This window comes from Micropterus salmoides, unplaced genomic scaffold, assembly GCF_014851395.1.
Source record: "Micropterus salmoides isolate LMB-PRFRI ecotype aquatic unplaced genomic scaffold, ASM1485139v1 Ms_hic_scaffold_16, whole genome shotgun sequence".
Classification (NCBI taxonomy): domain Eukaryota; kingdom Metazoa; phylum Chordata; class Actinopteri; order Centrarchiformes; family Centrarchidae; genus Micropterus; species Micropterus salmoides.
The window spans coordinates 23,434,731-23,578,909 of NW_024040707.1; the positions used below are offsets into that span (position 1 = coordinate 23,434,731).

The window sequence follows — 144,179 nt, forward strand, 5'->3', positions numbered from 1 at the left end:
ACATTTTATCTTACTTGGCTTTAAATTTTAATGTGAAAATTTGAATAGCGTAACTTGGGTAAGGATAACCCTACATGATAGGTTTATGTCAACCTAACCTTAGTGTTAGAAAATAAATGCTGGCCATGATGGTCCTCATACTGTAGGTATAATGACACAAATAAGTATCAGTGCACAGGTTCTGGTATTGGTATGTTGTGTGTACATTCTCAAAGGTGATCATATTAGCAGGAGGACATGTGTGTGTGTGTGTGTGTGTGTGTGTGTGTGTGTGTGTGTTGGCTCAGTTACTGGGTTGGCCATGCATGTGATTGAAGGGAAATTAGGTTGTAACAGATGTGGAACTGTGCAGTAACAATGGCTGCTTATCACTTCAGCAAACAGACCATAATCTTATAAAACCAAACCTGCAACTGAACCCACTAAACGACTTCACACCCTAACAATTACTGCAACCACAAATGCACACATGCATGATGAATGTACACACATGCCTTGCACGCACAGATGTGAAGATGTGCATGCATAAAAACCCACAAACACAACTGTTCACAAACACTGCCCTGTATAAAAAAGAATGCCAGTTCTGATCTCTCCACTGTATAACAGGGACCCAAATTATTATGGCTAAAGTTTCAAAAAACACATTTTAACATTGACTGCCCATGTACACAAATGAGCCATATGTTTGAGGGGGAAAAAACACATACACACACACACACACACACACACACACACACAAAGAGCCAACTTATTTTAACTTTATTTATGGGTCAAAGTATACTTTTCAGTAAACTGTTGAAACAAGTTGAGTTACATTGGAAATAATGAAAACTATCTCACGCTGTGACAAAGCCCTTGCTTTTAAATAAGGATTTAAATTAAATATATTAATGAAGCACATAAAGTAAAACAAAGAAAAATCAATGGGAGGTGAAACATTATGAGTTCTCCCTGAGGTCTATTGCTATGTTATTCCAAAATAAAACATTATGTATACATTTCATATAAACATACAGCAATGCCATAAAAGCAAATGATAGTGTTTAGTTTTTTTGTTCACTTTTTGGATTAGGATTACTTTTAAAGATTCAGGGTGAAAGTCTTAGTGGATTCTGGTGGGGTTGCGAATTGTTGCAAAGGGTTGCGAATTGTTGAAATCATAGTTATGTATATTATATTGCATTTCTGTCAATAGATCCTCCTAAATATTACACACTGAACATTTAAAGGGGCCATGTGTAGCTTTCAGTGGCCTCTGTTTCTTTCAGGCTAAAATCAATCAAAATTAGTGACATAATACCAGTACACAGGATAGTAATAGGGATTGTGGTAACTGGTAAAGTAATGTGGCAAGCCATAACATCACAAGTATAGTATTTTGCAATGGATAACGTTAGCAACTGGTAGGTGTTAGCAGGCGAGCTAACGTTATCTAACTTGAGCCAACTAAAACACAAACACAATATATTTCACAAGATTTGCAGTTATGTTATCTTAGTCTGTTTGTGTCAATAGCTCCTACTAGTATCTGTTGTTGCTTGTAAATCTTACAATTTACTGATTGTATGTGTCCCTCAAATTTAAGTGGCTTTGGATAAAAGCGTGTGCCCAAATCAGTAAATGCAAATGCAATAGGACGAAAACAAACAATGGGTAATTTTTTTAATCCGAAACAAAGCAGAGGTCTCTCCGTGACTCAAATACCTTTCCAATTTTAAATGTTATTTGTGCATGTTCAAACCATACAAAGCCTTCAAAGGCATTTCAGTTGCTGTACAGTTGTGGTGTTGTTGAATACTCTTTCTTTATTTCCCCCTTTTTGTAATGTACTGTTTCTCCTTTAATTTTTTCACCTTAATTTAAAGATTGGGTACTCATACAGGATCAACATGTTCAACCGCTGCCACTACAGTGTAAGTGCTGCAAGTATACTTTTTTGGTAATTTTCTGAATAAGGTACAAAAAAAAAGGGTCTCTCTTAGAAATTCAGATTATCCAGCTCACATAGGTGCATAATCTCCCAAAGGCAGAACTGCCAAAGTGACCCAAATCAGATTTTTTAAATTTATGTGACTTAGATCAGTTTTTTACAACCGTGTGAACAGCCCAAGTCACATGGAATTGAGAAAAAAGCCTGCTGTGTGAAACTACTGGTAAACTGCTGTGGCTGAAGAGTGAACTGCTAACACGCTAGCCAGCCAGGAACATACAAGCATTTGTCTCTCAAACTCCCCAAGATTATTTTTGTTTTCTCTGTGGCAATCTACTGGCAATTGTTTTTTAGGATTGTACATAATTTCATAAACACACTTGCTAAGAAATGGGACAATAACACTATTACACTAACACAGTACTTATTTTACCAGAGACTCACATGGCTCACAGCTGTCAAACTATACTTTGACAGAGAATGGGTTGTATAAAAGTGCAACACAATTAAGTCACAATAGCTTCCTCCATTTTGGACTCCCCATTCTCTCAAGTCAGCACAAGACTGCTTGCTGTTGGTCAACGGAGCAAATTTGCATGTCTGTCCATCAAAGTTGAGTTAATGCCAAAAAATGCCACAGTGAGCAAATCCACAGCTGTGGTAATTCAATTGGAATGAACAGATTTTTGCACTGCATACCTTGCAGTGTATGGTTTACAGGCTATATTCAGGAATGTATATCTCATTTGATCTTTCACTGTGCATCTTTGCATTGTACTATACACAAAAACAGTGCTGTTATCATTAGTATATTTTTCTCCATACAAAAAGCAGCTGGTGGACTAGAAAAAACCCAGACATGACTTTCCAAGCGCTATAAAGTGAAGTGAACTGGACTAAACAAAGTAGCCACAGGGTTCAAACATCTGCATCTGTTCATTTAACACCTATAGTGAACTGTGCTAATGCGGAATGACCTGTGGCTTTAGTGTGTGTGTGTGTGTGTGTGTGTGTGTGTGTGTGTGTGTGTGTGTGTCAGTCACACTTCATTAGGCAGCAGCAGGCCTCACACTACACAGGTGTCTAGGGCCATGCTGCTCAAATTTTATGATATTTTTATACATACAGCATTTTGGGAAACACTTTATTACTTTATATTTTAATTCATCCAGCGGGTTGATTCAAAACAAGATCTAGCACCTGGAAAAACTGTTTTGAATGAATCGATTTGGTGATTCTCAATCATTATGAGGAATAAAATACATCTTTACAACCACAGCTAATCCAGTCTTTAGCTGACACAAAATACAGAGTGACCCCACAATCAACTTTGTAAAATGTTGTATATACAAACACAAATGTATGCATACAACCACAGACACATTTAAAAAAAAAACATAATCACAATTTCTTCTTACCAAATTACACACTAACTGAGACAAACCTTGCAATTAAGTTGCTTTTGGTTATTTGTCCTTGCTTTATGCGCGCTTAGTACAATCTTTACTTTCAACTAGTAAACTTCCGATTATGGATGTGGATGATAAAGCGTTTATTCATGGCTATGCTAACTTGGTCACAGTAAAGTACAATGATAGCTGGAATAAAGTTAAAGACACATGTTTTCTGAACTCACCAGGTAGTTCAACCTCCTTGCTTTCTTTTCTCCCAGCAATGTCCAGTTTTGTCCGGATTTTATTTAAATATGAAGTCGTAGTCCGACAGAGCTAACAACACTAACAACAACAGTGGAACCGGATGTGCATGGAAGCTAGCTGCTGAGAAGCTCCAGTGAAGATACATCAACGTTGAAATCCCAAAAACTAAACTAAAAAGCTAATTTAATAAAAGCAGTTTACTCCGAGCAGAATCCAACCGACTACGGGTGTTTATTTGTCCAATGGTTGTAGCGCTGCTCCCTGCTCCTCTCCCCCAAGTTTAGCAGCTCTCAGCCGACCAGCAGATCAGTGTCATGCGACTTTTCTCGCTTGAGTTGAAAATATTTAACTCATGCGAATTCCTTTGCTTTGCCTTTGCGTCGCCGGCCCCGCGTGGCTTTGCACCGCCCGACAGGAAATCAAGGTTCTACGCGTCTTTGCATTGACTTTGTATGTCAACTCACTGCCCCGAACGCTCGCTTTGCTTTTGGTCTGAAAGCACCATAAGCCTTGCACACAATCTTTTTTTTTCATTAATAAATCATTTAAACGCATATGGTTCATGGTGTGGTCCTTGCTAATGAAAGAGGTTAATGAAATTGTCTAAGGAGGACCTGTAGTTGGTTAAAAAGTTGATAATAAAATGAAAAGGAGCTGTGATTTCAGTGTGCAGGTACTCATTGTTATGCAGTTTTCTTTAACCTTTATATCCAGCACCAGCCCCACTAGGTTTTGTACGGATTAATTACAAAATATAGTTGGGGTTTGTCTCCAGACTAAATCAAGAAAACTAACCAACTTTGACTTCATCTACTTAGTTTGCATTATTTATTAGTTATTGTTGGTCATTTTTATTGAGCAGTTGAGTTTGGTTTAATTACATATTGACGTTACAGATTTTTTAGACTTAAAAGGAGAGATCAAACTATTGGGGCTATACATCCAGGTTTAGGTATATAGCTTCTTATTTGAAAGTTTCAGCTGCACCTGTCATCTTACGGCTGTCTGAATTGTAAGAAATGTTTGTCAACCAAAAGCCTTAAAGATGAATGTTATTCACTGAAAAGACTACAGTCGAAAGCTGGAAATTCCCAGCATATTAAACTTCTTTTAAAAGTTATTAAAGTGACAAAGCATGCAATTCCAAATGATGCATGTATATTTTAACTCAGCAGTGGTTTGCCCTTTTTATTTTCACCTCTGCTGTTTCCTCTACTAATATGTTGTGTTCCCCAGATATGAGGCCACAATTCTGTGTCCCAGTGTCAAATTGAATGTATCCAAATACATTTTAAAATCAAAGTTATGGGACAAAGCAGCTTTATAACCTCTGATTTAGGTTTATTACAGCACTTCACAGCAGTGTTATTGCCCCAGAGGCAGTTTTCCCAGTCTGCCTGTTGGTCTCTGTTGGTCTCCTTTTGTTTCTGGACTACAACGTTTCCTCTTGTTCAGTCTTTTTGTTCTGGTTGTGATCATACCCACTGGAGCAGTCTGTTGAACTCATTGAAACTCATTGGAGGCGTGAGGTTTTCTTTTTATGTCTATGTGCTGGAAGGAATCACTCTCACACTGACTGACTGCAGACCCTGCCCTGCTCTATAGTGTTAGACTTTCCACTACATGTGTTTAATGTTTTCACTTGGACTCTATTTGAACACACTTTTGGCTTGTGAGACAAAGGTTGACAGTTTTTTTAATCAATACATTTTGATAGTCCATTTTTTTGAGTAAATGAATCTGCTCCTTTTTTCAGCGCAACTAAAAGCTTAGTTTAAAAGTGAAAATTAAAGGAGTGAATGACAGATGGAAAAAATGACCACCAAATTCAGTATTATACCAAAGCAAGAACTTTTGACTATACTTTCATGCGGTCCAAATCTTCTAAACACTTGCAGTTAAAATACCACAAGAGAGTACAATGGTTAAAATGACTAATAGCATCTGTGTGTTTATGGTAATTATACCAAGGTATTATAATTAATTCCAGGTAATTGAAGGAAAATTAAGGACTGACTAGAAATGTAGGAAAATCTCATGAGACAAGGAAAGTTTGGCCATAAATCTCTTACGTTCAGTCCCACTCATCCCCTGGGAGACATAACAATTTATTGGTGTACCACAACCTGTTAGGAGTCTGAGCTGGGGCTCTTATGGCATGTATTATAGTCTTGATAATACTACTCATTATTCATTAGATACTGTCACCGCACCACAATCTCACAGGACATGCAGTCCATGCACAAGCTCAAACATTTTATGACCCACATTCAGCAGGAGATGGATTATTTATCTTTTGGTATTCATTCCAGCATAATTTATCACTTGCTGACCCCTTGATGTTACTCACAACCACAGAAAACTCACTCTGCAGGTCTAAACCAATAAATGCATTTTTCTTTTCTTTTTTTACACAAAACCACAGTAGAAATCCCAACTGCAGCTTGAAACAAAGCTTAATTAAAATGGTGTGTAAATTTTAAATCTACCACGAAGACTTGACTTTTCTTTGAAAAGGAACAGCATCTGAAAGGGATTTATTTGAATTTAGTGATGCATATTCATACCCTTGAGGAGACAAATGATCTGTTTTGTTTAAAAGAAAAAGAAAAACATTTAAAAAACAAACAGATTTTCTTATACCTCCAAAGTTCAGAAGAAATAAATAGTCTAGCTTTAAAACACCAAAGTGGAAATAAAGTATTTATGAAGAATACACTGTTGAATGATTTTATTCTTAATGATTAATGTACTTGTAATGTCAAATTGTTGACCTAATTCCAAAGGACAGTAGTGTAGAAAATAGGAAAACATACTCGACATCTACATCCAGCCAATGAGAGCAGGCAGCTACTTTTTCACGGCAAAACACTTTTTACTCACCTCCAGCTCTCTCTGTAGCTCAAACAAACCCTGCTACCTGCGGGTGCTAATCCATTATTTCACCCAGATTCTTTGTCTTTATAATTGGTATCTTTATAATAACAAACAACAGCTGTTTCGTGTGTGGGATCGCGTCATTTCCTGTTTCACATTTCAGATGTGTTTTCTTGACAAAACGTGATTTGGAGACCAGCGTCGGGTGACAAAGTTGCTGTCAGCTCGTGTAGTGTGTGACCCCCCTGTCACTGATCAGTCACGTAGTGTGAACGCCACAACGACTTCAAGACTCCCATCACATGACGACAAGTTGTGTAGTGTGAACGGCGCGGCCATCGGCCGACGCTGAAAGTCGTGTAGTCTGCACGATCCTTTAGAAACATTTCTGGAAATTTTGCCTCTTTTTTTTGAAACTCCACACACAAATCCACAACTTCTCACCCAATTCCCCAAACATCGTATTTTCAGGTCAAAATGAAGCTTTCCACTCAAAACCAGTCAATCTTGCTGAAAAACTGACCTCAGACGTAACTCACAAGCCCTCAAAACACACACACTACAACACAGTCTTACACACTGGTGAGATAAATTCAAAACAATACTACAAACACTGGTTATTACTTATGTTGCTTGTGGTTCTCTCCCCTAAAAACCTTTTCACATGGTGAACACAACAAAAGAAATAACAAATGTAAACATTTGCACATTTTTTACAGTACAACACACCAAACAAATTATTCTGCCCCAGCATCTTTGGTCTGTGACAGGCACAGAATTTCTTGTTCACCTCCTCCTCCTCTCCCTACTCCTCCTCCTATTCCATCTCCTATCCCATCTCCTCCTCCATCTCCTACTGTTCCTCTTCCTTCACCTCTTCCTCCTCTCCATACTGCTCTTACTCCTCCTCCTCCTCTTTATCTTCCTCCTTCTCCTCTCTGGTGTCAAATCAAAGTAAAATCAAATCACAGTAAATTACAGTGGATTTCACAAGCATTTTTACAGTGTATACTTTCCGCGTCTGCTATGGTCCGCGTGACGAAAAATACGTCATCAGAGGGGGGTATGCGTAGGCTCTGTGCGGACATCTTCATCCATTCATACTTCATCCATCAACAGCGACATCCTCCCTGGCCAGGCACCATACAGTAGAGGACAAAATTAAGGTTGTTAGTACCCAAACCCTCCACCTGTGTGCCTGACCTTGACCATCCATTCACTTAAAAAAATCATAGACCCATTTAGTTATGTCAACTTACTACTTCTTTTTAACTCAAATAGCTCTGACAAGTTTTGGATTTTGAACTCAACTGTATGAGTTTTAGAAAGTTAAACTTGCATTAATTCATTGTGTTGACTATTTGACACTTTTGTCGTGTTGATTAAACTTACGTAAGTTATCAGTTGAAAAAAAGGCGAGAGTACGAGGATTGCATAGGAGATGCGTCTTTTGAGTTTGAAAAAAACATATACATAATCAACTAATTATTAGGGTTTAGCAAGTACTCGGTTGAAACGAGTATCCGGTACAGATACTTTTTATGAGTATCATCAGAGTAAAATGTGTCAATATCTGTTTTGTTATAAGTATATGAATATAAAAAAATCAATTACTATTCTCCCTTCTGTAAATGGTTTTCTAATAAATATAGCAAGTTCTGATAGAAATTTCAAGCTTAAATAACTTAGTTACCAGTTAATACCACCCACTTATAGATTAAGCCCCACCCATTCTGAGCACAGATACAGAAGATTTGGTGTTCTTGCTCACCCCTGCTAATTATACACTGCAGATAAGTCATATATTCAAATTCCAACCAAAATATAGACACTTCTGTGGTAAACAAGACTAGTGCCACCGGTGGAAAGGGTTCCAGACAACGGCCTTAAGGCCCTTTCAGAAAGGAGGTGACATCTGCTGCTATTTTGAACTTTGACTGCGACGTGCACAGGCGCACCAGCAAACTTCCCTGCCCCGTCACAAGTCATTGAAGATAATAGCACAGTGGTGCTGTTGTTGTGGTCTGTATTCAAGGCCCTATAGATGTACACTGAAACTAATTTGGAATTTAAATCCCTTAACTTGAAATGGAAAGTAGTGTTAAGATAGTATAACTCACACTTGTTCATTTAAATAACATTGGGACAACTAGAACACTGTAGTTATATCCACTTTATGAACTTAAATTTATGAGTTGAAACAAAGGCAATCTTTAAGTTGAGTTATCTGAACTTAAAAATGTGAGTTGAAAGGGTGTAGAATTGTATGTTTGTTAGACAAGTGAAAGCAAGTTTCCTTGAATGGACAATGTAATATAGATAGTTGATTTAACTCACAGTTTTAAGTTCAAACAATAAATTATCATTTATTAAACAAATTGTATAACGTAACATCATGAGTTGAAACAAAGCTTTTCTTAAAGTTGAATTTACTCACATTTTTAAGGCAGCAATTGAACTTAAGTTTTTAAGTTGAACCACCTAGATAATTTTTACAGTGTTTATATAGTGATGATTCACCACTGGCATCAGCTCATTTGCACTTGTGTCTTCCATGCAAACGATCCACTTGCTGTTGCTTTGTCGTCATGGTATTCAGGACACAGCCTATCATCAGGAACCGCAGCTGATTACGTTTGGGCCTGTAATTTCCTGACATTAGCAAGATCCTTTTCAACAAAACAGTCACATTATCTGAGCCTTAAGCGGATGTTTGTTGCAATGCAGAGGAGAACATATGTTATTTTGTGGTGTTGCTGAAAGAGTCATCCTTTAGGTATTGGAAACTGATGGAGAGATAGACAAAGAGGTTCTTGTTTTAACCCAGAGTGGAATAAACAAATGACAGAAGGACGAACACCTGGTTATTTAAAGGTGGAAGGAAACTATACACCAGACAATTACATGCCAAATGTTAACTCAGTGTTGCTGGAAGTCAGGTCAATAACTCATATACCACTGGTTGTTTACCGTCACACACACTTTTGGTTCACTTCCTGTTCTTTCCCTGTTTAGGAACAGTGCTAGAGCTGGATTTGGTCCTTTACCAGATTGCTTTGATTATGTCAGAGGTAATGACCTGCCTAAGACTGACTGTGTGTGTGTGTGTGTGTGTGTGTGTGTGTGTTTGTGTGTGTGTGTGTAACAGAGCAGGCACCTCTGGAACTGCCCACCTGAGACCAAACCTTTTCATACACACTTGCCAATATTGCTAATGTTGTAAAAATGTCGATTAACTCTCCCTCTCTTATACAATTCAGTGAAGCTTTATTGGCATGACATTTTAAAAATATGTTTTCAAATAATAATCAATAATTCAATAATCATAATAGGAAAAACATTAATTTGGCATGTCTTTCAGACATGGAGCGACTTTGTGTGATTGAGCGTTTCTATCACACACATATTGATTCACTCAATCTCTCTCTCTCTTTTTCTCTCCCTCTCTCTGCAGCTACACACACACACACACACACACACACACACACACAAAAAAAACCCACACACAATACACACACCACTCCAATGTGGACTGTCTTTATATTTCAGTGAATGATTAATCATGCTGTGTGTTTATTGAAAATGCACCTTAACTTACTTTGTGTAAACAGGGTTTATTGATTCTCTAGGTAAAAGGGGGAAAGTGTGTGTGCGTGCGTGTGTGTGTGTGTGTGTCACACAGGAACTGTCCTGTGTATAATGCAGTGGTTCCTTAGCTACTTCCTTCCTAAAGGTGTGGTCACACCTTGACCTGCAGGAAGTCATGCTCCCTATGAGCGCACATGTGGTCTGACTGAAGCATTGTCAGCTTCCTACTGTGTGTGTGTGTGTGTGTGGGGTTTTTTTTTTTAAATTATTTGTAGACTGACACAGCTCATTGTTACTTGAGCGTTTACATTGTTGAATTTTATTTATAGCTATCTGGAGTGCCTGTGACATTTAAGATAAGGCTCTTCTTCTAGCTGATGGACACATCTCTCTGGAACAGACCCTATCTGCCTGCTCTCTACTTGCACAGGGACAGGGGTACATTATGTGCAGATACTTGCCATAGCAGAGATGAGGGAAATGGTACTAGACAAGCCAATTCATTTCACTGTGTGTGTCGTTGCAGTACAGTGCTGTTAAAACTCTAATGAAATGATCTAACTGGTGATAAGTAGTACATGGACATAATTAAAGGTAGGTCAGTGTAAACTAGCCCATATTGTTAGCTAACTGCATGTCTCAGACAAGATGAAAAATATATAACTTTTAAAGGCTTGTTTGACCTATAGTGCCCCATCAAAGTTGTTTTCTATTTTCTTTCTCAGTTTTGTTTAATTTGTTTATTCTTTACTTTACTGTTATTTTTGTTTTTTCTTTTCTCAGTCGAGTCAAGGTGGTAGGCTTCCATCACTGCAAATCAAGCTGTGGTCAAAAGTCTGAGTGTGTGTAATTACTGTTAATTGGGCTCATTTATCACTAGACCTGTCAGTCTGTCCACTGCCTGATTTTGTGTGTGTGTGTGTGTGTGTGTGTTTGTGTGTGTCGCATATTGTATGCATAGGTTAGGTAAAATACAGGCAAGATGGGGTCAATGTCTCAATTACACAATTGTAAAGTTTGTTTTAAATGAGTAATCAAAAGGAGTTGTATATTCTTGAGCCTCAGGTTCCATCCATACACAAAAATGCCTAAAGGGATAAATCAGTTTATCAAGTTACTGAAAGAGACAGTTGTGTGTTGCTGTACAGAGTTGCTTGAATGAAATAGTTCACTGTTTGGTTTGAATGATGGCAGCTTTATTGTGACTTCATTCATTCTCCTGGGGTCGTATTACAGAAACTTCCTAACCTACAGATCCTGTCTTAAGTGCTTGGTAACCATGGTAAAAAGGGTTAGGAACTGATTTAGGAATAAAGCCATGTAGAACAACAAATAACATAACTTACACACGTGTAACATGTGTAACGTTTGATTTAGATGTACAGTATTGACAGCGGTAGCTATTTGACGGCACATACCAAAATCAATGCATTCAGACTTTTCTCAATGTTTTAGATCATGATAACCAGTCACCTACCATTGTCACGATGTGTAGAGTAGTGAAATAACCAAGAATGCATCACGATACATCCTATGGGGGACGTAAAAAAACAGAGTGGAGCCTGTGCCGGAAGCGACTCCACTTTAGAAAATATTCATCCCAGTACTTTCCCAACAGAAAACAAAGTTGAATCTTTTAATTCTGTAGATGGAACTTCTATAAGGTCAAAGAACAACTTCATAACTTGAAAAATGGGACCATCCGAGGAGCATGTGAATACCGTGAGCCGCTGGTTGCAATTTGCAACTCTCACCACTGGATGCCACTAAAACCTACACACTGAGCATTTAGCCTAAATATGATTCCAACCTTGTCTCTAAAACCAAATCTTAACCATCAAACAACCCTTTAAAGGTTTAGTGCATAAGTTTTAATGACATCTAGTGGTGAGGGTTGCAAATTGCAAAGAAGTGCAGGACTCACTAACTCTACATGAAATTACAATCCAACTAACGTTACACATTTTTTCTACCAGGGCAGTAAAAGTTTACCTAGCTGATCTGAGCTTCTATTCTGCAGGCCACCGTTTTATTGCCAGTAATATTGGTCAGCTGATGTCTCACGAACGTAACCGACAAATTTCTGTCCACGTAGCAAAGCCAAGACACAGCACTGGATAATAACTACATGAAATGAATCCAACTGTATATGTTACACCACTGACAAGGGAAACACGTTACTTCTCTCAGTGATTATGGCCAGCTTCAAGCTAAAGCTATCAAATAAATAATAGTTTTCATTTGCATTACTAAAGTTGTACTAACTTAACTAACTGTCCAGCAGAAAACAGGCAACTTCGTCGCTTTGAAAACATTTGTTCCACATCAGTGACTTCCATCTGGGAAAATCCAGAACAATTATATCCGTGATTTCTGCTGTCATCTGTCCCGACTTTGTCTGACTTCGCTTTTTTGACGACGAAGATTCACACACTGTCGGCTCGTGCTAAATAATGGTGTAGTCCTCCATTTGTCCAAATTTCACTTATTTTCTTACTTCTGATGAACCAGATGACTACTCAGAGACTATTGTTATTATTATTATATTATTATTATTATTTCCTCTTCTGCTTCTGCTTCTTCTTCGTACGCATTAAACATGGTGACAGGCTACACTCCCAGAAATATACAAGAAGAAGAAGAACAATGTAGTGACGAAATGCACTCTGTAGCGTAGTTTGTCAGTTTTGGGCTACTGTAGAAACATGGAAATGCAACATGGCGACCTCCATGTAAGGGGCACCCGCGGTTAAGTAGATAGAAATGGCTCATTCTAAGGTAATGAAACTTTATTCACTACTGAAAACATAGTTATGGATATTATATTCCATTTCTGTCTATAAATCCTCAGAAATATTACACACAGAACCTTTAAATAAGGGGGAATTGAAAAAAAAAAATCCAGTCCTCACAAATAGTTGGATACAAAACCACACACTCACACACATCAAATGGTCAGGGGTACCCAGTAAAATCAGCGTACGGAAATGAGCCCTTAATTGGGACCCCATGGTCCATTGCAGACCCATTTTAATACACACACACACACATACACACACATACAAATGTATACAGAAAACTGAATGCCATTGAAAACACTGGGGAACTAATGGGTTGCCAGTTTGAGTAATATGGACCCAATTTCATTTTGTGTTTATGACTGGTGACTGCATGCTGCACTAGTGTATGTGTGTGTGTGTGTGTGTGTGTGTGCATGTGTGTTTGTGAGCGTCGTTTCAATACATATGTGACTGTTTTGCATGTGTAATCGAATGCAAATGGACTTACTTATTTGTGTATGTGTCAGTGTATGTGTATGTGTGTGTGTGTGTTGTATGTTCTTGTGTGGATCTGTGTTCCCAGCACTGACAGGTGGGTCATGATGGTATTAGTATGAATAATGTGGTTCTTAATATCAAAAGATGGAGACACTGATATTTAGATGGAACAAGGGGGTCTGGTGAGAGAAAGGGTGGGGGGCATATGCTGGCTGTGCCATTTTGCTGTAAAAAGGTGTTTTCTCTTTTTTTTGTAGTGTTTTATAGTTGTGGTACAGTGTTTTTCATTATTTAACAATCCAACTCTGTATGACTTTAGACACTTTAGGAGGAGAAATGAAAAACTGTTTTAATTTATCTTTACTGGATCACTTGCCATATGTCAAATGATCCAGTGGAAATTATTGGACCAACCAAAGGTGTGAGCATTTACATTGGAAATGATTGTGTGAGTATCTTCATTAGAGTAAATTAATGTACATTATTATATGGGAACACAGATTTGGGTAATGGTGTTGCTTCCTTCCCATTCATTAGGTCTTATTTGCCAGAATTAGGTTTTGAATTAAATCATTGATTTGTTTAGAGCTGATTCTGTGGTATAACATATGTACATAACACACTTGTTCAAATGTTCGCAAAACAAAATTGAAGAAAACCACTAAAGATACAGATTAAATAAAATGATTATGATTAAGATTTAATTTACTGCTGTCATAGAATAAAGACAGCTGTCATTTGTTAGGTCGACAATGTTGCTAACACAGCCAAACATTAAGCAAGTGCAACAACAAAAGACTAGAAACCAGCTAATAAGTTATTACTTACTACTCCTACAGAAAGAAGGACAGCTTGGCATCTGTCTTGCAGCGTTTTATTTCACAAAGCTCTTGCCAACATCCGGCAGCTTTTTGCCTCGCCACAATCTATTCCTCGTCTTCGCCTCTGCCATTAGCTAAATTATGTCCTTAGAGGCTGCTGACCCCGGTTGTGTTGGCTGCCCGCCCGGGGCTTCTATCCACCAGTTGTAATTTTATGGTAGAAAAGTTATTGCTCAGTTACAGTAATACCATTGAGGTTTCTCATGTTGTATTGACCTTAAATCATGGCATGACTGCCACCATGTGGTCAAAACGCAAATGACAATTACAATCCAGAGCTAAAATGAAGCAGATTAAAAACTTTAATTAAACTAAATTAGGTCAAATAAGGATCATTCATTCATTCAAATTAAAAACAGAAATGAATCACATACTCTTGCCATGACCATCTTTTAAAATGTTTGAGTGATTTTTAAAGTAACATGCTAAGGATTTATTCATAACTCAGAATTCCCCCTTCCATTACAGAACAGATCGGGAGATTAATTTTAAGTAACTGCATATTTTTATTGTGTTAATCAAAAACAATCTGACATGACATTTCACAAAGATCTCTGGGAGTATTACAGTGCACCACGTTAACTTTGGCCTTTGAACTTTCACCTACAGACCGCTCTACACACACACACACACACACACACACACACACACACACACACACCACTGTTCCTTTGCCATTATATACAGAGCTCTGCTTTCCCCCGAAACTCACACACAAAAAACCACAAGCACACATTTCTCGCTCGCTCACACACGCACTCACATACACATGCTTCTCCTTGTGAGCTATCATACAGGGGTGCGTCACATGGCATGGGATACAACAGGAGTGTTGATGGGCTGTGTGACAACACAACAAAGACAGGACACTGTGTTCAGAAGGAGTTTTCCCAAAACAATGTTGAGGGTTTGTCCTTCTCAGCAGAACATGAACAATACAGATGCAAATCTACATTTATAAGAAAAATAAAAATCCACCACAACATATCAGCTTATCTTTGCACATAAATACATAGGAATAATAATAATTCAACATTGTGCTTTCTTTCTCTCACTCTTTCTCGCCACTGCACCATTGTCAAACGCGGTAGCCATAAACATTGGTCATGCAATTTCAAAAGAGCACAAGACAACAGCTGGCTTAAAAGGGAGACTCGGGCAAGTTTGACATCACTAACATTGTAAATCTCTTGTGAAAGAAAAAGAAGTTTAAACTCCATTTAGTGAATTAGTAAATGCAGATAGTGCATGTGTAGACGTGCTTCTTCCTACATTTAAACTTTTTTTCCCATGTCATTTTCTTTGCAGTAAATCCTGCATGTGATGTCAAAATGCAGAGTGTCCCTTTACACTAGAAAGTCAGTTCATTTGGGTTTAAAGAGTTAATTACATCTCTAGAAAGATTGTATATAAATAACAACAACAATGATTCCATACACCTAAAATCCACTCACAGACCTAGTTTGTGCTGCTTCCTGTTATCAGGGCTGTGTAAATTACCAAAGCCATATTTAGCCAATTTCATTTTATTCAAAAAATCTTTAAAGCCATGATACTCCAGCAACACTGGCACTGGCAGCAACACAAATTAGACCATATAATCATCATAAAAATCATATTGAGATTTTATGAATACAAAACATAAATGCATGTTTTATCTTACAAGGCCAGTTGCTTTCTTTCATGTAGATTGACAATGATATAATGAAGTGTGGTACCACAGGTAAGCTCTTTATCTGAGCCTGTACACAATAGACACTAGGGGGCAGGCTATACACACCATGTCAGCACAGACAACCAACAAACAAGGTTTCTTTACAGATAATACACAGAAAGAGACTAAAGACAGAGAGAAGGAAGACCTATAGTGTACCAATAGTCTATTAGGAAGAGATGACATCGTTAAGCAGCAAAAGTCATTGATCTGTAACACTACGCTGAGAATGATTCCAGCAGTGTATGAAGTCAGAGGGGGGGTGGGGGGGTTGTGGACAGTGAAATGCATTGTTGACAGTGCAGAAGAAGGCTCTTTCTTGGCATTTTACCGTGCTGAGTGAGGGGTCTCATATAGTTTGCATTTATCCATTTATCACAAAAAAATATGCAAAAACAGTGTAAAAGAACAAGGAATAGAAGTACCGCTTAGAATACAAAAAAACATATAAATATCATGCTAATATATATATACTGTACTGTAGCCCAGAAACATGGGTTGTCATTTTAGAATCCACTAACATCTTTCCTCTTTCTTTCCATCATATTAAACTACCCAAACCACCATTTTCATGACTTATCTTAAACGTAATGCAAAAAACATTGAACACAGCCAAAAATTAAACCAATAAATAGCGAATTTTAGTGAGGTTTTATTATTTATTTATTATGTCAAAACTGTTTTTTTGTTTTTTTAAATATGCACTTCCAATGCTTATTATAATATTTGTGTTTTTAAGACACCACATTAAAACCTAACCAAAACTTGTTCAGATGGAATCCAGGTCTTATTTGGGCTTTTATTTTCTTTTAGAGATTAACTTCTTTGTGCTCCAGCTATGTCTGTGTTCTGTAAACATCTCATCTTTCTCTCACATCATGGAATGCCAGTAGTTTTTCCACCCCTCCATTCTCTAGTGGTTTGGACCAGTAAAGCAGTATAATCATATCTGGCCAGATACAACAGCTCTCTACCCATGACTGCATTGTTTTGTGTGATTTATTTTGCTGCAACATGCCTCAATGTGCCTAAGGAAACCGCTAAGAGATCTACTATATAATATAACCAGTTCTGCAACATGTTCCACAGGCTTCCCCACGCTGCTGGCATCTCTACCTCTTCTGTGACTGCATTATGTAATATCCACAGAAAACCATGTGAAAAGTGAGGTTACTGGAAATATGTGCAACAAGAGCACCACAAGACATTAATCAATTCATCTGTTCATGTAGTAATAATGTTTAAAAAAGTGTTTGTCTGCATGCTTGTGCAATTGCACATAAATAGTTAAATGTGTTTCCAGTTAAAGACCATTACTTTCCAGTATATTCTAATTGTCACGTTTCTCCATTCCTTCCCATTATGCGCAGCACTCAAGTCAACAATTTTTCTATTGGTATGAAATCTTCGGGTAAGAAAAGCTGTGAGGAGAGTTCATCCAAAACTCTGGGGCTGTTTTTGATCTGAGAGGTATAGTCCAGAGAGTATGTGTTCATACTGTGAGCCACTATCTACATATAACATGTATAGCTAACATGTAGTAGGAAAACATTTTGCTTTGAATCCACCTTCCATATACAGTCAGTGGTAAAGGGAATGACAGATTAGTGTAAGGTTATTGCCCACAGATAAAGGTGGGTTCACTCCCACATACCTGCTTGTACACTTGACTACGCTAGTGGAACAGTGTAAAGGGATCGTGCAGAATCAATTTGGGCAGTAAGGCAGCACATGCAGGGGCTGGCCAGTGGGATGAGGGCTAAGGGACTGGAGTACCATATAGCGGGGGAATCCATAGATAAATATACATAATACCGGAGGTGCTGTGTGTGTCTGTCTGTGTGGGTTTTTATGTGCGTGGGTTTATCTGTATGTGTGAAAACCTCCAGGAGTTCTTGGTCTCTCAGTCTCTTTCTATCATTCTCCTCCTATCTCTTTGTATCAGTCATTATTTTCTCCCTCCATCTCTTTTTTTCTACGTTGTTACTCCCCTGCGCTGCGGGGAGCCCGAGGGTTTGGTTTCCCGTCGTGGGTCCGACGGTTTCTCCCCTTCCTTATCTCTTGAAGATGCTTCCATTTCTTGTTAGCCGGGTGAACAGCAGGACCCAGAGGCGGACCCTCCTTCCCTGGAGCAGGAAAGCTCTTATCCAATTGGTCACCACCTGCGTTCTTGCGTGCCCAAACTTGCTCACAAATCTGGTCAACGGTGCTTAGGTTAGGATGGTCCACCAGCTGCATGAAGTCCCGGTACCAAAGCTTTTGATTTGTCATTGGGGGCCCACCTCCGCTGCGGGGATCTAATCGGACAGGGGCATCGGAGGGTAGACTGGCTACTGAGGAGGATGTTGACTGCACAACTTCCAAGGTGATACCTAGTAAGGTTTGGGTGAAGCCGTGTTCCATGGCATGGCACTGGTAGATACCGATATCTCTCTTCAGGACACGGCGAATCAGAAGGCCTCTCTCTGTCTGGAGGATGCGGTCATCTAGACGCACCTGAAAAACAGAAATAGGTTTTATTGAAGTGTTGGCGCTTAACAATGTGCACCATTACCATTTTGTTTTACTGAATAAGTGTGTGTTTTAGCACCAATGTAAAGTTCCATGTATATGTGTAGAGATTCTGACACTGATTAATGGAAGAGCTAAGTGGCTCTAAACAGCACTACATATACTGGACTGAATGTACAAATATAGTGTTAAGCCCGTGTTTCATCAACTGCAAGAGCTTGCATTTTTCTCCCATCTCTTAGTTACAACCTCTCTCCACTCTCTACCATTGCCTCTCACCTCTTCCCGTGGGTTCTGTGATAGTTTCTGGAAGGTCCAGGTGACTCTGGCCTGAAGGGATTTGGGTATACACTCTAAGAAAGTGCTGCTTCCCTCAACTCCATACAGCTTCCTCTCTGCAACCCGGTACTTATGATGGTCTGCAGGAGGCAGCAGAGACAAGGACATTATGGGTCTACTGTAACTGAAGACATCTGCTCCATAATAACAATCCAAGACTACTAAACCAAAACTGAAAAAGGCAAAAAGGAGAGAAATGAACAGAAAGGGAAAGATGGGACAGGGCAGAACATTGCAGAGAGGTCAGGAGAGAAAAGGGCTAAAAAAAATCTGGACGAGGCAAGACAGGAAAGGAAAGACCTGGACAAAACAAGAATAGACAGGACAGACCAAGGAAAGACTGGAAAAATATGGGACAGAAACTAATTCAGCTGATAATGCTTGGCTATAAAAAACTTATCTTTAAAAATTATATTGTAAAAATAGTAAGTGGGCCTTTTTCAGTCTTGTATATGTATAAATACATTTGTTCACAAGAAAATATATAACCAACATTAGTTGTCAGCACAAAAGAGATCTTAGCCAACACTGATTAACGACTCTGTGTGGCAGCTGATGGGAAAGTTCACTAAAATCACACATAATGACATCATCTTGTAAAACTTTAGTGGATAACTGTCAGTTATAAAGGGGGTTGGTTTAAACATTTGGTCACATGTTTGATGTGTAACACTTAACAAGGACTCCTAAGGGTCCTGGCAGTGCTTAGTCATGTATGTTGCCAATATGAGTGATGAGCTTAAGTAACGACAAAGGATCAGTGTCTGTTTCCCAAAGCTTAACCTTAGCCACAAGTGAGAGGACTATTTCCAACATCAAGACCATGATTGGGTCAGAATAAGATTAATTTCTTTTCTATCCACCAGTGCTATACAAATTATTGAGGAAACAAAGGTGTATTAACTATCAAACTGACCCCTGATCTCACCCTCAATCAGAGACAATTACTCTGACCTTCATTAGTTTCACACAACCCAGCTTACGTGATGTAATCATATTATCCAGAAGCTCCTTCAGTTTGAGCGATTAGCCTGATTCAGTTATGTGGCAGAAAGACAGATAGCGACAGAATGCTGGTATTGTAGTCTATGGGCACAGAGGTCACCAGGGGTGAAGGGTGGAAGGATTTTGGATTTTTTTGGCACAGGGAGTCTCTGAGTAAGAGCAGGATCAGGGTGAGGCTTTGTTCTTATTAATTGAACATATGTCTGCGGCAGTCAAACTACAATACTGGTCACAGCTTTCGACAACCAAGACAAAACAATCATTTAAAAATAATACCTCCAGAGCACAGGGTGTTGGGGTCTCCGTTCCTTACATCCTGGCGACGGAAACGTCTGTAAAATGGTGTTATTAAGAGTTGTTATTAGAATTTGCTATAAGGAATTTTAAATTGCAAATGTTCTTGAGTGGCGTAAGGAATCATGTGGTGTGTGTCATAAGTGTTTGTTTCACAGACCTCTTGGTGTTTGGCAGGTAGCGAGTACAGGATGTTCCATCCCAGGCGCAGTACGGATCTCTGGCCAGGCAGCACTCCGCACAGGCCTTCCCATAAACACTGCAGCGGTGAAGGGGAACCTGGGCAATGCCTGTGTCTGAGCCAAGATACAACTGTTGCTGTGAGGGCACAGAGTGGAGAGACACGTTTTAACAGAGATTTTCAGGACTGAGCTCATATCAGAGTTAAAGTCAGTTTGTACTTTTATGTGTCTTAAATCTGACCATCCAGCTTTCTGTGTCTGTGACAATTCTTGTAATTTACGATGTGTCCTTGTGACACTGTATTGTTGACGGTCATGAACATACAGTAAAATGTGACAAATGTTGGGTGAGCATTCCCATGGAAGCCCAGTATGCATGTTAAATGATGTTTTGATCTATCACTAGGCCAGGTGGCCAATCAGCAACCCCTCTGGTTGTGTTCAACACAAATTCATTTTGAAATCATGTTCCTTTATTTGATGAATGTTAAGAGTGCAGGTGAGACTACAGAGTCACTGGTAATGCAAAGGTCAATGTTGTCTAAAAAAAGGGAACACAGTGGTCCATTGCTTCATCAGTGATTTAACGTATAAAACAATCATACCCGTTTTGAGGAGATCTGCATGTTGATGATTGATGAGGCATCCTGAAGAGCAGAGAAGGTACAGCTAGTGAATTACCATTCTACGTATGAAATAAATTAGCATTTTTAAAGAAATGAATTGCATGAATTGCCATGGATTCTCACTCAATATACAGTCAGTACTTACAGTTAATTTCTTATAGATAGAAGCACTTATTATAGTTTTCTTACTTTGAAGACCTCCAGCTCTTCCAGTAAAAGTTCCTCCATGTTGTTCCAGCTCTCCTTAGGGACATTGATCACCTTTAGTACTGTTCCTTTGTCTGAAATCAGAGATGCAGTCCATAAAGTCACTTGTCATGCATCATTATTCATCCATCCATGGTGAACCGCTTATCCTGCGTACAGGGTCGCGGGGGGGCTGGAGCCAATCCCAGCTGACATCGGGCGAAAGGCGGGGTACACCCTGGACAGGCTGCCAATCCATCGCAGGGCCACACATAGACAAATAACCAAGGATAATTTAGAGTCACCAATCAACCTAGTGTGCATGTCTTTGGATGGTGGGAGGAAGCTGGAGCACCCAGAGAGAACCCAAGCAAAACCCTAACCCTAACCCTAACCCCCGGACCACCGTGCCGCCCTCATTTAATTATCTTCATGTTTAAATATAAAGTTAAGAGTTAGAACTGAAAACAAGTCATTCACCTGTGCCAATAAACATGACATCATACTGTCCATCAGCAGCGCTGACTCTGTCCACAACAATCTGTGTGAAGCTGTAGTCCACATTAGTTCTGACGAAGACAGGCCGTCGGCTCATAGGGTAGACCGGATTATACATCAGAGGGTGGTGACGCGCAAACTGGATCACATCATCTGGGAAACCCTTTGTGGATTCAAAACTGCCGAATGTCTTGCTGGGACACTAAAGGAGGGCAGTAAAGACAAGTTTAATACATATTCCAGCATACGGTACTTGTTTATACAAACTTACTTTACAAGTCACATTTTGGTACCTAGTTTTCTGAACTTCAGTGGGGATGCAAAGTCAATTTGAAAGATTACATAAACTCTGTAAACACTGAAACATTTTGATAGCAAATATATATCCTGGGAATTTTTAAATCTATGAACATGCACATTTCATATTTATCAAAGGATTTAGCCACTCCAAGCAATTCAAAGTACTTTAATAATCCAGCCAATCAACTTATACTGTAAGGGATTTGTTATAGCTTTGCAGAACAGGACTGACGGCGTATACTAAGACACTCTTTGCCATGTTTGAACTCAAACATTCCATCATGACACATATTTGTTGACCAAAGTTTTTCTGTTTGCTCTGCATGTAAAGTGAAATAAAATGTGTGACTTGTCAGAGCCATGGTCCATCAGGCCACAGTGAGCTGATTGTGGTGTGATGGATCACAGGGACATGAGAGATTTTCTCAAGGTCAAAGTCCAGCCTCCCTCTGTAATTAAAATTCCAGTTTTGGACTTTTATTCAAGGGTTCTAAAATTGCACCAAAGTATGCTGTAGCATCTTGCAGTTTCTTTTTTATTGCTTGTATACAGTTTGCTTATGAAGTAAAAAACAGTTTGCATTTTAAATGCATGCAATTTTGGATAATTCACTAAGCATGATCGTTTTCTTTTAATTTAATCGGTTCCGCTGATTTTACAACCCAATGAGGTGATTATGGCGTGAGAGAGGGTTTACTGTAGACCAAATACAATTACTATTCTGCAGTAATACAATAGGGATTGTTCTGCTGTGGCAATAACAGCTGGAGCTCTGCATAACAAATCCTGCTGACGCTATGCTTATGGGATTAGCAGAATGTAAGCACTTTTATAAGCACATATAAGATCAATTCATCCAAAAGCTCTCCACACTCCTCCCAATCAATAAGTACTGGAAGTGTATTTGTCAAGTGTTTCTTTTAACTGCGAGGTGTCCACACTTGACAAGGACCAGACTTCGGATTTCACTCAGAATAATTTATTTGAATAATTGAACAGGAGTTGAACAGTATAGGTGAAAAACCTTTAAACACAGAAATAAAAAGCATTTTGAATAAACAGGTATTTCCACAGTAAACACAAGTCAAGGTAAATATTTCAAAAACGGTAAGTATATTTAAATTCAATATTATTCCTCACATTTCACCAAACTAATTATGCATTTTAATTAATCTTTAACAAAACAATTTTGGCTTACTATTTAAGCATTCTTTTACACAAATTAGGTAGAAAACCCACACATTTTAACCATATATCCATGCATTTGAACATAGTTTCTCCCTCTCTTCAACCATGCAGTGACAACTTTAACACACCCATATTAACACCTAAACAGAAAAGATTTAAACAACATTCAAGTGAGCTTACCGATAGCCCGTCAAATCAAAAGTCTCATTCCCCGCAGTGGATGTGTGCTGCTCATTCCGTCATGTCAGTCCCTTTCCACCAGCCAAATGACTGCGTTATATGCTCCCGCTGATTGAAGTGTGTGCGAGCTTCTGATTGCTCAATCTAATTCACCTGGTCGAGGGTGCGCCAGGGCGCGCACGCACGGTCACACGCGGCTGCCGATGCAGAGCGGGGCGGCACGCAGGTGAGACGGCATGCAGGAGGAGGCGGGCACACGGGAGACAGGCGCACCTCTGCCAGATCAGCGCGACACCTCCCACTCGATCTTTACGTGGCGGCGCCCGGAAAGATCGTACTCTCAGGTGGGCTGGTCTCTGACTTGATCCTCCCATGGTATGAGGACCACAAGGCGCCGGACGTCCCGATGCAGTATGGTACTTGATCCAGGATCTGCGGCACCAGGTCTTGAGCTTCTCACAGAGATGCTGGAACTTGGGGAGACTCTCACATGAACATCTCGAACGACACCTCTGAAATCAGGATTTGCGCCGATGACTCTTGCAAGCCTGAACTGCCCTCTCAGTGCATTTTGGTCGCAGAGCCAAACTATGTCTCCAATGGTAACGTTCCTTTCAGCAGTATGCCACTTACTGCGAAAACAGGTTCGGGCCAGCAAGTTGGCTCCAGGACTTCCAGAAGTTGTTTACTATCGTTTGCACTTCTTTGAGCCTCTTGAATGGGTAGTGGTGTAGTCGACAGTTTTGAAGTCTCCACTTTGTGTAGCTCGACCAAGCAATAAGTTGTTCGGCGTGATGTACTGGATGCGCTCTTCTCGGCTTTGGACTCTGGCGTCAATGGGTCTCTCATTGGCAAGATTAGCAGCTAGCTGGAGCACTGTCAGGAACTCACTGAAGGTAAGACCTTCTACATTGCCAAGGCTTTGGAGGGCCTCTTGGTGACTCTGACAGCAGCTTCGGCGGCTCCGTTTCGGTGAGGTGAATCGACCGGGAGGATTTTCCACATCCAGGTCGTCTCATTTTTGGCAGCATACTCTTCAAGTGACTCTTTGCTCTGTTGATTCAGGTAAGTGTACATCTCTTTAGGACAGGTCTCGCTCCGACAAAGTTCGTACCAGGATCAGACCAGATTTTACGGGGATGGCCTCGGACAGCGGTGAATCTCTGGTAGGTAAGCAGGAAGCTCTCTGTTGATAGTGTGTTTGCCAGCTCGACATGAATGGCTCGGCTGGACATACAGCAAAACACGACGCCCCATACTTTCATGGTCACTCTCTTTTTGACATCATCCTTAACATGGTAAGGTCCAAACAGGTCAACGGACGTAAACTCGAATGGTGCAGCAGGACTAGACCTCTCATCAGGTAAGTTTCCCATTATTTGCTTGCAGGTTCTTGCTTTTGCTTTCTTGCAGACGATACACTTGTCAACGACTTTTTGGGCAATGACCCTTCCTCTGATGACCCACGCCTTTATCCTCATCCGCAGCAGGGTTCCCGCCACACCTTCATGTCCCTTACTGTGTGCTTCTCTGGCTAGCAGGGTAGATAACCAGGCTTGGAAAGGTAGGAGGGGAACAGCTCTGCGGTCTTCTTTGAAGGTCTGGATTCTCCCACCACAAACTAGAAGTCCACTTGTTTGGTCTCTGTAGACGACTAATCTGTCTGTTGTGGTGCCTGGGAAGTTGACGCCCTCTTGTGCTGCTAGGCAAAGGTCTCGAAACACGTCCCGTCTCTCTCTGACTGTAAGGATACCCGAGGATGGTACTGCCTCCCACTTTTCTTGGTCTCTGGTTTTGGCACTTAAGAACTTTTTAGCTGCTCTCCAGATCCAAGCCACAGTCCCAATCAGCCTTCTCAGGTTGCTGAAGCGCTTTCCATCGACTAGATGCCGGACTGCTGCTCCTGCTGGTGGTCTTTCATACTCTAGCTGGGCTGGATTTTGTGCCGTTTTCAGGCGACATCTGGAGAGTAGTGCTACGAATGTTTTTTTCTGGATCCTTGTGACTTTGTCCCGAGCTTGGGCTGCGACGTCTCTGGCGGATTTCTTTGGCCACTCATCGTCAGGAAGTTGGAGGAACTTTGGACCCGACTGCCACTCGGAGTCCTCAGTTAGGGCATCTGGACTGGCCCCTCTAGTGATGATATCTGCGATGTTTGCTGGCCCTGGAATCCACCACCAGTCTTGGACGTCGGTACTGCTCTGGATCTCACCAACGCGATTTGCGAAGAAAGTCTGGTAGCCATAACTCTCACGCTGTATTGCACCCAGGACTGTTTGACTGTCGACAAGATGATACCATTTCTTGACCTGGAGTCGGCAGTGTCTCTGGAAGTAGGTCTTGAGGCGGGCTGCGAAGACTGCTCCGCATATCTCAGCTTTTACAGGATCCCCTTTGTGGTCAAGGGGGGTCAGCTTGGATTTGGATTCGACCAGTCTCACAACGACACCACGGCTGCAACTCCAGCGAAGATACATCACTGCGCCATATGCGTGTTGGCTGCCATCAGAGAATGTGATTGCACTGGGCTCTGCGCAGAGATCTGGTGGAGTCAGGGATCTGGTGAAACGAAGTTGGCTCAGGTCAGCATATTCTTCCAATAGCTTTATAGCGTCTTCTCTGAGACCTTCAGACAAAGCAGCATCCCACGAGTCTTCTAGCCAGTATTTTACCTTGGCTTCTTGAAAAGCTCTCCTGACCAGGATGGCACCCTTTTGTTTGACAGGAGTCACAAGGCCGAGTGGGTCATACAGGCTAGAAACCTGGCTTAGCAGCTCTCGTCTGGTGAGTGGATCAGGTGTTTGATTTCTGACCTCCTGTCTGAGCAGGTTTTGACCAAGGCGCATCTTTCTCTTTTCTTTGAGAAGTTAACTGCAACCATGACATGGAGTTTGTCGTCATTGATGGTGTAACCAAGGCCAAGGGCTTTGTTGTCGTCTTTTGTCAGCTGGTTTGGTAGGATCATAGTCTTTGGTATCTCATCCTTGGGTTCTTTCCTCCCACCTTGAATGGAGTAAACCCAGGGCTTTATGTGGAATCCTCCAGCTTTCAGGATGTGTTTGATGTTGGCTGTGAGGCATTTCAGATGGTCAAGGTCGTTATGTGAAGTCAGGATGTCGTCGACGTATACATCTTCTCCCAGCACGCGTCTCTCTTCCTTGAAGTGACTGAATGAAGGTAAGTTCGCAGTTTCTCGCATGGCGACTTGGGCTATGCAACCGGCAGGTTTGTCTCCGATGTTGACTCTTGTTATGGCAAAATCTTCTATTTCGGCATCTTCACTGTCACGCCACAGGAATCTGTGCAGGTGGACCTCCGATCTTCCAGCCAGACAGAGTTGTACATCTTCCGGATGTCTCCAAGGGCAGCGTAGACACCAGTTCGGAACCTCAATAAGACAGCTCGGATTGGGTTCAGGACATCAGGACCTTTGATGAGGATGTCGTTCAGACTGAGACCTCTGCACTTTTGGCTGCTGTTCCACACTAGTCTGACTGGGGTGGAGACTGAGTGTGGGTTTAGTGCAATGAGATGACTTATGTACCACACTGGCCCGGTCCAACTCTGCAGAATGTCTTTGGACAGCTTCATTGCGGCCCTGCGGTTCACCATCTCATGGATCTGTGCAGCGTAGGCCGCCTTCCACTCAGGTTCTTTTGATAGCTGCTTCTCAGTTCTGAGGAATGTTGCCTCTACTGCTTTCCTGTTGTTTGGCAGGGTTGCTGGATCTTCTGTCCATGGATACTTAGCATGCCAGTGTGGTTCGGTGCTGTGTACATCTCCAGTCGTGTATGTCAAACCATTTCTTATGATCTCCATCTCCCTTTCTTCTGCAAGAGTTATCTCCTTTCCCCCTGGCTGGCAGTTCCCGCAGCGACACCCTCCACATCTCGGCTGACAGGCGGCTCCGATGCTCTCCCACCTCCACCACTTCAGAAAGTCTTTGCTGCTGGTGGCTGTGTTAGACTGGGTCTCGGGGTGGTCGGGATACTGGCAGGAAATTGGGTCTGTCTTGAATTCGAGATATTTGACTGCTGAAGTTCTCATTGATCTGGCGAAGTGAGTCTTGGACGAATGGGCCATCAGGGTGACTTCCTCAAAGAGGTCTGGATGCATGCCCCCGACTGTCTTGCCTAGTGGACCCTCCCAGAGCACCAGGTCACCAATTGAACGGATTTTTTGGGGCACCAGCTGGCCTTCTTTGTGGCTGATCAGAAGCTGGATTTCTCTGGGTCTGATGAAGTCTTTGAGGGGAACATCAGGAAAGATTTTCTGCAGCTTGTCAGGTTGAACATGTCGGTGCACCTCTGCAATTTTGTCAAGTCCGTAGCAGATCAGTTGGTGAGACTTCAGAGTTCCTTTTGGAGTCCTGACTCTGATCTTGAGGAGGTAGCGCTTTGTAGCGACAGATACTTTCATCCCTCCGACGCCATGGACGACTAGTGCGACATCTTCACTGCGAAGGTTCAGCTTGCTTGCAGCTCTGTGGGTTATGTAATTTGTGTCAGACGCCAGGTCAATAAGTGTTCCGATTCTTTGCCCGTCATTGGCAGTGACGTTAAGGAGCATCAGGATCACAGGGTACTCGTGCAGACCAGTCTCCTCCAGAAGGCCTCTCTCTCCTCTCTCTGCTGCAGTGGAGTTGTATGCTCGAGATGCGATGTTGCAGAAAGCATTGCGACACTGCTGCGCTAGCTCAGGTGAAAGTTTGGAAAGAAACTCTTCCTGGGCCTCGGTGTAATTTTTCCCCTCAGCTCTCACCGGACCAAACTTGGGTCTTTGGGACAGCTGTCTGGGTAAGGGACAGAGAAGGTAGTGGTGTTGGTCTCTGCACTCTGGATTCCCACACAGGTAAGTAGTTTCTCTGCAGGGTTCATTGTGGATTTCGAGGCACCTCTTGCAGGCTCCGAGCTGTTGCACTGCGTCCCTCTTTTCCTGGAGCTTTGTGGTGGTTCTAAACCTCCTGCAGATGTAGAGCTTTCTTTTGTGTTTTGGATCTCCGCAGATGATGCAGCCTCCTAATTCACTGCTGGATTTAGTTGTCCTTGTTCGGGCATGCTTTGTTTGAAACCTGGTCTTCTCCTTGGCAGGGTCGATGTCTCTCAGCTGTTCTAACTGCTCGTAGATAGACTCTTGGGATTGGAGGTATGCCAGTAGCTTGTCAAAGCGGTTCTGGTGGCTTACAGCATTTCTTGGGTCAGCAGCGTGGGTAAGCCAGTCTTTCTTCAGGGACTCTGGCAGCTTGCTCTCGATGGATTTTATTACTAGTGGGTTTTTTATGGCATCTGCATTGCTCAGTTCATTTAAATCATAGAGGGCCTTTTCCACTGCTTGGATGAGCTCTACGATTCTTCTTGGGTGGTTACCACGAACAGGTGGGATAGCTTGTAGCTCCTCGACAATCTCAATAGCGATGGTGGCTTGGTTTCCGTAGCGGTTCTCTAGGACTCTGAAGATCTCGTCTGCTGAGGTGTAAGTAGAGAGCCGTAGATCCTTGGCCACTCTTTCGTCGAGGCTATCAAGTAGTTGAAATTTCTTCACCTCTTTGGATCCGGTTGGTTCACCTTGCTTCTGTAGAGCCTCCCATTCTTTCCTCCATCTGTAATACTCACGCTGGCTGCCGGTAAACTTTGGTAAAGCTGTGGCTTTTAGCTTTATGGCTGCAACAGGGGCTGCGCTGTGGGCTGTGACAGGTACTCTGTTGCTGTCCTCTTTAATACTTGCTGCTCCAATCAGGGCGGCCTTCCTCGACACCAGCTTGGGAAGGAGGGTTTCGAGCTCCGTTAGCCGACGATTGAAATCTTGCTTCTCGGCTCGTGGAGCCCAGCGGTTCCAGGTCTGGTGCGCTTCTTTGGCTTTGTGCACCAGGCTCTCTAAATGGCGGAGCATAAAGTCATATGCCTCCAGGGGTGTGTCAGGCTGAGTGGAGGAGACGTTCTCGCACTCTGCCTCTGCAGCTTTTAGAGCAAGGGTCAGTTCTCTTTCACCACATGAGGCCCATAATGTCTCCTGGACAAGGTGCTTTACCTCTTTTAACTTCTGCTCACACTCTTTCTCCGTCTTCTCTATGTCAGCTCTCTGTTGGTCGCTTAACTCAGGTGCGCCCTCTGCTTCGGTTCCTTTGCCCTGTGCAATGTAAGCAGCCTCAAGCTCCTCATTTGCATCCATCACTTTAGCGCCCTCTGCTGTGAGTCTTTTGAAGTTATCTTGCAGCTCCTCCACAGACATCTCCATGTGGGTCCTCGTTATATGGTTGGTGAGTCGGGAAAAAAGTCTCTTTACTGTAGTTCGCTCTGTTTTCAGCTCTTCGAGTGACTTGGACTCGGCCATGTTGCCTTTTTTGGCTGTTGGACTGACAGGTGAACGGCAGGTAGTTGATTTCCTCCAGGCCCCCAGGTGGAGTCTTCTCCCTCTTTGTGGTGGGCTCTTGTGGAGTCTTCACTTGCCACGGCCGGTTTCCTACCGTCAGGTCGGTTTTTCACTGTCAAGTGTTTCTTTTAACTGCGAGGTGTCCACACTTGACAAGGACCAGACTTCGGATTTCACTCAGAATAATTTATTTGAATAATTGAACAGGAGTTGAACAGTATAGGTGAAAAACCTTTAAACACAGAAATAAAAAGCATTTTGAATAAACAGGTATTTCCACAGTAAACACAAGTCAAGGTAAATATTTCAAAAACGGTAAGTATATTTAAATTCAATATTATTCCTCACATTTCACCAAACTAATTATGCATTTTAATTAATCTTTAACAAAACAATTTTGGCTTACTATTTAAGCATTCTTTTACACAAATTAGGTAGAAAACCCACACATTTTAACCATATATATCCATGCATTTGAACATAGTTTCTCCCTCTCTTCAACCATGCAGTGACAACTTTAACACACCCATATTAACACCTAAACAGAAAAGATTTAAACAACATTCAAGTGAGCTTACCGATAGCCCGTCAAATCAAAAGTCTCATTCCCCGCAGTGGATGTGTGCTGCTCATTCCGTCATGTCAGTCCCTTTCCACCAGCCAAATGACTGCGTTATATGCTCCCGCTGATTGAAGTGTGTGCGAGCTTCTGATTGCTCAATCTAATTCACCTGGTCGAGGGTGCGCCAGGGCGCGCACGCACGGTCACACGCGGCTGCCGATGCAGAGCGGGGCGGCACGCAGGTGAGACGGCATGCAGGAGGAGGCGGGCACACGGGAGACAGGCGCACCTCTGCCAGATCAGCGCGACAGTATTAAGTGCCAATACAACGTATATCACAACTACATCATATGAAATGAATGTATCCATTGATACGACTTTGTATTTTTACAGTTCAGTGCACTGAATGGAAAGTACTAGCAGTACCACAATGTTGTACTCCTTTCAGTTCTCGCATTAAATTATTTGATTCAAATAAATGTTACTTTAGTTAAAAAAAAAAGAAAATGTTCTTTAAGATCAACTCAAATACTCATTTGGCATTGTAATTATTATCATATAATAAATATATAAATAATTATTATTACTGAGGCATTAACATGTGCACAGAGATTTTAGGTTGTAGCTGGTTTTATGTGAAATTTTAACTACATTATGTATTCTTGGGGAATTTCTTCTACAGTACAGCAGTGTATCATATTGTAAGCTGATCATTTGTTTTGTTTTGTATTTAACATCTGAATTTACAAAGCAACTAGAAACTATAGCTGTCATATAAATATAGTGTACTGTACTTCTTAATAAGTAATAAGGACAATATTTCCTTCTAAAATGCAGTAGCATAAAATGCAAATACAAGTATCTAGAATTGTACTGCTCCTCTGTAAATGTTTCTTTTCACCGGGTTTAGAAACTCTTGACACTACTCTATGGATGGGTCTTGATTGTTATTGACATACCATTCCTGGGCGGGGATAGGGAACTTTTCCCTGGAAGGGAACCCACTGGTAGTTGGGCCCCTCTTTGTGAGCAAAGGGCCCCAGGAAGGCCCTCCGGATGTCATTCATGGAGTAGAGACACACAGCTGAGCCTTTAAATACACTGCTGCTGGGGGACAGAGGGAGCTGGGTTAGAAACATCAAAACACACACATAACACACACACACACACACACACACACACAGACATACACACAATGAGTCTGACCTGGAAGTAGAGAAGACAGTGTAGACCAGAGGGTTCTTTCTGTCCCTCGTCTGCAGCAGGAACACATCGCCTGAGGACAGACACACACACACACACGAACACACACACTCAGGTCAGGTTGTGGTAGTCCAGAGGTCAAAGGCTGAAAGAAAGATAAGCAAAGCCCTATGGCCATGTCTAACTACTTTAAAGAGACATTTGAGGACATATAATCACAGGGGATGTGATGGACACATTTAGCCTCAGGTCGGGTTAGGATTTATAAATATAATTCCTCTTAGTTCACCCTTCAAGAGAAGCACAAAGATGGATCATATTATTGCAAACAGATTTGGTCAGACAGATCAATCAGAAACATCTTGAGAACTGAATCTGCCTCTGAATAAACCACATGACTGAAGGTTTGGTGTTTCTTTTTGTGAGGCGTGATAGTCAGGTGTTGATTGCTTTAATCAGAAATTGTGCATTCTTTTCATGATTCCTATAAGTCATGGCATTTGAAAGAATATATATTTAAGTTTTAGTGACTTTAGTTTTACTTTTTAAGATAAAGTGCATATGTTGTGCAATTGATGGTTCGCTCTTACTAAGCCAGCCAATCTTTCTGTTCTTGCCCTGCACATATGTGATAGTAGTGGCAAGAAAATTTCTTCGTAATTTTTTAAAACAGTGTGTCCTTGATTTCAAACAGAGGTATACAAAAACAGCTTCCCATGATTAGTTGCTGACCTTCAGTTTTGCCAGTTGAAATGACAACTGTCACTGGCACCTATCAGACGTAACTTGCTATCTAAGATACTGTAATGTCAACTTAACTCCATGTGTTGGCTGCAAATCTTGTCTCCTGCAGACTTTTTCCACCTGGCTCGTTTTAAAATGTGAACCTTGTAAACTCGGTCTTACATATGGAGTGTAGAGCTAATTAGTCGCAGTGCAGAGCTAGTTAATCTTTTTTTTAAGTATGATTAGAAAAAAGGAGGACTACCTCATGTATTTGGAAATCGTAATCCAATAAACAGATGCTTACACACATCTTTTTAGCGTAACAAGTTAGTTAATCGGGCATGCTTAAGTTTTCCATTAGGAATGGATTGAACAGTACATTTGTCTGCTCTTTGTTCTTATTTGTCTCCTTTATTGTATGCTTGGTTTATGAAAGGCAAAAAAGACACTATCCTCTTTGGAGTATCGCTCTTCTCATACTCAGCATGTGAACAAATCCAGAGCTTGACAGCCTTGGCGTGACAATTATGGTTAGATGGTATGACTGGACAATTGCTTGGAGGAATGCTTTAGCGAAGGGCCAGTTGTTGCCGTGGACATGATTTACACTTCTTTAGTTCATAGATTCTTCCTAGATTTACAGCTTTTTACTGTACTCATAATTTACAAAATCATATTTATCATATAACATATCTGTTAGTTGTGAATATTTACGAGTCCAGTGCTTGGCTGGACTGGCACCAGACATTTGTGGAACTGTCCAAGTGAGTTTAAGTGAAATTACTGTGTGTCTTTATCATAAAATATTTCCTCTGCCCACAATTCATGCTTTAGCCGAGCTTCTGGATCCTGGCTAATAAAAACACATTACTGTCTTTTGTCATTGGAAGACTCACCAGAGACAAGCCTGCAACTTACACTGAACCCACAGTAAAAACACTGCCTCAGATCAGGCAAGAATCTATTACCAATTAATCTCTCACTCATGCTTTCTCCAAGTCTGCAGGAATGTGGGGCTGAATGGTAATCTACAATAGAGGTCAAATTGAATTGACAAAGCAAGGTTGGAAAATGAGCACAAATTTCAACTCTTTGTTTTGCTTTTTTTAACCAAAAAATTTTTATTTCTTTAGCAAACTACACAGTTATTTGGATAGTTAGTGTCTGAAATGGGGACATAAAATAGATACCCTGGACTTCATTTGAGTCGACAGTAGGGCATCTGTCTGAGGTGGGTGAGGTCAAAAGTGTGCTTTCTTCAATATAAGTATTATGCAGAGTCTTCACCTAAAACATCAGTTATGTTACATCATACTTTTATCCAACATAATTTCTGACATAAATGAGTTGGTACAATGCAGTATCTGTCTGTGTGCACAGTGAACTTACGCAGCTCGTCAAAGTATGTGTCACTGCCGTCAGCTCCTGGCACTGAGCATATCAGACGAGTCTTGAGGAATGTCGTCCACTTGTTCACCAGACTTCGCTGACCGCCCATGTCATTCTGATACATGACAAAACAGTCAGGAGTCGTTTAACAGGATATAACATTTAACGTGTGAAAGAAGACAGTGAGGGCAGTGTTATAAATTGGGCACCAGCCACATTCACCACTTAACCAACAGAATATGACCTCATTTTGTTACAGAATCTGTCACATAGCCATGCTGAGCGGGTCTGGTGCAGCCCGGTGTGTTTTTTTTCACAAGACTGAACTTAAGTGATGAAACGACCTCTCACCCTGCAGAGTTGTCCGATGCGAGAGTAGGTGGACTTTCCCAGCCCCTGGGCCTCAACTGCCGTCTCACGGAAGAAGAAAAATACCTTGTCATCATCGGGGTTTTCACTTTCTGGGACCCAAAAGGAACCAACAAATTTTGGTTCTGGTAGACAGAAAGAGGATCAATGTCAGTAATATCGGTATTTATGAAACATGCTGTGAGTTTTGTTCTAATCACAACCACACTGAGGTCAGTTAGAATATAAAGTGGAGTCAGCTGAAAAACAATGTCTGTCTAGGCTGACACATAAACACACACAAACACACACAGACCATTGAGCCAGCGTGAGTCATGCTGTTCAGTACGGATGGAGGGGCGTTTCCCCAGACTTCTAAAGATGGTGAAGTCCCGTCCCATTAAGTCCGTGGCCACCCCTGCATATAGCTCATCACCTAGGAGACAAAATGAATCAATAACTGACTGATTAGTTGTGTGACCTTTACTGGTGACCAGGTTCAAGAAGATAAAACGTTCTTAAACAAAGCCTTTTTTTATAAAACCATGGTTAATGGATAATCAGTTTATATTAATGTGCAAGCGTTCAGTTACCAACGAGTACAGATGCAGCATTGTGGCGAGGATCATACGGACTCTTCCCTTTCCCGTCCTCCACCTTGGAGGGGTCAATTCTGAATACATGGTCCTGATGGGGAGAGAAGACAGGAAGAACTGGATTAAAAGTGTGATCACACGTTCACTTTGTTATCTTGTGCCGACTCACACAGTCATTTTTTGGGATGGATTTCCGGTTGGATATTTTGGCAGCATGAGTAAGTCAAAACAAATTTGAAACCAGCAACTTGACCTAAGCATGATGAATTTGTCAACATGCTTTCCCACAATTTACCCTCTCTGCAGCATCAGTCTAGACTCTAGTCTGCCTTGAGTCAATTTTTGTTTGATTGTATGGTTTCCAAGCCTTACTAACTACAGGATATTAGATGTCAAAATTCATCCCTTTAAACGCATAAACCTTGTTTTTTTAAGGTTCTTTCCTGCAGTATGTTGAGATTATATTCATAACAAACAAAGCAAGTAGTGATTAAAATTCTCAGCATAACTGCATTATGACTGCATGATGAGTGATTAACTTACTATAGCTATAAAATGTATTCATGCAAAACAAATTGTGTATGTATGAGATACTTGAAGTGTCTCAAACAAGCCTGTATAAGTTTATGTTTTGTTCATTTCTCACCTCCATCCTATGTCCCACCTCTACGAAGGCACAGGTAGGGTGGAAGGCTCCGGTTCCACAGGCATACAGGTGGGTGCGGTTATAGTGGTGCACAATCTTCACATAGTTCACACAGTCAGACTGAGAAAGACACATACAGAGATATACAGTTTCAGTTTACCTATGAATAGCAATTTGAAGGGTAGTAGTTCATGCATATAGGGGGGAAAATCCAAATCAATGTAGATTCTGCTTCAGAGCATTACACACAATCAGGGTTACAATTCTAGTAAAGAAATACTGAATCTTTTTATTTAAATATATTTGTCTAAAATGGTCAGATTGAAATATTCTTTAATAAATTGGTGAAATTTGTCTTTAAATTAACCACTGTGTAGCATTTACTGGTACAATGTCAACAATACTAAAATTCCCAGAAAAAATGCCACGGACGTGACTGCAGTTAGCCGTAGCCCAGTTTAAAAGTGTAAAAACAAGTTAACGTGACAACTCAAGGAAAAAACACACAGTAAATCCAAAAACGACCAAAACTCAAACAGTGTCTCTCTTTCGGTTTAGTGATGTACATTCCTCACATAGCTCCTCTCACCCTGTCTGCCTGTGACAACACTGTCAGGTCCTCAGCTGCACCTCCGAACATAATGTTGTGACAGCCTTTGTGTCCTGTCTGTACACACGCATGTCTACAGTGTGTGTGTGTGTTTGTGTGTGTGTGTGTGTGTTTATACAAAGGGTAAAATGGTCATATGAACCTCTGTGTGAAAGCACACAACGGTCAAAAGCATAATGAATGCCAACTGTGAACTTATTTACACAGTATGGATTTCATATAACGCATTTGCCTTTTTCCTGCATGTCACTGGGTGTGAAACACAAAGCAACAGTATTAGATAACTGAGACAAACAGATGGAACAAGAAAGCACACCAAAGGGGGGAAGCTTTCTGCTTCACTAAATAGCTTGTAGATAGTTAAAACCTTTACACCAGTAAAGCTCGGTTAGATGAATCAATAACTGACAACATCGATAACAGTCTCATCTCTCTGTTCAGTAAGCAGCTGGTTAGCTTGGTTTGGAAATTGTGTGTCATTTTATTGGTTTGCATGCATTAACCAAAAGAGAAATGATTTGTTGGGTCATGAGCTTTAGAGGTGCTGATATGTAGATTTTTCTACCTGCAGACAGAGTCTGGCTAACTGCTTTAAGTCTTTATGCTAAACTAAGCTAACCAACTGGTGGCTGTGGCATTTAGGGTGAAGTTATGAGATTGGTATGGATTTTCATATCTATCTCTCGACAAGAAGAAAAACAAGTGTATTTCCCAAAATGTAAAACTATCATAACTATCACAACATTTGCTTCTCATTTTAAACTTTTGTTTTAATCAGCGAGCTGACACCAGCCAAGATTAGAGAGATTTTAAATGAAAAAAGAGTAAGAGTAAGACTAAGTTGGTGATCACTTTTTTTTAAACAGATCACTTCCCATTCCATTTTTATTTCTCTGCCTCCTTTATCCTCATTCACATCAACAACTTTCAGCACCGTTATCCCTTTCTTTATTCTTCCTCTTCTTATCTAGACAGCAAGTTATTGAACTACAGTCACATCTGTCCATCTCTGAGTCAGGTAACAGTAAGCTGGATCTCAGGAGACTGCTGGAGAAAAGATGTACTGTACACAAATGGACTAGATGATACACACTCCTTTTCTAGCCACAGTCCTGGTCTTAACACCAGGTTTTGAGGAACTTGGCCCGTTTTACTATCCCATTAAGTGAGGAGAAAATGGACACCATGATTATCATGATAACCCCCATGATTGTCAGTGCTCTCCAGCCCCAGGGCTCAACAATATATGTCTGTGTTGTCATTACAAACCTATTAAATTTCCCATAAACCTAGACTAGTCAGTAAGATATTGCTGGCTTTACACATCGCTGTAAACACACAGACACTGGCCCTTACATCTAACTGAACGATCCCTCACTTTCTGTCCTGGCTACTTTTCCCCAGACAGGCAACTGTAACATATGTCTGTCGATCAAGTTACAAAAACACTGTGGGAGCCCCAGGGGCCACTGGAGAAGAGGTTTATAAAGGCATGAATGGTCTTGGTCTTAATCTTCCAATTTTGATGAAAGATTGTAAAACTGTTTTGGCTTTATCAGAGGAACACTCAGTTTTTTCACACTTTTTTTTCCTAATGTTTGCCTTTTTATATTTTATATTGCTTTCATGTTTTATTTTTTCATTTGTGATCTCTGTGTTTAATTCCTAGTTGCAAACCAAATTCCCTTCAAGATAAAGATTGAATGATGTTATTTTAAGTTAAATTATGAATGGCAGTTCATTTGGCATGGCAGTCTATTTCTTAATTTTTCTGTTTATCCATCTCTATTTACTCTCTTCTCTAATCAAATTGTTTTCTTTATCTGTCTGCTCTGTCTGTCAGCCTCACCCAAGGATGACAGACAGACAGGCCAGGTTGTGAAAGCAGTGGCAGAAGCGGAATTGTGGCTCATTAGGCCTGACACCCTACCCACCCACCCACACACACCCACACACACCCACACACACACACACACACACACACACACACACACACACACACGTCTTGACCCTCAAATAGCCCTTTAATCACTCAGCGGTTCAGAACAAAGGTCTGCCTTTCAGCTTCTGAAAACCACCAGGGGGGTAAGAGTTGGAGTTGTTGGTGTGTGAATACATACATGCTTCTGTGAGTTTGTGTGTGCATGCACATGTGAAGGTGTTCAACTAATCAACGTGCTGATTAAGGTGTTGACCAACACAGGAGACCTCTGTTTCTCATGAAAGAAAGAGGCACACACGTTCCACTTTTGCCTCCACCCTGAAGCTGAAACACACATTTACACAATGAATGAACATACAATCACACAAACACATGCCTCACCAGCTTCCCATGTTCCTCTGATAAAACATACTCATCCTCATATTTTAAAACAGCTTTTTTCTCATGATACCCAGTGTGTGTAGCTGAAACAAGACTTCCTCCTCCTTAATCAATCTCATACTGCATTTTAAGCCCCTCTGCTGACTCCCTCACCTTCCTCTGCCCTGTGACAAAGTCAATTCTTTGATGTGACAAAAGGGAAAGAGAGCAGGAGGAAAAGAAAAGGTAGGAAGAGAAAAGACCCTTGAAAGACCTTGAAAAGATCAGAAAGAAAGGAGGACAATGAGGGAGGTGTTTGGAGGTTATGCCAGCAATTACGTGTGTGTGTGCATGTGTGTGTGTGTAGGTTTTAAAGGGTTCACTGGCCAACCTTTGACCTACCACTGACTCATTAGTAGAAACAGTGAGCAAAACGCAGGCTGTGACCTCACTGCAGCCTGAGCTTTAGGTCCTGCCTTCATGTCAAATAAAGCTGCATTGTTCCCCTATGGATGTATTTTTTCTCTCTTTATCCTTTTACCATTCTAGAAATGATTAACCCGATCTACCTATTTATTACTTCAGCCATTGTCTGAGCATCTGCTGCTTCTCTCCATCTCTGTCCATCTCACATAAACTAGGTTTCTTACAAGCATTATGTATTGAGCTGTAAAAGTCCTTTTTTGATGATCCCCAAATGAAAATTGGAAATTCTTCCACCATACATACATACATACAAACAGAGCTACTGTTTGTCTTTCATTCTCTGTTTTGATTGTGTCTAAAAGCGAAGAGTCCCACTTCGATAAAGTTAATGGCTCAGAGTGTTTGACACATTACTCCTGCAACCGAACTGTTTTCTTCTACAGTTCGGTTGCAGATATTATTGTAACTTTACAGCTACAATAATATCACAGAGGAACCCACTGAAGCAATGCAGGATTTCATTTTTTCTGTTACTATAATGGATATTCTCAATTGTTCCAGTAAGTGTTGTTTGCGTGTGTAAAGTGAGTCCCCACACACTGATGTCTACACAGTAATTCTACACAGTGAAAGTCAAAAAATGATGCTTGGTGCTTTTCAGGAGCATGCTGTGCACACATATGGTGGCCTCTAAGCTGTTTCACTCAATAGTTAAAGGTTAAGACCCTCAAGGGTACTTGAAAATATAGGTATTTCTTATCAATGTTGGGTGGTTGTTCATTTAGCCCACCGCTTTGGTTCAGACAGAAATATCTCAGCAACTATGGATGGATTTCCATGACTGTCTTGTTCCCCAAAGGATACATCCCAATGACTTTGTGACCCCCTCAGTTTTCTATATCACATGTATCATGTATATTAGGTGGAATTTTTTTGGTTTTGAAGAAAATGTCTTAAAAACTATTGGATGAATTATCATTAAATTTGGTACAAACATTCCTTGTTCTCCTCAGCAAGAATTGATTGGTGACGCCTTAACGTTTCTAATTAGCAAATGTTAGCCTGCTCACACACAAAACTAAGTAGGTGAACATGGTAAACATTATACCTGCCAAAAAAAAGCATGTTAGCGCGGTCATTGTGAGCATGATAGCATGCTGACGCTAGCATTAAAAGCAATGCTGTGCTTAGGCAGCCTCACAGAGCTGCTCGCATGGCTGTAGAATGCTTTATACGCCCATTGCTTCCATGTTCATTATGCAGGACCTTCTGCTGTCAAGAAATGGACATCATGTGTGGTGTTTTTCTGGTGAGGACAGTTTCAGGCTTTAAACATTCACAGTCACTCAACCTCAACATAATCCCCAGTCACATTTTCCCGGTCAGTCAATGGATTTAAACTAGTGATCTTCTTTTAACCGGAGCTAACATGACAGCGTAAACACACAATCCATCACTTCCGTAGGTTTAAAGGCTCCAGCTCTACAGTGATGCCTCAGTCAAAGTGCGAGTCAGACTGAGTGTCTGGGTGAAATGACAACTGTTTACTGACCCTGTCTGACTGTGTTTATGTGCATGTGTCTGTGTTTGTGTTTGTGTGCATGTTAGGTGGCTTTCCTGTGGTCAGTGGGTGGGTGTGTGAGTGATGAAGTGTTTATTACTTGTCTTCATGTCGGCAACAAATGCTAAAGAAATACACTGGTGGGTGAGAATGCAAGATACTGTACTGGATCAGATACACAAGCCGACTTTTCCTAGTTTTAAAGGAACAGTTGGACATTTTGGGAAATATGTTTATTTGCTTTCTTGCTGAGACTTAGAGAAGGTTGATACTACTCTCAGTTGTCAGCCTGTCTGTTAAATGTGAAGCTACTACCAGAAGATGCTTAGCTTAGTTTAGCATTAAGAAACAGGGGAAAACATACTCTGTCAGCCTGTAAGAATAATTAGCATGTAATATATTGCTTTTTTAATCCATGGAAAACCCTAAGTGTAAAAATGACATGGTTTTATGGGGGGTAAAAGGCTAGATTATTTCTTTTTCAGGCACAGTAACTTATTGTCATCACTGTGAGGTTGCTAAGCAACCTGCTGAGAAAAGGCCATGGTTTCTTCTGCTAAACTCTGCATTATATGGATTTACTGTTTATAAACCACCATATTATTTGCATTGCAATCCATGATTATTTGGCAGCAAGTAAGTTGGTGATGCAAAAGTGTTCTGACACAACGCACACAAAGTTCATGCGAAACCCCCCATCTCCCACTATATGTTTGCCCTGGTCAAGCAAAAGTTAGTCTGGTTCCAGACCTCTGAATCACCGTCCACCTTTCAGATTTGTGGAGCGATTCAAAGGAATGAATGACGTGAAACAAAACAGCAATTCTGTTCGAATACTAGGCTAAGTAGGAATCACTACTACAGTGACAAGGATCTGATTCCTTTATTGGCTTCCCAGCTGAAGACTGGGTTTGATGGAGTGCCTGGCCAAACTAGATGCAACCCTACCAGAGACTGAATCCCTGTGGTGTCGTCCAAGACTCTTTCTTACAAAGAGTAATTCTGTAATATAAACTCACTGCAGTGAAGTGTAAATACATACACTTAAGATAATACAGTTAAGCATTACCCAGTACATATTGTGTTTGTGTGTACAGTTTGTAATAAAGTGCAAAAAGACAGATCCAACAGTGAAAAGGTCAATATGATGGTAACTGCAAAATAAAAAGAAAGAGAAAATATTTCCACATAGTATTTAGATAAAAAAGACAACATTGTTTGATGGAGAGGAACGAGCACAGAGACAGAGGCGGAGGAAGCAACATGAGAAACCTCTGGTTCCCAGAGAAAAAGGGAGGAGAGGAGAACTGAGTTTAGGAAGAAGGATAGAAGAGATCCAGTGGGGGACGGAGCTGTTGGTCTCTTCGTACAGAGTAACACCCTTTAATTAGGGTCAACGGTGTGAGGTCAGCTAAGTTCTCACTGTGTGGGTGGGTGTTCACAAAGACACTAAATGTCAAAAGGAATAAAGGGGAATGGATAAAAATAACATTTCAAAGGCCAGAAAGGAACACCAACTGACCTTTCTTCAAAAATTTGTCATCCAAATTCCCCCAGTTCTTCCCAGGTCTTTTCTTTTCTTATCGCTTTCCCTTCCATCTCTCCTTCCCCTCTTCCTCTTGGATAAATGTTACTAATTCTCTCCAATACTCTCTGTCTCCACTGTTAGGCCCTCTTTCAAACACACACAGGACACATACACACAGACAACGAGGTCCATTCATACAGAACTCCACGCTCCAGTTTCACCTGATCAAGAGTCTGTCTGAGGGTGTGTGTGCTCAGGTTTCTGTCTGCTACAGCTGTGTAATCACACTGATGAAGGGTTAGTTTTACACACACACACACACACACACACACACACACACACACACACACACACACACACACACACATTGGTTGCTTAAACATGAACAAATGAGCATAAATACAGTATATATAGACAGACTTGTGGCGTGTCAGCACACACCGATGGAAAGTTACCGTTTTACACACACACGTGCACACCTATGCACATACACATAGAGTAAGCTAATGGTGTGTGATGTAATCCTGGGTGGTCTATAGGCTCTTGGTGGCCTCTACATGCCAAGCCCGCTCTACCCACATGCCATCCACATACAGAACTTCACATTTAGACACATAATCATCACATACAGGATTTACTCAGCATATTCTTAGAAACTAAGTGTTTCCCTTAGTAGATCAAAATAGAAAATCTTGATTTTTAAAATTTTTGTGGCAGCCAGTAAAAAGACCAAGGGAAGTAGCAGGGTGGCCTATGTTTGGAGAAACAGTCCTAAGAGCATTACAGTAGGTCATGCGTTCAATCCTTGCAATATGTAGCAGCTGGAATTTGCTTTCCTTATGCCTCTTTGCATTGCTGTCACATAATAAATACTTTCCCTGTGTGAAATATTTGTAATGCAAGGGTCCTCTCCTAAAAGCCTTGTTTTAAACTCACTGTGATGTGTTTACATGGCCAAGAAATAAAACCAAATTAAAGATTCTCATTAACTTGACGTTGAGAAATTAGTTTTCTGCACTGATGCACTGATTTTAAACTGCTTCGGAAAAACACACGTCTTTGGCTTAGCATCGAACTGAGCAGATCTCAGTCACACAGGGTTTAAAACAAACATGTTTTGAGGAAGTGATCTCACCACAGGGCAGGTCCAGAAGTTGGAGTGTCGCACCTTGTTATCTGTTTAAACGTGGTGTTTCTGTCTTGTGATGACTCCCATGACTCCGCTGGATTAAAAGGTAGCATTGTGTTGGGGAAGGAGTGGACAGTTACCTCCTCCACGAGAAACTTCTCAGCCCTCTTATTTAACTCTGTGTACAATGTATGATGTCTGAGGGCTGATGAGGAGTGATTTTTATGGGATTTTATGTAATGCATCATGGTTGATATATAGTCAGTCTGTTTTGCTTATGAGCCAACACTAGCCAACATCACTTGTCAGGTTCCAAAGATTGTATACTTTGTAAATTAAAGTAAAATAGAGTAGAAAATGGGATGAGGGGAGGTTAGTAAGTAGTGTGAAGACACTTACAGTGATATCCTTGCCAGCCCAGTTACACTCCTCCCTCCAGTCGACAGGAGCGGGCCAATAGATCTGAAACAAAACATGTAAAGGTCAGATGATCTTGTCGCTGAAATCTAAATGTGTTATCTGGAATCATTTATTAATTTTGTGATGTAAATTTTGAGAAATGATTTAACTTTAAACATTAAAAACAACGCATCTGTTCCCTTTAAATTAATAATATGCCCCGCCCCCTGAGCAAGGCACACCTCAAATGAGATACGTAGAGGTTTGGATTCATAAAGGTTTTTATCTCACTTCCCTTCTGCCTCTCCGTATTTCTGTCCAACTTCACTTCCTTTCTTTCCTCTTTGAATGACCCCACCACATTAAATTAACAGCTTCTGCTATAGCAAATCTGCACACCCCGGTCATAAATCTGACTCGCCCATATACCTAAAACCAAAAGAGGCTTCACATCTGTTGCACCAAGCATGTAATTTACTTCCAACAACCGTGAACAGATGTTTGTACTAGGCTCCATTTTACTTGTATATCTATGGCTTTTTTGTGTCTCTATGCATTTAGGTGCCCTTGTATTGTCAGTTCGTGTAAATGTATTGAGCATACACAATGGATAGCTCCAGTGTGAATGTTCAAGTCTTTGCATGTTTGTTTCTGCAACGTAGGCTATGACTATTACACAATGAAAAGGAAAAGGTTTCAGTTGTATATCATTCAGATATCAATCACAATCTTTTTCATCTCTCTTTTCATCTCTGTCCGCATCTTTTATTTTCCATCTTTCTCTATTAATCCCACGTTTTTCTTTCTTCTGTGAAAGTGAGGCGAGTCACTTGAGTGGTCTCACATGTGCAAGAATATGATTCATTCATTTTCAAAGAGTCAAGTTGGTAAATTGTGTCCATGCTTGAATATTTGTCGTTCTGCCATGCCTTTAGGTCCACATGAAAACAAACTCAAAGTGTGTGTGGCCTGACTGATAACAACAGTAATAAATGACAGACATTAAGACATTAATCAGACAGGAATCACACATTATGGCCCAGTATGATCTCCTCTATCTATTTTGTAATTCACACAAGTGATAAAGAAATTTTATGATGGAGACACATAAGGTTGCTAATTAGAAAACAGTTCAGGTTCAGTATACAGCAATAGAAAATACTGTATTACTGTATATTACTTCTTTGTTTTAGTGAAATACAGAAGGAGTGCAATGTGTTTGAAGGTCTCATGAGCTCAGGGTATGTTTTGTAAAACAAAGTGTAGATTGTTGTGAAACCTCACCACAGTAACGGCTGAGTCACTAGTATTAATAAACAAACCTTTCACACCCACACATATAAAAAAAATCTGTTGTGGGGCAATACATTTTATATATTAACTATATATTTTTTATGTAATTTTTACACATTAAAATTGTATATGTTGCCCAACTGAAATAGTTCCTGACTTATTATGATTTTTTACAGATTTAGGTTCTGACCAACCTTGTGTTCCTGCTTGGCAATGTTGTCTAATGATAGCGACAGCAGGAAGTTCTTGGCCCCGACGAAGAGACGGCCTCTTTCTTCATCCAATAGCAGAGCGCTGAAGCAGCATGAACGCTCCAGCTCAAACCGCCGCACTCCATGGAACTGCTGCAACTCTGCAATCGTACAAATACACAGGATTAAAGATGGCGGCCTTTCAATCTGTCTTCTGTTAAATGTGGCATGTTGCATCCTCCTACTGCATGCCACATGCAAACTCTCACAAGATTTTTCAACGCACATCATGCTGTCATCAGTTTGGCAGAATAGAAAAAAAAATGTACTGTATATATGGCCATTATCCATATGCTAATTGTTTTGTTAGTATGTCTTGAATAAAACAACAAGTAACAGTAAACAATGAACTAAGAAAGACTGTGATGACTCGAGGTTGTTTTGGCATTGATAATTTCATCACATAGTCTTCAGATCCAAATCAGTTAGTCACAGGGCTGCAACAAGTCATGTGGTTGATAAAGAAGATTACCAGTTAATGTTGGTATTAAAATAACATTTCTGATGTGTGTCCTAAGGCCAGTGACTTGTGAACAAGCAGGACAAAATCCTCTGACAGTAATGGCACTAATTTGGTTTCAATGGAAAAACTGAGTGTCCTTACTTTTTCCAAACTGGCAAGTACAATTTCAGGGGGGGGGGGGGACAGTGCCCAGGCATATCCAGCTTGTATTTGTAAACTTAAGCTATAATAGTTAACCAAAGCCAGTGGAAAAAAACTGTGCATGTGGCCTGAGAAGCAGAAGAAATAAAAGGACTGCATCCTCCCTGCTGGCCTGCCTTAAACCAAGAGCTTGGAAAAAACAAGGCCCTCTTTGCTTACAAAATAAAATTGCTTTATTAGTCTACCATTGTTCTAATGGGAATATATAACTTTAATTAAGAAGCTGACGCCACCCAAAAGCCGCCTGCATGACATCAGGACTTTAGGTCTGCTGCTCTTGTTTTATATTAACGTGCCATTTTCAGCAAATGTGTTATCATTCAGTTCCACCATACTGTGGTGACAATAACCTTGGGCCCAGAGAAGACATTTATAGTACTGTAAAGTGACACTTGTTTAAGGCACCTATTATCTGATACAGAGAGAACAATGTAGCTGACAACTTTTAAATACATCAAAGTGTCTTTGTATTCGTTAAGTCGGTTGTTTTGTCTTTCCTCTTTCAGAATTAAATTTCACATTCTCATTTGTCAAAACAAAAGAACGTATTTGTCAGGCAGCCCTGACTTGATTAATGGATACACAAATGTCTACAGCCATCCTAGCTGCCCAGTGAGGTCATAATGCTCCCTACAAACCACCCAAAAAAATCTTCTTGCTACTTTCAGATCTTCAGCAGTAGAAGTGGGGCAAAAAATAGTGGGGGAGCTCTGGAGGAGAAAGCTTGGGTCAGCGCTGGAACTTCTGGACAAATAAACTCACAGAGTTGCCCTCCACTGGATTGTAGCCGTCAGCAGGCACCTAGAGCTCTGTGATACTACTTCATATTTATACAGAGATCGGACAAAACAGGAGATTGCTTGGAGAAAAGTAAGCATGGAAGTTGAACTACCTGGTAAGTTCAGATAATATGTGTTGTTACTTGATTCCAGCTATTGTACTTTACTATGAAACTATGAATATATATATGGAAGGAAGTATAGCATAGCCCGGATCAATCTGAACGCCATTTAGAAAACAAGTTGTTTGCTTTTCATCTTTCCGACAGACCTGACAAAGCATAAATTCATATGTTAAACAAATCCACATCGTGATGTCGTTATTCGCAAAGCAAATTTTTTATTTTGAGTTCATACCGCTGTAGTAAACCAAAGGGGTACCAGCCACACGTGGTGGGGCACAGTGTGCTTAAAGTCATGATGCATTTCTGATGACAAGTACAGTTTTTGGCACCAGGAGGGCATTTTCCACTTCAGAGAATTAAATGAGGACGCATTGTCTTGCACATAGGAGCACATAGAGACCAACACATTTTTCAGCATGTAGGGCAGCCCATATGGTACAGCTTTTCTCCATTCCTTGCATCACATTTTCTCCACTGGAATGGCACCGTAGAGGGCACTTTATTGTGTTTTATCTACAATAGGGGCATCCAAGAGGTCACATCCTTTGAATTGAGTAACTAAAAAAGGTTCCTCTGGGGCTTGAATTACAACACCAAAGAGACATTTTAATGACCACCTTATAGCACATTAACCTGCTTGTTATTTATTAGAAAAGACATTGTTTGATTGATGATTACCCTACAGCAAACTCGTTCATCAGTCAGACATAACTCAATATTCAGCTCTACTGGATAAAGAAACATACTGCTGCTGTCAGCTGTGTTCTGCTTAAGGCAAAATATGATCCTGATGCCCGAGGTCATCAGGGTCTCTTTTAGTCCTTCATGTGTCAACTAAAACTAAAATATTCTGCCGTCTTCCCTTCCTGTACATGTTACCTTCAGCCTAAATTAAAGGGAGCACATATCTCAGCTGGGCAGACGGCCTTCACGAGCCTCACGTCCTTGGTGAGTTAGTTCAGGCTGTAATTGCCAACTTTCAATGATGGAACACATCCCTGGTTTATGTGCTGGGGTTGAGCAGCCTTCTTCTTACTTACAGTGCTCAAGATGAAAAATAAAACCTTGCCTGTGTGTTTAAGATGTGTGTGTGTGTGTGTGTGTGTGTGTGTGTGTGTGTGTGTGTGTGTGTGTGTGTGTGTGTGTGTGTGTGTATGAGTGTGGCTGTGCAACCACAAATTACGTCTGGCTACTGTTCAGAACTGTTTACTTTGAAAGGATTTGGTGGAATCTCACGTGAAAATGTCTGTGTGAAGTGTGTGTGTTTGTACAGTGGAAGACCTACACATGCAGATCCAAATGAAAGACGCTTCATCTTTCCTCCTCAAAGCTTTGGTTCTTACCTTTGTATGAGAGCTTCATGCGTGGTGAGGAGGAGGAGGAGGAGGAGGAGGGAGAAGAGGAGGAAGAGGAGGAGGAAGTGCGGGTCACGGTGCCAGAGGAAGCATGGGCAGCAGCCACACCCAGCAGGAACAGGGAGCTGCAGGTGACCATCATGGCCACCATCATCATCATCATGGTCATCATTTTGGCACACAGGACAAACTCCTGCCTTTCAAAAGTTTATTTCTTTATTTAGATTCCACTTAGCAGTAATGCCCAATAGTTGTCTTATTTTCTACGAGTCCACTTGCCTTTGGACTGATTTGGATTCAGCTCAGCTTTTCAAACCCAAAACAGATTCTCCCTCTAGTTTTTTTCTATAGCAGAACTTCAGTCTTTTCCAGTCTTTGTTTCAAGTTGTTAATATTCAGTGTAATCTTTATAATGTCCTCAGTGGTTCTGAAGAGTTTTCTTGGCAGTTCCACAGCTCCTCTCGTGAAGGACGACCAAGTTCACCTCTCACATCCAAGACGGGACAAAAATGTCACACATGGGCATAGAGACCTAAAAATAGGGACATAAAGGGAGAGGATTTAGAAATGGACACAACTAGCATACGTGTGCCTGTGCCAGCGATAACCCTGCACACACACACACACACACACACACACTCACACTGGCGTCTGAGGTATATTTAGTTAGAGTCAGATTGATGTCTCTGCCAGGCTGTGTTAATGCCAGCCTCCATTATGGCAACAACACTATAATCTCTTCACATTACAGCAACACTCAGGATATCCAAAACACACACACACACACTGACCATTGTGATGAAGACTGTGTGTGTGTGATAGAGATATGCCATGCCAAGCCAAGCCAAGCACAATCTCTCCATGTCTGTGGCACAGCCAACTCAAAGTGGCTTCCCCCTCTCTCTTTCTCTTGCTTGCTCACAGTCTCTCTCGCTCCCTCCACACTGGCAGACGGTGTCACCAGATGAGATCGCTTTATTGCTGGGGACAAATGAGCCAACAGTGATGTGGATGGATGTATGAATGGATGACTGAATTGGTGCTCAGCAGAAAGTCACAAGCAGAAATTGTCACTTGTGAGTGAGCCCAGCAGCACAAAGCATTTGGTGTCGATATTGAGTTACACAGTAGTAGATAAATAACATTAAAAATGATCCAAAGTTTCAAAATGTTGGTTTATAATCTTGTTTACAAGCGGTTTCTATAAACCCCAATTTCTCCGTATGGTGACCTCCTGACAATTCAGCATGATCGTGGAGTAGAAAAAATCATTTCTATTAAGTTATTTGAGAACTGGAGTCGGATTTAAAGTGACAGATTTGTTATTGTTTCAGAAAAATTCCCAATAACTTGGTGCCTCTGTTGCGAGTGTATTGTTGTAAACCACAACTCTACCACAGGTCACTGGTTTTAATTCTACATGTATATGAATGTTGTGCAGTAAAACGTGTGCACGGGACACACACACCTCTGTTTCAGTACTTTGGACTCTGCGGTCAGCCATAACAATAAAGCCTTTCAGAAGAAACAGCCTTCTTTATTATATTACACCTCATAGCTGGCGCTCAGTCAGTAATAGGCACGCAGTCTGCTTTTCGCCTCTTCTCCCCCTCCTAACAATTAACTCCTTCATCTGCTCTTCTCTGTAAAAAGCCCTGGAGTGAAATCAGCTGCTTGGCCAATGTGAGGGCTTGACTCTACTTTGTACAGCAAGCTGGATCTGTCTGTCAATGAGTGCAATATCAGAAATGAACCGCAAGTTATTATCTTTCTTTATATGGCACTTAAAAAAGCCCTTGTGGACAAAATTGGCTCACCAACAGCATAAATTTGGTACACTTGCATTTTAGCCAAATCTAGCCAAAGCCTTGCTACCGAAGCTGATTTTTAGTCCAAATTATGCACCCCATGAACTTATATGGGTTTAGAGCCAAACCCAAGTTGCATTTCAACTTCTGGTGATAGAAGAGAGCTGAGTGTGCACTCCGCTGCTATTAGCCCAACGAATTTGCTAGAGATGTGGTTGTGTTATAAGAATAACTACAAAATTGGTCTCCCAACTGAGAATATGGTCCTTCAAAATGCCACAGATTTGCTTTGTTTATCACAATAAAATAAAAGTATTTTGTGCATGCGTGGTGGTGGTCTATCTTGCATGTGTTTATGGAGGATTTTTTAATGGAGGATTTCTTGATTTTTATTTCTTGACTTAAATTGGTGATTAGTGATGAGAGTTGACCCCCAGTTCGGCTGTCTATGATGGATGACTGGGTGAAGTGTAGTTTTTAGACTGACCTACTATCATCACCTGAACTGTTTCTAAAGAATGTAAAATTTTACTCTGGACATCTGTACATTCATATTTAAATTACAGTCACAAAGTACAGCTGAAAGCTGCAGTGATCACTTTTAAGCACACATATGGAAATACGCAAATATGAGAATTTACACACAAACTCTACATGCACACAGACCCGTCTAGGCTGTTGGCACAGAGTTTTATGAATAATGGAGCTATTGAGGCGTGGAGACAGGAGAGCTCTCATAAGCTCACGCCTCACAGGCCACAAGACAACAGGACAGAGCTGAACAGGAACATAAATTCTCACATACCCTCCAGTATGTAAACACACACAGATGCACACACTCGTGAATGGACAAAAGTGTATGCCTCGAACCAACCTGCTGTCCTCTGGCACAACTCACTCTTTCAAAAGTGCAAGAGGCTAGATACTAGATAAAGTTTCCTCTGGGATACTTTCTAGCTCTGGTCTGCTTAGTTCAGGTGTGAAGCAGAAAACATCACATTACTCCTGGCCAATGTCAAGGAAGTGATTATGGGTGTAAGATGAAATCCTTTAATAAATTGTGTGTTTGTGTGTGCGTAAGAAGAATGATTAACAACTGGGACTGTGTGCGTGCTCAAGGTTCTGCGAAGATGCAGTATTTCAAGGACGTCATCGCTCTCATCAGCTGCAGCTCCAGGACACACAAACAGAAACACACACACACACACACACACACACACACAGTTCACATCACAGTCTCCGGGAGTGACAAAGGCAGCACTGAAACCCTTACAGTCCTGTCAGCTACTATAAAAGGAACGGCCGGTCCCATTGTTCCTCTGAGTCTCCCTGAGCTGTGTGTGTCTCAGCGTGTGTGTGTCTTCCAAATCTGCAATCAAGAGCTGTGGAGAGCATCATTGGTCTTTGCACATCCTCATATCGTTCCAGAGCCCTGAGCAGACACACACACACACACACACATCAAATACATACACTTATATACAAATCTCTGCTTCTCAGCACTTAGATCAGCAAACACACAAACGCACACTCACAAATATACAAACTCCTCGCATGCTCCATAATGCATCTTAATAAAAAAGCCATTGGGCCCGCTGACACTTGCATTCAGTTCAGCTTCAATAGACACGGAGCAGCAGCATGCCAAGAGGGAGTGGATTAAAAATAAAGACAGAGAGAGAGATTCTTGGTGGGTGGGGGTGCAAGCCATCCTGTCAAAAACCAGCTTAAATAGACATGGGCAGACAAAGCGGCCCACCTCCAGGCTGAGACGGGCTTTTCAGAGTGAGGTTAGAGTGCAACCCCACAGTACAGCACACGATAATGAATGAATGGATATCAGCAGTTTAAAGGAGACAAGTCAAAAGGAGACAAGGGAGAAAGGAATGGGATAGGAAAACCATAAAGTTATTAGGAAGAGAGAAAGACAGAAAGGATGTACAATTGGAGGGCAAGGAAGAATGGGAAGGCAACTTGGGAGAAGAAGGAGGCAAGAAAGGTAAACTGAAATAGAGAAGAGGGAAGGGAAGTGGGTATTAAGAGAGTGAGAAAAGGATGGGAGGGAAGAAACAGAGATGGGGGAAAAGATGGAAGAGGAACTGTGGATAGACATACTGTAGGGGAGAGATGGGAAGGGACAGATAGATAGATAGATAGATAGATAAAGAAAGGGAAAGCAAGAGGTGGAGGAGTAGAAGAGGAGGAAGAAACAGTGAAGAGACAGAGCAATATATAGACGTTTCACCGCTTTAGCTCTGTCCCAAGGAAAAAGAATGCGATGGAGGGAGGGAGGGATTAGAAAATGAGAGAGGCGAGAGGTGATGGAGAGAAAGGAGCGAACAGTTTCGCCTGCAGGGAGAAAAGAGTTTCCCTGGCCTGTGACCAACAAGTCTAAGCCTCCCTGTAATGTAGAAATTAAAGAAAGGAGGGATGGATGGAGGGAAAAAGAAGAAGAAGGGGGTGGAGAGAGTTAGGAGGAGGGAGAGCGCCCAGCTTTACAGGGTAAAATTTCTGAAACAGCGGGTTACTGGTGGCTTTTGCACCAGTTTAAGAGGGGTGAGATAGGGGCAAGAAGAAGGTGGATGCTTAAGCAACTTTATACGGTACCTTAGGAAAAGTTTTTTACCCCACTGATCTGATTTGTAGGGGTGTCTTGGGTGTTTGACAGTACATTTGTGTGAGACAATGAGACAAATCCAGGTGAAAAGATTGAAACATGCATTGCTTCTGTTTTTAAAATTAATAAATTTTTAATGTATTTTATTGCCAAAGTATAGCAATAATAGCAGGAAAAAGCTGCCTTTCATTCATTTCAATTTCATTGAAATTGATTATGTCTTGTGAATCGCTGAAATAACAGTGAAGAATAAAGAATCGGTCTGTAAAGGTTAGATATTATCATGTGTATATTATCAGTTACTCAGTGGAGCATTTATCCACACTAATAAAGGAGCTACTAAAGTGAACTGAGAAAGAGGTATAATGAGGAAAAGAAGAGCAGAGGCAGGGAAAGCGATGAAGATGAGTAGGGAGAAAACAGGAGAATGGAGAGAAGAGGCTGGATGGATGCAAAAGTTGAGTCAGACTGGACGAGAGAAAGAGAAATCCACTACCACACTGGGAGTGATGTGCAGTATATCTGGACTGATGGTGTGCGAGGGCGTGCTATGTACTCATCATATTGTTAAGACTAACCTCCCATCTGGAGAAAAGTTTTGATCAGTTCCCCACAAGCTTAACCATTTATCTTAGTTAGAGGTGATGTTAGGAAAAGAACAACTAGTATGCTGTTAAAGCAATGGCTGAATGTGAGTCACTGTCTTCACAAGTACTGTAGACGTAGTAGAAGTGCAGCAAACATGTGAAAAGTTGTTTTGATTCATCTCTGATAAAAAGCAGCCTGGCTTGCGGGTCCGTTTCCTCCATTTCCAGGAGGGAAAAAAGGCACATGAAAGCAGAGTGCCTACGCAGAGAGAAAGAGAGGAAGAGCAGGTGATGCAGGGCAGCGTGGCCGTCAACACGCTGCCAGACTTTTACAAACAATTTCTAGAAGGAGCAAAAGCAGCTACATTCTGCTTCTGGTAGCATGGAAAAAGTTGGACTTACAGTGACTACAGCTGTGACAACGTTACAGGTTTGAAGCATGAGATATTTTTGCAGAACAAAGAGCTGAGCAGTGCCTCATTTTCCTTGAAAAGTAAGGAAAGAAACAAATGCGTACAAAGACAGACCACCAATGGAGAGAAAGAATTCAGTTCAAACTAAGAGGAACGTCCAGGAACCAGACTGTTGTGTGTTATGAATGTGATATAAATGACCCATTAATGTTATTCATTTTGAAAGAGTGAAGGTGAAAGTTAGGTTGAAACAAGCCTTTGATTTACAGGCGCACAAAAAATAAAAAGCTCAGTCATCTGAATGCTTGGGAAAGAATTCAAAAGCAGGCTCTCTATCCACTGTATAATGTGGCTTAGACGTACAGTCTTGTTTTCAGTGAAAGGTCTTGCTAGTGACAAGAGTAAATGAAAGTTTCACACACACACAACTGGCAAAGTAAAGCAGCTATAAGCCAAAAGTGAGTACCAGGCTATGGGATTTAGGCTGAAAAAACAAAGGAGAAAGAGAAAACTAGACGACCCGGGACAGGAAAGCCTAGTGGTTCTGAAAGACACAGAGTGAATGAAGGAGCCGGGGAGGCTTCAGTGCTCTGCTGGTCGCTGGTACTGAGCCATTTGGCGTGGAATCATGAATGGAAAGTTTCCCAGCCTGCAAACCCGTGGCTAGCATTTGTTCAGTTTGGCCAAATTATTCTCATTAGTCAAAGTCTGTAAAATGAAAAGTGAAAAGTAATGAAAATGAAAATGACAAAATGGAATCTTATGAATCTCTTTGGCTGGTGTCCAAAATGCAAAACATGTGCAGCCTACTAAGTCTGAGCTGTCTTACTCATGATTATGGATATCTTTTTAATAGTTAAAAAAAAATAAATCAGTTTAGCCTGCACAGCCAGATTGGGGAGTGGTGATTAGACTAATTGTGGGTAACCTGATACATTACAAGTAAGAAATACATAAAAATGCTGTCAGAGAACTGCCTTGCTATGGTAATAAGAAGGTTTCAACCTCATGTCTCGTATAACAAGCTGTGAAATAAGAGACAATGAAGGAGCCACTAAGGCGAGGGCAGCCTGCTGGTTGCTGGTAGACGGCCATTTGGCCGTGTTAAACCCAGGAGCAGCAGTAAGTCAGGACCTTACAGAGCTGCCTCTGGTCTCCTGACTGGAGCTGCTCCAAACAGCTCTCTGAGGGAAGACAACTCACTCTTCTCTCCTAAATGAAACAACAGAGCAGATTTCAACCCAGCTCTTTAAGGAAGAAGCCCACATGTCATCAGCATGACTTGTAAAAAGATTACTTTGGTTTGCGATGGCTCAGTAGTAGCACTGCTGCGCGAGATCAGATCACACACAGTAGGCTGAGCAAGACTTGAACTTTATGGCTGAACAGCAGTTATTATTTCATCATCATTTCCTCCCTGTAGAGTATGGCAAATGAAGTTGGTTTGTGATTGAATTTTTTCCCCTCAGCTAGATCAGAATCACTTTTGGAATACGCAGTGGCAGGAGTGTGTAATTCAAGTGTGAACCACAAAATGAATTAGATATAGTATAGTCAGAAAACCCCAAAGATTTTTTATGCGACATCATTATCCTGATTATAACTTGAAATGAAAACATTTTGGGGATGCTCCTGACTCGACCACAGTGAAAAATGAACTCACCTGTCCATTCGTTTCCAGGGGAACCAAATTCCAAAAGAGTTCAGAACATTCCGGGTCGGGATCAGCGTCCACCTGAGCCCAACATACCTCTGACAGCACCAACCGTTTCCATAGCTTCTGCTCAGCTTGTTGCTGTTTGACCTCTCATAGTTTTCCCATTGGAATAAAAAAAGAAAACAAACCCTCTTGATTATATACTCACAGTATAGAGAGTGCTGTATACACACCCGCACACACTCACTGAGCTCTTGTTATGAGCTTGCAAAACACCCATTCTCAGACTTGTGCATGTCTAAATTCAGTGAGTGTGTACAGAAATGTTCTTCTGGAATCAGGTGGTACTGATGCTGAATCTCAACATGAGAAAGTCCATAAATTTAGAGTATACATATGATTAAAACAGGCAGGTAGAAATTTTCAGAAAGCTGTGAGATCTTGAGTAATTCCAGTGAAGAGAATAGTGCCTTGAGGGCAGAAAGAGAGCAGCAGCAGAGTCCCACTTTGGTGCAAAAAAGTCCAGTGAGTCTTAAAAAAGTCCAAAAAGCAGGTGGTGTGTGAGTTAAAAAGCAGCGCAGGGAGATTTGAGTATTCCCCTGTGTGCAGTCAGCTCCACTCATGAGCGGCTGCACTCCAGCTCCACTTAGAAAAACACACAGTTCTATGTACACACATAAAACTCTTAACACACACACGCGAGGAGTTCACACACACACATGGAGTTTTTCACAGGAGCTGAGCGAAGTAGAAGTGCTCAGAGGGAGAGCAGGCAGGAATAATAGACTTAATTCAAGAGGGGGAAGAGAAAGAGAGAGAAGGAGGGGTTGAAGAGAGAAGGGAAAGGTGGGAGGTGAGAGGAGGGGAGTGGAAAGGGGCAGGGACATGCAACGTGCTGTTCTCAATGTGTGCTACTGTATATTTTCATTGGTACCAGGAGAAAACTTATCTTTTTTACAGTCCATTATTGTGATCAGTGACTTTAATTAATGTCCACTGAGACCATTAAACCTCAGTACAGAAGCAAAGACTCCTTCTACAATACAGACTTGTGACTCGGGTCGGGCCTCTATTCACTGTGGGATTTGGGGCTGTCCCAAATGAAAGTTGAAAATTGTGCAATCAATCAAAATATGGCACGATATGGTGCAGAATACACTGGCCGATGCAACATTGTAATAAAAAGGGAAAAATACCCAAAGCTCATATCTCTGTGGTTCCTGCCCTGTTCTTAAAATGCAGCAACATTGTAAATAATTTCATCTGTTTTCATTGTCACGTTGAAATTTAGCACAACGATTTTATGCTTGACTCAAGCGGCAAAGTTTCTGTATCACCTAAATCAACATGCAATAAAGTAGAAGCTGACAAGCGAATAACTTATGTTGTACACAAAGCATGTGACCACTGAAGAGATAGAAAGTGACAGCAAAACGAGAACATCAGATCTTAGATATTTGACTGGCGTTATTTTAATTACATCACCTTGTTGTGCCCTCTTCTACTTCAATTTTAATGGCACCAGACTGGAGTTTATGAGCCACAATTCTTTTTCTTTATTTTCTGGAAATTTGGATGTACACTTGACTAATGTTGTATCGCTGCTTGCATTTTTTACATCTCCACCATCATGCTATGATTCAACAGGCATTGATTGCATGCCTCAAAACTGAGATTGTGCAGTCTGACACAGACTGCAGCCAAGATTTTATTGGCCCCATCTTGCACAGTGAGACTTGTTATGAACCAGGATCACTGTTGTTGCACAGTGCCACTCACAAAAACGAGTGTTGAGACTTGGGTGTAACTGCTTTGAGACGTGACTTCACTAGAGACTTGACTTGAACCTTACTTTGACAGACTCATGACTTCCTACAAAAGACTTAAAAGCAGCTCTGGCATACAGTGTGTTGATTTCTTTCAATAACAGAGCAGTTTGGATAAAAATCACTACGAACACAAACAGAAAGATTTCCAGAGAATGATTGTGTGCTGATATGGACAGCATGTAGGCTGATAAAGCCACTGTAAATACAGCAAGATGGTAATTGGCATACATTTTAACATATGAGGGTTTACATCATCCTTTGCACATCTCAAAGTTCAAGTATGGGCCAGCTATTCATGGCAACCAGCCTCTGAATACATGGTTGTATGAAAAAAGTTTAAAAGTGATATGAAGACATCAAAAGAGTCTCTTCCTGTGTGTAATACCACATCTAAAAGAGCCATTTAAGTGCCAGGGTGAAGATCTTAAACTTTTGCAACAATTTACCTCTAAGAATTCACATGCTTGGATTTAAAGGTACAGTCCTGGCCACATGCACCAAGTATGTAGGAGGTGGCATTTGACCTGCTCCTCCCCCTCAGCTACTCTCTAAGCCATTCTGCTCCTCTGCTCTTCTCTAATCACATGTAGAGCTTATCTTTATAATAACCTTATAAATTAAGCTTTTTGTGCGTTCCTGGATTGGCAGGGGCGTCACTTCTTCTGCAACAAAGAAGTTAAAAGGCCCATCGCCTTGAGTGATGATCTGTGGGGAGAGGAATCCCTGCTGCCTGTGTGTGTCTGTTCCTCGTCTCTATTTCGACACAACTGACAAATATGTGGAAAAAGTTTGTAATTTTAAAAAAACACACTAACAAACAGCAGTGTTACTATTTTATCATGTGGGAGGGGTGGAATCATGGAATTGAAACTCCAGGAGAACAGCAATGACTGAGAACTGAGCATATTTCATTTATCGGAATCAGTTCATCATTTATATAGTTTGTAATAGATTATCAGTGTGTTTTCTCGCCAGATTCGCTCATGGCAGTACCTCCAACGTCTCCCTCTGTTGGAATAGCCCAACTGATTAATATGAGCGCTGAAAGGAAGCAGGCAGCACTTCCGCCTCCCCTGTGTCCCCGGACAGCAACGCTTTCACATCCAATCTTCCCAGTCAAAGACAGAGAAGATCAAGTGGTGGCAGGAGACAAAAAAAAGGAGCAGAGGAACGAGAGGTCGGGGAGCGCGAGAGAAAGCAGCTCATGCAGCAGCAGTGATTGACAAGCCCTCGGGGCAGCTCTACTTCGTCATCCTCTCATGTTGGGCTGAGGGCAGACTGGACGCTAAAGTGACTCACTATCGCATCTTGAGGCTTATAACAAGACAGGACAGGCTGGGGCTAGCAGGTTGGCATGCTAATTTCAGAACTGTTACTTCTTCACATTCTGTTGATAATAGATAGTTTTAAGTTTCTGGCCATATCTTACACATTTGAAATGTTTCATATATAACACTTACCCTGTGTAGACTCTCAGTTACATTGGTGTCTGTGTGTGTGTGTGTGTGTGTGTGTGTGTATCTACTTCCTACTTGCCCCACTCCTTTAATCTTCATTCCAATGGCAGAGGCTGTGCTGTGCCTGGCAACCCTGACATTCACACACTCTCAAACATGCATACACTCACACATCTACAAACTTACTAGGGGTAGGGTCCCAAACAGATAGGTCATGGGTCTCACGTTAGTAGGTTCACTGCAGTATGTGTGTGTGTGTGTGTCTCCAAGTTTGCCTCATCTTTACACAAAATGCACTCACTCCATCAGTGTTTTAAAAACTCACATGCACATGGGCATATACACAAAGCTATGGAGGAAAGTGAATGCGTGTGTGTGTGTGTGTGTGTGTGTGTGTGTACTTGTGCACTATGTTTTCAGCCCCTGCTGACCTGTCTGTCATAAACCAGTCTGATGTCTCTACAGGCTGCAGAGTGAGCGCTGTGATTCTGACAAAGGCTTTTGTCTCAGCTGAATCCTCTGTGCTTTTAAAAAAGATGAGGCCTCAGTTTCCTGATAGTATCGAGGTGAATCTTTGTTTTACTGCAGGTCAATGAACCGAAATGATCTTTAAATTGCACTACAATCAAGCTAGGGTCTCCCACGTTGGAGTCTCTCCCTGAGGTCTTTTGGTCTTTTTTTATTTATTATTTAATTCAGGTCTTCTAAGAATAGATATAGAACACAAAAATAAAAGTGAAAATAATCTATTTTATTTTCCAACATAAGTGATCGTCATATTGTAGCCTATGACAGGCCTAAAATAAAATGAACAAAGCATATTGAGTATTTTGAACAGGTAAATGGCCGTGCATTAAATATTCTGTCATAAAAAAATAACTCTTGACTGAAAACAGCCTGAATCATAGCTTTCTTTAATTAATGTTAATTATATTTTGTAGTGTTCTACAGTGTTCAGGTATTTAGCATTGTTTATTATACTCATATTACTGTAGCAATGAATCATTTTTATAGGCAACTTTAAACAAAACACCCAGAATAAAATGAAAATATAAGTGTCTCTGTGTTGGTTGGGTCATGCTTCGTTGAAGTTAATGATACCATATTCACTTTAAAAGCTTCATCTGTTACATTACATTTATTCACTTAGCTGATGCTTTTATCCGACTTACAATTGCTGTACATGTCAGAGGTCGCACGCCTCTGGAGCAACTAGGGGTTAAGTGTCTTGCTCAGAGACACAATGGTGGATGGGTCACAGTGGGGGAATGAACCCAGGTCTCTCACACCAATGGGATGTGTCTTATCCATTGCGCCACTGCCACCCCACTGTTAACACAAGTGTTGTCCTACGTGACCAGTGAAAGTGTTTCATTGGATGGAAGACGAGTAGGCTGAATGTACATCCCTCTCCAAAAGAAGATGGGCTACAGAGAATCTGGAAGCCAGCATGCAATGGATTTTGGGATAGTTGTTTGAACATGGCTTTTGAATACTTGTACTATCTACTATCAAACAAATGTGAAATGAATCTACAGGAGTGGTTAACAGATGGTTGAGGGTGTTCATCTGAATTAATCTTGAGTTCTAATGTCGGAAAAACTGGGAATGCATTTCTGCAGAGACGCCACACCTCCTCGTGAATGAGGACGTTCAGGAGACAACATCCAGCACATTTTGGCATCCACTGCAACCTTCTGGTGATGCCCCTCTTTCTTGGCCAAACTGGCTTTGTAAGAGACATGCTTCCATCCTATTACAATTACTTCTGTTAGTTGGATAACTGATATAAATGTACACAGGCACATTACATTGTTGCTCCACTTCAACATAAAACTAATACCAGAAATGGTTTTAAAATCTTGCAAGGCAGATGCAGAGTCAGGCAAATTTTTCAAAAGCAAGGAAGGGACAATGGATTCAAATGGCATGTATTTACAGCAGGCTAACCATAGCGGTAATATGAGTCTGGCATTAAGGTGTGACACTTACAAATGTTACAAGTGTTGGATTATAAACATTTGCTCAACAGATGCAGAAATATCCAGGCCATATTCCACGCCTGTAAAATTAGCAGCATAAAATACCACTGAACCTTTCTCTTTTCTCTTTGTGTGTTCCAGGCCTCTGTGGGTGTTACAAACTGACCCAACATAAAACTAATACCAGTACTAAGTGGATCATTTGCATCATTGCAACTATGCAGCCCATTCTGCCAGTTTTAACCATATCCTAATCTCCTCTATGTGTGTGTGTGTGTGTGTGTGTGTGTGTGTGTGTGTGTGCATGTGTGAAGTGAATTAGTCTATTAATATTCATCCACAGTACTAGGTCAGGAGTTGAACATTCAAGAATGATAAAGTTTAAATAGGGTTAGAACAAAAAGCTATTAGCTTTCTGGTGACGTGGCATTTTGGTGTTGACAACTAAGTGATGCCATGTGTGCACGGCCAGAAATTAAACAAAAAGAAAGTTAGAAAAAGAAAGATGAAGGGCAGAATGAAACAAAGAACTAAATGAAAGAGGGGATGAAAAATAAAAGTGAAAAAAACAGAAAGAACTAGTCTGTATAATATTGATTTATTTGGTCTTACTGCAACATGGGTAGGTTGAGAAGAATATATTAGCCTAAATTAATCTACTCCCCCAAGTCATATTAATAATCACATCACATTCCTCAAAGCAGCGGCCGAGGAGGTGGAGTTGCAGCTATCTTCGACTCAAACCTACTAATCAATTGCAAACATAAATTAAATTGTCATTAGCCAACCTTGTGCTTACTCTTTCACACCCAAACTGAAAATTACTACAGCTAATTGTATTAGAGTACCATTGTTAATGTTCTAAATATTAATCTGAATTTTCAGTCTTTCTCAAATGAATTCCTCAAAGCAGACATTCATGTGAACATCGACAATGAAAGCTTTATTACTGCGTTTATCTCATTATTAGATTTGATCGGCTTCTGTCAGAGTGTTCATAAACCCACTTCATGTTTAAAGCACACCCACAACCTTGTTCTGGCATATGGCATTAAATTAGAATCCCTTTTTATCTGACCACCATTCAATAACTTTTGAATTCCTATTATTGGACTGCACGTTAATTAAGCAAAAGTTCCTAAATTGGATGTCTATCTGATAGTTAAATTTAAGGAAGTAATTAAATCTGCATTAATTCACCATCTCTCAATGTAACAGAGCTAACTTCAGTGCCTCCCAAATTGATCATCTTATTGATAGTGCTGCAGGCTCACTGCAAATGACACTCTATTACTCCTCTAAAAAAGAAGATTAAAAAAGTAAAGAAGGTTGGCTCCTTGGTATGACCCACAAATTAAAGCAAACTTCGCAAAACTTGAAAGGAAATGGCGTTCCATATCCAGCTGTATATGTGTCCTGACGGGTCAGCCATGGCACGGTCCCCTGACCTCCTGACACCAAAGGGATTATAGGGGCCCCAGTGAAGAGTGACAGGAACGAAAAAGAGAAAGAGTGTGTTACTGTTAGAGAGAGAGAGAGAGAGAAAGGGGTCCTGCTTGGGAACCCGAGAGACACAGAAACCTGTAATCCTCCCTGTATCACTTTGATGTGATCACACTCAACTGACAGGGTGGAGGATGAAGGGGGAGTGGTGTTTTGGTGTGTCAGGAGGGCAGTATGTGTGGGTCGGTGGAGGTACTGATTGTGGTGCCAGGAGGCTCAGAGGTAGGACACACACTCTCACGGGCATGTGGTCACACGCCATATGGCTACGAGGGTCAGCGGGTGGATAAGACCACCTTCAAGCATGAGTTTTAGTGACACATTTTCACACACACATACACACACACACCCACACACACACACACACACGCACACACACACACACACACACCTCAGAGTGGATTCAGAAGGTCACTTTGTGGATTATAGCACCTTGCATGACCATGGCTTTGTCTCTTTACACACATATAATAAGCAGTTTTTCTCAGTGGAATGCACATTGCTGCACTAGTTCCCACCACTATTATATCTAGTTGGCTGATCACTAGATAATGAAGGCCTGTTTCTACTACTAAAAATGGTGATATAGTCTATAAATCAGGAAGTACTGTATCAACAACATTACTATCTACAGTGTAAATAAATCAGTACAGTGTTTTGACAAAATCAGACTAAAGAGTCACTCTTATTTCATTATTATTTTTAACTGATGTGGACAAGAGTTAGAGTATGCAGGCAGAGGCTGGTTTGGAGCCGGTAGTACTGCATTGGGCCCTGTAATTCTTAGCTTCACTTTAATTGAACTTGGGTTGTTGGAACGCTGCTGTTATTTTTGAGAGAATTCAGCACAGATCACAGTGAGGGCAGATGAAAGACAAGAAACAGGGAAATCACCTACTAAAAGACAGAAGCTTGTAACTTCAGTCCGCAGACACACAGCACACTCAAATTTACAGCCCACACATGTCTAAGTTCCTGCATGCCAACAAATAAGTAGCGTTCTTGTTGTTATTAATGCAGAAGGTTCTAACTTATTCTTTTGATATTTTGAACTTATGTGGCACTTGTAATGTAATGTAGCATCTCCGAACATCTGGAATAACTACGACTGGTTGATTTTTGCATGCACATTGGTTAGTTATGCTATGCTGCTAAGGCTAGCTATATCAGGCCAAAATATATCACCTTAGAATATGACCATATGATCTATTTGAGATCCGCTCAGTGTCAAATATATTCTTCATGTGAATCTTTGTATTAATGACCTTTGTGTAATAGTGTTTTCTGGTAGAGTGAGAGCACTTTCTGATGAGCTATGGCGAACAAATCTAGTGAATGGTCATTTCCATTGTTGACCTTTGGGAGTTATATGTACCTGCTACAGTGTCTCAAATGAGAGTAATGCTGTACTGGATACAACAGAAAAAGTGGGTGTAGTGGATTAAAAGATGAAATATGTAATATTAACTGACAGACATTTTCTTTTTCTCATGATTTTAAAGACAAAATCCAAACTGTCATTAAAACGTTTGGATTTGGAAAGACATTTTTTGCTGAAAAGCTGATAAGGCACAGGGTGCATGTGATGGCAGACACACACACACACACACACACAGCTGTGCTGCCTCATTAAGGCCTAAGACATGATAGCAGTTAGCAGAACCAGCGAAATGATTTCTGATCCTGATGGGCACTGATCCAACCAGACAGGCTGCTCTCAGCTCCAACGTGGATTAATAACACAAACGTGCACGAGCAGAAGCACACACTTCCCGTGGGGTTGTTGAGATACTAGATTGTGCAGTTATTAGTGTGTGAGTGAGCATATGCACCCCAGGGGGGAATCAGAGACAAGCTCAGCAATGAGCAGATTTCATGAGAACATTAGTGGTTCTGACACTCACTGGTGATTCTACTTGTCACAATATGTAACACACACACACAAACACACACACTGTCTGCTACACACTGTCTGCTCCAGTGTAAGCACAGTGGTTAGAGTTATGAATCACATTATATGAAAATGTATTATTTATTTTTAAGCAAATTTTGACAAAATTTAATTGTCTACAATTTGCATTTTTATTTTGTAGCTTTTCAACTAAATCTTAAAAAGTAAAACCAGTATAGAGTAACCATCATAGAAATGTGTGAATTCAGTGTACATTACATTTCTCAGAGGCTGCTCCAGAGACAGAAATAATCCAACTGGTCAGTTAAATCTCACAGAAGGAGTTCAGTGAACAAGACATGGACAGTGTAGGTACAGGAGCTAATTTGTTGAGGCTCTGTGATTTTGTTACCAAACGACAAAATAAAAATCTCTATCCAGCCATACTTTAATGCATACTTTGACCACATGTTAGAGGTAGATGTGAAAATATCAGGAGAGGAGTGTGTGGGAGGTTTGGCATCAAAAAGGCAGTGGGGAGAAACAGCGAGTAGAGCCAGAATATTTTCACTAATAACTCAGTGAATAAAGGGTTAATATCAACTAAACCAGAGATGGAGGTTGTTGGAATAGTTGAAAGGCAAACCAAGCGATACAACGGCTGTCTCTGGTAAAAAAATAAAATAAAATCTTACTCTTTAACAAATATGTCTCTGTATGGTCCTTTCCATAATGTTGTCAGACATGTATAATAACAATCTGAGCCTGTCAAAAAAGAACAAGCACTTTTAGTGGGCGCACACTGATGGTGCATTATTGCCCAGAAGGATTACATTGCAACCTCAATGATGGATCAGTTTCAGAAATTGTAAATTGTAAATCTTTAACAAATGGGAACAGGCATGAAATACTGACTTCTGTGGTACAGACTTCATGTTTCACTCTTACATTACACATTTATTATTACCTTCGGTTTCAAAATGTGTTAATGTGTCAAAAGAAAGCATCAGAGATTTATCCCACTAGTAAGGAGAAACTATTTTGGACCCCTTGTACACAACACGCTATCAGCAAAACCAGTAAGTACAGACCATGTCAACCTTCACTTATAATCACTTTCCCAAAGTGAGGCATGCGAAAAATGCTGTTGCTCACTTCTCTCTGCCAGACATGCAGAGCAACAACACTCCTGCAGACGTTCGTCAAACACACAGCCAGTGATCATAACTGCTACAGCAGATTACACGAGTGGTTGAAGTACTTTCAGCTCTGCCATAATTGTGATTTCACTTTTAGATTCAGGCTGTCAAAACAGCTGCTTGCACACAAACACTCATCTCCAGCACACACACATATTTCAGATGAGTACTAAGCGCTGTCTGTGTCTGGCGGGCGAGAAATCCCCACCATCAACTAGTAATTCAAGACAGTTAGAAGTGGAGAATGAAAGGAGGGATGAATGAATGAATAAACACCCATGAGAGGAGAGGAGCAAGGATGAGTGGAAGATTAGATGCTTCTATGGATATGTGGCAGTTGTAAGACCATTACAGCTGGGGGTTCATCTCCTTATGAATGTGTTACAGACACTATCAGGTTAAATGTTTTCCGGCTGAGGCCACCCATAAGGCACCTGTTAAGAAGAAGGAGGGTGATAAAGGAGTGGAACAGGAAATTTTGTAAACATAAAAACTTAAATAGATAAGTGGATGGATGATAAGTAGACGCCAGGAGAGGACAGGATAGAAAAACATCCATAGAGCCCTTACACCATTCTTCTAACATATATTTTTAAACTTATCCATTAAACTTGTGGCATACTTTTGTCTGTGCCTCATACTCTGCCGTTGTCCTGGGAAAGGCTGTAGAGAGCATTGTGCTTCCACCAGGCCAGATAGACAGTCTTCCACTTTGGCACTCTCCATCTCAGATTCACCTACACCTGTGCAGGTGCCCCAACAAACCCATAGGATCACCAATGCAGTGACAAGGACAGCCTCACGGGCTTCTCACCCACAGCTGCCGCCAATTGTGTTTGTTCAAACTCACAACCAAGCTGGAGGTTATACTGCCATGTGTCAAACTCTCTACAGCGGTGGACACTGCTTCTAGTGGTTAAAAATTGAAAGGGTACCTTTCAATTCATTTATAATTTACTTTAATCCTCACGTATCAGGTGATCAAAATAAAGTAGCAAATTACCATCCAGTATCCACCCTTTGTGTAGAATCTAAAATTGCAGGTTTTTGACTTGATCCATACACGACCAAGAAACTTATTGCCGGTCCAAGTAATTTCAGGAAAAGGCACAGAACAGGTTCTGCACTGCATAAAGTGATTAAAATATTAAATCCACCTCAGACTGTTGCATATATATACAAATGACCTTCACACATTTGAAAAATCACTTTGTATGAAAAATGATACAGTTCTTTCATATTTAATGGAAATCACATAGGAGACAAGGCTGAGTGGCCTGGGTTCGAGTCCAGCATGCAGCCCTTTGCTGCATGTTGTCTCTTCTCTCTCACTTACTTATGTCCTGTCTCTATCCACTGTCCTATCTGAAATAAAGGCAAAACGCCCCAAAACTATCAAAAAAATAAATAAAAATAGACTAGATAGGAATGTCAGCAAGCCCTTGTGAAGGATGTGGGAAGAACCACCTTGGGGTTTAGAGTTAAAAAACCTAAACCAAAACACACTTCTGCAAATGGCTGGTGTCGACAGCATCATGGACAGAATTAAAGTAACTTTACTAATAGTAGTATTTAAATCTGTGCGCCCCCCCCCCCCCCCCCCCCCCCCATTCCTAAAAGAACTGTTTAGGTGGGCTTGACTAATGGCCACTAATGTTCTCACAAGGTCAGCCAAAAGTTCAATTCAAGAGATGAAACTGAAATCTGGACACCAGAAAACTTGATCTGCAAACTTTAAAGTGTTTTATATGTTTTGAATTGCCATGTTATTTTATTATTTGTTTTAACATATGTGCCCAGGACTCCCTGGAAAGCACTCCTATAATGATATAGGGTTAACGATAATGAGTTGATGAAACTGTTGAAATAAAGTAAAGTTAGGAAAGTCTATTTTAACCTTTTCCTGTTAAATTTTACTAATGTGTTTGCTGCACAGGAAAAAGTGCATAGTCACATCCAATCATTTTGTCTGTTGACCTGCAGAGGGGCAGACAAAGGAATAATAGACATTTTCGTGGAGGATATAGGGTTAATTTGGCCCCAGAGTAGGAAAGTTTAACATGTTTAGGATTTTGCTGCCTCTAAAGTTTAAAGACCTTGTACAAATCCTGATTGGAGAACAAAGGCTTTTTAACAAAAGCACTCAGCTGAATGGCAAAGCTATTGAAGAACAACTGAGCCCAAAGTCATTCCAGACACAAAGCCGTGCAAAAAGGTGTCTGTCAGCCAGTCTCACACGTGCACACACACCAACAGTAGATGACACAGGGTGTGATTTTGGGTTGCCACGGAAACAGGGGAAATCACCTCGTTATCACAGAAGCAACAGCTGTTATTAACACATCCCCAAGATCACTGAGAACAAACACACGCAGACACACTATGTCTAAATGTTCCACTAAAACAAAACCTGGGATCTATCTATTCTTGAAGAAATATGCAACGCCTTTTATTTTCATCTGATGCCAACCTTAGCTAAAGATAGAAAAAACGTGTTCTGATTTAGCACATCAACTCAAGATGTCCGGTCACAGCTGGCTGACAGGAGGCATTTTTAAGGCCTCACACAGCAATCTGGAACTTCTCTAAAAATTTTGAAATATATTTTGGTGCTTCTGCATTAATCTTTTCACTGATTATTAAAAAGCCAAACAGTTACTGTGTTTTAATCTATAAATGCTGCCCCATTGGTAGCTGTGTGTCACCTATTTTAAGACTGTGGAAATATTGTGCTCTGCCTATTTCAAGCAGAAGCTGGTAGTTTATTCTATTTATGGTGCTAAATTGGGTCAAATATACAAGTTAGTCCACAAATATAATGAAACCATTTAGGCTCCCTCCATCCATCTCTCGGTTTCAGGTAGTCAGCCAAGTGGAGGAAGATTAGAGTGTTCTAAGTAATAGGCTGTCCTTACCAAACAAACTGTCATTTCCCTCTGTTTTTTGGCTCAGCTCTTCTTCTCCTTCCACCCCTATTTTCCTTCCCTCCTTCCACTCCTCCCCTTTTCTTCGAGCCAACGTGTCATGGGGAAAAAACAAAGCTGTTTAAACTCTGAGCAGCAAGAAAAGCTGGAGGGAGGGACAAAGGTACAGAGAGAAGGATGAAAGAGAGAGACACTTATAAAGTAAAAAGGAAACAATCAAAAAGGGACACAGTTGTTTAAATCGCAGCTAAAAGTGTTCAAGTCAGTTTGAACACAATTAACAGAAAAATACTACAAAATTGTGGAAGGAAAATTAAATGGAAAAGGAAAATGCTACAGTCCAGAGTGGAGAAGACAACCATAAACAGATTAAAGACAATGATCAGAGGACAGTTCTCATCAACAAGTACAATACATCCACACTGGGACAAGACACACTGAACCTGTCACTGACAGGGTGGATCGAGCTAATGCTCTATAAAAGGTAAGCCAAGCCCCACATAGACACAAACTGTTCTCTCTTTGCTTTTAGCTCTTAAAAGAGATTCATTAGAGATATATAAAGAGTTATATCTTTGGTTTAGTGCCATCCTTTTAGTGTGGTGGGGTCAGAAGACAAAATCAAGGTAAAGTATCAAATACCTAATACCAAAAACTGAGTGAAATCCTACACTGTTATTTTAGTTTTGTTTGTAGTACTCACAGCAGAAAATGAGAATTTCCAGAATTGGTGTCTTTTTTATACTACATATTCCTAGGACTTCTGCTCAACTGTTTTTTACTGTAGAGAGAAGATCCAATGAAAATTTTAATGGTTGTTTCCCTTTAAATGTGATTCCCCTTTCCTCCAAATTCCTCCTAATGTCAGAAGTAATACAAGGATGCCTCACCCATCACTCCCTCAGATGGACACCTGGTTTCAACCACAGACTGTGATTAATCAAGAGGCCTTCTAGCAGTGCTCATATGCCTCTATGGCAGATAAATAGGCAAATGAAACCGCAAAGCCATTTATGCCAAGACACTGTAGCCAGTTTGGCTAACATGACTACTCCTGAACACATTAAATACATAGCCTGCAGCTTCTCTCCTGCGACAGCAGCACAAACGCTCCAATAAAAAAAAGACAACAGTATAGTACTTCTCCACATGTGCTTTTACTTAAATATGAATTGCCATGTTGGCTGAATTACATTATAAATTTCCTCCAAAACAAGGCACAAAATTTGACTGAAATAACATGAGCGATAGAGAAGATGACGTGGAAATGTACTTGTGCTTCTATCTTTGTGAGGACCAATTTTAGACTTTTGAGGACATATTTGGACAGTGTTCTCAGGGTGAAGGTTAAATTAAGTTTAGGTGAAGGTTAAAAGGTTAAGTTTATGTACCGGATTTATACTTGACAGGATAAAAGTACATATGTGTGTGTGTGTGTACTTAATTTATTACATAGAGGGGAGTCTCTGTTCTGTCATCAGAGGACAAAAGCCTGGTCTCCACAAGGTCAACTATTGTGATTGGTTTAATCATTAAAATAATAATACACAAAGCTGTTATGATAACACACATAATTCTGGAGCATGTTAATGAAGAGGCTAACGCTGGAGTAAAATGTTAGTTTAAAAAATGACTTTAGAGAGACTATAGTATCTTTTAGGGCAACTCGGTAGCAAAGGGAAGTAATACTTGTTAAATGAGTTTCCTCAGTGTGCTGGCCTGTTGTCAGTATAAAACTCTACTGAGGCCTGTGTGACTCGTCTCATACATCTGTTGACCATTAGTGGGATTCTCCATCTGATACTTTCTTTCAGTCCTGCTTTCTGTCTCGCTGCTCATTCCTCTGTTTGCTTCTTCGCTCATTATCTTCACTTTGGCAACTGTGCTTTACCATTTATCATATTTAAATCACTTTAATAGGTGATGTCATATTTGGATATTTTCTCTTCTCTTGAACTGTTTTTGCTCCTACTTCTTATTTTTTTCCCCCTCTTTCCTTCGACTCTGTCCAAAACCTAAATCTGTTGTGATGAATTTCAGGAAGGATTTGGACTAAAGTAATTACTTACTGAAGTGCAGGATATACTGCACCAAAGAAAATATTTAATAAAGGTTTCAAATATGTTATGTTATGTTAGAATACCATTTCAAAGCCCTCTGACATAGGTAACCACACAGAGAATAAAATTAACAAGATAATGTTTTTGTCCAATTTCAGGCTTCTTCACTTGATAAATGATTGGTGTAAGCCTAGAGGTGTAATTTAAAATTTTCCACTCTGGCTTTCAAAAGATATTATTACATACAAGTTGCAGTTGTGCTCTAACAAATCGTATTCTACCATAAATCTAGTGTGTGCATGTGTGTATCAGCAGCTCTCATAATCACACACACAACCAATCTGGAGTTTCCAGTGACCAATGCTGTGTGTGTGTGTGTGTGTATAAAATGTATGTGTTTGACGATGTGTGTGTTACATGCAACCTCATATAACCCGAGCAAAGGGCTGGACTAAGAGTGTATTAGGATATTAAAAGAACATTGCCTGTGGTTTTTGGTTAGCATGTTAACATGTTATTGACTTTTCTCCATTCTTTTTTGCATCTCGAGTGTATCTGTAGCTTAAACAACACAATATTGGTTGAATCCTATAATGCAAGACAGATGCATGATGGGAGACATTTGTCAAGGCCACCACAATGAACCCTACAGCATGTCGGTCAGCGGAGCCTCACAGCAGCAAACTGCTTCTCTTGCCATGTGTTTGAGAAAGGATTGTAAAATAGGTGGTGCCTTTCAAAATTGTAAATATGTGGTCAGCACTTCACCAAACGCTGGTTAGAGGAAAAAATGGGGGAGCAAAGTTGTGAATAAATTGTGCACTGGTCACAGAAGTCAAACACACACACACATACACACACAAACACAAGTTTGGCAGGAGTCCACAACCACAAGATGCATGATGCCATTTGGAGAAGCTCTGACAGGGATTGCCTCCCTTCTTTGCTTCTTCTTTCTGCTGTTTTCCTCCTAAACCTCCCAATTATTTCATCTTCCATAACCGCCTATTCTTTATGAAATACCCTGTTCCTTTTCTCCATGTCTATCTCAATTTTTCCTTCTGCTCACTTCACCTTTCTCCCTCCACGTTTCCCAATTTACTTTCCATCCATCATGACCCTAATCTCATTCTCATTTCTTTTCCACTAAAAAAGATAATAAAATAAACTGAAATCAAATAAGCCTAAATTGGACTAAATGTGAAGGCAGCCCGTACCCGTTGTGGTGAATTATTTTTGTCTTTCACATTGTCATGGATTTCCCCTACTGTGAGCCTCCTGCCAGCCCATCCAGTCGATCCCTCAGATGGGAAACACATTAGACACCATAAGATCTGCTCGCACACACCGGTTGTATCTGCACTTTGTCTAAAGCTGGATAAACACACCACACCTGCAACAGAGATTTGCCTGGGAAATCAACATGAGATGGAAAGATCTTGCAGTAATTCAGCTCAAAGAAGTCTCGGATTTTGTAACTTCCACACTGTTTTTACTGCGATGTGTTTTAGAAGCTACACGTAAATCAGTTCATATTAAGACAATAAGTCATATAAAGAATGGAACATATGAGCTGAGCTCTTTCTGCTTTATATATGAAGGCTCAATTGAATCCAAATGGTTGAATATTCAGGGGAGAGAACAAGCAAGAGCCTCCTTTTAGCTTTATCCCTTATTGACTGACCTAGATTGAGATTTGGACAAGCAGTTATCATTTATATAGGTCTGTTCATTAGTGGAAAAAAATTATGTTTTTCATGTAGTAACTGCAAAACCCTAAATCGGTTTAGTAATATTTCGGTTAGAAATGTTTTGCCATTTTGCCATAAATTGTCATGCTATGACAACGGCGCACATTATTTGATGCCCAGCATATAAAAAAATAAGTTCTCCTCCTATGACTCCTTTTTATTTTTTATTATTTATATAATACTGGGGCTCTTTGGTCTTATGGGTGACATTTGTTATGGGCTTCATCAATGAGCTATTGAGCAAGGTATCTATGTTTTGAAGAAGATAAAAGAAGTCATGGTAGCCTACAGTACAAATGTGCCAATTGAGTGATCTGAATTAGGAAATGATGCTTTTCTGGACCAACTTTGATGCTGAAAATCAGGACAGTGTGGTATTCTGTCGCAGTGCAATGCATTGACACACACTGACACGCTCCAGGCCAGTGTATGCTAGTGTATAGGTTTATGTAGAGACTAAAGGCCAATTTATGGCATAAGCTACGTGACGTTGTTACTCTGCAATTACACTGCCAAAATGCTAGTTTGTGGTAGGCTACTACAAACAATGGTGACTGAAGATGAGCTGATGTTGGAGTTGGAGCTAATTGATGTTGAACAGCATTTACTTTTAGTGAAATTACTAAAATTAAAAAACGAGAGGTGTAGGAGGAGATGGTATTGACAAATCTTCAGGCAGAAGAAGGACAAGCCGGAAATGCTTAGGAGGAAATACAATGCTACCAAGCTGACCAATCACAATTCTTGTGGCCTGGGTCGGCATTACATTTATTAAGTACTTATAAATGCAACATAATTATTTTTAATTGGTGCATTCAACTATTTCCTAAGAGGGAGTGCAAGGCAATGCAGTCCTTAAATTTCCTCTATACAATAATTATTTCCTCTGTGGTCATAAATGCTGATCATTGTTTTCTCTTTAATTTGATTACTCACGCCTGTTTTGTAGTGGCTGTTTTGTAGTGGTAAAATAATGGAACTACTCTGAATACTCACTGGAGAGTTTTCAACAAGAATCTGACCTCTAGACACAGTTAATTAGTTAGACAAACTACATGTGGAATATAGAAAGAGAGGGAAGACGACAAAGACATGGAAGTGAAAATGAGACACAGAAAAGAGGAATGGAGTAGAGAAAGAGAAGAGAGAGGGAAGAGAGAGGCAGGACTCAGAGGAATAACTAAGGAAAGAATAATACTGCCTGTTCATAAATAATTTATTTGTTCCTTTTCTTTCCTCCTGACAATACTTCTCACCCCTCAGCCGCCCTGCTGCTCTCAGGCTGCCAAGTACCAGAGTCCCACTTGGAACATCACATAATTACATCAGTTACAGTAATGATACTTTTTACTTAATGTTGTAAATGTCTGGATTCCTACTTTCTTTCACCAGCTAGTATATTCAATTAAATTGTATTTATATAGCAACAAATCATAGCAGATGTTATCTCAGGGCACTTTTCATTTACAGCAGGTCTACATCATAATATTATTTACAGAGACGCAACAATTCCCACCATGAGCAGGTACTTGGCAACGGTGGCAAGGAAAAACTCCCTCTTGACATGCAGAAACCTCAAGCAGAACCTAAGCTGTGAGTGGACGGCCATCTGCCTTGACCGGCTTGGTTGGGAGACAGAGAGAGCAGGAGGAAAGAGAACACAGACAGTATAACAGTGAACAATAATTGAACCTGTTATCTAGTCCATGACAGCGTCACTTACCAGTCAAGTTTACCAAGCTTTAGATGCTTGATTTGTCTTTGCTGGCAAGTAAAAATATTACACATTGCCACACTATTAAATACAACAAAATGTGTAATCGTAGTACTTTTGTAGTACCATGGCAAGCAGTAAGTACTGTGATTTACTGGTGGCTTGTAGGTCTGGTGGTTTTCCAGGACAAGTCCTCAAAGGAAGCAATGCACTTTGGTTGCGTGGGGTCAGGCAGAGACATACACCTTGCTAAAACAAAAAAGATAGAAAAGCACTAGCTGTAATAACACAAGTTTTATCAAGAGACTGTTGTCTACACAGGTGACTGCACAGTCATGCACAGATATTTCTTGTGCATACGTACCTTTAATCTGACAAGTTTTAGTTTCGAGTAACACCGGTGGAGTGTTTATCCCAAACACTCAGTGCCAAGCACAGAGAGAGTGCCCCAACATGACCTGACATGGTTGAACTGTTCTGGTGACCACTTCATCTTTAAACTAATGAACTAAAGAGACACACACACACACACACACGTATACACACATAGCAGCATAGAGCAGAATCACACACATATTTCTCATAGGTCTCCACATTAGTAGCTCACAAAGAGACTCACAAACCTGAATCCGTCTGTCTGTCTGTCTCAGGGCTATTAAATGGATATTAGGATACTCTTATAATGCACTAATTATGTTCTTAAAAATGCTTTTCATTCAAATTCAAATTTTATCATTTCCTTTGACAACATATTGCATATTTGTATAAAAAAAATTTAAAAGGACATTAATCTTCTCAAGACACACCCAAACCTTAAATGCCTAAGCTCAAGCCTTACTTTAACCCAGTCAGAACTGTCAAATTAACTTAAAAGCAAGTCTGACACCTTAATGGATAATCTTGTGTGAATCACCTTTTTGCTCCCAGATGGCAGGTAAGTTACCACATTGTGACTTTTTGAACAGCTTAACAGATCTTTGGCAATAAAAAGGCCATATACCCACATGCAAACTATATTTGAGGTCCTATAGTATCTTTCCTGACACCTAACCCTATCCTTCATCATGACATTTCAAACTTCCATCCACAGTGGTAACGAAGTATATCAGTAGTTTAGCGAAGTACATATGTATGTACTGCAATCTTAAGGATAGAAATACAAGTCGACAGAGGCCTCAGTATCCGGTTTTCAGGCAGACTATCAAACAGAGTAGTGGGAGTGGTACACCATCCACACTGCTCCCCTCATTCACCCTGTCTAATTAATTAACACACTTACCGGGTTCATAGTTAACAAGTTCAGCCTCAACACTGCCACTAATTGGTCATGTCACACTGCATGTGTCCCATGCTAATTGTCTATTTGACTGGGGTTTCATAGAGTTAATTAGCCAATTAACCACTTCATTCTGTCAGTTCAGTCTCACTTTGGCTTAGGTCCCTGATTTTGGGTGGATCAAACACTGGTGATGATAGATTAGAAAATATACCATTGTCTGTCTGCCAAAGTAAAGCTTTATAGAGAAAACAAAAAAAACCCCTCATGAAATGTGTTGCCATCATGTCCCTAGATTAGAGGTTGAGTAAAAAAACAAAAGGAACAGAGTCATTTTCACTCACTTTCTTGACAGCATGATGTGGTAAGAGCTGCCTTAATAATGGAGAGAGAAAGAGTTTTTATACTGTACAAAATTATAAACGCAACACTTTTGTTTTTGCCCCCCATTCATCATGATGAATGGGGGGCAACACTTTTGTTTTTGCCCCCCATTCATCATGATGAATGGGGGGCAAAAACAAAAGTGTTGCGTTTATAATTTTGTTCAGTGTATATGGGAAAGGGTCAAAAGGTTATAGGAGCAATCCTGGTTCTTTAAGGTCAGCAGTTTAAATCCTCACACTAGCAGCAAACTTCTAAGAGGGAAACATGAAAATGTTTCCAGTTGTTCTCACGTATGTTGTAAACATTATCGAGATGCCTTATAGAAACCAAATGGGACTGCTAGAAGCTAATGTAGCCCAACTGTCCCTTTGGTCCCCATAAGGAATGCTAACAATGAGAGCAAGCCTTTGTAGGAAAACGGAAGGTCAACTGTAAATACTTGTGGCCACAAATGTCACAATGTAGAAACACATCGTGAAATGTCTGTGATCCCTTTCACGCTCAACACACCCCTGTTAAGAATTCTTTAGATTTTTCCACTTCATAATTCTGTGGTTGATTTTTCATTAATTAACTGAAATGTAAAATCTGTGAAATCTGTAAAAAACAGTGACGACAATACATTAAATTCCATTGACCTTGAAAAGATTCCATCCATCCATTGTCAACTGCTGTCTCAGGGGGCTGGAGCCTATCCCAGCTGGCATTGTGCGAAAGGCGGGGTACACCCTGGACAGGTCGCCAGTCCATCGCAGGGCCACACATAGACAAACAACCACTCACGCTCACACCTAAGGACAATTTTAGGGTCACCAATCAACCTAGTCCGCATGTCTTTGCATGGTGGGAGGAAGCCGGAGCACCCGGAGAGAACCCACGCAGACATGGGGAGAACATGCAAACTCCTCACAGAAAGGCCGGGGCAACTGGGGTTTGAACTCACGACCTTCTTGCTGTAAGGCGAGAGTGCTAACCACTGCACCCCCACCTCCCCCTTGAAAAGATTTTCTTTCTTAAAATGACAACAACAAAACAACCTACCCTACAACAATTTCACCTCCATAATTGTAATTAAGCTTTCACAAAGTTAAAGATAAAGTAGGTGATTTATTTCAGAAGAATTTTTGATATATATGTTGAAATTCTCTTTACATCACGACAGCAGTCAATAAATCAAATGTTCTGACCAAAAAAAAGATTCTGATACCTGTGGTTGTCGCAGGAATGTAATAAGCACGGCCAATCATTTTATTCGGTCTGAATGAAATTATTGACTGACCTGTCTACCTGTGCGCACCCTGACTATTCACATCACATATCTCTGGCTACTCTCTCTGAGTTGCCTACGCAAGCTTTAACATATGAAAATGGTTTGTTCTCGTAATTGTACTGTCAAATTATCCTACTTCATTGTTATTTCATAATAAAGAAAGGTAGTTTCTGCATTGTCAGATATTTCTGTCTGTGCACCTTTCAAGAAATGTGATGACAGTTTATTTGTAAATAAAAAATCATTTTTTGGTAATGGAGCCAAAAAGGGTGCAGCAGTACTCAGCAAGCATGCATTAAAAAGTGACTGACGGCACATACATAACTAAATCATGGTCCTAAGTTCACTAGAGCACAAAAATGTAATAGCTTTAGCAGCTATCAACAGATTTGGATTTGAAAATGCTTAAGAAGATGACAGATGGGATTGGTTACAAATCCAAGGCTGCTTGGGCTCACTTCATTTCCTAAAGTGACAGCATGTCTGTGGTATTGTCGTCTCCTGAGAAGTTACACCATGTGAGATCTGACCCAGGAGTGTGATGAATTAGAAGCAAATACACAACTGTTTGAGCTTAAACTGAAATCATTTTCCAGTGAGTAAAGAAATGCTGCGGCTGTTTGGTATTCAGCTTGTGTCAAAATTACATGTTCTGTACTTAAATTGTAATACATTGAAACACAACTCCATAATGGCTGATTAGGTTCCTCCAAACTATTCCTTTTGGCGATGGAGCCAGATTCTAGTAAGTATTAGCAGTAAAAAGTGAAACCTGTACCTGTAAATGGCTTCAGCTCTGCTGTAGCTCATCATCCTCTCAGGAGAACTATCATATAATCCGGGATTTGAGACCACTTATGGAAATGACAGATGGGATTGGTAACAAATCCCCTTATCCTCAGCTCAATTCATTTCCATAAGTGTCAACACGCCTGAAGTCTTGTAGTGAGACAAGAACTTACAGCAAAGAGAAATTTGACACAGGATTTTTGTGAATTAGACAAAAAAAAAATGGAACAATCATACCTGATGATCAGTCAGTAGTGTACGCTGGAATATTCATACTGCAATGCAACATATACAGTTTACAGGGTGTGTGCTGTCAGCAGTTTGGGAATATGGAGGGGTGTAGATGAGCATTTGTTAAAAGTCACCTTTTTAATTTACTGTGAAGCAATCTGAAATCCTCTGCTAGTTCTTGCATACATGCAGTGCGCGCACACACACACACACACACAAATCAAAGAAAGATGCTAACAAACAGTCACTGAGAAATGCAAGACCCACCAAGAGAGGTAAGCAGCAAGAAAGTAATAAGCTTCACTCTGTGTGGCACTGTCACACACACACACACACACACACAGGGGAGCGGATTACAGGATATTGGGTATCACATCTACTCCCCCACCCCTCACCACCATTTCTGTAAAATAGAGCAGAGGTAGTACAATTTCTTACTCTACAGTAAAACAAGCTAAATACAGAGTGTGAGACAGACAGCCTGATCTGGAGAGACTGACAGTTTAATTGGCTATGAGAGAATAGTGTGAATGTATGAATGAGAGAGCGGTGACAGACGGAGAGAGAGAGGGGGACAGAGAGAGAACGCCAACAGTGTATGGGAGTTTTTCATGGGAGAAAGAATGCAGTCAGGAATTCTTTTAATTGTCCAAACTCCGCCTCAATGCTCAGCCTACTCACCCGTCCTAGGACACACACACTCACTGTAGATAGATACACATACCAGTCATTCTGTCTGCACAATGCTCCATTGCCAACCTCCATAAGACTCCATCTCTTGCTGCTTTTCCTGGCCAACCTGCACTCTCCACTCTGCACACTCTGAACAAAAATGACTTCATGAAATATTTTTCAGCGGCCATTTCCAAGTCTAGTCAAACTGATTTACGTAACTTTCCCAACACAGTTAGCTCATCAAAAGGTACCGGAAATACAACAAAAAATTTCTTAATTTCCTTAGTTTCCTGCTTACCGACATTCTTCCTTTACATAAAACAGAGCAGTTTTGTTAAAGAAGACCACACACTGTACCATGTCCTGGGTGTTTTAAACCTGTATCCCTGTAAAGTACTGTAATGAGGTAACCCGAATTATATGTTTTTCAGTTTTTTTGTTTTTTTTCCCGCTGTGGCACAAATTTAAAATGTTAATAGGTTGTCAAAGGTGTTTTTTATGATCACATCTCAAAGGTAGTGTGATAAGGATTAACTGATATTAAAAAACACATTTAATCAACTTTAGTCAAAAGCCTTGATGTATTATGCTGTCAGCTGGCTCTGATAATCTGTCACACAGTAGTTCTGCAGTGTGATAGCTGCATAGTTTCTCCATAACATTTACCACTTCTTGTAGTTTATCTTGGCCTCCCTCTCTGTTCACAGCTGTCCTCCTCAAAGCTGCCCTTGGGGTGGGTTTCACTGTGCCCAGGTGTGTGCCTGTGAGTGTGTGTGTTCCATGTATAGAGTTTCAGAGAGGCCCCTGAGTACAGCTGTCTCAGATCTGGGGGAATCGATGAAATGCTACACTGGAAGATAGCAGACAATTTCTGTTGACACACTGTTATTATACACCCAGCCTAATGCTGAGCAGAGCACATGTATTTAATAACATTTACTATTTTTAAGTGTTTACAGTTTACAGTGTTTACATACATTTTGAAAATGAAGTGAAAATCTAGTGAACGATACAGATACATGCACTTGTATCTGTATGTAAGTCATACATTGAAAGACACAGATCTGGTATATAAATACATGCACAACCACACCTACACACACACACACACACACACAATACAGACAAAGAGGCGACAGTCACAGAAACCTGACATCAGATGTCACCTTGTGATGTCTCTCTCTCCTTTGTGTCAGCCCCCCCACCCCCAATTTCTCTTGCTTTGTTGCAGGAGTTCGTGTTTCAAAGGGGGAAATTATCTTATTCATACACAAGACACACAATACCAACAAACCATCAGTCATGCACTACAGCACTGCTTTTCCTTCCAAACTCCTCTATTATTAGAAAAGCTCTGCTGCTGCTGGTTGGCACTGCTCGCCCAACACAGCAACTGAGAGGAGGAATTTTTTTATAAGTGCAGGAGAGATCATGTAAACACAGCACTTTTCTCTTAATCAGTTCTGTCCTCCTCTTGTTTCCTTCTTCCACTTATTTCTTCTCCTCCTGTCCACATCTCTTTCTTCTATTCTTGCCTCTCCTCGTCTCTTCTTCATGTACTTCTGTCTTGTTTTTTCCTCTCCTCTAACTTGTTCTCTGATCTTTTATTATTTAGCACCTGTCGACCGTAGAACAGGAAACCTTGTCATGCGAACCATCTGACGTAGAAACACACACACACACACACGGTATTCCTGAAAGAACCACACACTTCCGAATGCTGACGCATGCAGACCCCCATACACAGGGTTCCAGATACTGTATACATGAACACATGACACACACACACATAAACACTCCTGACGTTTCTGATGCACATTAGCTAATGTGGAAAGACGGATGAGCTGAATTACCACTACACCTAATGACTATTTCATGTCAGGATGAGAGGAAGAGCAGGGCAGATGAGAGGCCAGATACAGGGTTGGATTCAGTAAATTTGACTCTCCCTACTTCATTTCCTTTAGGTACTTTTTTCTTTGTCACTTGTCATTGTCGGAGTTTCAAGGGTGTTGACTGAAAGGCTTGATGGTATCAATGCTCTTCAATTTTACCAAATGAAATAAAAACAAACGTAAGTAAAAAGTCTTAAATGAAGGTCTACAGTTTAAAACAAATCCACATTTTGATATGGATTCAGCATTGGTTTCAATTGAAGTTCATATTGCAGTTGCAAGAGTCTGAATACTAACCAGGGATTAATCTTTTTAACCTGAACATAGAGTGGTTTACATTTTGAAACTGTCAAAAAAGCTTTGATAGTATCAATAATAGAAACATCACAGTTAATCGAGAGACTCGCTTGGTGCACCAAAGTACTACAAAACAAAATATCTTTTTAGCCCAGTACTTCTAACAGGTATACAGCTGTTTTCACATCATGTCCACCCTGGATACAGCTTTGTTTTGTCTATGCTTCATGCAGTAACTTATTTATTATCCTGTCCCCTATCACCCAGTTTGGTCAAGTTTGCACTTCTAGTAAGACTAATGTCCCAGTAGAGAAAGTGCCTTAAAGGTTCAGTGGGTAAATTTTAGTGACATCTAGTGGTGAGGATTGCATATTGCAACCAGTGGCTCATGGTGCACTCATGTGCTCTTCGGATGGTTCCATTTCCTGAATGGTGAAATTGTTCTTCTGACTTCAGTGTGTGTTCATGTGCTCTTAAGTAGGAATGTGGATTCAGCATGGATACTACTACAAAGACTCGCAGATATATAGTTTACTCTACATGGACAGCAAACCAACCGGTATAACCATATTACAAATTACATGTTTGCAAAATATGTATATGCAATATGTGATTTTGCATGAATCAAATCTGAACACTTTTGTATGTCCTACGTACGCTTTATTTCTCTTTTTGCAATAAAGAGTTAAGGAAGACAAACTACCTCATAGACACTCTGTGATAAGACACACCTACAGGACTGAGCTCATCCTGTAGTGTAAATACAATTAATACAACTTCCACTTCCTGTTAGATAATGTCTTTGTTTTATGGATTGATTCATTTCTAACACATCAAATTAAAACATTGCGATGAACAACAATGAAATTATTATTTTGAACAAAAAGGAAAGAAACAAACTGAAGAATGGAGTGTTTTTCCTCACCCTGGCTGATTGTCAGGTAATCGTGCGTTGCAGTTATGGCAAGAGTTTTATCATGGGGAACTGGAAGAGCTTGATGTCTTGAGGCTACGTCTGCCTAACCTTTTCCTGGTTAGACAGGTACAAGCCATCTCTGATGGAGCAGAAAAGATGACCTGATGACCAGGGGACAATGCATTGAAAACCCAGTCCAAAACAGCTTTTGTGACCTCAACATCTGTCTCACTGAGCTGCTGGGAGGACATGTTGAGGAAAGTGTTTGGAGGAGGCACCCAGAAGCTCAACAAGACTTTGGGGCCCTCCTCCAGCTCCTGCTGTACTACTGAGACAATACTCTTCAGATGTTGAAAGCAAGGAAGGATGTCCTCTGGGGACTTGAGCAGCCTTCTGGCTTCAAGCTCAATGTGTCTAATGTTCAGCACAATAAGAAGCATGGCACCATCGTCATCATCAACAACACCCTGACATGTCTGTAGATGCTCGTTCCACCTGTATACCCATGTATATTTTGTTGCTGCTAAACTCACAAAGTGACAAAAGAAATTCCCCAAGGATATTACAATTTTAACAATAAACTGAAAATAAAGAATATAGAGTAATCAACAACAACAACAATATGAAATACACAGCAGCATTGCACTGAGTATTATTTAGTCATGATATGTTGGTCTACAGGCCCCATGTTTCTGTGAATTTATCATGCAGGGTAAGAGAGATATTTTACAATAATATAAATTGCCTCATTAATCCAAACTTTGCAGATTGGCACTGGAGTCAACACATTTGTTTATAGTAATATTTTTCCCTTTTTTAGATTTCATCAGTGTTCTCATTAAATGTTCAGTGGAAAAGCTTAGTCATTTGGAATATGATATACATGATGCTGCAATGCTTCAAAAAGTTTTTGTTTTACTAAAAAATATTTTTAAAGCACTGTAGAGTCTTTACAGACTTTCTGAGTTCATATGAAGGATGGATGACAGTTCCTCACATAAAGTGCACTGAAAGATCATAACACAGGATGGACGTTGTTTTACTTTTACACCCTACGGTTCATTGGCTTATAAAGGTCTGGCTTACTTAGCTAATGATTGTGCTTGACTGTATTTTTCTGGTCAGGAAGTGGGCATCAGCGCGTCAGTGTGCAGTTGCACCCTGCGGTTAAACCTCTAGTGCGACACAACTGCCCTGCAAGACTGATGGACTGACAACATTTTGGGGATATTAACGTACAGCAAACCTGTTTTTGAACAAGTGGAATAATGGATGCCTAACATAAAACATAGTCTGTTAAAAAGTCTTTGTGATCTAAACTGTTACTGACATTTTGTGGTCATTTTTAGCCATCACAAACTAAAATGTCGTGATCCAGAAATTCTTTGACAGTTGTGTTGTGTGCTATCTCAAAATACTGAACGTTAATACTGAAAACTTTCCAAAGACATTTTCAACACAATCAGTAATCTATCAGTGTTTCCCACAGAATTTTATGAGACTGTGGTGTGCGTTTCCCCAGAAGGAAATTATGTAAATTTTAAAGTTAGATGAATAAATCTGGTGTACTTTGAGAGTATAATTAAAAGGCTAGATCTATGAAGAAGTTTGCTTAAAATAGTAGCGTTACTTGATTAACTTGACTAACATTACAAACTTTCAGATAGTTAGCTAACGTTAGCTAGATACAACTTCACATACTATACATACTTTTGTCACGGCAAGCAGTGGCAAGCAGCATATGTCAATCATCATAAGCGAGGAGACTGATAGGTAACATCGCAGCTTTAAGCTGATGATACACGGGGCAACTTTTTGAGCAATGTTGCTGGGCAATCTTGCTGGTGGCAAGTCTGACTATGTTTTGAACGGACAGAGGTGGTGCGGGGAGGGTGGCAGAGTGATGGGGGAAGGGGATTACGGTAGTAATCTTTACTTATTACTGTTGACAGCAACATTGCCCAGCACCATTGCTCTAAAAGTTGCTCTGTGTATCATCAGCTAAAGGGTAAAGTTCCTTAACTTAACTAACATTAGATTAAAGGCAATTATAAATGATAACTTGTGCACGTTTTCTGTTTGCTGTTTGTACATTAATAATGATAAAACTGTGTTTGGACTAATAGATAACTGCGATGGATACTGCAACATTAGTTAACATTGCTTACCTCAAACAATGCTGTGTCCTCAAAATGCCTTGGTGTTCCAGCTGACTCACTGGGAATGAGAGATGTTTTGCTGGACAACAGCGCAAAACACAACATTTGAGATATTTTATGTTATTTTGAGAAGTTTTTGGTTCATTATGAAATATGGCTTGCCGGGCCACCACAGCCTAGGTATTTACGTTTTTGTCTTTTTTTATTATTGGCTAGTGAAATCTTTTCTAAACTCCACTGGTAAAAACAGAAAACGTTGAGCACACAACTACTGATTTTACATGTTCAGCTTGGGGTTGTCATGCACTTTAAATGTTTTTATGCTTACACATGAATTCATAAGAGTTTACTGAAAGTAAAGCACTTTAGGTATAAGTATACATTATTTTTGTGTGTAGAGTGAAGGCGTTTCCAGGTATGTACTGTAGGTGAAACCATCCGTTGTTCAGCATGTCACAGCCTGCTTTTTTTCTGTCCTCCACTAGCACACAGACTAAACTCCCTGCAGGATGCTGGTCACTAATAATGTCTCTGGCTTTTATTATCAACATTAGTGTCAAAAGACAGACAGAGCCACCATGCACATACAGGACTACACACTCAAACACACACCAATGCCTCAAAAAGAATAAATGCTACCTTAAGGATTTGCACCAATTACATAATGATTTTTTCATTGATGACAATATATATAGATGGCAAATGCAAAGTGCTTGAACAAATTAAAGATCCACAAACTAGACTGAATAACCTATTTGTGCAAAACTTGAAGAGAAAAGGCTAAAGCAGCAAATGAAGGAGAAGAAATATAAATGCGGGTCGAGGGTGTGTTGCCCTCAGGGGAATACCATCATCACTCTGTGACCTTATCAGCAAATAGGTACAAATCAAATCATCTGACTCAGTTGTATTTGCCTTATTACCTCCCATTTCCATCTTTCTTCTGTTGCCCCAACCATGCTTGTAAATCTTTCAGTCTTTCATTATGAGAAAAAAAAAGGCTGCAAATGGAATTAGAAGTGGACAGGAGCAGTAAAAAGACAAATATAGGATGGGAAGTGAGGAGGGAAGATGTTTAGAGGAAATAAGGCAGAGAAGAAATGTCTAAACAGGAAGTAAAGTAACCAGTTGGCTCCCTTTTTCTCAGATCAGTCGCTCTAATTACGCTTAACTATCCATCTTAATTACATTGTAGAAGAAGGCTATGTTTGTATAACAGGGCACAACCTGCTGCTTCACATTTCACATGTATCCATCACTGTCTTCAAAAACTATTCCTCTCTCTTTTCATTCCCTTAAACCTCTCTCCCTTATTCTCTTCTACTACATCCAATTCTCCTTTTCTTTCTTTCTCTTCTTCCTTCTTCCATGCTTCTGCTCTCTGTACATCTGTTAGCAGTCAAATTCGAAATGTAAGCAATCAATCAAATGTATTGTCCCGCATCCCAAACGCATGCATTGAAAAGCCTGTAGTTTCTATATGTGCAGAGTTAAATGTGCATATGCAGTATGCAGGAACAGACTCTCTCTCTCTTTACTCAACATGAGACTTATACATGATCATCAAAAGACACACACACACAAAACGACAGCTAATGAGGGATGCAGTGAGCAGTATATAAGCATATGGGGTCTGAAGCATGAAAGACTTTGCTGTTTGATGCCCCTCACCCACACATAAGACACCAGCCAATTCACTTCATAGTTCCAGTTTATAATCAGTGGTCACAGACGGTCAGCTCTGTATTTCAGGATGGTATCTTTTTATTCCCGCCAATAAAAACAGGTTTGAATTTCTGTCTTTAGTTTGTCGCCACTCATTTAAAATATTTAATAGAATTTCTGGCCATTTTAGCACACATATGGTATGACAGTGACAGAAAATGCTTGTGACAAATGTCTCAGATGGGGCAGTAAGCTCCCACATCCTTAATATACCTGTTTATGCTTTCGTTCTGGTAAACCTCCAACGGTGCAATAAATTCATCATCAAACTTACTTCAAAGTTCACATGTAAATTAATAGCAGATGGGGTCAATAAAAGGGTTACAACACTGCAATTGTACCTTGTGATGTTGTCAGTAGGGCAGTACCATAATTATGGTTTTGAGCTAATCTATTAATATATTTTATCTATCTATCCATAATCTATTCTATAAAAATTATATAAAGAAACCACTTAAACTCTATCTATTATTTATTTGGTTAATTTACAAAACTAATTATTCCTATATCTAAATATGTTCAAGAATTCACATACACAAAAATCTAATTAATATTCATAATATCAATAATTTCTATTTATGTTTATGTTTAAGTTTTTGGTCATTACAGCTGACATATTTACAGCCCAGTTTATTTTCTCCTTTTTGTCATGTTGTGGGTTTTTTTCTCATTTATTGGGGAAGGTGGTCCTAGTAAATTTTCAGAAGTGGGCCTTCAGTTACAAAAGGTTGAAAACCCTGGCCTAGACTCTACCTCCAGCTTCTCCTGGGGAATCACAGCGCATTCTCATGTCAGATAGTAATACATCCCAAGAGGATTGTGGTATCCTAATCAGATCTTAAACCACCTCAGTGACCTTTCAGTAAGAAGAAGATGTACTGATAATTTATACCTTCACAAAGACAATCATTTGTCATTAGGCAGTATTGAAAAAAGTCCATGTTGCTAATACCTCCCCCTCTTGGCCTGAGGACCATGTGGACAAGGACACTGTGTGGACAGACCAATCTGTATAAGTGGTAGTGTAAAATAAGGACATGATCCCTCATTGGCTTTCCACCCATGAACAGTCCCTATCAGTTACATTAGAAGTACTGCTTCTGTAATTGACCCTGGGTCTCGGTGGTAGCGGTCAAGTGCCAATTTTCCTACGCCACTCAATGGTGAATTTAGAAACTGTACCTTTCAGCTCAAGCATTTGTGTTTTTTTCTTTAAACGTCCAAAATTGACTTTGTACCATTATGGTGAATCAAAAGGTAAAGGCATTAGGTTCCTCTTCTGGTACATCTGTAAAAATGTAATGCAAAAAGGAACCTCTCCTGTAAGTTTGAGTGTAGAAAAGGAAATATTTCCAACCAGCCACTCACTTATTTAAAAATATGGATGCATTTCCAATCTTCTACAAATACGAAGAACAGACCTGAAATCTTTCCACATATTGTACTGTAGGTAACAACGCTCCACGTGTCAAATGTCTTTTCCACAAGACCAGCCGACCCTGAGCCTCTAGCTAAAATACCTTATCTGTCCATCTGAAAATGCCATTTTACTAATGGCCACAGGTACTGCCACATACCAAACATGCTTCTTTCACAGAATCAGTCAGAATGCCTGGCTCGTGCTGTGCTGCTGTGTTACTGCATGTATACATGGCTCTGTGTGTGTATATTTATTGTTTAATTTCAGCCACTGGATCCAGAAACTCCTAATTGGGTCAGTGCTCTTGAGGTTTACTCCACCTCTCTTTTGTAGAGATATTAACACCTTAAAGGGGCTTTGTGTAGTGTTTTAATAAAATTAATCACTTTTTTATAGCCTACCTAAAAATTAACCTTTCCCCGACTTTCTCAGTTATCTATGACAGCCTGTATGTAAGCCACTGGCTTACGTAGGCTGTGAAGTTCATGAGCGCTCAAATGCCTTTCGTTGGCATTGCCACATTATTTCACCAGCTATGCTATGTATATTATATCAAAGTGTTTAATTTAGCCTGCAAGAAATGATGACATTTTTTAGCTATGCGTTACTCATCCCACTACTATTGTTTATAATTCACATTAGATTGGCATTATCGTGTCTCACATTTCGAGACCCATTCACTGTTACTATTGTCTAGCTGTTTTACTAAAGTGTGGCAACAATCTCATTTATAATATTCAGTCTAGCTCACTAACCATTTTTGTTATTATCCAATGAATATAGCTATGCTGACTTCGCTGAGCCTGTGAAAGATACCGGTGAAAGATACACAAATAGTTATTGAAAAGCCGACAGACTAGCTAACATTGATATATCATGTCGGCTAAATGCAGTCAATGTAGCGTTATCATACAACGAGCACGGAGTAGTTCAACGTCAAGCTGATAAAAATATTACTGTCACATTGCAGTGAGAGTTTACCTGAGATTCCAGCATCTGTGTGATGTCGCGTCCAGTATGTCTGTCTCTGTTTTGGTTGATGCAGAGCGCTCGCTTATTAGTTCAAGCACGTGTGTGAGCACACGCTAGAAAAGGTAATGGTTGCAATCTGAAACCTCACCACTAGAGGCCATTGAAAACTACACATGGCCCCTTTAAATGCTTTTTAACGACACTACTACAGTCATCCAGTGGCTCAGAAAGGTGCACACATTCTAAACATTTAAATCATATGCATTGGATCTGTGTTGCATGCACAGACACAAAGAGAACCTATACAGATGTCCACCAGTGCACTTAAACAGACAACATTTTTTTTAGCAGTGCAGTATAAACACCACACACACCTTTACAAGTTCACAAATATCTTTTTTTCCTGTTGTTTGGTGTGCAATATCTCCAATTCCCATTCTGGCCATGGTGGAGACATTTTTGACTACTTCTTCTGATTCTCAAGTGTAATAAAATCAATAACAAAACGTCTTTGTTCTCCATCTGTCTGCTTGTTAGCGCAATGAGGCTCAGTTTATAGACGCATACATACATGCAGACACACACACACACACACACACACACACACACACATTGAGACACACCCATCATAGTCCCCAGGGGCAGTTTCGTGGAAATGGAGGCTGAAGGCTCTGAAGGTGAACCCCATGGTGAGCAAAGGCGAGGTGCTGTGCTCTGTGAGTGTGTGTGTAGTTGTCCTTTCATGTATTCAGTTGTCTATTATATCTGTATTTGGGGCTTGCAGTCATGTAGTTTAAAAAAAAAAAATAGATAAGAGAGAAAACAAGAACAATGTAAGAAACAGGCAAATAATTTCACAAACGTAATTTTTAGGCACTTGTAAATGTAAAAATTTAGAACATATGAAATTAAAAACAAACAAAAAAAAGGGAATAGATTGATAGAGAGAGAGAGATAGAAAGGGCTTGAGCAGAGGGGGGTTGAAGGATGGCGGGATGTAGCTTTTATCTGGAGGAGGAGAAGCCAAATTAGAAATGTGGCATGGTCCCCCCCTCTTGGGACTGAGTCAATTAGCCTGCCTGGAGGAGCTGCCAAGAGGCTGAGGCTGGGGGATGGTGTCGGTAAAGAGGGTGGTGGTGGTAGTGGAGGGTGACTGGTTGAGACAGGAGAGGCCAAGGGCGTAGGCAAGAGGGGTTTTATGTGAGGGTAGATAGATGTAGAGTAAAACTGGCTATTATAGACAGGATTAAACACTGCAACATCAAGGCCTGCTGGGAAAGATATTAGTAAGAACATAATAGTAGAAAAGGTGAAGGTAAGTTTTTGCTTTTCCAGCTGACACTGGGCGAAAGGCGGGGTACACCCTGGACAGGTCGCTAGTCCCTCACAGGACACACAGAAACGAACAACCACTCACAGTCACAATCACACCTAAGGGTAATTTAGAGCCACCAGTTAACTTAGCCTGTCTTTTGATGGTGGGAGGAATTCCTCCATCAAAAGGGAGCACCCTGAGAGAACCGCAGACATGGGGAGAACATGCAAACTCCATACTGAAAGGCCTGGGATGACCAAGGTTCAAACCCAAGACCATCTTGCTGTGAGGCGACAGTGCTAACCACTGCACCCAAACAATTAATCAGTTAATCATAAACAAAAGACAAAAAAGATTAAAATAATTGTTAGCTCTAGTCATTTAAGCATCACAGTTGCCTGTTTACCTAGAAGCCATTATAGGCTTTGGTTTTTTTCACAACCTGCCACTCTCCCACTCTTTTCTATTCTGCCTCACTGCAAATTATCAAGCAAAGCACAAACAATAATGATAACAAAAATCTTAAACCATTGTCACTGTTACCATTACTTTCCACATAACCTTGAGTCCTATGCTGGGACATGAAAACTGGGGTAGAGCCTGGGACTAACCATAAGACACAAGAAAGAAAGGATGAAAAACTGTTCTGACAGTGTGGCTGACAGCAGATGTATGGCAGAACTTACAAGGAGTGGATGGTGAGAGGCTGGAGGTGCTAGCAAAATGCCATTCTCTTACCAAGCAGCTCATCCATAGACGAGATCAATTATTATTGCACCAAATCACTTCAGGCTAGACTCGGCCATACACTGGCATCAGAGTAAGACTGTTAATAATGAAAATTATTTAGAAGAAAGCGGTCTGAAGGCCGTCCCTCATTTTGACAGATTCAGACTATAGGCGATCTACCGTAAAATTCACATGCAATACTGTCAAAAACCACACGAAGACCACCTATAGTAATTATTGCAAAATGTCAGACTTTTCTTTTGAAATTTTTGTGGTTAATAAACAAGGTGAAAAAAGAGGGATTGATGTGGTGGAGGGTGAAGAATAATCAAAAAATACTGATAGCGTTTATCAGACAGTAGCAGCTAATGTTAGGGGGGAAGCAAGTGGCAGCAAAGAGGTAAAAATTATTCATCTGCTTCACATGGTGTAAAGGTTCTCTGTTAATCTGTTCTCTCCATGCCCTTATAAATGCATAATCTGTACGTTCTGTATATTAAATGTTATTGTGATAAAGTTGTTTTTTTAAATTAATATATGTCACATTATCATTAAAAACATTACGAGAAAAAATAAATTATGGCGGAAATTTTACAACCCCGTCAGTCAATATGACGGACAATGAGAAAGCCTAACGCAACCTTTGATCAGCAGTGCTAAAAAACAGACCCTTGCACGCTCCAAAATATTCGCTCTTACTGCTTTATATAACTCTCCTGTTCTTTTTCCAACTGTGATCCTGAGCAGCTGCAGAACAGCGGTAAGCAGGATTACAGGTGGTGAGAAGGGAGATCAGGAGGAAGGAAAAGGAGGGGGGTACATGAAGGAGGGACAGGCCAAGGAATGGAGGGAGAGGGGGGAAGGAAAGGGTGGGAGTTGTTAAGGAAGGTGGATGGACGAGGTGTAGGAAATAAAAAGGACAAAGGGAAGAAGAGAGTAAAAAGGATAAACAGTGACAAAGGAAGGAAGAAAGAGCACAGGGTTCTGCCTCAAACTACCCATCATTAACCCACTTTTAAATGAATGAATTAGTATCTATGATGTTAAAACTACTAGTACTAGAAAATCAGCTTTCTTACGGGTGTGCAGCTTTGCAGCCTCTCCTCAGTAGTCTTCTCATTAGAGTGTGCTGGTCCCAGCCAAACCAGCCTGACAGAGATAGAAGAGGTGTGAGGGAACTCAGAAATCCCTGCCAGTGTGTATTGTCTGTGTGTGTGTGTGTGTGTGTGTGTGTGTGTGTGTGTGTATGTTTACGAGTTTACCAAATGAGATACCAGACAGTCCTTGTGTGTGTGGTATCATCACCAGTGGCAGCAGAGGGTGGCAGGTGAGTTGAGTGACAGGTTAAAGAGGAAAGGGGAAGGAGAGGAAGCTGTACTGCACGCGCTCAATAGCGTGTCACCAGGCAGGCCTGCGTCTCCTTCATTATCTGACAGGCACACTGCAGAACACCAAAATCCCCCGCATAAGCCCCTCGAGCACTCCTCTGGGACGTTGTGTGTGTGTGTGTGTGTGTGTGTGTGTGTAGAGACACAGACAGTTTCTGAAACTATAAGGCTGCTTGTATATGTGTGATAATGTCTGTTTGTGCATGTGTGTGTGTGTGTTTGTGTGTGTGCGACAGCGATGGTGAGAATCTCATTATTTCCTATCTTCCTGTGTAAAGCCTCCTAATTCCACCTCACCTTCAACACTGCATGACCGCCCAAGGTGGACAGGACACTCTCGGCGTCCAAACTCACACATGCACACGCACACATCTACACAAATCAAGAGTGCAATAACAGGTCAGCTTGGCAAAGGAGAGGCTGTTCTGCAACAGCGCTGGACAGACCTGAGCATGACAGACCGAGGAAGAAAGAAATTAGGAAGGACAGGAAGGGCGTGTGCATGTTTGTGTGCGTAAGAAGGGGGAGTAGAGGGTAAGACAGTTGAAGGAAAGGAAAGGTAAGAAGGGAAGCACAAAGAGTGAAATCTTTAGAGGGCGGCAAAGCAGCTTTTAGCCTGTATATTTGCCTTGTGATATATTTAGTGTGCTGTTTGTGCCAGACTTGATGGAGTTTTGTGTGACTGATGTGGGTTTCTGAATGCTAATACTACATAATAATAGCTGTGGACTACTAATTATGGACTAGAAGTGCCAACGACTGATGTTCAGTATTTATAAGTTTGATTATTAACGTCATTAAGAGACACAGGATACTATAAATCCCCCAGACAAAAATAATCTGAGCATGAAAAGTACAGCATTAAAAAAAAATGTAAATCACTAGTTTGTTTGCCAACTACAGTTCAAACTGCAGTGTGTTACCATCAAGTTCCTTTCTGGATATGATTTGAAATTGGTAAAATACTTATACAATTTATTAATGTAATGTCTTACAAATCTTGTCTCAAATATTTTACCTTTTTATATTGCCAATGAGCAATGTGTAACATCTTTTTTCATAAATAGAGACTATATGATCTAACCTTGAGTTTTGCTTCTTAAATAGTTATAACTTTTATTACTTAGAGTTGACACACTAAACCAAAATCGATTCAGTATGGCACGTGAAAGGATTCAGATTAAAATTATTAACAGTAATGGTACACTGTTACATTTGTGCCACTGTGTGGTTAAAGCAGTTGGTATAAACACAGGGAATGAAGTAGAGTCTTGTCCAAGTTAAGCGGGGAGTGTGGTCGTGCCATGTTGCAAAAGAAACCAGCACAAACCTTGTCCACTAAATCATCTTTTTGCTGTTTCTACTGCACAACTGTTCCTATTTTGTGCTACAATATGAAAGAATAACATTTTTCTTCTTTTACTAAACTTTATCTGAGCTATTTTGTGAAGCTTCAGTGACTCTCTACATTTTGATATAGGTGACAAATATGTTAACTTGATAGTAACCCAGTAAAATATGAATGATTCATAATGTTCTCTCTTATTTTGACACATTTCACCAATTAAAGCAAATTGCTTTTGTGAACGTGGCCCCTGGGGGTTAGGAATGTTTTAAAGAGCAGTTATATTTTGTACAATGAAAAAAGTGGCTTGACATTGATCATGACCAGCGTGCGGGACAGTTTGTGCTCATTTTGTCAAATTTTTGTTTGGGCTCAGTTGGAGTCTAACGAGGTTACGCAGACAAAAACTAAAGAGAAAGGGCATATTCATATTCATATACATATTTCCTCCCCCTGAACAGCCTTCAAAGCCGCCCAGGCAACAGCGACTTGATGGCAAACCAGTTCACCCACCAGTCCAACATCCAGGTCACATATGAACATCTGGGTTGATGGTAAATTTCTTATGCTCTATTTCTACTTTTTTTTTATTATAACAGAAAGATGTAAAATGTATTTTACTCTACAACATATACTCAAACATATGCTATGCAATTAAATTTTTGCTTTGTCTGAGTTACTGACAGTCAGTATATTTACCAGAACCTTGTATAGGAAGTCAAAACATTTTACATTCTCTGACATGTCCTTACACAATTTTGGCTTATTTCACATTCTAAGAAAGACCTCTTCACCTTAAAATTCGGAGCTTTTAACATGCATTATCTACCTTTTTCACACAGTGATGAATTAGGGAATGAGGAATGAAACTATCACTCCTGACCTCAGGTTCATCTCCATCCATCTATTCATCCATGCATCCATTGTTGTGTTTGGGTTATCTACACATATCAAATGACACATTTAAAACATGAGATCTATTATCTCGCAAAGTATCCTCCTACATAGTCAACATAGCCTGTGAGTTTTCATTCACATGCTTTAGTGATGATTAGATGAAATGTGATTATATAAGAATCACTAACTGCTGCAGCACAAACCTTTCATTAAAGGTTACCTGCTAATGTAACATATGCACAAATGCACTAAAGTAGTTAAATTACTTTAAATAATTAAAGTTGATGATCAATTAATAAAGATGTAATTGTGACATTCTGTTCCATTATGAAGCATTATGTTCTGTAATTTAACAATTTATTTATCTATTATCTGGAAGACTAGAATCCCGTAGTCCAGTAATCATTCTCTTAATTTTTTGTATCACTTTCTATAAGTGAAAGAATATTTTGAGCGGACCTCCCCACTAGAGGACCCAGTTTCCTGTAAACTGCAGATGAACAGTGTGTTAATGTAGCAGGAAATAGCTACTTTAGTTTTTCTTTACTTCTGTCATATCAGAGTGAAAATCAGTAATGTAATGACTCGTGGTTTAAATGTGAAAACTTCACATTTTGAACATATGTAATACAGAAATGATATATACGTGCACCTAAAGCTGCATGCAAACATACATACACACATTTATGGAGAGAGGGGGTCCCACATAGGTCTCATATACTGCAACACACACAGTTCAGTACGGCACAGAACATGAAGTCTCTCACTCTCACTCTCACTCTCACACACACACACACACACACACACACACACACACACACACACACACACACACACTCAACAAACACAACACATGTTTTACCCTTCATTAGCTATGACTTCCAAATGAAGGGCAAGTATCATGTTTTTTTTTATCAGAAGGATTGGAAAAAGAAAACAAAAAGTAAATAAATAAAATAAACTGATGAAAGTTTGATGTTAACAGCCTTTTGCTTTTTATTTGAATGAGGGAACAACCTCCACTCCAGTCTGTCCCCTCTGGCTATATGGGAAAAAGTCAATATTTCAAGAGAGCAGAGACACTCATTAAATATTTCAAACAAAGGAAAACTGACATCGCTGCCCAGTCTCTCTCTCACTCTCTCTCTTTCTCTCTCTCGCTAGCCTCATCATTTCTCTGTAGCTTTTCTATTTTCTTCACTCCATACTTTCATACACAAAGAGAAAAAAGCCTACCAAGACAGAGCTAACCTCGACAGCCCAAGAGAAGATAGTTGTACTGTGGTCTACAGACACAGTAGGTGTTGTATCATACTTTCCTAAATCACTATGATTCTGCTTTACACATTTGTTGCCTACGTTCTGCTGACCTGGGTAGATATTTCAAGCTGAGGAAAGAAGAAGGTTAAGAAGAAGGTTAATGGGTTTTTCCACTGAGAAAGGGTTGAGATGGGGGTTAATGGGTTTTAAGGTGTGGCAGTGGATCAGTGTTTAGCCACTTTAACCATAAAGTTACCTTGGTGGTCGATTCATCACCAGGCAATCAGTGGACCCACCTTGAACCTACATGAGCTGTGTGGTTAAATAAATGCCCACTTTGGCTGCTATCTGATATAAAATGATTGAACACAAGAGCGAATGCAACCTGTAACCAGATGGTGAAAGCTATGCTGGTCTGTACACTATGCCGTCTGTCCTGGGAAAATCCTGTGAGACACATGATGCGTTTTAAATCAGCAGCAGCGTGTTTGCAATGCACACAAAGAAGATTAATTAGCATGAGCAGCAATAGACACGATGGCTGAACAGACTACGCAAAGAGTGACACCTACAGAAACATCCAAGATGACCCAGGGAGTACTGTTCCATATAAATATGTTGCCATAGATAAGAAATCCAAACATTTCAATCACAGTTGCTCAATTTCTATTTATTAAGTGCACAAAACACATAAATAATACCTTGATTAATCTCTTGGTGGCTTTTAAATGGATTGGTCATTGTCATTGGACATGACCTGAAGTTCCGCTGTTGACCACTACACCATTATCTCCACACAGTGCAGCACTGTGCAAAGTAAGGAGCTTACATAGGCGACAATGTCCGCTTCTGAAGTGTTGTGTAAACACAGACACGGATAGAATTCTTATTTAATAAAGCATTTCTCTTAGCTAGAACATCTCTGAAGGGAGAAATAATGTCTTGCTAATTACTGAAGAAGTTTATCAATCCATAAAAAGTAATGTGCTAATGGTATATGTCTAATGATGCAGCTAGCAGTCTAGCTTTTTCGTAAGTTAATTACTCTGCTGACCTCTTCTAATGATACGAGTCAAGGTACTGCTTGAGGTTTCTACCTGCTAAAAGAGAGTTTTTGCTTGCCTAGTGCTTGCTTATGGTAGGGATTGTTGGGTCTTTACCTACTCTATGAAACTGAATGGCGCTATATAGATAAAATTGACTTGAATTCAATTAAAGTTGTAATTTGTTGTCATTCAAGTTTGCCACATCATTAATTTGCACTAAAACCCGTTTAGTGTGAGGATCTTACTTTTGTTTTAAGTGGCTCCTTCTATGTCCAGCACTTTTTCAAATTTCACACATACGATTTTTTTTCATTTTTGACTCTTCAGGCTCAACTGATCATGAGGCCATTTATCAGAATTTACATACTTAATACAACTTTTTTCACAATTTTGTATAATACCTATAAACAGGCTTTGTGTAAAATCTGTGTTGAAAATGGCCATTAGATCTAAAAACCCTTTCTCGTTTATGCTTACAATTACTGTCTAGTGGGGGGTTCTATTAAAAACATCAAGACATGAAAGTAAATTGTAACTAAACTCCATAGTAGCAACTACTTGTCCCCTAAGATATCATCAGAATTAAAGAACGAGACCTTTGGCATATGGCCACAGTACAGTTAACATAACACAAGATGACCATCATGTAACACTAGGGTTGGGATGGTAGGCAATGCCATCGTCAATTGGGTGACAGACATCACGACGTTGAGCAGGCGTCGTTTTGTTGTAAAATCCTGCCCCCGCAGCAAAAAAATATCGAAATTTTTCACATTATACCGCAATGTAAAAGCAGGTTTTAATCACCACAAACATTATTATTGTAAATTTTAAATATGCTTCGCACATTTCTGGGATTTTTCTTCGTCCCACACAAGAGGCCTACACCACAGGTACCTCAGGTGCACTAGCTTGCCCCGCCTCTCTCTGCACCCGCCCTCCGTACGTCAGCAGTACATTTTATAAAGTTGCCTAAAAGACACAGAACTTTTTCTCCACCCGCGATTTGTTGGTGAGCCGTTTGTGGGCTTTTCAATGATGCAGCCTATCAATCAAACAACCGAAACCAACATCTGCACCCTGTGTGTTCAATGCTGCTCTAACGTTACCTAGTCTGTGCTTGTGAAATATCCACTGTGACTTGTAACCTCATAGGCTACCAAGACTTTAACCAAGTGAAGTCTGTGCGAGTGAACACATGCACAGACTTCGCCCCAGATGACATCGTCCATCCCAGTGTTTCAAGGTAGACATTATCTGATGGAAATTTTGTAGACATCGCCCAACCCTATGTAACACCTTGTCAGCCCATCCACTGCTCCCAGAACACACCTCATTGCAAAGGAAAATTACAGGTGAATGTGTGTTTCAATGGTATGGTAATGGGAGGGTTAGTGTGCAGGTTAAGGTGGGTTTGGGGTGGAGGGGTTATAGAGACCAGTGAAACCTGGGATTAAAAGACTGAATAGGTAAGATGACAGACAAAATGCACACCTGTGAGGTTGAAAACACGTATCCACCCACTCACGCACAAAACATTCTGGTGATAACTGATCCTGACGCTACAAATAGTATGACAGTACAGATATTTAAAGCTTTATAAAGGCTTATGAATTGTCATAAAGAGGATGAAGAATAGAAAAGATAGGTGTAGGAGAAAGGATGAGAGCAAGGCAGAGTGGCATGGGATAAGCCTCTGTCATTAGTTGTGGGATTTCAGCGAAAACCTGCAGAATAGGCAGAAGTAAATGAGATTAGAGAACAAAAGTGGCAGAGTGTGGCAGAATGGAGGGTGGAGGGAGGAGTGGAAGGATGGGGCACACAATAGCTGCAGGTGTAAAAGGACTTCTAATGTTGTATGTCCACTGGTTTCTTTATTCACCACTGATGAATGGTCTGTTAAAATTCATGTAATGCTTTATTGTTTAGTTCCAAGCTTCTGAGCTTTTCACAAAAGCATTTAAAAGTAAACTGTTCACATCACAAGGCTATATCATGGATGCAGACCTTATTATGTCCTCAAGCTTAAAACATAACTTCAGTGTTACTTATCACTGCCAACTGAAAAAGCAATAATAATTCCCGTTAGATCCTCCACTTCCACTGGTGGGTCATCAGGAAATTAAACATCTCCAGACAGACACACTCCCACATGTACACAAACTCTTTCTCCTTTCCTGATTTGCACTCAGATGAATCACCCACTGATCAAATCCAATTAACAAACCCACAAAATGTTCTCGCTTGCATGTGTTCCCTCTGAACAGTCCACACTCATTCTGTCCTGCCACGCTATTGTGTTACTCAAGGAAATCACAACATAATGATCAACACAGATATGAAACCACAAATACAGCAGAGTTGACACACATTCAGAGCTGCATACTTCCAACACAGGGTATTCCCCAGCTTTAGAATTACTTTAACAAACTTTAATCATTCAAAAAAATTTTTTTGCTAATTTATTTAGAATCACTGAATAAATAAATATAACAGAAAACACATCAGACATTCCACTCTCACATTTACTCTTGCAGCCCACAGTCAAAAACACAAACTACTTCCTACATCAGTTACTAATGAGTTAAAACCTCTAATAAATGTCTTTACTGAGATAGACATAAATCCTGGCAGATACTGGAGCGAGAGGGATTTTTTTAGAAAATCAGAATCTCACCTTTATCAGCAGCTTCCTCTGCCTGAGTCCCGTTTCAGTTCTCAGCTCCTCCTAGTCACTTTCCCTTTGGCAGGTGCCATCATGGTCAAATAGTCCACAGGAAAGGGCTGGGAAAGGCTATTCTCTAATTTTCTCTCTCTTTCTTAAACTCCCTCTCTGAGTCCTTTTGAAATTTGTATCACCATCAGAAAAGCAGTGCGTATGTGTGTATTTGTGTGTGTGTGTGTGTGTGTGTGTGTGTGTGTGTGTGTGTGTGTACGTGCGCACAACTCCAAAGGTCCTGGAATTCCTGAGTCCTGCGCTAAAGAGCAAGCGTGGTTGAGCTTCCTCTCTCTCTCTCTCTCTCTGCAATCCTTTTCTTTTTCCTCTCGCTCCTGGCCGGCTGAGAGGAGGGGAAGATAGTCAGGGGGTGGGACGGAAGACAGAAGCTTCTTTCAGCCAACTCTATCTCTAGCTCTTCTTTCTCCCTCTCCTTCCTCGTTCCTTTTCTCTGTGTCTCTTTCTTATTGCCTAACTTTTACGCTCTGTCTTTTGGCTTGTTCTCTCTGACAGATACTCTTTCACTGTTCAGCAAGGCGTGAAAGCAAAGCTCTCTCTGTCATACACACACACACACACACACTCACACCCTCCTCTTTCTTTCAACGCCACTCCCTCTACCACAGTCCAGAGGTAAACTCACTCCCTCGCTGTGTCACCCTGCCGCAGTGTTGTTCTCCTATTATGATTCAACATGCCTTATTTTCAAAGGCTTGGTACTGTGTGGTTCCATGTGTCTGTGTGTTTCTTAGTGGTCCAGAAAATTTTTGCCTGATAAAGTCATGATATGGGTCTGGGTGGACTTGGATAAGAGTACAATTTGTGTCAGCAGCAGTGCTGTTGTGTCCATGGACGCGTGATGCACATTAGAATAGCATACAATTTCAGTGTTTTCCCAATGTCTTAGATGGACTTATTTGGTAGTTCGGGGGGGGGTTTCCCAAGAAAACTTTACTTTGTCCAATGACAAATATGTCATTGATGATGTCAATTTCACATCATTTGGGACCATTATTTTTAGCATATCTGTGAACAAATAGTTGGAAAAGCTAGAGCAGATTATAAATAAAAAACAGATAAAAACTTAAGGACTAAACTTGCTGAAGAATTTGTTTGCGGAGGGACTATACCATTCAGTTTTGGATAAGTTATTTAGTTTTAGCTTCCATCCTCTCTCCACAATGATTTTCCATTCATGGCACAGCACCTAAGCCGTTTTGGGCCTAACCTCCTAAGCCTTATAACGGCAGGGAAACCCTATTAATATGACCTCTGAATCATTATAGATAGGATTCTTCATGTTGCCTTTTGTGTCTCTATTTACAGCTTTTCACATTAATCTGTAGAAACAATCTGAAGAAAAGTAGGCAACATGAGTAATTACATTAATGAGTAACATTAGTAATTAATTACCAAGCATTTAGCTTAAAAGGGACTAGTTTGCATCCCTAACTTGCTTTACTAACCTCAGCTCCTCCACGGTCACCACTATCATTTCTTTTCCTAACAACCAGTCTGAAAACTAGTTTATTAGGATGTACAGTCTGTTTACAGGACAGAGCTATAGGCTCCACCATTTTAGTCTAAGCTTGTACCTAATGTTCTTACCGCTGGACAAATAGGTAGTAATGAAATGCAGCTACTAGTTAGCCTACTTCCTATAAATGTAGCTAATATTAACGTTACATAGCAACCAAAAAACATACTCAGCTTTCCTGCTCAGCTGATAGTCTGAAGGGGAGGGGAGACGTTTGCTAGCACCAACCGGCTTCACTTTTCCAGCCGTTTGGGAAACAAGAGACGGCAGAATAAAATTTAATGGCAGAATATTTCCCTCTGCTTGCATTCAACATCACTTTCTGCCACCAGGACAATCAAACACTCGCTACGCACCTCCTGATTGTGTCCAGGAGTTACGCTGCTCTTATAACAGCACGTTACCTTTCACGTAGATGTTCTTTGAAGAACGAGGAGAGGAAGCTAGCCAAGCGTTTATTGTTACCGTGCTCGTAAAGTATGCATTTGAAAATATTAGTAGCGCATTAATGAATGATCGCGGGAAATTTTAGTAGTGGCAGTCATAAATCAGCAGCGGTGAACTGCTGCTCCTGTATGAATATAGGGGAAACAGTGTATTATATTTTACTTAAAATTTGGAGTTAAAACAAATGAATTGATTCAAGTGGCTGAGTTCAAGATTCAGACCATAATAATCAAGCCCTAAATCCTCTTATCCTTGACCTTTTTACTTCTGCTTTGTAACATGACAAAAAAGCTACATTTGTTGCATTCAGAACTTATGCAGAACAGATGCAAGGTTTTGGAGGAGGCTTCATGTCCAATTTCTCTTGTCTAAATGAAGAGGGGGTAAAAAAATTTGCTTTAAGCATGAAAACGGTGGGTTTGATGGTACAGCCATAAATGTCTCCCACTTTGAAAGTTTGCTCTAGCAAGTGGTAGTAAAATAACCACACTTGGAATTAGAAGCTACCCACAACACCTTGCAAATACCTTTAAAAAAATAAATAAAAATAAAATGCTGTTAAACAGCACAAGAAAAGAAAAAGACATCCATTCATGTTCTTGAGTCATGGTTTCTATTCCATTCACAAATAGCTAACCTGACTGGCAGCCAAGATCATCAATACTGGATGATTCTGCAGCAACAACACTGGAATATGCTGAGTGACATTACTGAAAAGTTTTAAATATTCTCGCTTCCTAAAATATCTACACCTAAATTGGGCATCTGTGTTAAGGTTATCGCCTGAAGAAGATTATGGTTATGGCAAATAAATTAGGATTATTGGATGGTTTAGGCAACTACAAAAAATAGTTTAGATTAGGGTATGGTTGTGCAGGATTTTGGCAGGTTTGACCTAGTCAAATTTAAGACTTTTTAAGACCTTTTTAAGACCACTATGGATGAAATTTCGGACCTATATCACGACATCAAAAAAGAAACATACAAAGGAATTGCTGTCACAAAATTACTTATTAGGGTTGAGTGATGTTCCAAAATTGGCATTGGACGATGTCAACAATGAAACACCTGGATGGACCATGACATTGATAAGCTACGTAATTAACAAGCTGGCATGTGGTGCAACTACTGCCATGAAAAAGGATAACGGGTGGAAATATCCAGAAAATTTCTGTGTCTTTTCGGCAACTTTATAAAACTTAACCTACTGCTGATGGGGAATCTCAGGGGAGCAGACAGGGAGAAAGAGACAGATAGAGGTGGAGAAAGTGTGGGAAACCAGAGGTAAAGGTGTGTGTGTGAGTGTAAAAAAACATGCTTTTACAGGGCGGTATAATGTAAAAGATTAAGATGGTATTTTTGTGTTGGGGTTTGGTGGTCATCCCCCAAGAAAATTTTTATGTTTTCTAATGAATAAATATACAATACCACATAATTTTGGAATACTGTTATTCCCACATCTGTGAATAATAAGTTGGAAAATCTAGAGCAGACTTTGAATAAAATACACCCCAAAAGCTAAACTTGCTAAATAAGTCTACTGGGGTTGAATTATAACCATTAGATCTGGGAAAATTCATTAGTTTTGATGCTCTCCACAATGATTTTACATTCAGGGCACAGCACCAAGCAGTTTGAGCCTCACCACCTTATAATGGCAGGAAAACACTGTTAATATGACCTATTAAGAGGACTGTTCATGTTTGCCTTTTGTGTCTTCATTTACTGCTTTATACATTTGTAGAAATTAACACAAAAATAGGCAACATGAGAACCATCTCCCTTCTGTCTAATAATAAGCATTTCATTTGTACATCAAAATCCAAAAGAATAATAATAATCTTTATTTATTTTATAGAGCACTTTTCAAAAACCAGTTACAAAGTGCTTTCACAAGTGTAAAAACAATAAAAAACATATAAAGAGAATTACATGCTAAAGATAAGAAAACACTTATAAGAATAAAATACACGTTTAAAATAAATATAAAATATATTAATAAATAAATAAAATAAAAATAGAATCAAATATAATCAGGAAAGGCTCTCCTATAAAAGTATGTTTTAAGATGGGACTTAAAAGAGTTCACTGACTCAGCCAACCTGATTTCCTCAGGCAGGCTGTTCCAGAGCCTCGGGGCCCTGACAGCAAACGCTCTGTCCCCTTTAGTTTTCAGTCGAGACTCTGAAACAGACAACAGACCTCTGCCCGAGGATCTCAAGGTACGTGCTGGTGTGTATATAACAAGGTGATATACCTTTGACCTCTGATTGACACCTCCTTATCATTAAAATAAGATAAAAACAATTCACAATCATCATTACTTCCAGCTGAGGCACAAGGAGTGGTTGGGTTTACCAGCAGATCCACAGTTTAAATAAAAACCTAGGATTATGTTGATGTGTAGAAATGAGTTCAGAAAAATAGTGTGTTCTCGCATCCATGTTATTGTAGTTAGATAATACATCCTTCAGAATGAGGTAATGGACATGGAGACTGTTTTTCTTTCCATCTGCGCTCTGCTTTCCTGCATTCCTTTTTTTGGCTGCGAATGCTGTTGTTTATCCAGGGTTGCTTACGAGCTGTAGGTTTAGGTCTAACCTTTAGAGGAGCAATAGTATTTAGGGATGACAAGCAAATTTGATTGAAGTGATCAGTCAAGTCATTGGTGTTGAAATCAGTCAGCTGTTGGCTTTGGCTCTGAAACAATGTGCAAACCTTTGAAACGCTTTGTTCATTAAGGATGCGAGAACAGGAAGTGCTTGGTGAGGCAGAGTAACTAGTGATTCACAGTTAAAAACTATACATTTGTGGTCAGATATGGTCAAGTCCACTAATTCCACAGAAGAAATGCTGACACCCAGGGTAAAAACCAAGTCCAGTGTATGACCACAGTTATGTGTTTGCCCATAGATATGTTGTTTAAAGTTAAAAGAAGTGGTTATATTTAAAAAGTCAGTTGCATAAACATTTGTGAGGTCAACAACATGACTATTAAAATCGCCACAGAGAACAATTTTGTCATAATTTAAAACCAGAGTAGATAAAAATTCAGGAAGTTCTGATAAAAATCCTTCAGGCGATTTTGGGGGGCAATAAATTATGACAAATATGACTGGTTGCAGCCCTCCAACTTTAAAAGAGACAGCTTCAAAGGAGGCAAATTCATTACGGCGTACTTGATGACATTTTAAATTTTTCCTGTGCATGCTCACTAGCCCACCACCACGACCACTGACCCTGGGTTGACTAAAACAATCATATTGAGGCGGACACAGTTCAGCTAGCTGGCTATGGTCATTTGTTCGTAACCAGGATTCAGTTAAAAACATAAAATCTAGATTTGCAGACAAGATAAAATCACAAAGATAAAAGTCTTGCTTGAAAGTGATCTCACATTGAAGAGAGCCCTTTTAATTGTGTTTGTTCTAGGTGCTGGAGTTGGTACAGTTGTCCTAATTCTTATAAGATTACTATTATTTCTGTGTGGGATGTACACATTTCGGTTTACTGGTCTATGCGTGATGATGACAGGAATAGAAGTCTTTGGAACAGCGCTGGGAGCAGACGGCTTTACATGCCAGCAGGTGGAGACCTGTTGTTTGTGGCAGTGAGGCAGAGATCTGTTCAGTGACCGGTGGTGCATGAATGATTAGTCATTCACGTAAGTCCTGAGGGCAGGACTGCACCACATGCTGTATGTGAGTAGCTAACATTTCTGATCCCCATTTGTTTGGGTGAAGTCCGTCTGTCTTAAAAAGAGACATTTTTTGCCAGAAAATATTAAAATTATCCATGTAACACACACCGTGAGCCCTGCAGGCAGTCTGGAGCCAGTCATGGAGGCCAAGGAGTCCGCGACCAACTGTGGGAATGGGACCAGAGATAAAAACAGACACACTGCTTTAAAAAGTTAAAAAGACAGTTAAAATCTGATTTTGTCAGCTCAGACTGCCACATGGACAATCACTCTTGTGATCGAAGAGGGGAGCGATGGCATCAGGTCCTGGAGTTTTTTTTAAATGTCGACTGTGGTGGCACCGGCGAAGCAGTGAGTGGTAGCGTTAAAGAAACGGATGTTTCTGGTTATGGAGTCACCAATTATTAGTGTGGTTGGGGAGAAAAGAGGACGAGGAGATGTTGGTTGTGGGGTTCCAGAGCAGGATGGAGCAGAATCTGCTTCAACACTGAGTGCGGACTGAGGATGGAGTGTGTGAGCTGCAGTAACAGACCTGAGAGAAGGGCTACTCACCAGTGCAGGGTAGAGACAGCCTCCGGAGCGTCTGAGCACAGACTCCTTCAGGATCCTACGTTGGGAAGCGGAGGTTTTTGCCACCAGGAGATGTAGCCGGTGCAGGAGATGCAACAGTGTCGATAGGCACTGTCCGCTGAAAGAGATCCGTATCAGGGAGACTCGAAGCCGCAGGTGCATCTGCTGGATGGACCAGAGTGTCGTCATACAGGGCTGCATAGTGGTTGGAGAGGCCGATGTGCGGAGGAGAGGCAGCCCCATCCGAGCCTCTCTTACAGCCACGGACCACCACTTCAGCCCAGGCTGACTGATGCTTCGGAGTCGAGCAGGAGGAAAGCCTTGGAAGGGTAGAGGGGTCACATAGCATGGTGTCCTGGATGTTAGCGGTTGCGCTAAGAGAAACAATCTGTTTGGCTTGTACTGAAGCCACATCCATAAAGCCAGTCAGCAGGGAATCTTTCTCTTTGAGTTCCTCTGAAAGTCGTCGGATGTCTTCCATAAGGTCAGCAATTTTTTTGTTTGCTGTTTTAAGGAGTATGCAGTCCTCATGGGGCAGAGTTATCTCGGCTAGCATAGTCGCCGTAGCTTTGTTGTGATCAGTAGTGTTGATATAGTTTTTATGGTCATCTAGCTTAAAATTCATGTCAGATGACTAAAATCCTTAACCCACATAAAACTTAAGTTAAAAACTTAAGTTAAATAAAAGGATATAAAAAATGTAACATAAAAGTGTGGATTAAAACTGGATAAACGTCAGGTTTAGACAGAGCCTCCGACAGATAGCTACAGACGGCAACGTATGCGCAGAAAAGTGTTGGTGTTACATACCATATGCCTTGCTGAATGTGTTCAGCTCTCATTGTTCAAAGGACTAGTTTGCATTCCTAATTTGCTTTAACGTTACTAACCTCAGCTCCTCCATGGTCACCACCGTCCTTTCTTTTTAATTTAATTTAACTATTAAGATGTACAGTACAGGACAGAGCTGTAACCTGACAACTTAATGCTGATCTTATCCTCCGCTAACTTTCTGCTACGCTCTCTCTCACATTCACTCGTCCTTTGAAGAATGAGGAGAGGGAGACAGCCATGCGTTGAGTGTTACCGTAACTGAAAATCATTAATGATCGTGTGAAATTTTAGTAGTGATGCTCATTCATTAAGAAGCGACAGGATGCGTCAACTAGCAACTGGTTTTAACCAAGCCCTAAGCTCTGTTTCTCTCAGGCAAGAGTCACTAAGGTTGTACTGAAGTACTGCTGAAGAATACATACGTTTTATATCTGTGGTACAATCTGAAAGAGACTTGTGGCAATAACAAGACAGCTGCATATTGGTCTTTGTAGTCGTTATACAGTGAATTACATTTGGACTAGCGAAAGAAAGAATTAGGTCTACAACACCATGGGAGGAAAAAACACTAAAGCGCTGCGGGAGCATTTCAATGAGCATTAGAGGTAGTGTTACATAGACGTTGGAAAATAGAACACAAACATCAGCAAATTTAAGACTTTTTAAGGCCTTAAATTTTGATTTTGAAATTTAAGGCTTTTTAAGACCTCGCGGAAACCCTGTTGTGTTTAGACAATTAAAAAAAACTTGGTTAAGGTCAGGGAAGGACTGTCCAAAGACACGCAAGCTAGGTTAATTGGTGATGCTGAATTGGCCTTAAATGTGAATGTGAGTGGCTCTTTGTTTCTGTGTGCCCTGTGATGGACTGGCCAAGGTGTACCCCACCTTTCACCCAGAGTCAGCTGGAGTTGGCTTGATTATATCTTCAACACTGAAGAAATTACATTTTGCTACAATGTAAAGCAGTGAGTGTACAGCTTGTATAACAGTGTAAAGTTGCTGTCCCCTCAAAATAACACATACAGACATTAATGTCTATAAGTGAAAATGTCCATTGATGCTCAATAGGGTTTAGGTCTGGAGACATGCTTGACCAGTCCATCACCTTTACCCTCAGCTTCTTTAGAAATGCAGAGGTCGTCTTGTGGGTGAGTCTGGAGTTGTTATGTTGTCATGATGGAATACTGCCCTGCGGCCCAGTCTCCTAAGGGAGGGGATCATGCTCTGCTTCTTGCACTTCATCCTCCAGCACCTGGACTCCCCAGGAACCTACGGCAGGACACCATTCTCATTGGGCTCATCTCTGGTGGGGATGAGTCCGCCTACAGGTGGGAGATTGACCATCTGGTGACCTGGTGCGGCCAGAACCATCTGGAGATCAATGCTCTGAAGACAGTGGAGATGGTCGTGGACTTCAGAAAGAGCCCAGCCCCATCCTCCCTCATCATCTTGCGTAACTCCCCAGTCGCCGACTCCTTCCGCTTCCTGGGCACAATCATCTCCCAGGACCTCAAGTAGGAGCTGAACATCACTTCCATCACCAAGAAGGTCCAACAGAGGATGTACTTCCTACGGCAGTTGAAGAAGTACAGCCTGCCAAAGACAACGATGGTGCACACTAAATTGCCATCATTGAGTCCATCCTCACCTCCTCCATCACCACCTGGTACGCTGCTGCCACTGCCAGGGACAAAGCCAGGCTGCAGCGTATCATTCGCTCTGCAGAGAAGGTGATTGGCTGCAATCTTCCTGCTTTTCAGGACCTGTACGTCTCCAGGACTCTGAGGCAAGCAAGAAAGATTGCAGCTGACCCCTCCCACCCCAGACACAAACCGTTTCAGACTCTCCCCTCTGGCAAGAGGCTTCGGTCAATCAGGACCAAAACATCTCGCCACGAAAACAGGGTCCCCCACTGACAACCCCCCTTTCAAATAATGCGAATGTCTCTGCATGTGTAAATATTATTTAATTTCATATCATACATAAATCTGGCACATTGCACATATTTGTTAATCGCTGTTGTTCTATTTTGTTATATTTTGTCAATTTACATATTTATATACACAGTATTCTCTTCCATTGCTATATGTCTGCACAGCACAAACCGGAGTAATGCACATGTAAATATCTGCCAAATTGTTCCTTCTCTGCAAATAACTGTATTATTTTTATCTTCTTATATAACTTGCATTTGTTTATTCCATATTTATATATTTCCACATTTATTTATGTCAACTGAATGTTTGTCTACGTGTAGCACCTTATCACCAAAGCAAATTCCTCGTATGTGTAAAACACTACTTGTCAATAAAGCTCCTCCTGATTCTGAATCTGATTCAGCATGTCACAGTGCATGTTTTGCTATTGATGGTTCCCTCAATGAACTGTAGCTCCTCAGTGCTGGCAGCACTCATGCAGCCCCAGACCATGGCACTCCCACCACCATGCTTAACTGTAGGCAAGACACACTTGTCTTTGTACTCCTCACCTGGTTGCTGCCATGCACGCTTGACACCATCTGAACCAAATTGAAACCAAAGTTTATTTTGGTAACAAGACCACAGAACATGGTCACAGGACAAGACATTAAAACACACAAACAAACTTTTGTTTTGTTTGTTTTATTCATGTTATTTTATTTATTTGATGAACCATATGAAGTAAATTCCCAACATAGACACGCTTACTGTTTTGTTTTATTTTTATTTTTAATATTTTATTTTTATTTATTTATTTTTATTATTATTTATTTTATTTTAACACACATACCCACTTTTACTGTTTTATTTACTTTATTTAATGAAGTGTATGAAATAAATTGTTCTTTTGTATTATAATTTAAGCAATATTGTTGTTTAATAATCATGCCAATAAAGCTGAATTGAATTGACATGGTTCCAGTAATCCATGTCCTTAATCTGCTTGTTTTAGCAAATTATATGCGGGCTTTCTTCTGCATCGTCTTTAGAAGAGGCTTCTTTCTGGGACGACAGTAAAATTTGATGCAGTGTGCGGCGTATGATCTGAGCACTGACAGCCGGCCCCCCCACCCCTTCAACCTCAGCAATGCTGGCAGCACTCGTACGTCTATTTCCCAAAGACAACCTCTGGATATGACACTGAGTACGTGCGCTCAGCTTCTTTGGTCGACCATGGCGAGGTCTGTTCTAAGTGTAACCTGACCGGTTGAACCACTGTATGGTCAGCTCAGTTTTAGGGTCTTGGAAATCTTCGTATTGCCTAGGCCATCTTTATGTATGGCAAACTTTTTTTCAGATCCTCAGAGAGTTCTTTGCCATGGAGTTGCCATGTTGAACTTCCAGTGACCAGTATGAGGGAGTGTGAGAGCGATAACACCAAATTTAACACACCTGCTCCCCATTCACCCCGGGACCTTGTAACACTAACGAGTCACATGACACAGGGGAGGGAAAATGGCTAATTAGGCCCATTTTCACTTAGGGGCGTACTCACTTTTGTTGCCAGCGGATTAGACATTAATGGCTGTGTGATATATTATTTTGAGGGGACAGCCAATTTACACTGTTACACACGCTGAACACTCACTACTTCACATTGTAGCGAAGTGTCATTTCTTCAGTGTTGTCACGTGAAAAGATATAATCAAATATTTACAAAAATGTGCTGGGCGTACTCACTTTTGTGAGATACTGTAGATGTTATTCCTAGTGATACCAGGCTGAAATGGTAATTGTCAATGCAACTTCAACTGTAAGTTTTGCCAGTATATAAGATTAATTATACAACACAGGGTTGTTGTCACTCGTGCTACGCACACACACACACACACACACACAAATCTGAACTATTATTTCGGTGGACTGCAGGACGAATTAAGGAATCTCAGCCTGAGGAAGTAAGCTGCTCTGTAGTCTGGTGGTATGGCAGAGGATACTTCTGTATCGCTGTAATGCAGGGTGACCAGGCTGGGGTAGGTGTTGTCTTGTGGTCTTCTGATGTGCTTGGTGTTTTTTTTTCCTTCTTTTTTTCCCCCTTCATTTTGTACAAATCAGACCAAACAATTTATTCAGACAAAACAATCTTCTCCTGGCGAAAACTGTGACATGTGGCGGAAATCTTTAGAAAAAGAGTGGACCTTTAGTTAAGGTGTCCAGGGTAGACATACTGATGGAATTTAGGTAAAAGCCAACACATTCTCACTCCTGGTCAAGACCACTTGGTGTCGCTTTTTAACGCCATTGATACCCCTTCAATGTTGTTTTTCGCCGTTTAAGTCTCTGTGGTCAAGTTAGCAACAATGAATATGGAATGTCCAGTTAGACTTTCAAAATAAAACTTTAACATTGCAAAACATCACCATTTTGAAACGGCACGTTGTTAATGTTGGGAAAATTTAGAATTTGGTTAGGTTTAGGCAACAAAAGTACTTGGTTTCTCATGGTTTCTCATGGTTACTCATGGTTTGGGTTAACGTTACATATGTTACATACGTCACATACGTCAGGTAACTTATGTAACGCAATTTACATAACGTACTTAACTTAAATAAAAACATAATGATGACTTTTCACACAGGAAACAAACATCAGTCAACTGGTTGAAAGTCCAGTTTCTGGCCCTCCGTCTGCTCCAACCACCTGTGCATTCAGACCAAACGTGAATTTAATCCTCGCAACGCTTTCCTCGTGGGGGTTTTATCGCTGGACTACTGCCAAGTGCTCTCACACAACGCGATAACGCAAATAAACACAACTCGCCATTACTACAGCTGAATGAAACCAAAGTAAACATTTTGCTGTGATTTATTTGCAATAAACGGATCAAACTGATGCTGAAATAACTACAATATGATGCAGATTTGTTAAACATATGAATTCATGCTTTGTCAGGTCAGCAAGACCGCATGACAACAACTTCTAAAATGTTTGTTTTCTGAATGGAGTTCGGATCGATCAGGGCTATGCTATGCTAACTTGTTCACAGTAAAGTACAAGGATAGCTTTACAGACACACATATTATGGGATACACAAAACATGGACAACTAATTTATTGTATTTTAATTAGGCCTCAGACAGCTGGGTGTGGCACAGTATCAGTGATGCAAGCGGACACACATAGACACACACACACACACACACACACGGTCATGTAGACACTCACACATGGAAATCCACACTCGTGCAGGTACACACATACACAAACACCTGCTGAAGAACATTCATTCAGCACAAATACATGCTAACAAACTCACACAAAACATACACACACATTAACACATTGTGTGTGTGTCTGCCGTCTAGCTGGCACCATTAAAGTGGCCTTCTCTAGAGGCCACAGAGGTAGCCAATCACAACTGCCAGTCAGCAGCTTTCATTATCACACACACACACACACACACACACACGTATACACAGACAGTAGGTCCTTGGAGACTCCAGACTGGGAGAAAATGTGCGTATGCATTTGTATGTGTGTGTAGACAACTGGAGATCTGCTGAATCTTGTGTCTCACCAGTGAGCAGAACCAAGCAGAAGAGCAAACTAGCAGAATAATCTGGCATAATAAGAAAATAAACTGACAGGTGCACTACAATGATATATTTGTATAACAGCCCTCTGTTAGCTTTTGTTGATTGTCTCTGTCTGCTGTAATCACTTTTTACCCAGCTGTGCAGACTGAAGATACATTCTGACAAGGACATGTTCATTTTTTACATTTAGTTTTCTGCAAATCCAACTGCTGTGATCAACCCACCCACTCCTTATATTGCTATCATTTCTTTTAAGAGACCATATAAAATAACATAATATAATAATATAATTTTTATGCATGTTTTATTCATAGTGTTCTTTTGAGAGAGAGAGAGAGAGACACACACACAGACACTTCCTGTTTTATTTACTCATTTTAATTTTTTATATATTTAAATTTTTCTAACACAAACACACATATGCTTTAATTATTTTATGCTTTAATTACTTGTTTAATGAAATGTATGCGGTTGATTGTTCGTATGTAGTTTGTATGACGCTTTGGCAATATTGTTGTTACAAATTCATGCCAATAAAGCTAATTTGAATTGAATTGAGAGAGAGTGCGAGAGGAGAGATTTGATTTAAAAAATTTATGATAAAAAGGTCCCAGAATTTTTTTTTTTTTCAAAAATACAATTTTCATTGATGAACCTTATGTAAAAAACATGCAATAGTTCTACAGGCCATTTTCCATTTTGTTTTAGATGTTTTCAATATTTTTTCTTCTAAGTAGAGCTGCGAGCAGCAATGTCGGGATCGGGATGCAGGCAAGTTGCGAAAAAAGGAACATTTGACATTTTCAGAGGAGACTTTGAGATAATTGCGGCAATGCAATCTTGATTTTTACTGCATCACCTTGAGATCAGGGCGTGTCATTATATTTCACTGGGTGAAATGTTCAACCCACCTGCAGTATTTTGTGATTTAAAGTTAAAGCTGCACAAAGACTTTTAGGCAGAGAAAAATAAGAAGAAATTGTCACGGGATCCAAATAACATAGGTCACTTGAGGATTTGAACCCTGGATCTCCAGAATAGTTGACTTACTGACTTACTGAGCTGCTGGTGAGAGGCTATTTTCACACACCTTCTCACAAGTTGAGGTAGTGACGTCACATGTGTCCGACCCTGATAGCTTTGTCAGTTGAAACTTAAAACGCTTACAACTATCAAAATGTTAGTGAGAAAATTCTGAAATAAATCTGCCGGTTTTGGGTGTGTTGTGAATTATTTTGGTGGCATTTGATCCAAAACTGAGTTATAAAGAAAATGTTGTTCATACTGTTACAGCAAGATACTGAATATCACTGCAGACTCACCATTTGACTGATCTAAAAAAAAACGTTGAAACACTTGATACAAAATCCTTTTGATAACTTTTGATCAGCGACATCCGTAGATGATCGTGCCAAAGTTTCAGGGCAATTGGCGAAACCGCCTGGGAGTTCACAAAAATAGGTTTTAGAGAAAAGTGATAAAAAGTCACATTTTAACATTTTCAGAGCAGAAGACCATTGGAGCAAAGATGCAGATGATTCTTGAGATTAAAATGATGAAAGAAGTTTGACTCTAAACGAAGCCGTTTTCAAGATAAGATGCAAGAATTGCAAAAACGCAAAGTTGATTCTTATAGCGCCACCATGAGGTCTATGAGGGCCTTTTTTTTTTTGCCTAAGTAGTAGGCGGACTTTGCAACCTACGTGCCAATTTTGGTGAGTTTTCGTCCAGCAGTTCTTGCTGCCCAAACACTTTTAGCAGAGAAAAAGAAACAAAGAAACAAAGAAGAAGAATCAGAACAAAACCAATAGGGCTCCAGCAGCTTTGCTGCTTGGATTTATAATGGACAGTGGTGCAGAAACAGTGACAGTGTTACACACTGTTGGCTTCCATTTTCCAGGTTACCTGTCAGTGGCCAAGTTGCAATAACATGGTTTTACTAAACTAGTAAGTAAATATAATTTCTTATCTAAAGAATCTTAATTTCTTGACTGGCTACTCTCTGCTGTCTCAGACAACAGCACCTTTTGTCCTGTGTCAGCCACGGTATCTATCCAATGCTCTTTGAAGGGGGGTGGGAGTTAGACTAGACAGTTCGTTGCAAAAAGATGGCTTTTCTAAGTCATGTTATTGTTCCAGACTTTTCTAATAAAGTTGCACTTACATGGTTAACATCTGCAGCTACAGCTTAAGCAAACATATATGCTAACATGACGCACTGTGATGGATTACATTTGTGAAGGACATGATTTGTCCATTCAAGATGATTTTCAAAGTGTGCTGATTTGATTAGTAACCTAACGTAAAGTATGTGATTGGCAGTCAGTGGGCTAAAACATGCTAAACAATTGATTTGAAATTATTGTTGTAAAGGTAGTGTGACACTTTAATATCACTTTTATAACACAATAAATAACACTGGTATAGTCAACGCTGATCGCATAAGGCACCACACTTCATTTGTTTCCTCTGCCTCACCGACAAAGATAAATTTGTTAGAAGTCGTTCTGATCCCATTCCTTTCTCTCCTCCTTGTTGGTGTCATGGAGTAACCAAGCAGATTAACACAAAAAATTATCTGCTGATTGTGTAAAGGCCATCACAGGGTATAAATTGTCTTGGCATTGGCTTCAATAGTTTATAGAAATTAATATTAATATCTTACAACAGGGTGTCCGCGGGGTCTTAAAGTCTTAAAAGGTAAAATTTTGCGAAAATTAAGGCCATTAAAAAGTATTAAAAAGTCTTAATCTCCATTTAAGAAGGTATTCAATTTTGAAGATATTTTTGCCAATGTGAAAATCCTGTTTGTCCAAAAGTTTGTTTGCTAAAAGTGTAGGTGAATGTATTTTTTTATAATGCATAGCCAAAAATACTAGACAGGCAGTGAGTAGCGACTGTGTGATCCGTCTCTGTAACGTTAGGTGCAGGGATATACCGTGTGCCTATTTCACTCTTAAATCCTCCAAAAAATAGATCCGTGCGAACCGCCAGCAGCTGAATCGGTAAGACAGAACACAACGGAAAATTCAAGGAGCGTGTGGGTTTGGTGAACGTTAGTTGGCAATTTAGCTAAATCGGTGCCTTTTATTGAAACGCATTCAACTTTTCATAAAGCCGATATTCTCGTCAATGTCACTTTTTTCGAACAGATCAATCACAGCCTGGATGGAGCAGGATTTAATAAAAGTTTGATGTGCTGCAACAAACTTTATTAATGTTGAACTCTATGTTCTGCATAAACGGTTATGATTATTGACGAGTTAGTAGCTTGCCCAAAATCAAGGTTGGAGACTATCATGTAGCCTAGAGCATTTTTCTTGCACAAAGTTAATGAATAAAAAACAACCCCAAACTTAAACAGCTGTAATTTGAATTAATATTACACTAGTGGTAAGTTATATACTATTATATGAAATGATATTGAATCTAGTAACAGAATGAATATATTAACATCAAACTTAGTTTACTATTAAATTAACAATATACTTTTAATTTAATGTTATAATATTATACTAATACAATACATTTAGACTAGTTCCTCCTCCAGGTTGTGCCTGTGCTACACTGCCTACACTACTTATTTATTCACTCCTGGCCTATGTGAATTTTGTTGTTTTTATCAAGTGGTCAATGAAAGTTATCACACATACTAGTTTAAACCAATTAAAACACAAAATTACACTGTTTCACATGATTTGCTGTAATGTTGCATACATAAACGTCATAGTTTATGTAAGACAGTTGCATTTAATCGGTTCCAACTCAAAGTGACGCGGCAGTCTTAAAATATGTTGAAAAAGTCTTGAAAAGGTCTTAAAAAGGTGTTGAATTTTACTTCAGGATTCCTGTATATACCCTGTACAATGAATTATGTTTTAGAAATAAGTACAAAAAAGCAGTTAAAAACAGTTGTGCTCAGCTCAGTTTTCATCATCTAGGCGACTTGTTCATTTAATTCCTTTCATCCTTGTCTTTCTTTCTTTAGCACGTGTGCACTTCCAAGCAAGGCTGAATATGTGTGAATGAGGTTTTACACATACTGATATCTGACACCAAACACAACATCAACACCTCCACAAGTGATCCAGAACATATTTTCCAACAGAAATACACACACATGCACATTGCAATGCCCACTCACTCGCCCATCTTTTCCCTCTTGGAGAGTGTGAGTACTTGAATCATTTGGTTTTGCTGGTGCCTTTTGATATTTTGTGGCTCATTATTTATTTATCAGTTATTGATTTGCTACTCCAACAAGACCAGCACACACACATGCAAAACCATTTCCCTCACTTTTTCATTCACATAGAAACAGGGAGGCATGTGCAATGCAAAGCAAATTCTCATCTCTTTGTGTTTCTGTCACACGCACACACACACACACACACCCTTGACTCTGTTGTTGCTTTCTTCCGTCACAGCTAACCTTTACTTAGAGAAGCCTGTGGTTTTCTTGAAATTCCTTCTACCTTTGTATGAAATTGCCTCCTCCCTTTTAAATCCCTCCATCTTTCCATCATCCATCCATCCGGCTAAACCCAATCTCTTCTCATCAAACTCTTCTTCTTCACCCCCACCCTTCTTTTGTCCCCTCCTTTCCTCCCTCTCTTCTGTGTCAATCCCTCCATCTTTAATCATTTTTTTCATATTCTGACTTAATTTGCTCACTTTATACCTCTGCTCACTAAAGCATCACCAACTCCCTAATCCCTCTCTCTGCCTCCACGCCTCCAATTAATCTTATCGTATCATTTACCCTCCTCTCCATCCATCCCTATTTCCCTCTATTTTTATGCTCAAACACCCATCCATGCCTTGTTTATCGCCTTCCACAGTTCATCCATATATCCACATTACATTTTTCTTCACTTTCCCTCTATTTGTTCTACCTCTCTTTCTCCTACTCCCCACTAAACATTGCCCCTGCGCCCATTCCTCTCTCCCTTCCTTCCTTCATCCTTCTCTGTTTGTTCAAGGCCTCTTTTAACGAAGCCAGTCTCCTCCCAGGTCTCAACAGGCTTTTGTCAATACTGACGTCTGGCCTCTCTCTCACACACACACACACACACACACACACACACACACACACACACACACACACACACACACAGGGACCCACAGACTCATAAACATGCACCTTAAAGTACACATGGCTCTCTATAAAGGTCTTAGCCTCTTCTGTCCTTTGTCCTGTCCTCTAATCGCTTAGTTTAGCCTCCCTCAACACACACATACACACAGAAAGAGCGCCAAGTTCACCAGATCTCCTCCTTTCAGTCCTGACATTGTAAAACAGAGAAAAGAGCAACATTAACAACTTGTCACATTGCGAACCCCAGTCACACAATGGTACTAATTAACTTTCAGTTGCGAGATTCCTATTCTGTCAGAGGGCACCAAAATAAGACTCCCATAACATTAGAAATGCACTGATAAAGCAAAAGCTTGCATAGAGTGGTTACCTTATTAATAAACCTTTCTAAGAGTTACATGCGGTTTGCATGTTGCAGTGGTGGAAGATTCCAACTGTGCTAAAATATGACCAAAATCTTGTGTGTATCTCTGAAACATCACATAACTTCTATCTTTGCTTTCAATGGATAATGATAATTCCTACAGCCGCTTGAGGACTTTGTCAGTTGAACATGTACAAATATCATTCTATAGCTTTTGCTTGTTGTGGTTCTTTGGAGGACAGTCTTGTTAAAACATGTCATCATGTTAGAAATAGGTTGTGGTCATATTTGAGTGGGCATGGAACGTGTAGGATGATGAACATCTAGATCAAGTAACTATGTCTGCTTGAAATACCACAAGGCTCCGTTTTTTTTGAACAGTTGGCACTGGAAGTCTGCTTGCAATGCCACTTTAGGTTATTGTGCCTTGTAGTTCATCCATTTTCATCCATTTATATTATTTTTAGTGCTGGGCAATGATTCAAAATGTTAATCGTGGTTAATCGCACAATTTTCAGCAGAAACAGTCTATGTTCAGTAGCAAGTGTCCCTGTTGGAGTGAGGTGAAGTGTGCGGAGAGAGCACAGGTAAACTTGTGCTCTCTCCTCTCAAAGTCTGATGTGAGCAGCATGTGTAGCTGCAGTGAATCTTTCTCTTGTCTTGTCAGCTGAGCAGCCGACTTGCAACAATGTTTATAAACTGCAGCACTGAAAAGAAAACCACAGTGCGCGCGAACATGCGCTCATACGCATGTGCGCATGCACAAAATGAAACTCGTGCATTTCAGGAGAAGGGTCCAGCTGAGTGGTGCTACAGTATGCAGCCGGACCTTATTGCATTCCAGCATCAACATTGGTGGGACCAGTCCAGACATGGATGTGATGGGATTCCTCATAGGCACACATTTTAAAACGAGACATTAATTATTTGTCTCTCAGTGAAGGTTTAGTTACAACTTGAGCTGTCTTTCAAGGTCAACCCTCAGCTTCCAATTACTCGCAGGGGTCAGGGCGTTTTTCCTTCTCTGAGTGGTGGCCTTCACTGCTGCTCCTTGCCTGACAAAGTGAATCAGATGGTGTTGCGTAAGAGGGTTATCGTGGTTGGTCTCCAGTCTGCTTACCTCCAGAACCTCTGCCAGTTTCCAGAGGACTTGGTTGTGATGCCATCCATATCGACCCTGGGCCGATATGGCCCTGTCTAGTCTTACAACTAGACAGGATGTGCTGCAGGCTTGGGTTCATTGCAGAGCTGACATCTTTCCTCTGAGCCATTGACTCCCAATCCTCTGCGTCGATTAATAAGCATGGCTGTGTTTTTAGTAGTGCTAATGCCAGTTTGAACACTGCCTAAGAATACTTCAGATTGTTTTAAATATATATTACAATTACTTACACAGGAGCAACACCTCCAATGCCATCTTGCATAGAGATTTTTTTCTCAGCGATCCCTTTCCAATTTATCCTCTTCCTGAAGCTGGTGAGGCACATACTAACTCATTTCATACACTTCAATCAAAAAGATATCAAAATCATATATCAAAAATTTACATGGGTATTGAGGGGTCTGTGCCCCTATAGAGCTTTATGTCTAGCAACACCCCTGCTGTAAATAGTTATCAGGACATCAAGGAGGTAATTCGCATGGTAGAGCATTCCTGCAAAACTAGATGTAGGCCTATCAGTTAAAGTTATGTAGGCTATAGTTTTAACTTTAAACAGTTAAACAGGCTACATCTGTGTAGCGCACAGAGGCCGTCGCCATGGTTACTATCCATAGAGTTCCCGCCCATTACTCACAGAGCGCTTGTCCCCCCTGTCTGTTCAGCTGAGGAGCACAGATAAACCCCACGGGGCTAAGCAACTACGTTGTGATTTTAAGAACTAGTGTTTTATTTTGAGTCTAACAGGACGTTGCATAATGATTGTTGCAAACTTTACTGGAAGTTGTATATTTGCTGTTGCTAAGCGTTGCTAACTTGACTGCAGAGCCCTAAACTTAAATAAATGACGCGAAAGGGGTATCCAGGGCGTTAAAAGGCAAGGCCAAAGGGCCTTGACCAAGCGTCAATGTGTGACTCGTCGTGAGTGAGAACGTGTTTTCTTTTTTTAATAAACTGCAGTTCATCATTTAATTAAATAAAAGAAAACTCTCTTTCATTCATCTCTTAATCTTAATCTCTTATTGTCTTCAAGCCTGCAGAAACTACCACTGAAGATTTTAATGACAATAATAATGATACAGTGCATATCAATGCATATATAAGTATGAACACGACCAAATATTTTCAGGGTGATTAAATAATGGACTGCATCCGAAAGGCAGTGTGTACCTTTGCTTATTTGTTCATCCCTGTGTCTCTCTTTCTCTCAACTCGTCCTCCCAAAGCAGCACTCCTGCTCATATAAATATTTCACATCCAAAACTTAAAAAGGCCTGTTACTTTACACTTCAAAGACCCCGGTGTATGCATCACTCCCTCATTCACGCACGGGTGTGCACCCACACCAAATACAAACGTACACACAATAATGCACATATACATCTACGTAGGCTACATGGTACATTTACAGTAGCATGCCAAACTCATACTCACAAGCACACATTACACATTAAGAGGTGTATAAAGAAATACAACACATTTGCACACACAAAATGTGGGATAGCAAACACACACACACACACTGTTGTGCACTCCAGGACTGGCCAGGGAGAGGTCTAGGCAGATACACATACCTCATTAATGATTTATGTCAGGAGGCTAAGAAGAGAAGAGCTGATAGATTCTGCTCTCCAAAACACTCCCATAGCTTCCTGCTTGACCAAAACACAGATACTGCCAAGGGTATCATATATATTAATATAAACTGAATGTATTACTTAAAATTAACCATCAAGTATCCTTGACTAACAGAAATCAAGAATAGCGTTAGTTCAGGCAGGCAACGAAGTCAAGCTCAGCTCACAATCCCAGCTCATCAGCTGATAGCAGCCATCTTAAGCCAGCCACATTAGCTGACATCTCAGCTGATTAATCTCCTAGCATTCATACAAGGTACCTTATTTACTGCATAGCCTGCCTGCCCTCGCTACATCCTCTGCAACAGCTCATAACCCACCGCCACCCCAACTCTGCCTTTCAGGCTGTATCTGACAGGGATGCGCAATAATTGTTGATCCGATTGGGCAGCTTTCCTTATCGGAATCATATCAGGAAATGGATTTTGGCTGAGAATCTAGTCGATAAGAATCAACAATGCTGCTGTTGTCGCACTCTGGACGTCATATTGCTGCTCACGGATAGAGGCACACACACGCAATGCAGGCAGCTAGAGCCAAACAAACATGTCATCATGTTCAGATATTTTTCACTGTTTCAGAAGAAGACAGCGTATGGCATCAGTCCTTCCCCCTGTCCTCCTTCCCTCTGTCTCTGCTGTGATCACTGCAGGTAACTACATGCCAGTTTGAAGCTTCATGGCAATCTAAACAGTAAATTACAGACAGCTTTCATTTAGCTCGTTGACCATCTAGCTAATTGCAAAGCTAGCGTTAGCGAGGTGTGCTTTTATAACAGAGGATGAGAGATGTGGACAAAGCAGATCAAATAACACCTTCTACATGTTGTGCTGTTAAATAGATGCATCAATAGGAATTGTCTTTTAATCGGGAGATTCTATTGCATGTCCGACAGTAACGAGGGTATCTGTCGCCAACTTGAGTAGTACAGAGTTACCTTCACTTCACCGTCTCCACCGCAGCCTATCTCTGTGCTGGCCACTGTGTGTGGGTGCACACCCACATGTGTCTTCACGTGCAGAGGCGACATACAGCAGCAGAGACCACAGCCTGATAATAAATGGAATGGTCTTCAGGCAGGGCCTGTTTAACACAGTGTTTCAATGCCATCTTGTATCTGATTATTACGTAATACGGCATGCCTGCATGTCTGCCTCGTGGCTTTTCACGTAGGCGCGTGGATGGATAGGGAGATCCCAGAACAGAGCCATACCGCCAAACATAAGTACAATATCAGTCAGAAAGTTGTCCTGACTGAAATGCATTTTTAGATTTGATTTGGCAAAGAACAAAAAAGACTTCTCATTGTGACAAAATGAAAGCATAAAAGAGATTTAGGGAAGCTGTTTGAGTCTAAAGCGGCCACTTTTATATTCAAATACTGGAGTAGTATATTTAGTCATGTTGCACCGCCAAAACAGTCTGGAAAAAAATAATTTTCTTCCATGCCTCTCCTATAATTACACAAAATGATTCAACACTAAAAAATGCAAATGTTCACATTCTGTGTCATCTTAATTTTCCCTGAAATAGTTACTGACTTACAATTTCCTTGTGAAACTGTCAACTGTCTCATAGATATAAAATCAGCTCTACTATCTTCTTATTACTGTCCATTTTCAAAAACTTTCAATACCTTATTTAATTTTATTTTCTGGACAGGAAAGGACCTCGGGCCTGTGGGAACCCAGTCCGTTTTTTTTGTACTCTTCTCTTCCATGGCCTGTGAATGTATGCAAAAAAAAATGTACACGATTTTAAGTGCTAGTGTGTGTTTAGTGTGTGTGCTCACACATCAAGCAGCTGCAGTTGCAGAGCCTAATAACAGTCAGCAGCTGTCCGTCAGAGCCTTTGTAGGCAGATAGAATGAACCAAACTCAGTGGTGTGTTAGACTCATCAAAGCCTGCCAACACTGGATCTAAAACCATTTTACTGCTCTAGAGAGCATACAGCTGAATTTGATTGGAAAACCACCTGACCTCACTGAGAGAAAGCACGTGTGTATGTGTGTGTCTCAGTGACAGGTGGCAACCGGAAAATATGCGTGTGCATAGACTTGGAAATTTTGACTTTTTTTAAAAGGTGTGAGTCTTGTGGTTAGACTACATGCTTGTGTGTGCGATGTTGTATGTATGTAGCCTGTGTGTGTGTGTATGTATGTAGCCTGTGTGTGTGTGTGTGTGCGCGCGTGCGCGCGCGCGCCACTGCTGGCTGGGAAACACTTGACTTCCTGACATTTGTGCCCACAGCAATTCCTCTCTCTCTTTCTCTCTCTCTAAGATGGGAAACAGTGGTCCATGAAAAAAAGACAAAGAAAGTGAGTGATAAAGAGAGTCAGAGAAATGAAAATGAAAGGTTGAGAAGGAGACAGAGAAGGACAAAGTGTTCCCTGTGCTCTTTTATGAATCCCAGAGTTCTGGGCAACTCTCCCAGGATCGAGGGTCAACTAAGAACCAGAACCAAGAGCCAGTGATCCACAGCACAGAAATGAACGACAATGAACGTTAAGGGAAAATACACACTGCCAGAGCAGTGAGAGCCAGAGCTGAGAGACTAGTCAAAAGGATCCCAAAACCTTTTACCTCTAAACAAACAGTCCCGGGAACTGAGGAACCCTCAGGAACTACAGGTAACACATCAAAGGAAAAATCTAAATAAAATAAAATGAAGGTAAGAATGCTGAAATTCTAAAAAGTTGCTGCACAGAAAATCATTATTTGGTACAGACGTATTGCTGTTGAAAAGATGCAGTAAAAACATATTTGCACAACAAGCATATTCTTTAGACTTTCACATCACACAGCCAGCAACATTCCATTTAAGGGAGGACAGGAATCAAGAAGACCTGTCCTCAGCTTCCTCATCTGTCTTCATTTGTACTCTTAAATTTTCCTCTCAGCTCATCCTACCCCATTATTCCCCATAAACTCTTGTAACCATTATGATAAATGGCCCCTAACCTAAAAGAAGCAGTGATTTGAACCCCTACTATGTTTTCCACATTGCTTTTTGTGCCTAAACCTAACCAAACAATAACTACAGCATTGCCACATAATAGAATTGATTTCTCAACAGTGATATGTAATGATTTTGATAGGCACTGACAAATTAGGTCATCCTGCCGATACGGGCATCAGATGCTGATGATCAGAACACTTCTATGTATCATTCTAGAGGGCATGGACAAACAATATATTCTGGCATGTGGAGGACTTGTTCTCATCATACGTCCTCATGCCCATATGTTGTCTGCAGCGAACAAAAAATGAAAAGAAACAAAAAAAAAAGACAAAACGAATAACGGCAATCAGCTGTACATAAAACATTTTAAAACATTTGTCATTATTTTCCAGCAGCAATGTTTGTGAGTTTCTAATGAGCTGAGCTGTCCATAATCACCCTAAGAGCGCTAAATACAATTCAAACCCACTATAACTTCAATGATGCTTAGGTGTCACCACACACAAAACCACGATCGATATTACTATCCTGTGTACCACCAATATTATGTCAAAGTGTTGATTTAGCCTGCAAGAAATGTTGTAAAAGTACAAAGCAAATATGGAGGGTTTGTTTATACTAGCTTTTAATGATGCAGGGCAGGGGGGCAGCCAGCAACTTTAACCCAGACCTGCCATTGTTTGCTTCGTAACATTCAATTTAGATTTATTGACATTTTACCGATACTCAGGTAGACGGCTTCTTTACCGTCTCACAAGCTGTAACTTATGTGACCCACATAATATACAATAATGCAACATAACAAAGTGGAAGACCTATTCACTACAGTAAAGTTACTTACTGCAGTCTAACTGTTAACTGTTGTCTAACTCTCATTATAATATTCAGTCTAGCTCAGTAACCGTTTAATTATCATCCAATACACGTAGTTGTGCTCACATTGCTGAGGCTCCGGTGAAAGATACACAGATAGTAATGTTAGTTACTGAAAAGCAGCAGGCGAGCGAACGCTGATGCAGCATGTCGACAAAATATAGTAAATGTACCGTTGTCACGAGCATCGGTTCAACCTCAAGCTGATAAAAATATTACTGTAACGTTGAAGTGGGAGTTTACCTGAGTTTCCAGCATCTTGTGTGAAGCTGTCTCTCTGTCTGTCTATAGACACTGTCACACTGCCTTTTTTTCTGGGAGTATTGTAATAATATGCGGCTTGCTGCGCTGTAAGGGCCTGGAACTTTGGTAGAAACAAAGCCTGAACATGTCTGTGTGAAAAGCCAGAACCGGCATGTTGGTGTTTACGTGTTTTTTATGGGATCTCAGTATCAAATAGGTTGTGTTTTGGATAATGCTCGCTCATGAGTTCAAGCCTATGGTTGAACTCATGGTTATGGCATTACATTCCTACCAAGAGCGATTTCAAGTAAGAGGCTATGTAATAACCATGTTATTGTAACGTGGGCTTCATTGTAGGGATTTCTACCGGGTCCTGTTTGTTGCTGTGTGCTTTTGTGCCTAGCACGACTGTGGCTCAGGAAGTAGAGCGGGTTTCCTGTTAATAGCAAGGTCAACGATTCAATCCCCGGCTCCTCCAGACTGCATGTCAAAGTGTCCTTGGGCAAGATACTGAACCCCGAATCGCTATACAAATACGGAGCATTTAGATTCACATTTAAATTTTTGTATTGGTACCTGGCTAATGGGCCTTTACTTCACACACAGTTTCAGGAAAACTGTGTGTGAAGCCAATAACTGTGCTTTATCGACTGTCGAGAGCAAGTTTGCTGCTGGTTCCTGTGTGATAAAGTGGCTATTATTGTGTTTTACCACGCTAATTAGGATTTTGTGTAATTTCTGTTTGTGCTAGTTCTTGCCACTGTATGCAGATGCAATAACTAGCAACGAAATCTTAAATACCATGCTTGTTTGTCTTTTTCTCTTCCTATAACCTACACACACACACACACACACACAACATGCCTTACGTGCATCCCCACATATAGATGGCATATAGTTTCCATGTATTATTAGATTTTTTTCAGAATTTTCAGTATTTGGGATGGAAACGGACCTAGAGTCTGTTGTTCTCTTAAAATCCTCATTCCTTCCTTTTAAAATCATATTTCAATTATATATTTGATTTGACACACATTTTAGCATAATATAAAATATACAAACAGTAGATAAAAACATGTGGTGCGGAAACACATGAGTGCAAGTGGCGACCATATAAATAGTGTAATATAACATTTGATGTTAAAAGCTAGTTTAAAAAGGTGGGATTTGATAAGTGATTTGAAAGAGTCCATGTCGCTGCAATCTCGGATGTGTATGGGTAAGGAGTTCCAGAGGGAGGGTCTGCGATGGTGAAAGCTCTGTCGCCCCAGGTACAGTGCTTGGTCCTGATTTGTGGTGAGAGGAGGTTAGTGTCAGAGGAGCGGAGGTTGTGGGAGGGATTGTGGTGGTGGAGCAGGTCTGTGAGGTAGGAAGGGGCCTTGTTATGGAGGGCTGGTTATTTTGAGGAGGGTTGTTTCAGTGCTGTGGTGGGTTTGAATTTGAGCAGCAACAAAACCTTCCAGGATTTTTGATAGGAAGGGGAGATTGGACATGATGTCGGGGTTGAGAACAGGGAGCCAGTGAAGATTCTGGAGGACAGGGGTGATGTGGTCACGGGTGCATGTGTGGGTGAGGAGGCGGGCAGCAGAGTTTTGGATATATTGAAGTTTATTTAGGGTTTCGGCAGGTGAACCATAGAGGATGTTATTGCAGTAGTCAATTCTGGATGTAATGAATGCGTGGATCAGGGTTTCGGCAGCAGAGAAGGTGAGTGACGGGCAGAAACGGGCAATGTTTTTGAGATGAAAGAAGGCAGACCTGGTGACATGGTTGATGTGATGTTCAAAAGTGAGGTTGCTGTCAAAGATGACTCTAAGGTTGCAGATGTGTGGGGATAGAAACAAGGTGGAGTTGCTGATGGAAAGGCATGTCAGATTTATTGAAAGTGAGTTGTAAGAAGTTGGTTTGCTTCCAGGTTTGTATGTCGGTGAGGCAGTTGGTCAGAGTTGCAGAGGTAACTGTAGATGTAGATCTGGACGTCATCAGCGTAGCAGTGGAAGTGGAGACCATATCTACGTATGATATTACCGAGTGGCAGGATTTAAACGATGAACAGGAGAGGACCAAGCACCAAACCTTGGGGGACGCCTTGTGACAAAGGAGCAGTGGAGGAGGTGCAGTTGTTGATGTTGATAAACTGTTGTCTGTTGGTGAGGTAGGAGCGGAGCCAGGAGAGTGCGGTGCCAGTGATATTGGAGTAAGTTTCCAGTCGGGAGAGAAGGGTGGAGTGGTTGATGGTGTCGAAGGCTGCAGTGAGGTGGAGCATGATTAGGATGGTGAGGTGACCGGAGTTGGCAGAGAGGAGGAGGTCATTGGTTATTTTGAGGAGGGTTGTTTCAGTGCTGTGGTGGGTTTGAATTTGAGCAGCAACAAAACCTTCCAGGATTTTTGACAGGAAGGGGAGATTGGACATGATGTCGGGGTTGAGACCAGGTTTCTTGAGGATGGGGGTGACAGCTGCAACTATGAGTGTTGTGGGGACTGATCCAGATGTGAGGGAGGAATTAATGATTTTGATGATGAGTGGAGTGATGCATGGAAGGCAGGTCTTGATTAGGGATGATGGAATGGGGTCTAAGCTGCAGGTGGAGTTATTCATTTTTGTGGTGAATTTTGACAGTTCTAAAAGGTGACAGAGGTGAGAAACAAGACAGTGACTGAGAGTGTGGAGGGATGGGGGCAGGTGGGGGGGTTGAACATTGCTTTTGTTTTGAAAGTATAAATGAACAAAAGGTGTAGGAAATTGCCAATTTAAACGCATGACGACTGTGTTTTTCAAAGCTGATGCAATGCAGATGCTTTTGAAAATGAAAGTAAAACTCTAAGATAACTTGTACAACAGTTGTATAAGTTATACACTGTACCCAGTGTACAACTTTCCCAGAGATAGATATTAATACATTTAAATAATAGCATTCTAACCGTTTTAAGGCCTTGAATTTGGATTTAGATTAATTTGAGACCCTTTGTCCTCCTTTCTCTCTCATTCACGCCTTCATTTCATTCCATCCTCCCTACACTTTGCCATTTCACTTCCTTCTTTCTGTTGCAGGAATGCTGACAGGGCATGAGTGCCAAGAAAGACACTGACCTGAGCGTGCAAAATGATCCTGAAGATTAATGAAGATCCCTTGGATCTCATTTGATACTTCCACCTCTTCTTATAATCCTACCCTTCTTCCTCAGGTCTTGAAACCAATTCTTCCTCTATTTCTTACTGAAACTGAGTGAGATGGAAAATAGAAAGTGAAACATACACAGTATAAGACAAAGAAAGTGTCTTTTTAGAGACAATTCCTCACAGTTCTCCCATCATCCTGTTAACAGTAGCAGCAGGATTCACCTTGATCTGAAAAAACAATAATAATAAACAAATTGTAACAATATAATGCAGTGGATAATTCAAATTGATCGAGCTTTTTAAGAATTTTAGATTTCTGTGCCACAATCAAGGTACAAAGTTTTTTAAAATGTGCTGGACGTTTGATTTTGCATTTTTATGAAGACAAAGCCCGTAACAGCCACAATTTAAATGCTCTTATGATCTACTATCTTTATTTTATCAAAAAAACACATTCTTTTTTAATTAAATATAATGTCTAGCACTTAGCAGTATTCTGTTACTAAGCAGCACTGCCGAGAGACATGTAGTCTACCACAATGACCTTCTAGATAACACAACTACCAACATTACCACTATGACCTGTTTAAATGGCAAGTGACCTTGTTCTCTCAGTCTAATGACAAATGGAGATAGGATTGTGTTTCATTGCTAACCCAGGCTACCCTCTCTACACACACACACACACACACACACGTGATCAATGCATACACAATAATTCAACAGCAAAACTCCATCAAGTGTCATCAACTAATTTTAGTCAATACAATGTAGTCAGCCCCTTTACAAACTGACCAGCTGCCAACGCAGAGCTCTAAGACGTCAGATCAGGATGACAGGACCACGTGTATGTGCATAATGCCATAATGCATTTAAGGTAAAGCACAAGGCAAAATGCTGGGAAAGCTTTGTAGGCTACCTTTACAGCAAACAGGACATACCTTCCCTCCTAATCTGTGTGTGTGTGTGTGCGCGTGTGTGTGTGCGCTCTCTCTATCTGTTGGGGGGGGGGGCTATCTGTTGTGTGTGCCTATTTGTGTGTGTGTGTACATCTATAGATCTTGTTAGGAAGTGCAGATATCTGTAGCTGTAATATTACTTCCTGTGTGAGTGCCGTTTTGACCTTTTCTGAGGCCAAGTGCCCAAAGCCTTTCTGCATATGTGTGCATGCATGTATCTACCCAGCATACCCCCCCCACACACACACACACATACACACACAGATACAGACAGAGCTGTTATGACACGACGTAAAGATAAGCCTGGCGCTTGCAGACCAAATACACTTACACTGCACCGTGGGAAACAAGAGTGTGTGTACAACTGCGCGTGTGTAAAAAAATTCAAGCCTATGCTTTTTTATTTTCTGCTGTTCAATCAAATTGTCTTTCTGTGTGTTTTTATTATACATCCTCATATACATGTCTTTTTTTCCCCTCATGCTTCACCTCTTTTTACTGGTGAAATATGTCCATTTACTTCAAGATGTGGACATAAACATGCACATGGACGTGTGTAACTGTGTGTAAGTGTGTGTTTTTCAGTGTTACTCAAGGACACTTAAAAGCTGATAAGAGCACGACACAACAGTCCCACACCTAGAAACCTTGAGACAGCTGTCTCACATGCTAACAGATAAACACACCTACACACACACGGAAATACACACTTAAGATTTTGAGTTTGGAAATGGAAACAGCAGTTTATATAAAGCGCACAGTCATACATATATATATATATATCTATCTATATATCATATCTATATATCATATCTATATCTATATCTATATATAGATAGATAGATAGATAGTGGTAAATGGCTAAAACTGACTTAATACAGACAATAAAGTGCATAAACACAAAGTAACATTGTTCTCTCCCTCTCCTTTTCTCTCACCACCCATTTACTCTCTTCTCTCATTTTTATTCTGTTCCTCCTCCTGTTCTCTCTCCTGTGCTTTGGCTTTTATCTGTCCCTCTCTACTCTGTCTTTCCTTTCACTTTCTCCTTGATTCTCTATCTGTCTTTGTCCTGCCCTTGGCTCTCATCCCCGCTCTCTGTTCTGTCTGGTCCTATTATCATCCATTTTTATATCTGTCTGCCTTCCCTACTGGATCTCCATATACAACCTCCACGCACACAGAATGTCTTGTGTGCTGATTTATTATTGGTGCTAAGGGTGTGTATGTGTTTGTGCACATGTGGAGGTCCTTTTAATTTAAAACAAGACTAGGTCAAAACCAAGTAAATGGCTGAGCAGTGTATGGTCAATATGCTAAACTGTGGCCAAATTGTTACATAGATGCTCAGTGGTAGTGTCGATAACTTGAATTCCTGCATATTAAATGTTCATCTGCAGTTTTCTGTAGTGGTCCCAGTAATATTAGTAAAGTGTACCAAAGAAGCATATCATAAGATAATGTCATAAATGCAGTTCAAGAACAATACTTTCTATTCATTCATTCATTCATTATTAATTAGTATATTATACAGTTTATACAAGGTAAAAGGTTTGAGCATGACATAGAGTATGTAAAGTTGAAAGTATCAGTTCCACTGAAGCATGTGTATTAAACAAACACATGATATAATTGGCTGTGTAACAATATATACATATATAGTATGATGATTAATAATGTTATAGGTTAAAGACAGATTAAAAATCATGTCGTTGGTGTGAGGTTTAGCTCTAGCTCTGACACAGGTGTGGAACTTACAATGGTGGTGGGACAGGCAGTCCAAAACAAGGCAAAGTAATCCAGACAAAGGGGCAAATAAATTCAAAACGGCATAAATAATAGTCCTAATGGTAGATACTCCAAAATCCACCAGGAAATACAATAAACATGGGTAAATGCTAAACATAGATAAAGTAGTGGTATGAACTTGCAAAGAGTGAGGGGAACAGACCAACTAAATATCATGGTGAGGAGGAGATAAAGAGACACAGGTGAACTTATTCTGACAATTAGGGAAGCACACAGACAGGAAGCAAAACAATACAATGACACCAGGGACAGAACAACTTCAAAATAAAACGGGAAACACCCCAAAACCAAGGGGGTAAGCCAGAGATTGAACAGTGAAGCCAACCAAAGCCTGCATGGAGGGCCGTCAAAACCCTGCGACATCCCATTGCACATGACAGATGTAACTGTATTGGTTAGATTATAAACTCTCAGCGAATCTAAAAAAAACTATTCTACCATCAGTGACGCTGCGTTGGTTTTTCACTGGTGAGTGAGGTGGTAGTGTAGGTGGGCAGATTAAACAGTGATGATCCGAGTCAGACACCCTGAACCAGAAGACTTTTGTTTGTGCAGCCATGCAGCAGAAATACGGTGTTTCTGCCGTTGCTCTACGTCATTAAATCACGCTTATGCTGTGCAATCATCGCCAGTAGACACTGGTGCCAACAGGATGTAGCCCTGTAGTAGTATTTCATAGGACCAAATCTGGTTTCACTGCTCTTCATTCAAATGGTGGCTCCGTCCAGTAATATACTGTACATGCCCAGAAAAGTGCAGTTGGGCGGTTGTTGTTTCAGAGGTTCCTGCAGTATGGTAATCCATTCTGAGCAGTGAATAAGGAGGACTAAAGAACCATTAAGACACATGTAAACCATCTGATATAGTCAGCTCATCAATTGCATCTGCTTGCTGTGGCTGCTGGGCGTTTCTTCTCTCAACTTAAATTCAAATTCAAAAATTGATTGGAATGGCATTTATTCCAGGAAACTCTCAATCAAATTTAGGATTTTTTTCTTCTATCTCTGCCAATCATTATTAAATTTCAACATAACATGTTTTACTTTGCTGGGTGAATCTTTCTAAGGCACCATTACTTTGTCTACTACATGCATGTCCATATTTGCATTCCATGCTTTTATCCATTCCAGATAAATACTTAGTAAAGATTATTTCATCAGTCTCTTTGTAAAATGACCACATATCCACGAGTTTGTCATGGAAGTCCACTTCAAGATTTGCTGCAGTTAGAAATAGCAATAGTTGTTCTTCCGTTTTTGATTAATGTATGTGGAATGTGTTCTATATTTTTTTATTCAAATTGATGTTTGATGTTAGAGATCATTAGAGGTTATATGGTATATATAAGATTATGTATGCTGATGCAATAAAGATAGTGAGTTTTCAATTATCATAACTTGCCCACAAAATTAAGTATCTATAGTTGCTTAATGTTTGTGTACCGTTTGAAACAAAAGGTCAAAATTAAATATTTTTTATTTAAGATGTAAGTTAACTTGTGTTTTAACTGACTGTACATTGTTATTCTTGCCCAAACCATGATCTTTTCCTCACCTTAATCAAGTATTTTTTGTGCCTAAACCTAACCAAACTTTAATAATGTACCGTTTCAAAATGGAGATATTTCAAAAATGCTAGCGTTTTATTTGAAAGTGTAACCGGACGTTGCATATTTATTGTTGCTAACTTTACCAGACATTAAATGTATAAAAATGACGCAAGAGGGGTATCCAGGGCATTAAAAAGCGGCGCCAAAGGGCCTTGACAAAGCGTCAGTATGTGACGATTCGGGAGTGAGAATGTGTTGCCAGAGGAGTGTTGGTGTTTGTCTAGCACAAGAGCTTTGGAGTGCTGAGAAGAGGAGGTTTTCAGGCCACCAGAACCGAGAGAGTGGGCAATTGAAGCAAGCCTTGGCAGTCTCCCACTGAACACAGCCTCCGAGACCGACCGGGCCAGTATGTCAACAGAGAATACATAAGATGTGAAGGTTCTCAGGCATCCAGGTCATAGATATCAAAGGAAGATTAAAATGAAGGGCAGCTGAACTTGGTTAAAGATACTCAAAGACGTTTCATTGTATGTGGGTTATAAGTAGTATCACAGACCTCCTCTCCTATTAAGCAACAGATTCTCTATCCGGATGTAAATGGCTTTCTTGACACATCTTTCAAACCATCTGTCCTCTCTGTCCATAAAATGTACCCGGTGGCCCTCAAAAGAGTGTCCTTTATCCTTCAGAGGTAAGTAAACTGCTGAGACTTGAACTGAGCCGTTGCCGTTCTGTGTTGAGGTGATGAGGAAAAGAAGATTTGGCCTCAGGTGTCTCCAACGACCATAATGACTGTCTTCACAACAGCCATGAGCACTAACAAATGAAGCAGTACTAATCATCACCCCACAGAGGTTAAATAGCTGGGTTCCCCTACTGTTCATTTAGAACAGAAGAAATCTCTCGCATGAGAGACGAAACATCTTTGAGCCTCTTTAACCAAGAGGAACAGCACTGACCCACTGGTACAGATATGTGGACGACACATGGGTCAAAATGGAAACCCAGGAAACGTAAGCCTTCATATCAACACGGTGGACAGTAACATCAAGTTCACACAAGAGGATATCAGCAACAACAGATTGGCTTTCTGGGACTGTGCTGTAAACATAGAAGAAGCCTCTTAGAATAGAAGCGAAAAGTATCTTCAACAAAGTCCACTTGCCCTTGATTTAACTTTCCTTGAATAATGAAAACTGGACATAGTATGCTTTAAGACATTTTTACTGGCCGATCACTGCAAGTGACAAGTCATTTCTCAAAGATTTTTCCAGACAGCCCCCAGACTTTAGCTGTTTTCAGTGGGTCTCAAGTGTAAATCAAGAGGTCGTAAACCCACTGAAACACCCCATACTATGGACCCTGATTACTTGTTACAAAACATAAGTGTAGAATTTGTGTAAACACAAAGATATCAGAATGTGTGTCTTTGCTTTGCAAGAAATTTACCTGGCAACATCTTTTAGCTAGATGTGCTACTTACCATCACAGTTGATCCTGACATCTCCTTTCAGAATTTGTAGGAAAATGGAAAAATGTTACAAAATGTTATTTTGTATAACAGCAGTGATCAAAGTAAATATGATTGGGTTGTTGTTGGTACTCTGTGTGGAAAAATTAACAGGCATGTGTAATACAGAGTGTGATGTTTGTCATATCTTACCAACTGCATCTGATTGCTTCTGGAGATGTTTCACAAGACTTGAGACATGCTCTGAAAGGTTAATTTTACATTTTCCTGCAAGAAGGACGACTTGCATTGTAAATGTGTCTTAACAAAAAACATTTAACACAAAAGGGGGAAATCTGGGAGCAGCTGGATGGAGGGTTTGAATGGGACTGCTGGAGGGAGAGGAGGAAGGTAAATGCTGGGTAGGAGGGTGAGGGGATAAAGGCAAAGGTAGGATGAATGGGGTTTTATGGAGGATGGGAGAACTTGAATGTGTGCGGAGGGGATAAGAAAGTGACCTAAAGGGGAGAGAATGGGTGCCAGACGGATCAGATGAGAGATTGAGACAGAAGACGAGATGGAGGGCAGGGAGACAGATAGAGGTATTGGGGATAAATATCACCATTGTTCAAGACTTTGAACTTGTGCCAGACATGATTAAAGACTTGGCCAAAAACCCTTAAGCATGGGTAAAACCCTTTGCTGAAGTCTGTGTGCTAAAGGGATGAGTGGGCGGGTTAGTAGGATCAAGAGAGAAAGAGAAAAGAGGGTGAGGAAGAGGGAGGGAGAAAGGAAGAGGAGGAAAAAGGGGTGAGGGAGACAAGGAGGAAGGTGAGGATCCCCTTAGGAGGCTAAATAGGCTTATGTAAGGGCCCTGCAGAGACAGAAGAGAGTCATGGCCATTTACTTCTGTTTAAATGCACACACACACACACGCACACACACACACACACACACACACGAGGAATCAGGGACATGCTGGCCAGTGTCCCAGACATCTCCCATGAGAATAAGTACACACTGGCACACTCAGACAAAGGCGCGGATCTGCAGACACACTTTCTGTAAACACAAATTGAAATGTTGATATAGAAATGGTGGAGAGATAGAACAAAAATCAATAGCGCAATAATAGCATAGAAAGTAAATAAACTGGACGAGGTTCCAATGCAATTAACCTGAAAGGTTAGAACCTAAAATGCCTGCCGTTTTAGAGAGGAGCGAGATACTATCACCGTTTAAATATTGGGGTGCACACATTCAGACTCCCCTGGAAGACATTCATAGTGTTTCTGTTGTTTGTACATACCACAAGTGTGTAAACAATTTAAAAAGCTGGAAAAAGAAGTTGTGACCTCTGCAAAATCCACACCAGCAAATTAATTCTCGTGAAATGGGCATGAATATTACTTTCCAAAAATGACCATCCAAAGTTTGGTTGAACATACTGGCACCTTTAATACAAGTAAGTCTGACAAATTAACATTTTCTAAAATTGCTACCGTAAAAGTATAAAGCATGGATGTATTAAGAGAACTGGATTCTGTACAGCAAGCCAGACTTGCTATAAACTTGCCTTCGTGGCCAATTCCAGTACTGTAAAACAAAAAGTAGCCTGCAGTCCAAAAAGCATTTTAACTAAAGGTAAAATATACATCTGTAAAGCAGTTGACAATTAATAAAAAAAGCCAACCTGTCCTCTTTGTATGATTAATTTTTCAAAGGTTTAAAGGAAACTCATAGAATATACTAAACTAAATTTGGAATTTAGGTTAACAATTAAATAAAACTAAATTAAATTAACAGATAATAGGTTGAAGGATTTGGAGTTCTGAGTTTGGCAATATATTCATTCTTATGAAACACTGAAAGAAACCAGCATGTACATACACAAGCATTTATTTAACAAAATAAACAAGGCGAACATTAAAACCTCAATGAAAAACAAATAAGTGTGCATTGATCAAAAGCGTCACAGTCCTGTGCTTAGCCATTTAACGTTACCGTTAAGCTATGTGAGGCCAAAGTCCTTATAGGCAAGTCATGACACTCGGCCGCCATCTTGATGACGCCTCCAGGCAGCTATTTCGGACTAACAAGACCAGGCTCCTATCTGAATGAGTGGGGAGAGAGCCAGAACTGCACTTTCACTGGTCACCAGGACATAAAAACTACATGAATAGAAGCACCAGTAAAATCTAATAAAAATCCCTGAAAAAGTCTGACAACTTTGCTCCATGCACAGTAGAAGAATAACAGACCCATACGTCAGTGGAACCACACGATTGGCTGAAATATGTTTCCCGCTTTGGCTGTTAAAAGCAGATGATTGGCTTTCTGGCGGGAGGGACGGGATAACTTTGCCGTTACGAGATTTACCTATAGAGTTGTATTGGGGACATAATTGAGTGGCGTCTCTGGTGAAGCAATATAATTCCAGTTACGTTACCAGTCTGTAAAGGAAGAAAGTTGCTTGGCGTCCTAGTTGTTAGCTGGCTTTTCCGTTGTGGATCCAGCCAGGGGGAAGAATTGTGGTTCCGTGCAGTCATGTTCCAGTCGTGCAGATGAAAGTCTTGGCTAACTTAGCTGGTCACGGCAGTAATACCACTGCAGCCCCTCAGGTCGGCCGGTGTCCAGGGTGATGTCCAAACGAAGAGCAGACGGCCCCTCTGCAGGGTTCATACTGCTGTTGGTGTGCTTTGTCTCCAGGGCTGCGGACCTGATTGGCAGGGTAATCAGCAGCATGGGACACACCTGGGCCCGGTGTGCCCCATGCATATAAGTAAGAGCAGCAGCCAGTTTTGGGTTGGACCTCCTCATCTCATAGCTTCCTTCCTTCCTTTGTTTGTTTTCTTGTCTTTATAGCACAACATCCATACACTCATCCACTCCCTACACTACTGACTTTGCAGATTCTTCATACTCATTGGTTTTGCTTATTTTCTTATTAATAAATCACTTTGTTATTTAGTTTACCCGTGTGTCTCCCGTTTTTATCCAGTCCATGAGCCGGGCTGTGACATTGCATTGAGCTGTTTTTATCAGTGAGGTGACGTCAAAGGTCACAGGTGAATGACCAATTGTAGCTGCAGCTGAGTTCAAGAGCTGACTTCACACCCAAGTGTGACTTCCTGGAGGATTTCTGGGTAAGTGAGTTCAGTGACTCAGCTGATAAAAGTTCAGTTATGATCACAAATGAACAACTTCATCTGTGAAGTCCCATTGAAACCCAGTTAGCATGGCTACAGACTTTTAGTCCTGTTCGATGACAATTCAGTGGTGTAACAGCTGGATGGAAACATAGATATTTCAGTATGATTTGATTAAAAACAGTTTATTTAGTTAAGTGGCAGGTGTACAACAGAATCATGCAAACCAATGGTCGCTGTAAAAGACCAAGAGAGAGTTTCCATCACAGAGACAAGCAAACATAGGCATATCTTCCATATCAAATGCTCTTTTTCAAACACACACAAGCCACGTGAAAAGCAGAGCTCCCACAGAGTACAAAAAAAGCCTGAACTGAGTGATGTAATTTTTAATGTTAGATTTAATATTAGATGTGTAAGACAAAAAAGGTAGATTAAGAAGAGAAAGCAATAAGTGTGAGAATAAATTAACTAACAATAACAAAAAGAACTTGTGTTGTTGTGTCATGTGCAGTAATGAGGTCATTCTTTTATTGAACTAGACGTGCACTTCTGACACTGTTGTGTTGTTGTTATCTGGTAATACATAATAGGGCCGACAATGACAAACTAACAACACTGACCAAATAACAGATGACAAAGTAACACTAAAGACAAATTAAATGGTGGAAGGAGGAAGTTATCATTTTAAACCTGTAATTTTGGACAGCACAGCTTGTATTTATCAACATAAAGAATGTTTCCCAAAGCTACAGAACAAGAGAGACTGTTGTTAGTGTCATAAAGAGATAAACCTTGGATCTGGTGTGTCACCTCAACTGCAGTGTTGATCATGTATAACAAAAAAATAATACAGACAACAAGTGTCAAAGAGGTCTTGTCCAGTTATTATACAGAGCCACCCACTTCATTTTTGACCCATGAGACCATTTCTATCGCGTGTCCACAGCAAACGGAGGGAATAATGATTCATTGAAGAAACCAAGCGTCTTCCTGTTTTTTGCTCTCACTGCAACTCATTTCACGCTTCTTTTATAGTCCAATTTACATCCCTTCATCTCTATAATTCCCTCAAGGTCGCTCTTCCCCTGCCTGCAGCCTGTCGGGGACAGAGTGTGTGTCTTTCCTCATGCACATGTGTCATATTATGCTTACCACATAAAGGTAAAAGCAGTTTTTAATTCTAAAACACAATTCCAGATGACATCTTTATATCTGCTTAACAAGACCCCATAACAATAATTTCCTTTTGGAGTTTAGAGTTTGACAGGCCTGAAAATTTGATCCAGACCCAACCAGAAGACCAATACCTCTTGCATGAGCCCATGTGGCAGCCTACTGCTTTTAACAAGCCCTAATGTCATGCTAATTTTTATATTCTTAACATGGGAAATTCATCAAGTTAGCATGATAGCCCACCTACAGTGGCCACAGGAAGAGCTGCAGGAAGTAAGGAGTAGTTACAAGGTTCTTGATCAGAAAAGACCTGCATTGTAATCTTAATGCACCCAGCTGAAATGTCATTTAGTAGGCAACCTGAAAAATATGTTCTTTAAAGCTTAACTTCACCAAAGGTTTCATTTCTTAACTGGGTCTTTTTTCAGTGCTTCGGCGATTCATTCATGAGAACTTTTTACTTGCCAGTGGAATTGCCAAGATCTGGTAATTTGGTAACATCACTACAAAAGATTCCAACAGGGCAGAAATATGAGCAGTTAGATAATCACATATGCTGAAAACAAACCCCTAGTTCGGTCCAGTTAATTGGAAGTGAAGCTGAAAGTGAGTGCATAACTATGGTAAATATGAAAGGTTACAGGTTAACCAAGATGTCTGTTGTCAAAATCGGTGTTAGGCAGGTTTTGTTCCATCCTATCCAATAAAATGCTAAATTGACCATTGTGTAGCGAGGTTCTCTTCCAAACTCCTCAAAATAGGGAAAAACACAAGCGTAGTCAAAAAGTAGTGGCGGGATTTTTATTATGCCGGCCTCCAAACTTGCATAAAGAAAACAAAAAAAATAACTATTTGAAAAAAAATGATAACTTACTCAATAATAAAGTTACACAAAATACAAATCACTAGTTACCTCCTCTGTAACCAGGCTGCGACTTTTAAAGACAGTAGCCCCTCCCACTAGGCTTAACCATTATTTACACAATACAATAAATAGATTTTACTACCTTCAGAAAAGGATTTATATCTATTACACTCAACAATAATTATATTCATCTTCACCAACATTTTCCTTCCCCTGGAACAGTTACTTACATCACAAATTATTACTACAACCAAAAACCATAATTTTGCAGTTCACATGACCATGAAAGTGCGCGAGAACATGCTATATAAGCGGAAATGTTACGCTCCCATTTTGCCAAACTGGATGGGAAACAGAGCAGCGATGCAGCTCAACACATAGTAAGTGTTTGATGTTTGTTTAAATGTATGCTTAAAGAAGAGTAGAACTACCAAGTGTGCACTCTTGATCGCGCTACTTAAACAGTAGAAGTAAAATGCATAATAGCGAAGTTTATGACTGGCTTAATTGAGGCCGGAAGGGAGCGGGGAGTGAGTGAGTATGTGTGCGCGTCCCGCACTCAGTGACGGAGCCGCTCCGTCACATCATCCCCCTCCTCCTGGAGGTTGCCGATGTGCGGCAACCGCGAAAGGTAATCTGCTACCACATTGGCCTGGCCTGACCTGTGTCGGATGGTGAACCTGAATGGCTGGAGTGAAAGGTACCATCGAGTAAGGCGGCTATTGTGGTCCTTCATTGAATTGATCCAAGTGAGAGATCAGTGGCCAGTTTCCAGATCAAACTCCCGTCTTAGCAGGTAGTAACGTAGGCTCTCCAGTGCCCACTTAATGGCCAAGCCCTCTTTTTCCACCGTAGAATAGTCTCACGAGGCTGCAGTTTTCGGCTCAGGTACAGAATGGGGTGTTCATTGCCAGGGTCTCCTTGGGCCAAAACTGCTCCAAGCTCCATATGGCCGGCACGACTCCTCCAATGGCACCTGCCAGTAACCCTTACACAGATCCAGGATGGTAATGTATTTGGCAGATCCAATTTTCTCCAGTAAGTCATCGATTCTTGGCATCGGGTAGGCGTCAAACTCTGAGATGGCATTGAGCTTTCTGAAATCAATGCAGATGGGGAGAGAGACATCCTTCTTGAAGACGATGACCACTGGGCTGTACCCTTCTGAGTTAGAAGGCTCAATCACTCCAAGCTTCAACATCTCCTCTACCTCCTGCTGAAGTTTTTCCACTAGATGTTGTGGCACACGATAGGGACGTTGGCGGATGGGTCGTCCATCCTTTAGGCGAACAACATGCTCAACAAGGGTGGTTCTCCCAGGACTGGCTGCAAAGAGGGAAGGAGTCTTCTGGAAGACTTGGAGGAGCTGTGTGGCTTGCACTGGTGCCAGATGAGCGAGAAGGGGAAGAGTAGTTGCAGTGACAGGTTCCAGTCCAACCTCCTCTTCCACTTCCATGTCCACCTCCCTCACCATCAGAGATTGCTCTGGAGCTGGGATTGGACACTCCTTCCACTCTTTCAGTAAGTTTACATGGTAGGTCTGTTTGGGTTTCTTCTTATCGGGGTGATGGACCTCATAAGTGACCGGACCCATCTTGCGGAGGATGATGTATGGCCCTTGCCATTTTGCCAGGAGTTTGCAACAGGACTTTTTGGCCAGGCTGGAACTCACATTGCCGCGCCTGTTGGTCATACCAAATCTTCTGGCTTTTCTGGGCCGCACGCAGGTTGACCTCGGTACGGTGTGGCTTTGATTGCTGAGATGCCCAGTTGTTTATAGAAGAGTTGCATCAACTTGGAGGTGAAATTAGTTCCCTGGTCCGTCAGAATCTCATCCGGTATCCCCACCCTGGAAAACAGTTGTACCAACACACGCAGAACAGTGGGAGCAGTAATGGTGCGCAGGGGGAAGGCCTCAGGGAAACGAGTAGCATAGTCACACACAACCAAAATATACTGATGACCCCCGCTGCTTTTCACCAGAGGGCACACAATGTCCATGGCAATTCTGCGGAATGGAGTGGCAATAACCAGAAGTGGTTGCAGGAAGGCTCTATCCGACTTGCGGGGAGTACTGGTTTTCTGACATGTGGGGCATGTCGTGCAGTATCTCTGGGTGTCTGTATACATAGAGGGCCAATAAACATGCTTACTTATGCGAAGATCACATCAACCTCCCCTTCCTCCCCAGAGTCAATTTCCACTGGCAGTTCAGTTTCCATGAGTACCGGTAAATCCCAACCCAAAATGGCATCTACAGGCAAGTGTTCAACCACCCTATGGTCCAAAAATAGTGGTGTGATTTTTATTATTCCGGCCTCCAAAGTGCAAACAGTGAAAAAAAAAAATAACTATTTGAAAAAAAATTATAACTTACTCAATAATAAAGTTACACAAAAAACACAAAATACAAATCACTAGTTGCCTCCTCTGTAACCAGGCTAAGACTGCCCTCACAGGCCAAAGCTGCGACTTTTAAAGACAGTAGCCCCTTATTTACACAATACAATAAATAGATTTTACTACCTTCAGAAAAGGATTTATATCTATTACACTCAACAATAATTATATTCATCTTCACCAACATTTTCCTTCCCCTGGAACAGTTACTTACATCACAAATTATTACTACAACCAAAAACCATAATTTTGCAGTTCACATGACCATGAAAGCGCACGAGAACATGCTATTTAAAACACGGAAATGTTGCGCTCCCATTTTGCCAAACTGGATGGGAAATAGAGTGTGTGCGTCCCGCACTCAGTGACGGAGCCGCTCCGTCACAATATGCAATATAACAAGTCTTTAAATCAAACAACAAAAAACATAGTTTGTCCGTGTCCTCTACGAGACACAGAAGCATTTTCTGTTCTGATACGCAAATCACTGTTAGCAAATAAATCTCTTTTATGATGTGACAATGCTAAGGTTAAGGTTTGGTTAGGTGTAGGCACCAAAACAACTTGGTTAGCTTTAGTGAAAGACCATGGCTTGCATTAAAATAAGTACTTTGTCAAGGTTAGCAAAACACTGTGGTTTCAATTCAACTGACTACTTAATGTTCGGTGACCTTTGTAGTTCTGTTTAAAATAATGAATACTTAAGGGTTAAGGGTTGAAAACAACTAGTCATGATTTTTTTAATGAAACATGAGTTAGTTAGTTAGTTAGTTAGTTATAAAGTCCCTGTATTGCCTGTTTAGCATCAGCTGTTTGCAAAATGCTTCACAATGATTGGCTCCCTCATAGCTGTGTGGCTAGCAACATCCAGTCATTTTCATGCAGTTGTACAGCAGGAACATTGTAACCCATCACTTTCTGCTGATTGTGCTCATGCCACCCCAACAACCCAACATCCTCCTCATGTGGTATTACATGTTGTTGATTTCACTAAGATTTATGTTGATTAGGGCGGATTAGTTCTCTCAGCAGAATCCCTATTTGTCAAAGTGCAGCTAAAGAACTTGCTGTCTTGTGAGTGTGCAGATGATGAAAGTGATGTTTATATCCCAAGGTAACCTCTTAAATGTCAGGAAAAGTGGTATCTTCACCATGTGAACTACAGGGGAGTCAGGGGGAGCTTAGCTCCCCTTAATAAAACATGAGCTCCCCTAAAAACACGATTTGTGAAATTTTGGGGGTCTCTAAAATACTGACAGTATGTTTTTTTGCCATTAATTTCGATATTTCTATATCATCATGGAGCATGCGTAAAATCAGGAGCATCAGGCTTCATCCAGCCAGAGGCAACACCTACCGTCTGCAGCACCCGGTCGCTCCGCTATCTCCTGTACCTGGCCCTGTATTCTTTGAAATTTTTTGCTCTCTACCTTTTCAAATCTATTATATATGCCTACTGTGTGTCTGTCCTCCATCTATACTGCTCCCTTTAACTCCCTTTTTAAATTCACTTCTGCTTCCCTCATTACCTCATTGTTTCTTCTCCTCCTGCACTTTTCCTTCAATCCCTCCATCTGTTCCACTTCACCTCTTCTAGCAGGTGAAAAGGTCTGTGACCCCATATTCTAATAAACCCCACCAGATCATTCCTCACACCCAAAGTCTTCTCCCCATCATATATCCCAACATGAGCCTTTCCATCCTCACCTGTTATTTCAATTTTTTGTCGAACTATTACCTTGTCTGTCTCAGTCATTGCGCTCTTTTTTACCACTTGCCTTTCCTTCGCTCTTGCTTTCATTCTTTCCTTCGATTACCCAGCATGGTATTTTTTCTTTGATCTTTATTTCCTAATCTCTTCCAGAGGGGATCTGTTAGCTGGTGTACACTGTTGGAGTTCTGGGAATGACTCCCAAAGCTTTGCACATCACTCTGACTTACCTTATTGCAGCATGTTTTAAAATACTAAATTTATTAGATTTATAAATTTTAAAAATATTCACTAACAATGAATTAAATTCTCAGGGACTAGTTTCAGACTAGTGAAGTCAAGCAATGTAAAAGCATGGCAACGAAGTATGTATATTTGATGATTACTACATTTTTAAGGCCAACCGGTGAAATTAGTTTGTGAAGTAGTATTTTTGTTTTCAGAGAATGATACAATGGTCGGGCTTATTTACAGATATTTAGCTATCTCTATCCAATTGTAAGTATTGTTCCTTGGTGGCTCTTGTGTTCCACTTGGTTTGGTTATATAAAGTGTTGTCTTTTTTTTTTATTCCGCGCAAAGGTTCCTGATGATGCTCCTGCACTTGCTCAGTATACTGTATACAGCTGTCATAATATCCAACACCAACAGCGCCATGTTGCTTATACACCATGTGGATGTATATATTTTTAAAGTTGGCTGGTATAAATTATTTGTGAAATGAATTCCTGCTAGAGCAATTTCAGAGCCACATTTGTTGTCAGCTGATGCCCTTTAGAATAGCAACCTGCATTGTGTACTGAACGCCTTGTATTATGAATCACTGTTTTTCTCCCAGTGCAATGTAGTCATACCAAATTTTAATGCACTGCAGGTACTCATCGTTGGATTATGGGCTGCTCTGTTCAATATTGTAAGTGTTGCTGTTTAGCCGGTCCTGTTCTGGATAGATGTCAGTCTGCAACCTTTCATTAACCTTTCTCCCCCCCAGTTTAACACGACCGGATCTTTTCCTGATCTCTTCCCATCAGCCCAGCCTCTTGTCTTTGGCACTGTTTTCCATGACATGAGTGATGTTGCCCTTCTCTGGAAACTACTCACAAAGCAACCTCTGCCTCACCATTGTTTCACCCCATCTCACCCAGCAGTGGAAAGAAACTAATAACTGCAGTTCTGTGTTTTTTTTGGAGGGTGGTGAATTTTAAAGACTGCACTTAGATTATTTCTATATAAATATTGCATTATTTATATTAAGTTTCTTCTGGCCTTAATGATGGTTTAAGTTACTCATAATAAAAACAAAAAGTCTCTGAATTAGCCTTACAGATGCTAGTTTCATGCTAACAAAGAATACAAATGAGAATATTTTATTGTGTCGCAAAAACTAAAGCAAGTTATTCTCAAAATTTAAAGAATATATTCAATAATGCTCAACTTCAAGTATTTATAAAGCAGAAATACATTTTAACAGTATTGTAAGGATTAACAGTGTGTAACATGTTCTATAAATCTGCTCATACAGGAAATCATCCTACTATAGCTGCCTGTCTCACTGACATTGACAAATGTATAGTAAATAAGTGCAGTCCTGTTTGGGGTGGCCTTGTAAAATACCTGACACTGCGAGATGACCGTAACTGTCACCCTAATCTGTTGCATTGTGGTGTTATTACACACTTGGGTAGTTTTTATGTTGGAGATCTAGAATTAGTTCACAGTCAGCAGCTTCAACCAAACCTGCTATTTTTCATTCATTTTGTACTCTCTAACTTTTTCAAGAAATACAAGGTTAATTGGTCTGGTCAAAATGACGTGATTTTGATATTTAAGGTAGCTGCTATCTACAGTATTGCTGATACAAAACATGGTGCTGCTTCTTCTCGCCAGCAGTTGAGACAGCAGTGAGGATGTCAGTACTAACACTGAAATGGGTGAACATGAGACAGACAGCAGAGATAAGGGGAAACGTCAAAACAGAGTTAAAGACAGCACAGCCCTCAGAGCCCAAAGCACCAGTGATATGGTAGGATTGATGATGATATGGCTTATTTTGGCTAGCTTGCTTTTAAGCTAACATTATATCAGTCGCAAATGAGGTAGCTAACAGTTACACAGGTATGAATGAGACATCATATGATGGCTTACTGTTTTTGTTTGATTAAAAAAACACATGTCAAATCTGTTTCTGCATTAATGAAACAAAAACTACTAAAATAATAAATGCTGGCCCTGTAATTCTCAACCTGCTGTAGACAGAGACGCTCACAAGTCTTTGAGCTAGAGTCCAAGTCAAGTCTCAAGTCTCTCATGGTTATTACAAATGCTGTATCACCTGCTGCGTTCAATCCAGGTTGCTAATCAAACTGCATAGCTATAAGGAATTCTGTAACTGTAACCTGTTTTTCATTTACAGAGCACAACCATGTAATGTGCAATGCAATTATTTTCAGCTTATTAAATACTGTAAGTCACACTCCCTAGACTCTTAAACCCAGTGTAACGTTAACTAAATAAAACTGTGATGTTGCATAATCAACAATAAACCAGTAACATGTTTTTAACTTACAGAACTTAATGTACAATGCGTCTACAATTAATGACAGCTTATAAACTACTGTAAGTCAACAAACCCTGTTGACTCTCAAACCCACTGTATGTTATTACTAACTGTAAAGTTACATGGTCAACAATAAAGCTGTAACCTGTTTTTAACTTACAGAGCACAACCTGTGCAATGCAGTTAATGACAGCTTATAAACTACTGTAAGTCAACACACCACCAGACTCTCAAAACAATAAACTGTAACATGTTTTTTACAGCCCGCGACCCGATCCCGAACCCTCCTCAAACCAGTGTAACGTTATAAAACGTATATAACTAAATAAAACTGTAAGGTTACATGATCACCAATAAACCTGTAACGTCTTTCTAGCCAACGGCAATAATTAAGATGATGGCAGCCAGCGGGATGTAAATAATTACGTTTATCGAACACCACAAGTTTGGCAAGTAAACAAACACTCATTCATCTTTTCATAAGGAAGGACAGTCGGAGTAAACCTCTCATAGGTCGTAGCTGAAGCAAGAAGCAAGCTAACGTTAGATGGCCAATGCTGAGCTAAACATGTTTACTCACCACAGGTTACTAACCTATTTGCGTTGGGTCTTGTTGTATAAAGCTTTAAAGTCAAAGTTTATGATGAATGGCGGAGCAGATGCTACGTGTTACGTAGGCAGGTTATAGGTAACAGAGGGAGGGGAATAATAGTAAGCTCATCAGACGTTTTCTAAAAATAAACATTGTTCACGAGTTCTGCACCTCGAGTCGAGTCTGAAGTGTTTTGAGGACGAGTCTCAAGTCGAGTCTGAAGTCACTGTGTGTGCGACTTAAGTCGCACTCGAGTCCGAGTCTTTAACTCGAGTCCCCATCTCTGGCTGTAGATGCTGGCTAG

General features: G+C 40.5%; 1 protein-coding gene across 2 annotated transcripts; it reads right to left on the reverse strand.

The window, feature by feature from the left end:
- Positions 1 to 14,697: 14,697 nt before the first annotated feature.
- Positions 14,698 to 98,118, reverse strand: sema3b (sema domain, immunoglobulin domain (Ig), short basic domain, secreted, (semaphorin) 3B). Of its 2 annotated transcripts, none has more exons than XM_038722986.1 (18): positions 97,561 to 98,118; positions 47,488 to 48,031; positions 44,520 to 44,677; positions 43,033 to 43,095; positions 35,078 to 35,197; positions 34,429 to 34,522; positions 34,152 to 34,271; positions 33,839 to 33,981; positions 33,488 to 33,602; positions 31,376 to 31,445; positions 31,129 to 31,273; positions 21,553 to 21,772; positions 21,076 to 21,167; positions 20,866 to 20,907; positions 20,239 to 20,396; positions 20,061 to 20,116; positions 18,720 to 18,859; positions 14,698 to 18,425 (listed from the first exon to the last, which is right to left on the reverse strand). In XM_038722986.1, exons 2-18 carry the CDS (start codon positions 47,669 to 47,671, stop codon positions 17,913 to 17,915), a joined length of 2,433 nt encoding a protein of 810 aa, XP_038578914.1. In that variant the 5' UTR covers positions 47,672 to 48,031; positions 97,561 to 98,118; the 3' UTR covers positions 14,698 to 17,912. The 2 variants fall into 2 exon arrangements, with proteins under 2 accessions (XP_038578914.1, XP_038578913.1); XM_038722985.1 differs by lacking the exon at positions 97,561 to 98,118 and adding an exon at positions 54,588 to 55,358.
- Positions 98,119 to 144,179: the final 46,061 nt, after the last annotated feature.

What these genes read in the sequence shown, in the direction of transcription:
- sema3b (XM_038722986.1), bottom strand. Translation starts at nt 47,671, where the DNA reads ATGATGACCATGATGATGATGATGGTGGCCATGATGGTCACCTGCAGC. An exon ending in TTGCCAAGCAGGAACACAAG is followed by an intron (nt 43,096 to 44,519) that starts GTTGGTCAGAAC and finishes GTTTTGTTTCAG; the next exon opens with ATCTATTGGCCCGCTCCTGT. An exon ending in ACTGTCTTCTCTACTTCCAG is followed by an intron (nt 31,274 to 31,375) that starts GTCAGACTCATT and finishes GTCCCCCAGCAG; the next exon opens with CAGTGTATTTAAAGGCTCAG.